Here is a 144179-nt window from a genome sequence, read left to right as displayed (position 1 = left end):
CTGACCAAGATTCCTCCCAGACATGTCCCAGGCTGTCCTAAGAGACGCTGCAGTGCCCTCAGACCCCAGGTAGCAGCACCACACTCCTCCAAGGATGATACCCAGACGTTTTTTTCTCCCTCATAACACAAGCTCTTCTCAGGGATCTGACCAATCTTCCTCCCAGACATGTCACACACTGACCTGACACTGATACAGGGCCCTGAGATCCCAAGTACAGCCCAAGAAGTCTCCAAGGAGGCCACAGGAAATGTTTTTTACCTTCTGGAGACACCTCCTCTCCAGCTTCCTCCCAGATCTTCTGACAGGCATGTCCTGCTCTCTTCTCTCTTTGGTTTAGGGCCATCACATCGCAGGCAGCAGCCCCTGACACCTCCAAAGGAGACAACCGAGATCTGTTTTCTCCTGTAAAGAAAGATTTTGGCTTCAGCATCATCCCACGCTTCCTCAAAGGCACATTCTGGTGTCTTTTCCGGGGATTTCGCAAGACTAATCCTGGGTAGCAACCCCAGACTCCTCCAAGGAAGGGACCCAGATGATTTTTCTCCCTAATAATTCACTCTCCTCTCTGGGATGTGACCAGGATTACTCCCAGACATGCCCCAGACTCTCCTGCACCCTGCTGCAGGGATATCAGATCCAAGGAAGCACCCTCACACTCCTCCAAGGATGCCACCTGAGATATTTCTGACCTTCTGACAAACTCTCCCACCCACACAATCCAACCAAGATCCCTCCCAGGAACGGCCTGGAGTCTTTTCAACTCTGCTTTAGGGAGGCCTAATCCTGGGTAGCAGCCCCAGACTCCTACAAGGAAGGTACCCAGATGATTTTTCTCCCTGATAATTCACTCTTTTCTCTGGGATGTGACCAGGATTCCTCCCAGACATGCCCCAGACTCTCCTGCACCCTGCTGCAGGGATATCAGATCCAAGGAAGCACCCTCACACTCCTCCAAGGATGCCACCTGAGATATGTCTGATCTTCTGACAAACTCTCCCACCCACACAATCCAACCAAGATCCCTCCCAGGAACGGCCTGGAGTCTTTTCAACTCTGCTTTAGGGAGGCCTAATCCTGGGTAGCAGCCCCAGACTCCTCCAAGGAAGATACCCAGACGGATTTTCTCCCTAAAGAATGGTCTATTCTCTGGGATCTGACCAAGATTCCTCCCAGACATGTCCCAGACTGTCCTAAGAGCTGCTGCAGTGCCCTCAGACCCCAAGTAGCAGCCCCACACTCCTCCAAGGATGATACCCAGACGTTTTTTTCTCCCTCATAACACAAGCTCTTCTCAGGGATCTGACCAATCTTCCTCCCAGACATGTCACACACTGACCTGACACTGATACAGGGCCCTGAGATCCCAGGTACAGCCCAAGAAGTCTCCAAGGAGGCCACAGGAAATGTTTTTTACCTTCTGGAGACACCTCCTCTCCAGCTTCCACCCAGATCTTCTGACAGGCATCTCCTGCTCTCTTCTCTCTTTGGTTTAGGGCCATCACATCGCAGGCAGCAGCCCCTGACACCTCCAAAGGAGACAACCGAGATCTGTTTTCTCCTGTAAAGAAAGATTTTGGCTTCAGCATCATCCCACGCTTCCTCACAGGCATATTCTGGTGTCTTTTCCGGGGATTTCGCAAGACTAATCCTGGATAGCAAACCCAGACTCCTCCAAGGAAGGGACCCAGATGATTTTTCTCCATGATAATTCATTCTCCTCTCTGGGATGTGACCAGGATTCCTCCCAGACATGCCCCAGACTCTCCTGCACCCTGCTGCAGGGATATCAGATCCAAGGAAGCACCCTCACACTCCTCCAAGGATCCCACCGGAAATATTTCTTACCTTCTGACAAACTCTCCCACCTCCATAATCCAACCAAGATCCCTCCCAGGAACAGTCTGGAATCTTTTCAACTCTGCTTTAGGGAGGCCTAATCCTGGGTAGCAGCCCCAGACTCCTCCGAGGATGATACCCAGACAGATTTTCTCCCTGAAGAATGGTCTATTCTCTGGGATCTGACCAAGATTCCTCCCAGACATGTCCTAGACTGTCCTAAGTGATGCTGCAGTGCCCTCAGACCCCAGGTAGCAGCCCCACACTCCTCCAAGGAAGATACCCAGACCGATTTTCTCCCTGAAGAATGGTCTATTCTCTGGGATCTGACCAAGATTCCTCCCAGACATGTCCCAGACTGTCCTAAGAGCTGCTGCAGTGCCCTCAGACCCCAGGTAGCAGCCCCACACTCCTCCAAAGATGATACCCAGACGTTTTTTTCTCCCTCATATCACAAGCTCTTCTCAGGGATCTGACCAATCTTCCTCCCAGACATGTCACACACTGACCTGACACTGATACAGGGCCCTGAGATCCCAAGTACAGCCCAAGAAGTCTCCAAGGAGGCCACAGGAAATGTTTTTTACCTTCTGGAGACACCTCCTCTCCACCTTCCACCCAGATCTTCTGACAGGCATCTCCTGCTCTCTTCTCTCTTTGGTTTAGGGCCATCACATCGCAGGCAGCAGCCCCTGACACCTCCAAAGGAGACAACCGAGATCTGTTTTCTCCTGTAAAGAAAGATTTTGGCTTCAGCATCATCCCAGGCTTCCTCACAGGCACATTCTGGTGTCTTTTCCGGGGATTTCGCAAGCCTAATCCTGGGTATCAACCCCAGACTCCTCCAAGGAAGGGACCCAGATGATTTTTCTCCCTGATAATTCACTCTCCTCTCTGGGATGTGACCAGGATTCCTCCCAGACATGCCCCAGACTCTCCTGCACCCTGCTGCAGGGATATCAGATCCAAGGAAGCACCCTCACACTCCTCCAAGGATGCCACCTGAGATATTTCTGACCTTCTGACAAACTCTCCCACACACACAATCCAACCAAGATCCCTCCCAGGAACGGCCTGGAGTCTTTTCAACTCTGCTTTAGGGAGGCCTAATCCTGGGTAGCAGCCCCAGACTCCTCCAAGGAAGATACCCACACCGATTTTCTCCCTGAAGAATGGTCTATTCTCTGGGATCTGACCAGGATTCCTCCCAGACATGTCCCAGACTGTCCTAAGAGCCGCTGCAGTGGCCTGAGACGCCAGGTAGCAGCCCCAGACTCCTCCAAGGAAGATACCCAGACAGTTTTTCTCCCTGAAGAATGGTCTATTCTCTGGGATCTGACCAAGATTCCTCCCAGACATGTCCCAGGCTGTCCTAAGAGACGCTGCAGTGCCCTCAGACCCCAGGTAGCAGCACCACACTCCTCCAAGGATGATACCCAGACGTTTTTTTCTCCCTCATAACACAAGCTCTTCTCAGGGATCTGACCAATCTTCCTCCCAGACATGTCACACACTGACCTGACACTGATACAGGGCCCTGAGATCCCAAGTACAGCCCAAGAAGTCTCCAAGGAGGCCACAGGAAATGTTTTTTACCTTCTGGAGACACCTCCTCTCCAGCTTCCTCCCAGATCTTCTGACAGGCATGTCCTGCTCTCTTCTCTCTTTGGTTTAGGGCCATCACATCGCAGGCAGCAGCCCCTGACACCTCCAAAGGAGACAACCGAGATCTGTTTTCTCCTGTAAAGAAAGATTTTGGCTTCAGCATCATCCCAGGCTTCCTCAAAGGCACATTCTGGTGTTTTTTCTGGGGATTTCGCAAGCCTAATCCTGGGTAGCAGCCCCAGACTCCTCCAAGGAAGGGACCCAGATGATTTTTCTCCATGATAATTCACTCTCCTCTCTGGGATGTGACCAGGATTCCTCCCAGACATGCCCCAGACTCTCCTGCACCCTGCTGCAGGGATATCAGATCCAAGGAAGCACCCTCACACTCCTCCAAGGATGCCACCGGAAATATTTCTTACCTTCTGACAAACTCTCCCCCCCACACAATCCAACCAAGATCCCTCCCAGGAACGGCCTGGAGTCTTTTCAACTCTGCTTTAGGGAGGCCTAATCCTGGGTAGCAGCCCCAGACTCCTCCAAGGAAGATACCCAGACAGATTTTCTCCCTGAAGAATGGTCTATTCTCTGGGATCTGACCAAGATTCCTCCCAGACATGTCCCAGACTGTCCTAAGTGATGCTGCAGTGCCCTCAGACCTCAGGTAGCAGCCCCACACTCCTCCAAGGAAGATACCCAGACCGATTTTCTCCCTGAAGAATGGTCTATTCTCTGGGATCTGACCAAGATTCCTCACAGACATGTCCCAGGCTGTCCTAAGAGCCGCTGCAGTGGCCTGAGACGCCAGGTAGCAGCCCCAGACTCCTCCAAGGATGATACCCAGACGTTTTTTTCTTCCTCATAACACACGCTCTTCTCAGGGATCTGACCAATCTTCCTCCCAGACATGTCACACACTGACCTGACACTGATACAGGGCCCTGAGATCACAAGTACAGCCCAAGAAGTCTCCAAGGAGGCCACAGGAAATGTTTTTTACCTTCTGGAGACACCTCCTCTCCAGCTTCCTCCCAGATCTTCTGACAGGCATGTCCTGCTCTCTTCTCTCTTTGGTTTAGAGCCATCACATCGCAGGCAGCAGCCCCTGACACCTCCAAAGGAGACAACCGAGATCTGTTTTCTCCTGTAAAGAAAGATTTTGGCTTCAGCATCATCCCACGCTTCCTCAAAGGCACATTCTGGTGTCTTTTCCGGGGATTTCGCAAGACTAATCCTGGGTAGCAACCCCAGACTCCTCCAAGGAAGGGACCCAGATGATTTTTCTCCCTAATAATTCACTCTCCTCTCTGGGATGTGACCAGGATTACTCCCAGACATGCCCCAGACTCTCCTGCACCCTGCTGCAGGGATATCAGATCCAAGGAAGCACCCTCACACTCCTCCAAGGATGCCACCTGAGATATTTCTGACCTTCTGACAAACTCTCCCACCCACACAATCCAACCAAGATCCCTCCCAGGAACGGCCTGGAGTCTTTTCAACTCTGCTTTAGGGAGGCCTAATCCTGGGTAGCAGCCCCAGACTCCTCCAAGGAAGGTACCCAGACGGATTTTCTCCCTAAAGAATGGTCTATTCTCTGGGATCTGACCAAGATTCCTCCCAGACATGTCCCAGACTGTCCTAAGAGCTGCTGCAGTGCCCTCAGACCCCAGGTAGCAGCCCCACACTCCTCCAAGGATGATACCCAGACGTTTTTTTCTCCCTCATAACACAAGCTCTTCTCAGGGATCTGACCAATCTTCCTCCCAGACATGTCACACACTGACCTGACACTGATACAGGGCCCTGAGATCCCAGGTACAGCCCAAGAAGTCTCCAAGGAGGCCACAGGAAATGTTTTTTACCTTCTGGAGACACCTCCTCTCCAGCTTCCACCCAGATCTTCTGACAGGCATCTCCTGCTCTCTTCTCTCTTTGGTTTAGGGCCATCACATCGCAGGCAGCAGCCCCTGACACCTCCAAAGGAGACAACCGAGATCTGTTTTCTCCTGTAAAGAAAGATTTTGGCTTCAGCATCATCCCACGCTTCCTCACAGGCATATTCTGGTGTCTTTTCCGGGGATTTCGCAAGACTAATCCTGGATAGCAAACCCAGACTCCTCCAAGGAAGGGACCCAGATGATTTTTCTCCATGATAATTCATTCTCCTCTCTGGGATGTGACCAGGATTCCTCCCAGACATGCCCCAGACTCTCCTGCACCCTGCTGCAGGGATATCAGATCCAAGGAAGCACCCTCACACTCCTCCAAGGATCCCACCGGAAATATTTCTTACCTTCTGACAAACTCTCCCACCTCCATAATCCAACCAAGATCCCTCCCAGGAACAGTCTGGAATCTTTTCAACTCTGCTTTAGGGAGGCCTAATCCTGGGTAGCAGCCCCAGACTCCTCCGAGGATGATACCCAGACAGATTTTCTCCCTGAAGAATGGTCTATTCTCTGGGATCTGACCAAGATTCCTCCCAGACATGTCCTAGACTGTCCTAAGTGATGCTGCAGTGCCCTCAGACCCCAGGTAGCAGCCCCACACTCCTCCAAGGAAGATACCCAGACCGATTTTCTCCCTGAAGAATGGTCTATTCTCTGGGATCTGACCAAGATTCCTCCCAGACATGTCCCAGACTGTCCTAAGAGCTGCTGCAGTGCCCTCAGACCCCAGGTAGCAGCCCCACACTCCTCCAAAGATGATACCCAGACGTTTTTTTCTCCCTCATATCACAAGCTCTTCTCAGGGATCTGACCAATCTTCCTCCCAGACATGTCACACACTGACCTGACACTGATACAGGGCCCTGAGATCCCAAGTACAGCCCAAGAATTCTCCAAGGAGGCCACAGGAAATGTTTTTTACCTTCTGGTGATACCTCCTCTCCACCTTCCACCAAGATCTTCTGACAGGCATCTCCTGCTCTCTTCTCTCTTTGGTTTAGGGCCATCACATCGCAGGCAGCAGCCCCTGACACCTCCAAAGGAGACAACCGAGATCTGTTTTCTCCTGTAAAGAAAGATTTTGGCTTCAGCATCATCCAACGCTTCCTCACAGGCACATTCTGGTGTCTTTTCCGGGGATTTCGCAAGACTAATCCTGGGTAGCAAACCCAGACTCCTCCAAGGAAGGGACCCAGATGATTTTTCTCCATGATAATTCATTCTCCTCTCTGGGATGTGACCAGGATTCCTCCCAGACATGCCCCAGACTCTCCTGCACCCTGCTGCAGGGATATCAGATCCAAGGAAGCACCCTCACACTCCTCCAAGGATCCCACCGGAAATATTTCTTACCTTCTGACAAACTCTCCCACCTCCATAATCCAACCAAGATCCCTCCCAGGAACAGTCTGGAATCTTTTCAACTCTGCTTTAGGGAGGCCTAATCCTGGGTAGCAGCCCCAGACTCCTCCGAGGATGATACCCAGACCGATTTTCTCCCTGAAGAATGGTCTATTCTCTGGGATCTGACCAAGATTCCTCCCAGACATGTCCCAGGCTGTCCTAAGAGCCGCTGCAGTGCCCTCAGACCCCAGGTAGCAGCCCCACACTCCTCCAAGGATGATACCCAGACGTTTTTTTCTCCCTCATAAAACACGCTCTTCTCAGGGATCTGACCAATCTTCCTCCCAGACATGTCACACACTGACCTGACACTGATACAGGGCCCTGAGATCCCAAGTACAGCCCAAGAAGTCTCCAAGGAGGACACAGGAAATGTTTTTTACCTTCCGGAGACACCTCCTCTCCACCTTCCACCCAGATCTTCTGACAGGCATCTCCTGCTCTCTTCTCTCTTTGGTTTAGTGCCATCACATCGCAGGCAGCAGCCCCTGACACCTCCAAAGGAGACAACCGAGATCTGTTTTCTCCTGTAAAGAAAGATTTTGGCTTCAGCATCATCCCAGGCTTCCTCACAGGCACATTCTGGTGTCTTTTCCGGGGATTTCGCAAGCCTAATCCTGGGTAGCAAACCCAGACTCCTCCAAGGAAGGAACCCAGATGATTTTTCTCCCTGATAATTCACTCTCCTCTCTGGGATGTGACCAGGATTCCTCCCAGACATGCCCCAGACTCTCCTGCACCCTGCTGCAGGGATATCAGATCCAAGGAAGCACCCTCACACTCCTCCAAGGATGCACCTGAGATATTTCTGACCTTCTGACAAACTCTCCCACCCACACAATCCAACCAAGATCCCTCCCAGGAATGTCCTGGAGTGTTATCAACTCTGCTTTAGGGAGGCCTAATCCTGGGTAGCAGCCCCAGACTCCTCCAAGGAAGTTACCCAGACTGATTTTCTCCCTGAAGAATGGTCTATTCTCTGGGATCTGACCAAGATTCCTCACAGACATGTCCCAGACTGTCCTAAGAGCTGCTGCAGTGCCCTCAGACCCCAGGTAGCAGCCTCAGACTCCTCCAAGGAAGATACACAGACCGATTTTCTCCCTGAAGAATGGTCTATTCTCTGGGATCTGACCAAGATTCCTCCCAGACATGTCCCAGGCTGTCCTAAGAGCCGCTGCAGTGGCCTGAGACGCCAGGTAGCAGCCCCAGACTCCTCCAAGGATGATACCCAGACGTTTTTTTCTCCCTCATAACACACGTTCTTCTCAGGGATCTGACCAACCTTCCTCCCAGACATGTCACACACTGACCTGACAAGGACACAGGGCCCAGAGTTCCCCGGTACAGCCGAAGAAGTCTCCAAGGAGGCCACAGGAAAAGTTTTTTACCTTCTGGAGACACCTCCTCTCCACCTTCCACCCACATCTTCTGACAGGTATCTACTGTTCTCTTCTCTCTTTAGTGTAGGGCCATCACATCGCAGGCAGCAGCCCCTGACACCTCCAAAGGAGACAACCGAGATCTGTTTTCTCCTGTAAAGAAAGATTTTGGCTTCAGCATCATCCCAGGCTTCCTCACAGGCACATTCTGGTGTCTTTTCCGGGGATTTCGCAAGCCTAATCCTGGGTAGCAAACCCAGACTCCTCCAAGGAAGGAACCCAGATGATTTTTCTCCCTGATAATTCACTCTCCTCTCTGGGATGTGACCAGGATTCCTCCCAGACATGCCCCAGACTCTCCTGCACCCTGCTGCAGGGATATCAGATCCAAGGAAGCACCCTCACACTCCTCCAAGGACGCCACCTGAGATATTTCTGACCTTCTGACAAACTCTCCCACCCACACAATCCAACCAAGATCCCTCCCAGGAACGGCCTGGAGTCTTTTCAACTCTGCTTTAGGGAGGCCTAATCCTGGGTAGCAGCCCCAGACTCCTCCAAGGAAGATACCCAGACCATTTTTCTCCCTGAAGAATGGTCTATTCTCTGGGATCTGACCAAGATTCCTCCCAGACATGTCCCAGGCTGTCCTAAGTGATGCTGCAGTGGCCTGAGACCCCAGGTAGCAGCCCCAGACTCCTCCAAGGAAGATACCCAGACCGATTTTCTCCCTGAAGAATGGTCTATTCTCTGGGATCTGACCAAGATTCCTCCCAGACATGTCCCAGGCTGTCCTAAGAGCCGCTGCAGTGCCCTCAGACCCCAGGTAGCAGCCCCAGACTCCTCCAAGGATGATACCCAGACGTTTTTTTCTCCCTCATAAAACACGCTCTTCTCTGGCATCTGACCAATCTTCCTCCCAGACATGTCACACACTGACCTGACACTGATACAGGGCCCTGAGATCCCAAGTACAGCCCAAGAAGTCTCCAAGGAGGACACAGGAAATGTTTTTTACCTTCCGGAGACACCTCCTCTCCACCTTCCACCCAGATCTTCTGACAGGCATCTCCTGCTCTCTTCTCTCTTTGGTTTAGTGCCATCACATCGCAGGCAGCAGCCCCTGACACCTCCAAAGGAGACAACCGAGATCTGTTTTCTCCTGTAAAGAAAGATTTTGGCTTCAGCATCATCCCACGCTTCCTCACAGGCACATTCTGGTGTCTTTCCCAGGGATTTCGCAAGCCTAATCCTGGGTAGCAACCCCAGACTCCTCCAAGGAAGGTACCCAGATGATTTTTTTCCATGATAATTCACTCTCCTCTCTGGGATGTGACCAGGATTCCTCCCAGACATGCCCCAGACTCTCCTGCACCCTGCTGCAGGGATATCAGATCCAAGGAAGCACCCTCACACTCCTCCAAGGATCCCACCGGAAATATTTCTTACCTTCTGACAAACTCTCCCACCCACACAATCCAACCAAGATCCCTCCCAGGAACAGTCCGGAATCTTTTCAAGTCTGCTTTAGGGAGGCCTAATCCTGGGTAGCAGCCCCAGACTCCTCCGAGGATGATACCCAGACCAATTTTCTCCCTGAAGAATGGTCTATTCTCTGGGATCTGACCAAGATTCCTCACAGACATGTCCCAGACTGTCCTAAGTGATGCTGCAGTGCCCTCAGACCCCAGGTAGCAGCCCCAGACTCCTCCAAGGAAGATACACAGACCGATTTTCTCCCTGAAGAATGGTCTATTCTCTGGGATCTGACCAAGATTCCTCCCAGACATGTCCCAGGCTGTCCTAAGAGCCGCTGCAGTGCCCTCAGACCCCAGGTAGCAGCACCAGACTCCTCCAAGGATGATACCCAGACGTTTTTTTCTCCCTCATAACACACGTTCTTCTCAGGGATCTGACCAACCTTCCTCCCAGACATGTCACACACTGACCTGACAAGGACACAGGGCCCAGAGTTCCCAGGTACAGCCCAAGAAGTCTCCAAGGAGGCCACAGGAAATGTTTTTTACCTTCTGGAGACACCTCCTCTCCACCTTCCACCCACATCTTCTGACAGGTATCTACTGTTCTCTTCTCTCTTTAGAGTAGGGCCATCATATCGCAGGCAGCAGCCCCTGACACCTCCAAAGGAGACAACCGAGATCTGTTTTCTCCTGTAAAGAAAGATTTTGACTTCAGCATCATCCCACGCTTCCTCACAGCACATTCTGGTGTCTTTTAGTGGGGATTTTGCAAGCCTAATCCTGGGTAGCAACCCCAGACTCCTCCAAGGAATGTACCCAGATGATTTTTCACTCACTTGAAAGCTTGTCACGTAATTCCTCAGTAGAGGGTGACAGAAATAATTTGTTTTCTGGGACAAATACTTCTCATACTCATCACTACCTCCGTACTGGTACAACGATTCAACAGTTTAAGAGTGAATTCAGGGTTGCTGGTAGATTTCTACAAGAACACATTGCCTGGTAGTTTTCTTGACAGGTTTTTTCACACAGTTTCAGCTTCAAGACTTCCCTTCCCACACTGACAAATGGAGCAACCCCAAGCAGAAATTCTCTCCCCATCCTTGTCACTGATTTGCCACCAATCAGAACTAATAATGTTTGATTCCAGTATGAATACAGAAATATTTTCGTAGGGTTCCATGTTTACATTTATCTTGCATTTTGCACATCTAACCAGCAACCAATGCTACTACAAACGCCTCTGTATAGCCCTGTACCAAGGCCGAAGAATTGGTCAGTAATCATTTACTAGGTACACCTAGATACTGCTTAGGGAATTAGATTTAGAATTGAAAATAATTCTGTTTGAAGTCGTTAGAGATGTCTAGACACAGAAGTAATTTATTACCTAGAATACATTGGATAATGTCTCAGATGTACCACAACTCGAGATTAATGAGAACTGGGGAGAATGAACTGTCACAGTTTACAGATCTCTGCCAAGGAACAGTGAAACTAGGTAATGGGTAATTCCGGCAGGGGGAGATCGCGACCACCGACTCATGGGCCACCGACCGAAATCACACCCCAGACTCATTTCTAGAGATTTCTAAGCTTTAGTGCGCAGAATCGGAAGTAGGAGGGAAGTATGATAATGATTTCCAGGAATTCTTGTATTTATGTATGAATACTTAATGAATATGTATGGGTGAATAATACATAAACTGTATGATTCTTGTGACTGGTGTGCGTTGTTGGTGAGAGCACTCACCCGCGCACCCGGCCGTCAATAAAGAAGTGTCTGCTTATCTGCATCAAATTGGTGTCGATAAGTTTCTATCCCGGCCCTTCGGTGACATCCTCACGCTCCCAACCTCTCTCTCTGAACTACGTCCTCCTGCAGAAGCTGCACTCTCAGGGCACTGAACCCAAAGGCACATTGGCTCCTGTTCTACTCACTGAGGAGGGCTGGCTGGGGGGTTTTCACCTCCAGACTGAACTGTGTCCTCCCATGTCCCTGCCCTCTGCTGCTCGGGCACAAGCAGGAGGGGAGGCCTCACCCTGACAGCCCGGCAGGCGCTGACCCCAGGGCCACACAGGGAGGTGTCCCACACCTCCCCTTGCCCCAAACCCCCCAGCTTCACCCTACGCCACCCCCTCTGCCACGCACAGCCCCAGCTTCCCACGCCCCACGGCACCTCCCCGCAGACCTGTCACACTGTACACATAACTGCCACAGCTTCCCCCGCCACGCACAGGGACCCTCGGAGCTGCCCCTGCACATCCCCGCTGTCACACGCAGACAGCCTCCCCAGCTCCGCCCAGCCAGCACCCCCACACCGCCCCGGGGGGGTCTCCACAGCTCCCCCCACGCCCCCCCCACTGTCAGAGGAGCTACCTCAGCGCTGCCCCCGACCAGACCCCACCGTTACACGCCGGCAGCCCCACAGCTCACACCCCCCTCACACGGAAAAGGCCCCACACCTCCCCCATCCCGACCCTGTCACACACAGGCGCCCCCACACCCCCCAGTCCTGCCCCCCCCGCCCCAGGTGCCCCCATATCCCCCCACTCCTGACCACCACCCACAGGTGCCCACACCTCCCCCATCCCGACCCTGTCACACACAGGTGCCCCCACATCCCCCAGCCCTGCCCCCCACACGCCGTCAGCCCCACGTCCTCCCTCAGACCCCCCGGCCCTGCGCAGGAGCCGGTCGGGGCAGGGGGGCAGCCACAGTACCTGCGGCAGAGCTGGGGCTCCGCAGAGGTGAGGAGAAACCCCCCGCCCTCAGGCGGCGCAGGGGCTCCCCTTTGTCCAGCCGGGAGCGGGCGGGGGTCCCGGCAGCCGCGGCCCCCCACACCCGGGAGCCAACGGCCGCGCCGCGCGGGGGGGGCGGCGCCTGTTGCCGTGGCGGCACGGCGGGGGCGGGGCACGGCGGGGGCGGGGCACGGCGGGGGCGGGGCCGGCCTGGGTAGACCTGGCCTCCCCGCGCTGCGCCGGGGCAGCCCCGGAGGAGCGGCCGCCGCCGGGACCGGCCTCTGCCGCCGGGACCGGCCTCTGCCGCCGGGACCGGAGCCCGCGGGGACTCTGCTGGGTCCTACAGGCTCCCGCCTGCCTCCCCCGGGCGGCAAAGCTGCTGCGGGCGGAAAGCGGGGAGAGGGGGGGGGGTGTCGGTGTCATCCAGAACCACGAGGCAGGAGCGGAGGCGGGGGGGGATAAACAAAATAAAACACACACACCCCCACCAAGAGAAAATCTGAACCCACCCGCAAAACCAACAGCTGAAGCCGTGCAGCGCCCGGCAGCGCCTGGGGGGGACAGGGAGGGTCGGGGTAGCCCCCAAACCCCCACTGCAACCCCACATCCCACCACTCCCCCTCCCACGGCCCCCATACCCAGTTCCCCCATATTTTAAGTGCCCCCCCTCACGCTGTCATTGTTCCCCCCACCCCCATTTTGGGTGTCTTCCTCCTGCATTTTGGGGTCCCCCCCACCGTACCAAGCACAGGTTGCCACGCTGCAGCCACGCTCTGTCCAGGTGCTGACACTTGTCTTGGGGGGGCCAGGTGATACAGAGAAATTATTAGTTGTTTTGAGATTTATTTACTTACAGAAAACTGCTTAGCAACTTATTTACTTGCTTATAGCTAGTTATAGTATTTTATAGTTATTATTATTTATATATTTATAATTATTATTATTATATAGCTAGTTATAGTATTTTTTTCAATATTGCTAAGAATCCTGCTTGCCCAGACTGTTCTGTGGAATTTTACCAAGGACTACTGTGTTCATCGAAACAAAGCAGTTCACTGAAAATCTACCAAGGACTACAATGTCCAGCAAAATATTATACTTTTGGCCTTGAGGAACTGGCTCTAACTAGTTGGAATTTTGGTAATGAGTAAAGATAGCCATATATGGATGGTAGAAGTTCTATTGGTTCTCTTAGATAAGACAGAAAGTAAATAGTCTGAAAACCACTCTTGTTATTCAAGAAATTGGCCAAGAAAATCTGTGCATGCTCCGGGGAAAAAACAAAGTGAGAAAGACTACGAGCCTTCCTCCCAAAGCCCCCGGAGACGCCCACCAAGAGGCAATGCGCAGGTGCAAAGATGACATACACTGTTGACATCAGCCTTTCTAACTAACCCAGCCTCACTCATGCATATGGATGTGTGTGTTATGTAACCCAATGAATATGGATATCCACACTCTATCAGTTTTTGGTAAAATGTGCGGTGGGTGTGCAAGCTTTGTGGAGAAATCCCCCTGCACCCCAGCGCCGGAGTAAACAGACCTCCTGTGTAACTCTGTTTGAGTTGTAGAGTCTTATTTCCACGAATCACTGCCTTGGGCAGGTGGGGGGGCTCTCTGGGGGCTGCCCCGACCCCCCTGCTGCCCCCCAGGGATGCTGGGCAACATTCCACAAATCAGTCCGGGCAAGCAGGATTCTTAGCAATATTAAAAAAAATACTATAAGTAATACTATAACTTGCTATAAATAAGTAAATAAATCTCAAAACAATAATAATTTCTCTGTATCACTTTGTGGAGAAATCCCCTTCCACCCCGGCCAGAGTAAACACACCTGCTTTATAACTCTATTTGAGTTGTAGAGTCTTTTTTCTGCTAATCAACACACCATGGAGGCCACAGTCCAGCGGAAAGGTAGAAAGAATGATTCCGACTCTAAAAAGGCAAATTAGCAAAATAAGTCAAGAAACTACTTTAAAATGGTCTCAGGCACTTCCATTGGCACTGTTGCAAATCAGGGTAAAACCAAAAAGTGGCAGATTATGTCCTGATCTTTGGGGTGCCAACCCTTTCTGGGGGTTACATGGCCAGGGCCCTGGTCCTGAGCCCTTCTCACAGCCCCGTTTCTGCTTCAGTCCTGCCCTGAGCAGTAAGGCTGGCAGTCATAAACTGGGGCACAGCCCAGCCCCGCAGCAACGGCGGTGTTTGTCTGGGCTGGTGTTGGACACCCGCATCTGTCACCCCCTGGGCGAGGCGCTGGCCAACAGGCTGTGAGCTGGGTGGCCCCGAGCCCCAGGCTGAAAGCCAGGGTGCAGCCGGGGAGCAGCAGAGCTCACAGCCTGGCCTCCCTGATGTCTCTAGGAAATTGTCTTCTCTGCTCATTCTGACCTTGTAAATAGAAGAATGACAGGGGCAGTTTCTGATTTAAGACTCTTGCCATGAAAAGAAGGAACCAGGAGATAAGGGAGTGAGTTTCCCCAACTCTGCATGAACAGTGGGTGCCTGGCTAACAGCTCTACCTTTGAAGAACAGCTAAAGGAGTGTTAAGAGGGGAACATCCTGTCCCAGAAGATGCCAGATGCTTGGATGATTGTCTGAGAAGCATGAATTCAGCAAGAATCAGCAATAACTGGGGGGAAAGGCAAAGGTGGCGGGGGGGGGCGGGGGGGAGACTGTGACCACTGACTCAATTCAAGACCAGAAAGAATTGCCCCCCCCACGGCTGTAAGGAGCATGTGTGCTAATTTACACAGCAAGCGATGGTAATTTAACTATAACTAACCAACAGCAGATGGAATAGTAATTACGGACCCATGAGTGTAATCTTAGACAGGTTTTTACTGATCATGTAACAAGATAAATACGCAGCAGTTCCTTTGTGTAGCATGCCAGCTTTGTGGAATTGAACCTAGCCCCCATCTTTGCACAAATACGGATTAAACTGATTCAGCTCCGTGTGTAAGATTCCCTTTTTTGCACACAGGGTAATGAACACTGAAGGACAACAAAAGCCCTGTAAGAGTTAACAGAAAAACACACTACTCCTATCAGTGTAGTAACTCAAGGTGCTGGGGGTCTCCCGGGGGCTCTGGGGGCGGGGCTGCCCGGTGCCTGTGCCCAGGGGGTCTGTCTCCTCCCCCTCCCCTCCCCAGCTCTCACATTACTCCTGGGCCTGCGCTGGCCGGGCCTGGCTCCAGCTGACCGGGAGCGCACACACACACCCCCCAGGCATCCAGCGGGCAGGAGAAACCCCGACCCCTGCCCAGGGGCCTCACTCCTCACGGGTGACCCCAGTACTGACCTCAGCCGGGCCGCAGCTGGAGCAGAGGCTGCACCTCCCGGGAGCCAACATGGCCGCCCGGCAGCCCAGGCCTGCAGCTCCCAGCATGCCCCGGGAGCCAACATGGCCGCCCGGCAGCCCAGGCCTGCAGCTCCCAGCATGCCCCGGGGCGCCGGTTCCCGTGGTCTGACCCTGCGGGGACACCGTCCCCGGCCCGGCCCCGCCCCCCAGCCCCATGGCCGCCTCCCCGGGCTGCTCCGGCCGGTGGAGCAGAGGAGAGGCGGGGGAAGAGTTGAAGGACAAGAGAAAGGAGAAAAAGAAGAAGGAGGGACAGAGCGGCGGAGAGAGGTGGGACGGGCGTTGGGCTGGCTGGAGAGGGACGGGCGGCGGGCAGAGGGATGGGAACGGGCAGTGGGACGAGGAGAGTGGGGGGAGCTGGGCAGGGAGTGGGGGAAGGAGAAATGCTGGTGAGGAGCCGGGCAGAGGGGCAGAGCGGGAGGAGGGTGGAGGGGAAGGGGACAGTGAGTGCAGGAAGAAAGAGTGATGAGCCTCAGGACGGAGGGACAGCGAGAGCAGAAGGGCAGGAAGGAGGACAGAGGGACGGACAGACACAGGCTGGGCGAGTGAGCGGGCCGGGGGGCGAGAGACAGCAAAGGCACCAGGAGAGTGGAGTGACAGAGACGTGGGACGGGGAGCAGAAGAGAGGGATGGAGGGGAAAGGGTGAGAGGGAAGAGCAAGGGAGAGGCAGGGACACAGAGCACTGCACGGAGCAAGAGAAGATGGAAACTGTCCCTAGAGACTGAGAAACAGGGTGTGGGTCAGGACAAGGGGCAGAGAAGGACAGAACAGCGATGGCCTCCGGGATGGAGATGGAGGAAGAGCAGAAGGGGATGGGGAGCAGGACAGAGGCCCAGAGAGAAGGCCCAGGCAGCTGAGCAGGGGAGACAGGCAAGAGAGTGGGGCCAGGCTGCAGGAGAGCAGGACATGGAGACAGAAAAAAAGAGGAGAGGGAGAAGGAGGTGTGGAGAAATAAAAAAGTAGCAACAGGCTATAGGACAGAGAGGGAGGAATGAGAAACTGCAGACAGGGAGTCAGACAGAGAAAGAAAGAGAAAGACAAAATAGCGATGGGCTAAAGACAGAGACGGAGGAACTAAAAAATGGGGGCAGGGATCTGGACAGACAGCGATGGGGAGAGACCAGAAAGAGCAATTATGAGTGAGTGCCCCCATTTCTCGAGCACTTCCACCTGAACTGCATTACTGGGAGCCTCAGGAAGGTGCTGCCTGCCAAAGCCCTGCCCTGGGCCCAGTCCTGTGCACTAATATTGGGGCCAATCATCATGCTGCAAAGTGGCCAGGGCCAGGGAAAAAAAGCCCAGCTGGGGGAAGAAAAATTGCCTATTTTTTTTTCCTTTGTCTGCTTGTTTGTTTTGCTTTTTAAAAAGTATGATGTAAGCTCTAAATACAGTCTGAAAAGGAAAAAGGAACCAGGCGTACCAGGCTGGTCACATTTAAAGGCCGAACCCACTGAACAGCTGCACAAACCATCACTCGCTCTCGCACACATTCCACCCCCTGCCTGCGTCTTGAGTGTTCCCCGGCAACAGCACCACCAGGCAGCTCAAAAAACCATACTGCCTGCAAAAACTTGAGCACAGCTTAATTCTGTGAAATTTGCCCTCTTTCTAGGCCGCTGGTTAGAGACTCCTCTGTCAAGAGACGGCTCAGGTCCACGCCAGGGCTGGCGGTGCTGCTTTCCGGGTCCCGTGATGGTGATGGGCGGAGGGGCAGGTTGCCGTGTCCCAGGACCGGGTACATGGGTGGGACTCCAGGGTCACCCCTGCCTTTTTCTTGCAGCAGAGCCCCAGCTGGTGCCAGCCCTATGCTGCAGCCCTGGAAAAGAGCTCTGGAGGAAGGAAAGAGCACTTTCCCCGGAGGCAAGAGCTCTGGTCGGATGCCATCCTCAGGTGAGCCCCGCTGCAGTAGCAAGCCTCTGGCGCCAGCGTGGCCGTCAGTGGGATGCTCCAGCTGAGCTGAAAGGGAGCTCGAGAGCTGGGGAAGAGGTACCCCCACTGCTGGGGCAGCTGCGGGGCAGCGCTGGCCGACTTACTCAGCTTTAATTGTTGTTAAAGTGACACCGAGCCGATCCTGCTGCCACCACTTGCTCCTTTTGTGCCTGGATTTCTTCTGATGTAAATGGTGCTGGAGGGGCTGCAGGGGAGACAGCAAAGCCAGGTTCAGTGATACAGAGCTCTTCCTTTGTCCATTCCCTGTGCACGGGCAAAGGAGTAGAGCCCAGGAGATGCAGGTGATCCCATTGCCCTCGACTGGTCTACTCATGAAAGTCTTGGACCTCAGTGGATCTGGAAGTGTCTTTGTTGTTCCAGCTGGGTCAAGGCAGTGACTCTGCTTTCTAGCATGGACCGTCAGAGGAGTTTCTCCCACTTGGCCTTGGTTCTCTTTTCTAGCCGGTGACATTAACTGCCTCGACCATCAAGGCTTTGCTTCAGTGCCAGGCAATTTCTCCTCCTTGGCATTGTGTATGGGCGGGAGGGTCGGCCTTTCTGGGATGGGAAGCCATCAAGACACAGGCCTCTTCCTCCCTGGAGGAGTTGGGGCGGAAACCTCCAGTGCCGGGGTGAGAGCACAGAGGGGCAGGCTGTGTTCCCTGTGCTCACGCCGGTGCCCTGTGCCCGGCTGTGGCTGTTCTGGCCCACGCGGCAGCCGAGAGGGGTGCTGGGGCAGGGCTCTGTGGGGCCGGTCCCGAGGAGCTGGGTGCAGCACAGGCCTGGGGAGCAAACACCCCCATGGTGCACGGAGCCCACGACTCCCTCCTGGGGGTCAGGGCCCTGAACTGCACATCTGTCGGGTGAGAGGCGATCATTCTTCATTTACCTGTGGGCAGAAGGAGTACCACTTTCATACAGAAAGTAATCTGGGATGGATTTATTTTTTTTCTTCCCACCTGGCCAGAGTATCCCACATCACTGTCCTCAGACTCCAAGGCATGGAGAAGATCTCAGGAAAGCCCTGGCCGAGGAGCAAGTGCGGGAGCAGCTGGAGCCAAAAGCACCTGAGCCTGAGGAGGTCAGAGCACACGCTGCTGTGCAGACAGGTGGAATGCTGTAAAGGTCTTGATTTCATGGCCAACTCAAAGCCCATCGATCCAGATACACCTGGAACAGGCAGTTCGTGGTGCAGTTGGGAGCATCCCCTTGGGTGGCGGTTCTCTAGCCATTGCCCTTATAACATCTTGGAATTTACTGCTTTGAATGTCAACAAACAGGGTGAATTAGGGTGTCCTTTCCAGAGGTTAACTGACCTTTCTTCAGGTTTCAGTGCACAACCTGGCACACAGGCCAGGGCTTCTTTCTTTGTTTTTTCCAGATGCTCATCAGATGTGGCCTGAGGTCTGTGACCGGTGCCACTGCTGGGCCCTGCTGAGCCTGCTGCCCAGCGGCACTGAGGCTCCTCTCCGTTGGCACAGAACCAGGTGGTCTGCGGTGGGAGTTTTGTTCTCTTACCACCTGACTAATGTAGATTGTGTTGTGTTCTCTGTAGCCCTTCTTTTCTGAGCAGGGTCTTTTAGCTGTCTTGTAGGGGACAGGTACCATTCAGACCAAGTGCCCACATTTCAGATGTGGTGTCACCTCCAGGGCAGTTCTGACGGTGAGACCTGGTGCTCTGGGCTGCAGTGTCTGACATCTGCTGAGTGACACCTGCTGCCAGGAGTCCTTCCGAGGAGGGCAGCAGGGCTGGCAGAGCACACGGTGTCAGGGTCAGCAATCATGACCATGTCCCTCGTCAGTTGGGCTGTAGGTTTTTGCCATCTTACTTCACAGGAGTCACTCTGCAGCACGGTGTTGGGATGTAGTTTGTCCTACTGAATCAAAAGGCAGAGTCATGACTTCTGAAGCTCAACAGACCCCAACACGTGTCTTTCCTTATGCTTTTGCTTTCCAGAGTTGTGTTCTGATGAGCCTGGGGACCACGGAATAAAGGGGGAGATGGTGTGTCAGGCAGACGTGCACCTTGAGCAACCACCCGCTTTGCTCTGCAGCCTGGCAGAAGGAGGAGCCATGGCCTGGCAAGCTGAAGGAGGAGAGGCAAAGCCAGGCTCATAAACCCTGTAGCAAAACAACCCATATCTGCAGTTTCTGGGGCAAACCAAGGCAGTAGACTGTTTCTTTGAAGCAGCTGTGCTCTGGGACTTTGCCTTGTTAGATGGCTCATCAAGAGGACAAGCCTGAGAGCAAGCTTTTTCCATACCTCATACAGTTGTAAGTCAAGCAGTTAGCTTAGCCGCGTTCATGATGGTAACACCCTAAACAAATACTTGCAAGGCTCTGAAATTCAAAAATTCATCCTCCTACCTTATAACCTAAGTGGCAGCGCAATGCAGCCGTGATTTCCAAGTAGTCAATGGATGATAGGAGTAATTCCCCATCAGCAGTAAGCTGGAAAGGTATACGTGTATTATTCACTGTAACTCAACCTTACACATTTTTTTTTCACTCTTGCCTTATAAGGATATACAGAATATCCTGTTTGTTACAACAAACAGGGTAGAAAATAGGAATGCTGGAAAGTGCAGAAAATCCTGGAGCACTTTCCGCTTGCCCCATGCTAACTGTCATCTTTATTTGCAGTCCCAGTAACGCCATGTGTCTGGAGATCAGGGCATGCTGAGGCAGCAGGAAAGGCTTAGTCTGGCCACTCACAAGGCACTTGCCTTTCAGATCTACCACAAAGAAAGCCAGTACCTCGAGGAGGAAGTTCCCCTCCAGCCTGTGGGGGTTTTGCTGCTGCCCAGGCTGAACGCACGCCTGCTCTCCAGCACTTCCTCCTGGGAATGCTTTTTGCAGAAGTAGAGGCTGGAGGGACCAGATGCTGCACAGACTCGTGTCCTCGGTCGTTCTGTTGTTTGAGTTGTTCTTCCAGGTCAGAGAAGTGGCGGCTGAAGTCTGAATGTTTGACAGGTGACATTCTCTTGGCAGGAACCGTGCGAAGGCCGGCAGACACCGCCGCTGCAGGCCCAGGAGGAGCCCTCCGCGCCGTCGGCACCGTGGGCATTTGATGAGCAGGTCTCGGCCGAGCTGTTTGACTCGGCCTTGCACATCGCTAGTGAGAGCGACTCTTCTAATTGACCCCACGGAGAGAGGTTTGTGTTATTTTTTCTTTCTCATATGTGCATATAGCAATGTAACAGGCAGAACAGACATAAACCAGACTTGACAGTCCCATTCTATGGTATTATGTGCTCAAAGGAACCTTTTTGTATTCCTTTACAATTTTAGCTAGGTGTAGGAGGGAGGCAAGTCGACATCGGCCTGTCAGCTCTGCGCAGCCCCTGAGAAGCAGCAAGGCTTTGATGAGAAACAGGCCTTGGGAGAAATATCCGAAACTGCTGAGTTGTGCCCGGGTGGCAGGGAAAAACAACAGACAGCGGCAACACTGAGCTGTGGGAAAATCCTGAACTGTGGGAAGTTCCCGCCGCGTGAACAGCACCTGAGCGAGCAGGGGATTGGTCTGCACAGCCCCTGTGAGAGTGGTCCTGTGCTGATAGGAGAAAATGCTGAGAGCTGTCAAATTGCTGATTTGCTTTAACCATAGCATAAATATGTCCTATTGTAATAATAAAGGGTCTTTGCTTTTGCACTTCATGGAGAGTCTGTGTTTCAGTTGCCACAGCTAGGAGAAGGGAGAAATGCATGTCCAGTCCCTGTTCCAATAAATAAACCACAATGAAGAAAATAAACCCGAAACCAGCATCTGGACGAGCAGCTAGATCGACTTTGCCCAAAACTTTGGATTGTAGAGCTTAGTTTTCTCAGGTGTTGGCTGCAGGGGTTGGGTAGGGGTCTCCTGATGGAGGTGGGAGCTGTGGGAAATTCAGGCCTGTTGGGATCCCACCATGTAGCAGCGGGTAGTGACGACAGGCAGGTGCCCTAAAGGGGGTGGATTTACGGAGGAGCTGGGGAGGGCCACAATAAGCTGAGAGGCTGGGAACCCCGTTTCTTCCTCCGGTTCTTACTGCTGGATGCGTGTCCCAGGTGGTGCGATGGGGAGATGATGTGCAGCCTCCTCCCCGTTCAAAGTTAAATGTGGTCCTGCAAATCCCAGGTGGATCCCTTCCCCAGTGAAGCAGACAGCAGAAGGGAGCTTTCCTTGGGCTGCTTCTGCGTGGACCCTGATGCCCTTGGTGTAGTGTGAAACACTCACCTCGGTCCCTGGAGAGGAGCCAGGCGCCGAGCTGTTCAGCACTTTTAAAGCCGGCCTGCTCCTAGGGCAAGGCCAGGAACAAGCGTTTCCCACAGCTGAGAAGCTTTGCTGGTTGAGACAGGGATTGCCCAAGTGAGCTGGCAGACAGGGGGAGTGCTGCTTCCAAAATGCTCCCTTTGGAGCCGTGGGCCTGGCATCCGTTCATAAATCCAGCCTCCAGCCACTGCAAGGTGTACATCGCTTCCCCAAGGCGCTTGAAATGTATTGCCATCCATTTCTCTTCAAGCAGAACACACAGTAGTGCCAGGTATAGGAAAAGTCTTCTGAGGTGACCCTACGTGCTTCCTTAGAAAAGATAAGTGTCTGTTCTGCGTAAGAGAAGTCTGTAGGTGGATTTACACATCAGTTTTCTAAAGCTCTTATGCAGGTTGAGTATCATGTTATACGACTATTTGTTGAATCTCCAGATTCAATGTTCCTGATGAGGTTGGTGTAGCAAAGTAGCATCTTTCCACCTCTTATTGAAAGAGCTTTTTTGTTTGAAGAGGAAGATATGTTGCCCAGACTGTTCTCTTCTACTCTGTGAACATCCGTTCCCCCAGACAAAGGTCATTTCAGGCTGAGGAGAGACAATTGATGGGAGCCAGTTTTAAGGTGGTGTTAGAACAGCTCAAACTGCGTATAGAAGCACAGAAAAATATTTAGGTTGAGCTGATTTCTGTATGAAGAATCTCCTAAAGGTCTATAAAGCAGGAAACAAAAATTCTTGTAATGCTCTTTGTCTGTTCCAACCTCTGCCTGTGGCTGCTCTATAAATCCATGCATTGAAAACAATTAAGAAACACCCAAGCTCAGAGAATCGTGATATACAGAATCTACATGACGGCTCTCAGCCACTCTCGGGAATTAGTTTGTAGTGTCTGTGTTTAGAGAAGAGCTTGAATCGTTGATTTCAGAGAAGAGCTTGAATCGTTGATTTCACAGCAAACACAAGTCACATTCTGTATTTATTTTGGGATCTGCATATATAATTTGCATTAATGCAGTTCCCATTACTACCAAAACAGTAGTACTTAGATGGGATCAGAAAACTGCTTCATGAGCTAAATTTTGACTATTTGATAACAAACCTTCTTCCAAAGTGAGAAGAGTAAGCAAGCTAGATGAGTGAAAATCAAGAGAAAGAATTAGTTTAGATCAGACAACCAGCAGTATGAACTGAGGGGCAAGAGTAAAATCAAGTTTAGATCTAAAGGCAGGGAAGCAGGATCCACACTGCAGTTCTTCGCCGAAGTTGTCTGTCTGGTTTTGAGCTGGAAGTCTCCTCGCCCAGCAGGTTTGAACCACTGACGGAGACTCACACTGGAAGTTTTGCTCCACGTCTGCCCTGACGGCATCTTTGCCAGCTGCCCGAGTTCCCCGCTCTTACCGTGCCGTGCAACCCGCTGAGCTGTGATTAACCGCTCTGTCTGATGAGGGAGCACAGGCAGGCGGTGGGGGGGCGTCTGCCCACGAGTGGGGAGCGACGGCTTCACCGGGCAGCGCGGAGGGACGGGGAGGGGCTGCCTGTTGGTACCCTCAGGGTTGGCGATGCCAGGCATTGCTGTGCTCCGTTTCTCACCGTCATTCTGGGAGCGCAGCTCCCGCCGCAGCGCTTGATGGCTGAAGATTATCGAAAATAAGAGGGGGCGGTTGGGTGCTGCAATCCGAGATCCACAGCAGAGAGCGTGCCAGGGAGGAGCACAGCCTGTCCCGTCCCCAGGAGATGCAGAGGAGTGCCTGTCTCCCAGGCTGGGCACCTGCTTGTTGTCCTGGGTGTGCCCACGTGCCGCCGTCGGCTTCACTCTGAACTGGAGCCAGACCTTCTCTGTCAGTGCAGGCAACCTGCACGTCTCATTCCTTTGAAATATGGCCTCTGCTAGTGCTACCCCCTGTTTTGTGTCACAGCTGAGCAGTTAGAGCTTGGGGGAAATATCCAAGTTCAGTGCCCTCCTTAGACCCAAGGAGTTCAAATCCACCCCTCTCCTAAGAGTTCCTGAACCACAGACCCGCGGAGCATCCTCAGCTTCCTCCACTGACTGCAGACCTCATGGTACTGGAGAGTCGGAGACATGGGCAGAGGGAGAGCGTGTGGGAGCAGCTCCTGCCACCCAAGGAGCAGAGCAGTCCGTGTGGAGGAGAGGGCTGGGTCCTGTTCCTTGCTCCCGGGATTATATTCGCCTTTACCCAGTTACTGTTTGATGCAAAATAGCGACATAGCGCTGAGGGATCTGGGGTAGTTGGGATCTGTCAGTGCTAGGTTAACAGTTGGACTGGATGCTCTTCAAGGGCTTTTCCAACCTAGCTGATTCTGTGAAAATATATAGTAAATCCACGTCAAGAGTCTCATGGATAGTCATAGTAAATGAGTAATAAGTCAAAGGCCAGGAACTAGAGCCCAAACCCAGCTGCGGGCATGACACTGTGGATCGAGTATGCTTCCCACTGGGAGACTTTGCCCTCAGAATGGGTCATTTTTAGGGGTATTAGCTGAAGAAAAGCCTGAAATGCTAAAGCAAGACTTCATCACTTCTTTGCAGCTGCTTTTTCTTACGTTTGTCAGTGCACGTGAGCAGCGTGGTTTTCTCTCCTAGTGTAGAAAACCCATCTTGCAGGAACAACCCCATATTAAATAGAAAAGAAGCGGCAGTAGTGATTCCTGGAAATATACGGCTTATGCTGGTAAAGACTGGAACTGGAGATGTAGCTGTGAGTTAAAGGTTTTAAGAGGAATTAAGATAAATCTCTTAAAAATACAGGTCCTTTCAATAGTGAGCATTACAAGTTACAATTACTTTGCCAGCTGCTTCTAATGGCTTTGCTGGAACATTTAGAGACCCCTGGGGTCTCTGAATAAAGCCATCTGCAGAGACAGCGTGCCACTTACTCCTCTGGTTGCTGCACTGGAGTGGAGAAGATAGATGTTCATATTTCAGTCTCTTTGCCATATGCCAGGATGCTTTTGAAGGCGAGGAAGCTCAACAAATTAAGCGCTTTATGTTTTTAGGACAAGCTGTCTGTGTCAGCACTGGTTCACTTACAGCTCTGTTTCAGTGCGTGACTCTCTGCAAAACCTAGCATCAAGACTGACATGTAGGTCTGTCTGTATAGAAAGATGTTTGTGCACGAACAAGATGAGTAAGTTAAATTCTGTGTTTTCTGTACCTTGGTGGTTAGGAAACAATGGTGAAGTTGCAAATAAGGAAGACTTACACAAAAAAGATCAAATTTTAATAAGCTCGCATGCATCTTGAGTTTTGGGAATCCAGTTGTGCTGCTGCCGGCGCTGGGGCTGTCGGCTCCGACTGACCAACAGCCCGACCCCAGCGGACAGTGGAGGGGCCCTGGGCTGGGGGTTCTCTCCAGCATGGCCCCTCCTCTCCTGCCCTGGGGAGCCCAGCGCAGGACGGAGCGGAGGGAAGGACCCCCCCTCTCTCCACCTGCTGGCCATGCCTCTTGCCTTGGGCTTCCCCGCTGGCTCCAGCTGGACTTGGTGCCGCCGCTCACCACCCCTGGGCTTGGCTCTTCAGGCACTTTCTACCCACCTCCCCCTCTCCTCAGCCAGCCCACGCTGCTTCAGCGTCTCCACGGGGCTGTTCTGGCAAACGCTGCGGAAAGCCTTCCTCACGGCGGGGTGGACAGTGGCCACCACACTCCTCTCGTCTCCCCAGCCGGTCATTTCACCATGGAAGGTTATTAGGTGGGGCGAGCAGGCTTTCTCCTGCTGGACCCCTGCTGACTCCTAGTGCCAATGACCATCGTTCCTCCGTGTTTCCAGGCCATGCTGTGGCATTCCCAGCACCTCCATGAACACAGGATCCCCTTTTCTTATCCGATATAATAATACGGTCAGGGTACCTGGTCCTATCTAAAACTGCTATGGAAATGCTTGTGTGCTCGGCCTTAACTCAGGCGTGGTTTTTTCCAAGCCTCTCCAAGAACGTGACTGTGAACACTATAGTAACTATTGAACAAGATGGGCGGGCTTTGTCCTCATCAGTCTGTACGAGAGGGGAGAAGCAGCTGTGGTAATTCCGCCCCTGCTTGCTGGGCCGCCTGGCGCTTGGTGTGATTCCAACCCCTCTCCTGGGCCACACACCAGTCGAGGGTGGTGTGGATTGTAAATGGCAGGGGACTAAAGCCTGCAGCTCATCGAGGATGAACTGGAGTTCACTGCCCATTGGCCAGGATCCTGCAGCCACTTGTCATGATGGTGTCGGGGACACACACACAGAATGTCAGAGGGGGGGGGCTTGGGAGGAACCAGGCACCTGGGGAGTCCCCAGCTGAAGTGCTAAGGCTTGGACAACCGGCCCAAGCCAGAGTCAACCTATAGATGAATCCTGTACATTTTATACCCGATAACCATTGCGCTAGTAGGTGTTGTACTCAGTTATAACAACGCACTTATGCTGATGTAAAAAGTGATAAAGCATGGAAGTACTGAAGCCTGAACAACAGGCCCCAAGCCGAAGCTGCTAACTTAGTGTGTAGTCATGAACACAGTATCTAAACTCGCTAGTGAGAGACGCAGCTTAGACAGAATATAGTCAGCAGTGAGAGGAGAATGTTTCCCATTTTCCTTTCTCAGCCTTCTGCAAGGCTGAGAACCCAGGTATCTGGCCTTGTAAAAACTCCCTTGGTTTCCCCCCCTGAGCCCTGGCCAGGCTTTGGGTGGAATCCAACAGGAGGATGAAACCAGAAATTTCCCGCTCAGAACAGAGGTGCCAGCTGTTCTGGCCTGTCGATCTCTGGTATCTAAGGCCGGGCCCGTTTGCAGCGACTCTGGCAGCCTCAGCTACGGGTGGAGGCACCGCGTAGGATTTCCCCCTTGCCGGGACAGGCTCTGCCAACCCTCGCTGTGACCGGGGCTGCCCAGCCACTGCGGGGCTGGGGGATGGTAACATGTGCGAGGGGTGATGTGTTTTTCTTAATCTCCATTCTCTCTCTCATGTAGTAATGATTTAATGCATTACCCTGTTTTTTCCTGTTTGCTGCTTTAAGTGCACTATTCTGCTTTTTCTTACTGCGTGTTTTCTGTATTACACTGTTATCACTAGTAAAATACGCCTGCTTTTTTCACCCTGGTGTCGGAGTATAATTGGTATCCGTAATCAGCAGAACACCAGCCCCACTCTGAGGGGACCCAGGTGTCTGGGGGGGTATCCTGGTGTGTGTGGGGGTCACTGGAGTGGAGGTTGGTCACAGTGGTGGGGTATTTGAGGCTGTTGGGGTTGTGTGCCATCACCCCCATCTCAATGGAGCCTGACCATTTGTCCACCAGCTTGTCAATGCAGTCCCGGGGCAGGTCATGGGGGGGTGTAAGGGGACCCTCCCAAAACCCCCCAGGAGCCCCTGCTGGCTCCCAAGATCCGCACCCCCTGTGTGCTCTACAGCAACCCCATTATCCTGTGGGGCACCCAGTTGCCCCCAGGACAGCCAATATGTCCCCAGGGCACTCTCAGTGTCTCCAAAGAGCCGGGATAGAAACTTATCGACACCAATGTGATGCAGATAAGCAGACACTTCTTTATTGACGGCCGGGTGCGCGGGTGAGTGCGCTCACCAACAACGCACACCAGTCACAAGAATCATACAGTTTATGTATTATTCACCCATACATATTCATTAAGTATTCATACATAAACACAAGAATTCCTGGAAATCATTATCATACTCCCCTCCTACTTCCGATTCTGCGCACTAAAGCTTAGAAACCTCTAGAAATGAGTCTGGGGTGTGGTTTGGGTCGGTGGCCCATGAGTCGGTGGTCGCGATCTCCCCCTGCCGGAATTACCCATTACCTAGTTTCACTGTTCCTTGGCAGAGATCTGTAAACTGTGACAGTTCATTCTCCCCAGTTCTCATTAATCTCGAGTTGTGGTACATCTGAGACATTATCCAATGTATTCTAGGTAATAAATTACTTCTGTGTCTAGACATCTCTAACGACTTCAAACAGAATTATTTTCAATTCTAAGTCTAATTCCCTAAGCAGTATCTAGGTGAACCTAGTAAATGATTACTGACCAATTCTTCGGCCTTGGTACAGGGCTATACAGAGGCGTTTGTAGTAGCATTGGTTGCTGGTTAGATGTGCAAAATGCAAGACAAATGTAAACATGTAACCCTACTAAAATATTTCTGTATTCATACTGGAATCAAACATTATTAGTTCTGATTGGTGGCAAATCAGTGACATCAGGTCCTCAGTGTTCTCCCCAAGCCCTGCCCCCAACCCTGGGTGCCTCCTAAGACCCCTATAATTCACGAAGACACCCCCAGAACCCCTGTGATACCCCTCAGGACATCTATGAAACACCAGGAGCACTCAGGACCCCCATCTGACCTCCCAGAACCACTCTAAGTTCCCCTCGGGAGCACATAACACCCCCAGGACCCTTCTAAGGCCCCCAGGACCCCCATAACACCCCCAGGATCCTTTCAAGGGCCCCCAGAACCCTTCTAAAGACCCTCCCAGCACCCCTTGACACTGTCTATGACCCGCCCAGGAACCCTGGGATGCTGCCGAAGACCCCCATAAGTGCCCACATGACCCCCCCCAAGCTTGGCTGTCTTGCGCCCATTGCTCAGCTTGGCAAGGGCCCCGCGCATCTCATGGAACAGCAGCGCCTCATTGGACAGCAGCACCCCTGGACCCGCCCACGCCACTCCTGAATAGGCCACGCCCCCTCCTGGGCCACGCCCCCCGAAGGTGCCACACCCTCAAGAGAACTCCCTTTCTCGTCACTATGGCAAGGGAGAGTGGGGAAAGCCCCGCCCCGAGGTGGGACACACCCTGGAGAGGCCACACCCCTACAGGGGAAAGCTGCGCCCTCCTCAGAGGCCCCCTCAGCCACAGCTCAATAATAATGGGCGGGGCTCTGGGGATGGCCCCACCCACCAACAGGCCACACCCTCTGAGCCGCTCCACCCACTGGGGAGAGATCCCACAGCTGCAGGTGGAGACAGGCCACGCCCCAGCACAGCAGACCCCGCCCCGGGAAGGCTCCACCCAGGAGGCTTTAACCCATGAGGGGTTAAGGGAGAAATGGGGCAGAAATGGGGGGAACGGGGGTCCCGGGTCACTGGGGCTGTGGTCGAGCAAAGGCCGAGGGCAGCCATGGAGCCAGGCCCGGCAGGACCAGGACCCCATCACCGCGGAGGAGCTCACGGCCGGCCCCGCTCCCCCGCGTCCATGGCGTTGTGAGGGGGTGACATCATACTGGGGTGGTTCCAGAACCACCGGGCAGGGTTTCCAGGGTGATGCTGGGGGGCCACAACAACGCTCCGCAGCACCACAGGGAGCAGCACCTGGTACTGCCTTGGGCTGCAGCAGGGGTGACAGCTCAGCGCCCGCCGGCTCTTCGTCCTCACGCCCGGAGAGGCAGGCGAGGGAGATGGCTTCCCCCAGCTTCAGCGATCGCTGCCTGGAGGGGAAGGGCTGTGACGTGGTCATCAGCGTGGACGGTGTCGAGTTTGAGGCTCACGAGACCATCCTATGTAGCTGCAGCGACTATTTCAGGTCGGTGCTGGACGCAGGAGGGCATGGGGACAGACGGCAGCTCCTGGCCTGGCTCACAGCGCCTGGGGGTATCTCCAGCGCTCCCACCAGCACTAAACTCTCACCCAGCAGTTCCCCTGGTCCTGGTCCCTCCCTGAGCACCAGAACTCACCCCCAGCCCAGCGCCTACCAGCAGCTCCGGGGCGGTGCCTGACGAGCCCCGAGGCGGTGCAGGGCTGGCAGTGTGGCTGGCCGGGCTCACCTGCCCTCGGTGCCAGGAGGTTTTCCTGCCCCACAGGACGTTACTCGCTGCTGCTCTTGCTGACGCGAGGGGACCCTCGCCCTGTCGCTCTCTGGCCGCAGCTCGAGGCTGTGGCTCCTTTTTACAGCCCCAGCTCCTCAAAACGGGCACTAACCCACTGCCCGGCCTCCCGGCATGGCTACTGCGGGTGCCCACGCTGGTGCCCAGGGAAGGCAGCCCAGGGGATCAAGGGGTCTGGGCTTAACCCAGCAAAGCTGGTTTTCACCCCCCCTGCTGCTTTGGTTTTGCAGGGCTTTGTTCAGCAGCGGGTGGAACAGCGCCGAGAAGCCAGTATATAAAATCTCCGGCACTTCACCTGACATGATGAGCCTCATCATCAACTATGCCTACACCGGGACAGCGCCGGTCACGGTCGACAACGTGCAGAGTTTGCTCATCGCAGCAGACCAGTTCAATGTCATGGGCATCGTTGGGCTGTGCTGCGAGTTCCTCAAATCCCAGCTCTGCTTGGAAAACTGCATCGGCATCTGGAGGCTCACAGGGTATTACTTCTGTCCCGACCTGCGAGACGCAGCCGACACGTTCATCCTCCGACACTTCGCAGAGGTGACCCGGGTGTCCATGGAGCTGCTCGACCTCTCCATCCCCGAGCTCAGTCTCCTCGTCGAGCAGGCCGAGCGCGGCGGGACACGAGACGACGCCGTCCGCGAGGCTGTCGACAGATGGGTCGCTCACAACCTGCCCAGACGCCAGCAGCACCACGCAGCCTGGCAGCAGCCACAGCGCGGCTACCCCGCGCGTGGGTGACGCAGCAGCAAGCCCAGACAACATCTTCCCTCCTGTTTCTTCTCTACTTTGATAAATTTCACCTCTTCGACCTACACTTAAACATGACATGATAAGTCCGTATGGTGGTTTCTGTTGTGTGGGTTTTTTTTCCCTTCTACAAATCAGCTAGAACACACCCCATGAGAGGAATAATTGCTTGGAGGTTTGGTAGGCTGTTCTTGTGTATGAAGCCAATTTGTGCCGTGACGAGCCGCCCCTTCCACTAACAGGTTACAGCCATTTCTCCAGGGGTGCCTCCGGTGGCAATCGCAGCAATCCTCACTGCACACAGCCTGCGCTTTCTCCTGAAAAGCCCGTGGAGTAACACAGGGAAAACACGATGATAGGGGCTTGAACGCTCCTCACTGGCTGAGAATCTGGTTGCAGTTTCAAGAGATCGCCTGTATTGCCTTTTTTCGGAGTATTTACAAACCCATGAATCTCCAGTGTCGCCGTCATTCCAACCCAGCGAGAGGCCCCACTGCCGGCCCTTGGAGAAAGCCAGAGCAGGGACCAAACCCAGCTCCAGTCAGCCCAGGAGATCACAACAGACCCAGATGCAGAATTACACGCAGACCTGGCAAACCCATCACTGCCCCTTCAGAGAACTGCAGGATGGTTTGTGTTGGAAGGGACCTTAAAGCCCATCCAGTCCCACACCCTGCCCCGGGCAGGGACACCTTCCACTAGCCCAGGCTGCCCAAAGCCCCATCCAACCTGGCCTTGAACCCTGCCAGGGAGGGGGCAGCCACAGCTGCTCTGGGCAGCCTGTGCCAGGGCCTCACCCCCCTCACAGGGGAGAATTTCTTCCTCAGATCTAATCTAAATCTCCCCCCTCTCAGTTTAAAACCATTACCCTTATCCTATCCCTACCCCCTGATCCAGAGTCCCTCCCCCCTTTCCTGCAGCCCCTTTCAGCCCTGGGAGGCCGCTCTACGGTCTCCCCGGAGCCTTCTCTTCTCCAGCTGAACCCCCCCTCTCTCAGCCTGTCCTCACAGGGGGGTGCTCCAGCCCCCCGAGCATCTTTGAGGCCTCCTCTGGACCTTCTTGAGCTGCGGGACCCCTTCTGGGGGCCCAGAGCTGGACACAGCACTGCAGGGGGGTCTCACCAGAGCTGAGCAGGGGAGAGAATCCCCTCCCTTGACCTACTGGCCACAATTCTCTTGATGCAGCTCAGGACACAGTTGGCTTTCTGGGCTGCAAGTGCACCGTGCTGGCTCATAGTCACTGTCTATGACAAGCTCAGTTTCTTACATGAAATGTGTCTTTAAGTCATTTCATCTTTCTATAGTCATTTCCCCATAAAAAACCTTACTGTCCTTTATAAAGTGCTTTGAATTCTATGGATGAGAAGGACTGTATGAAAAGAGTCAGATTTTAATCACGATTGTTACTATTAACCTAACATGATGATTTGTCAAATTATGAGTTTATTATTAAAAAATAATATTTTGATAAATATTATGACATATTTATCAAAAGTAAGTAGTGATGCTGGCAGAAAAGCCCTATATACTACTTTCTACAGTTGGTCATACTGACAAAAACAAGGCTTGTTTAATACAGAAATGTTCCTGATAAATTCTGGAACTTCCTGACAGAGCAAAAGCTGTGTATAATCCCTTCATGAGGAGCAGAAGAGCAACCCAGGACGGACTCTACCCAATTTAAAAGCTGATACGATTCAGGGGTCACCCATCACGAGCGTGGAAACACGTCCGACACGTTTTCCCTGCAGGAGCTCCATGAGCACAGACGGCACCAAGAACCTCTTCCACTGCTTTCAGCACGTGGAGAAAGAAACACCCAGATTCGGATAAACCCCATCAGCAGCCCGGCTGTTCAGGAAAAGCCCGGCGGCCAAACTCGATGTCAAGAGAAACAACAGGCTGAGGCAGCCAGAGGGTGAGTGTGGACGTTAAAAACTGCTGCTATGAACCGCTCCGGTGTGAAATCCAGTCGATGGACAGCCTGGGACTGGTTTCATCATGCTGTGCTTGTGCCACGTCGAAGAAAGTAGCTGAGACTTGGTAAAACCAAGGGAGGAGGTGTTGCTTTCACAGTTAAGTTGCTGAATTTGGTAAGATACATGGACCTTCGGTCCCCTTAATACGTGAGCAGAGCAAATTTTTACCCTTACTGAATCAAACTGTACACACCACACTGCTTTATCCCTCGAGCTCAGTTTCTGACTAAGTCATGTTCACCACGAAGTGCAGCCCACTTTTTCATTCACATTTGCAGTGGGATATAGCAAATATGAATTCTGGCCACACTTGGTTGCCCTTTTCATGTCTAAAACCTCACTGAAATGCACAGCATGACTGCAAGGTGTTCTACTTTTAACAATGTATATTTTGTTGTACGAAAATTGAATCACGGAGGTAGACAATATTTGGGAAAAAAAATGGAGTACACGATCAGCGCTGTAGAAAAACATTCAGAAGAGCTGTAAAAGTCAAAAGCGACAACATCTTCCTCTTTCTGGTAAGGATATTTAATTATTAATCCACATAACAAATAACAAAAATAGTGAATGTTAAAGAACCTTCTGCTTTGGCAAACTTTAGTTTATACTTGGTTAAAATCCCTATTTCTCACTCCTGTAATATTTTCTTTGAGAGGTTTTCAAGCTACCTCATAACATGCCTGTGAAATACATCACTTCTCTCCCTTACAGATGAGAAAATCAAGCAAAGCGTAATTAATTCATCCTTCTAAAGCTGCAGTCATCCCTAACACAGAGATCAAAGATTCTGGGAGTGAGGGAGCGAAACAGAGAAGCGATGTTAACCCCGGTCTCCAAATCTCCTGGTGAATCAGGGATAAACCTCCTTGCAGGGTGCTAAGGAACCGATTTCAGATTAATCTCTCAAACACGGCCACCCCTCGCCAGGCTGCAGGCAGACGGATGTGCCACCAAGACAGACGAGGCGCTGCCGTCCGACGGTGTCACTGGCCCTGCCACTTGCAATCCAAACAGTGACAAAATGGTACTGAACTGCTGACCTAAGTCTGCAGAGAGGGAACGGAGGTTGTATGAGGCAGAGCTGGGACTGAGAAAAAGATCGGATCACAGTGTGAAAAATCTGTTCCTTCCCAATTACTGAGCTTCTCCGATAAGCTGGAGGTTAAAAACAATCCTGCCAAATCACTGATGATTTCATCAAATATACAGAGAACTCGAGGCTGAAGTGTCTATTTTGCTTGACAAGCAAAGCAGACACACTGAGAGGGAGGGAGTAAAATACATTAACTACAGACTGAGTGAGAGGGTATCAGAAAACATTCTGATTTTTCAGAAAACCTTCTTTATGATCCCCAAAGTGTATGCAAGGCAGTTAGGGGGAATCTTTGGAATTATGGGGAATCTTTGGCCGGCTTCTCTTGCCAAAAACAACTGGAGGTTGACAAAAAGTCAGCCCTATGGTGGGCCTGCCCCATCAGCACACACACAAACGTTTATTACCCCAAGGAAACAAGTCCCCCGCCCTCAGAAACCTGAAGGATGTGGGTTTAGCAGCCACTACATCCAAAGGCTGTGGTTAGGAACTGTAAGCAAGGCATAGCCAAGACACCAACCAAATGCAATAAAATCACAGAGCAGTAAAAATTCAGCTTTGGTCTAGAAAAAAGCCCACCACTATTCTGCATGGTATCACTAAGGTTCAAAATAATGTTTGAAGGCTTCACCAGATGCCAGATTTCTTTATCATCACGCACGATGCACAACACTTCCCATCTTAAAAGCCCACACCGACGTGAAGGGATGTTGCCTGCAGGAAATGCGACCAGGGACCCAGAACATTGCCTGCAGCGCCAAAAAAAAGCAGTAACACGGGATGGGAACAGCTGGCCCAGGAGCAGCCCTGCAGGAACATCAGAAGCTAGATGCACACCATGTCTCATTAAATGACAGCTAAGGTCCCCGGGGCGTCCGAGCCGGAGCAGAGCCTCCGAGGCACGAGCAGCCGCCCCTCCGCTCTGCCCAGCACCGAGGAGGCTGCTGGGCACTCGGCTCCACGGGGGCCAGCTCACGGGCTGATCCACCAGCAACCGAGAAAGTGCGATGGGCACTTAGGAGAAGTTTGGAGCCAACGGAGCCGTCCAGTCTTGGGAGGAGCTGGGGTCTGCATTTCTGCAGCAGAGGACCAAAGTGGCGGAACACAGCACAAAGCCAGGAAGCTGAGGAGCAGCAGCTCTGCTGAACGTCGGCCCTGAGCAAGGTGGGAAACAGCAGATTCCAACAGCAGCAGGGATGCTCCAGGTTAGAGCTCAGGGAAAACTGTCCAGTGTAAAGGCTGATAAAGCGCTGGCAGAGGGTGCTTACAGGAGAGGTGGGGACTTTTTAAGAAGATTGAACAAACACCTTGTAAGAAGAACACGAGCAGATCTGACCCTGCCTGAGGCCAGGAGGCCAGACGAGGCGAGAGCCCACGGCCCCGGCCGAGCCCACGGAGCTGCGTGTGGCAGCCCTGAGCCTCCCCACGGGGCCCTGCAGAGACACTGCACAAGGACAGAGCTCACCCTGCTGCCCTGGGACAGTACAGCAGACACACGCCCAGGAGACCTCCGTGTACAAGGACAAAATTCTACAGCCACTGAACAAATCTTAAAATTGAATGAATTGTTTGTCTCCCTCTCCCTTCAGAATTCCTACACACACACACACACACACAGAGTTTTAATATAACTCCAGGAATTTGAAATATGGGTAAAAATATATTCTCACAGCTATTATCTCCATACTACAGGTTTGACAGTGAACTCTGTACAGTGCCTTAAAAGCCCAGAATAACTTGTCATCAGTTCCTTCCCCACCCTGCTCCTACTTCCTTATTTTCTTTCTTCTGCTTTTTTTTTTTTTTTTTTCCTACACTATGGAATTATCGCAAAAAGCAAGATGAACAAAGATGATTAGATGAAGGTCACAAGCTGAAGTATGCAAGATTTGGTATCAGCAGAGTTAAATACATCAGGGAGGAATGAGATATATTGACAGCTGAAAGGTTTGTTCATTTGCAAATTTTCTGCTAGATCCACTTTTGAGAAAGTCAGAATGTAATAAACAGTCATTCTCTGCAGGGTTATGGATGAGAAAAAAGAAGAGTTCTAAGTAGTATTGATTTGGGGTGAAGTGGCAGAACGTGACAATCAATAGAGTTTAGTCAGATATAAAATAGGAATCACACCAGTCACGACAGGATTGTTACAGGAGTCAAAATCTGGTATTAGCTGGACCTGTACTGCAGTTTTGTGTTCTTAAATAATTAACCATCAAAACAGGAAGGCAACTTTAGCCGATCTGTATATCCCTAGTAATACAAATAGGTACCAAATACCGGGTACCAGTACTTCAGCTTCTTAGAAAGAACAGTGAGAGTCTAGACAGTCTGAAGTGCAAGTTTACCTAAGTGAAAACAGTCATCTGACAAAGAAATAACAAAACAGTCAGCAGCACAGTCCTTGGAATAGCTTCCTTTGTGGAAGCCCCAGCACTGTGTTCAGATATCTACCATACTTAGCCATGAAAGTACCAAAATACTCCATGTGTTACGTAGGCTATATTGAGTAAAAATAGTAGTAGAAATGTCACCTGAAAGCAGTTTCTAAGATTTTGTGTGATTTAGGAGCCCTGTGACAGAAAGAAAAAAAAAAAGAAAAGAAAAAAAAACCAAAAGAAAAAGGTGTTAATTGCCAGAATTTGCTTTAAGATAATCTTGAAAATGCTGCAATATTTTAGGAAATGTTTATTACAGTTGAAAACTTGCTGAGGTTCCACATGCTCACTGAACTGTATCGGCATGCCACTCATCATGTCACGAATCAGACACGCAGCCACTGATACAGTTAACAAACAATCCATACTTCAAAGTGCCCCATGAGCAGGGGCAATTCAAAGGCGGCTGTGGAATTTATGTGCAAGTAGAAAGGCTCACGCTTCCCCCACCGCTAGAACACCACCAGCCCCGCGAACACAGCCGCTCCTGAGGGTGGGGAAGGCCAAGGAAACCCTTTAGATTACCACACAGCAATTTCTTCATCCATTTACCTCGAAGAACATACTACGAGGCGAGTTAGGCATTTTTGAAGGCCCCTCCGCTGTTACAGCACACATTCCTCATTCCCAAACATTCACCTCTCTCCCCGTTGTTTCTGCAATGTTTGCAGCTGAAGGATCAGAAAGCCAATCGGCCTGGTTCATTGTCAGTGCTGGAACAGTGCCATTCCTTCTTATCCCCACATGTAGGTATTCGTTTGATCTTCGATGCTAGCAGCACCTGTCCTCTCATTTCAGGGCAGCATTACAACACGAGGAGAGGCTGCCATCCAACCAGAAACAGAGGGTGCAGTGACAAGACAGCACTAAGCAGACATATCTAAATCAACCCCCCAAACAAGGCCATGCTTATAAGCACAACGCAGGGGCGTCCAGAATCTCTAGGCAATTGCCTGAAATCTCTGCAGCAATTCCTGCAGTAATATGCCCAAAGTTTGCATGCAGAGCCACATAAATTCAGGGGGTTTGGCTTGCAAATGCTTCAGTGGGTACCAGGATGCTGCTGCACTGTTAGTTCAAGATGCTCTGTAGCTCATCAGTCTGCAGGGAGAGGCGCTCGGAAGACCTCGCGATGTGCGGGAAGAATAGGGAACCAATCAAACATGCCAAAGAAGAATGCTACCAAAACACAGCCATGCTTAAGGTGGATGCCTTTAAGGAGCATATATAAAGCAATTGCGCAGCTAATAAGTTGAACAAGTAGTCAACCCACATATTGGCGTCTGTGCTTTTGTTCCCGTGAAGGTTTTAACCTCCTGCAGGGGTTAGCGGTGATCTGAGCGCCACATGTCTGTGGATTGGCAGGTAGAAAAAGACAGCTGATGCCTTACCACAACAAATGGTGACCCCGACGTGATGGCAGTGGTGATTTCGGTGTGCGGACCGGTGGCGGTCGGTGGCACACGGCAGGAGGTGACGGAGCTCCACGCAGGACGGGAGACTCCACGGCGCGCCGTGGAGGCCACAATCAAGGTACTTAAAACATGGGGAATGCAATATAAGACTTCCATGAAGTCGAGCGCTTTAAGAGCTATGCTACAAAGATTATTAAAGCTCGGCATTTTGGCCGAGACGATGGATTGCATGAAGTCAGAGCTCTGGCCTCTGATAAAAGCTGATTTAACAGAGCAGGCAAAATTGGGAAATCCAGAGCACTTGGTGACTTGGGATAAGGCAAATGCATTGATGAAAGCCACCCAAGCCGAACAACATGCATCTAAGGATGCACACAGGGGACTGCAACGCTTCTCAGAGGAGACTACTCAGTCGGAGGAGTCCGTGGGGTCCAGCAGCGGTCGGGGTGCGCAGTATGGAGATGGCAACGGCGGCCCGGGGCCCCCCCGAGCCCCCTGCGCCGCGGAGCGGCCGCCTGCGGCTGAGCCCGGCACCGCGCGCTGGGCCCGCCCCCCCCCTCCTCGCGACAAAAGCAACGAGTTTTTCACAGAGAAGGTGCTGATGCTGTCATGCAGCACAGGCTTTATATGTTCTTAATGGAGTCTTCGTATTTGTAATGTTTGTCATTCTCTGTTGTGTCAGTAAGGAGTGTGAGGGACTTCCTGGTGTGGTTGTGTGTGAGACGCAGCCCAGCTGCAGCTGCGGAGTCATCGGTGCTGCTGTCTGTTCGGGCTCAGTGTTCTCAGTGTTACAGGTGAAATACCTCCTCTAGCAGGAGGCAGTCATTCTGTGTTGATTGTTGTCTTGAATTTAGGTGTGTGCTCTGCGGGGAGAGTGCACCTCTGAACCATCTGCCTAATGGAAATATTCTTGAAAGATCATCTACCACCTGACAGGGGTTGTTTTTTTTACCAGGGGTCGTAGATGCTGGTTATAAAGAGAAAAATCAAAACTATGGTCTGTACCCCTGTGCTCTGTAACAAAACGGTCAAAAATTGTTCAGCTTGTTAATTTTACTGTGGCTCCCCCTACTACTATGCTGAGAAGCCGCGATGACTCGGGATTTGGAACAGCAGGTACCCCTTAAATATTTCTGGACTCAGACAGTGACACAAGGTTGACTTCTGGTAAAATGTACTCTCGTTAAAGCTAAAAAATCTGTCGAGCTGACAGACATTTTAGATACTGGCGCAGATGTGACCGTAATATCTGTGAGCAGACTGGCTGTTGGCTCCGGTAACTCAAATGCTTTTCAGGGTTGGTGTCATGCTGTAACAATTCAAAGCAAGGATCTCATTCATGTAAGAGGCCCAGAAAGCTGGGTAGCAAATATTCATCCATTTATATTGGAAACCCCTATTACGTTTTGGGGTTGTGACTGTATGACTCAATGGGGAACTCCAACTGGATCAAATTTGTCTTAATCACCACTGCAGCACAACCCACCCTGAAACCCACCCTGACACTCACCTGGAAAATGGAATCACCGGTGTGGGTGGGTCAGTGGCCCTTGCCAAGGAAAAAGTCATGCCACCTTAATGACTTAATTCAGGGATGATTAAGTTTCTTATTTTAAAGAAAAGTGGTAAATAGTGACTTTTACATGATCTCCAGCATATTAATGATACCACACAGGATAAAAATACTTTACAACCATGAATGCCCTCCTCAACGATGATTACCTGAAACTGGCATCTTGTAGTAATTGATCTAAAGGATTGATTTCTTTTATCATTCCCTTGCATCCGAACGATGCACCTACAATTACCTTTTCTATTCCCACTATTGATGTTAGTGAACCTGCAAAACAATACCACTGCATTATTTTACCATAAGACATAAAAGTCCCACCAGGTCCCCCAAGCTGTTACATATCATTATATGGATGACATCCTTACAGCAGCAGTAACACAGGAGATCATGGAAAAGGCTCTGGCTTTAACCAAGCACTCACTATCTCAAATGGTGTTGCAAATAGCGCTTGAAAAGGTACAGATATCATCACCAGGCAGTACCTGGGCTGAAGGATTTGTGAACAGACTATTGTCCTGCAACAGCTTAAACTTAAAACTGATGTTAAGACTTTAAAAAAGACTTACAGAAACTGTTAGGAACCATAAATTGGATACAGCCGTGTGGGCCTAACTCATGATGATCTGCATAGCTTGTTTGATATTTTATGAAAAGATCCTTCACTGACATCACCCAGAGTACTTACAGAGAAAGCAAAACAAGATCTCCACCGTATAGCTAACGCCATCTCAAACAGACAAGCATCGCAGGTACACTGCATTCCCCCACGGGACAAGCCACCGTAGAAAGAGCACGCCAAACTTTGAAAGCACTTTTGCAAAAACAAAAAGGGAGAGAGATCTTGGCTCCAGGTCAGCCATATGCTCCGCTGTTTCAGTGGGATGAAAAACACATGCCTTTTTTCCACCAGAATGCCAGAGCAAAATCAAAACCAGTTTTCTTTGTCAAGGCATCAGGCTAAAGACATCACTGCAACTTGCCCTGAATACCAGACAGACTCCATCTCCTCAACAGGGAAGTGGTGTCGACCCTTGGGGACTCACCTCCTCAGAATTATGCCAATCTGATGTCACTCACTCCGCTGCATTTGAAATGTTAAAATATGTACATGTGTCTGCTGATGCCTGTTCTGGAGCACTGTTTGCATCCTGCCATACAGTGGGGGGTCAAGCACCTGACCAGCATTCCCCACTCACCGACCGGTCAGGCCATGGTGGAGCATACATCTAGCAAGCTAAAGAGTCTGTTACAACAACAACAAAAGGGGGAAGATGCAAGATACCAGATCAACAAGAGGTCCAGAGCAAGTCTCAAGTGTTAACAAAAAACTTAGAAAGTAGTAACTGAGGAGGACCATATCTTTTAATAACCTGGGGAAGAGGTTATGCTTGTGTCTCCACAGGTCACGGTCTCCGGTGGTTACTGGCAGGGTGTGTGCAACCACAGCTGAGGGTGAGAGGCAGCCAGCACGCAGGATCCAGCTGTGGGTGCTGTGGGTGCCCCTGTGCAGACAGTTTGAGGTCTCTTCGACTGATCATTTAAGCAGAATGTCTGAGTAATGTTTGCTACTGCAACAGAACAAACTACACTACAGTTGCCAATTCTTTTAAGAGAAAATGCTAACAGTAATTGCAGCTCCTTAATGAAGTATCTAGGCTTACTAGTCACTACTGAAAGATGTAGTTTAGATGAAATGCAGTTATTAATAAGGATGAAATGCTGTAAGAATGTGTGTATTCAACTTTCTTTGTTCAGCAATATTAAGAATTAAGAGCTCAAGTGTTTAACCTTATTAGAAACTCCCTTGGTTTTCCTCCTGGAGTGCTGGCCAGGCTCTGGGTGGAACCCAACAGGAGGATGAAATCACATGTTTCTGCTCAAAGAAAACTGCCAGTTATTTGGCCTGTTGATTTAGAGGCCGGATCTGCTTGCAGCGACGTTGGATGCCTCACCTACAGATGGATGCATCATGTAGGGTTTCCAGTTTGTGAGGAAGGGCACTCTGAATTCTCGCTGCATCCAGGGTTCCCCAGCGATTGCAGATCTGAATGTTAGTACTTCTATTAAGTGTGCTATTCCGTACCTTCCTTACTGTTTATTTTGTAGTATTTAGTCATATCTCTTATTTACCAGTACTGAAATTAGCCTACTCTTTTAACTAGTAATTGTAACTGCTGTACTGTTTCAGCCTTCTGTGGAACTATTGTAAGTATGCTGTGTTTTTGAAGTTTGTCTAACCTTTAATTGATACAGCTCTCAAACAAGTCTTGCAGGTGCCGTTGCAAAAACGTAGAAAGGGGAGATCTGGGAGGCATCGGCCTTACACAGCCTCTGACAAACAGCTAAGCTTTGATGAAGAACAGGCCTCAGAAGATAGATAAGAAACTGCTGAGCTGTGCCAAGGTGGCAGGGAAAAATCAATCAGGACAGTAGGCATTTTGCCTGGGCTTAGCAACTGCTGCCGACCCATCTCAGACCTGTTTGATTGGAGTTAGAGCTGAGAGGCTCTCTTCCCCCAGTAGCTGGGAATAGCATGCGAGGTCAGGCCTGGGGATGTATATAGTTTGGTGGACAAAAAGCCTATCTGACACATGGTTGGTATCATCAGACAGTCTGGCTGGGATGGCAAACCCGTGCCTTTAGCCTGGGCTTGTCAAAATACCAACAAGGCCGCCTTTGTTACCACAGTCGCTGTTGTAGCGGACCTCATAGGACGCCTACGCAACATGACCCTTCAACACTTTGGAAAGGAACCTGACACAATACTCATCCCCTGGAAGCAGCAAGTGTGGGACGACATGGTTACACGTTCGGAAGACTTACAACGTGCCATCTTTGACTTTCCAGGGTCCATGACAACTGGAAAGGGTCTACAATGGGTTTCACACTTGAAAACACTTCAGCTACAACTTACACTACCTCTAGTCATGTGCCCTCTTAACGGCACAACATACCTTACAGATGCCTCATCGCAATCACAAACAGCTGCAGTCGTATGGAAAGCTGAAGGACATTGGGAAAAGAGGTTGTGGACTCAGACTGACAGATCAGTACAATGGTTGGAAGCCAAAGCGGTCCAGACGGCACTCCAGCAGGAAACAGAGAATCCAATTAATATTGTTCCAGACTCTCTCTATGTGTATAAACTTGTAAACAAAATGGTAACCGTAGGATTTGTGCAGACGGAAGTATCGACTTTGCTTTATGACGCTCTACAACAACACGTAGGACAGGCCTTTCTTACACATGTGAACAGTCACCAATCCCTACTTGGTCCAATTACAGAAGGCAATCATAAGGCTGACCAGGCGGCACGGGGTGTATGGTCACTAGATGCTGCAAAGCATTTACATGCCTTTCTACACCTCGGAGCAAAAGCCTTAGCAAAAACATGTCATATTTCTCTGTCACAGGCAAAAAACATAGTGGCACTTTGTCCCTACTGTCAAAAGGGCCCACTGTGGGAAGCAGGTGTCAATCCAAGGGGTATCTCCCCCAATCAGATATGGCAAACTGACATAACAGAATTTGACCTATTAAAACCAAATAAATATGTCATAGTAACCATTCACACCTTTAGTTCTACAATATTAGCCACGATGGCTTGCAAACAAACAGCCAGACACATTATTGCTCATTGGGAAGGCATCATCGCCTTATTAGGGAAGCCACAAGAGATTAAAACAGATAACGGCCCTTGTTTCATCGCGAGACGTACAAAAGAATGGTGTGCATTATGGGACGTCAAGTTAGTACACGGCCTTCCTTACAGCAGTCAAGAGCAAGCAATAGTGGAACGTGCGCATCGCACCCTAAAATCCAAACTACAACAGCTTGGGGAGGGGGAAGGTCATAAGGGGACAATACCCATAGACCGGCAACAGACTTTATTGTCCCACGCCCTTTATGCTTTAAATCATTTTGTAGAGGCGACGAGTCCACACCTCCCCTGTGGAAACACTTTATGCCAACCCAGGAGACAAAAAATTATCCTTTGGTTCAGGTCAAGGAACCGGGAGCGATAGAGTGGGAATCAGGCTGGTCACTGAGAGTGTTTGGGCGTGGGTATGCAGCAGTGGAAAAAGATGGTTTAATTAAATGGATACCTGCCCGATGTATAAAACCTGAAATAACCATTTCTTCTTAAAGTTTTTGCAGATTTTCTGTGGCTTTTGGCTACTTGGATCTTCTGCTAGACGAACCATCTCGCCCAGACCCAACATATGGGCAAGCACTACAGAGAAGCATACAGCAGCTGTGGTTAATACAGAGAAAGAATGGAAGAAAAACCCAACACCAAAAAAACCAACACCAAAAAACCCACCCTTGCACATGAAGAAATAGAACAACAAGTCTTCAATTATTACAAATATAGCTATATAGCATGGGGAGGGGGAAGTGTAGGGAGAGGCGCTCGGAAGATCTCACGATGTACAGAAAGAATAGGGAAGTAAAGATCTCGCGATGTACGGGAAGGCATATATAAAGCAATTGTGCAGTTAATAAATCGAACAAGAAGCAACCACCATATTGGCATCTGTGCTTTTGTTCCCGCGAAGGTCATAATCTCCTGCATGGATTAGCTGTGATCTGAGCGCCACACCTCTGCGGATTGGCAGATAGAAAAAGACAGCTAATACCCCTACCTCAACACAGGACTACTGCAGCTGGAATATTTTTGGATTGCAGAGAGACAAAGCTCCTGCTTAAGGAAAAAGATTAAAAAAAAAAAAAAAAAGAAAAAAAAAGGCAGGGTGTCATGGAATGCTGTTTTGACTGAATATCACCTAAGGTCCAAGCCCTCTACTCATGTTGTTGGATAAATGAGATTGTCTTTGTTATTTGATTTCTCTATCTCGATACTGAATTTCACACCTCCTATCTTATTTTATTGAATCTGACGGAGAACCAAAACTTGCTGGTTTTAACTTTGCTGGTATAGCTGCTGCTACGATTTGGGAATAATTTTTTGAGGGGTGATATTAATGCATATTAAAAGACAAACCTGTGCTGGATATTAGATGACTGAACTCCAGTAAGATTTAATTCCCATTTCTACCATTCTGTTACTTCTTATTAAACTTGAAATAGTTCTCAGATTTTATTTGCTATTGAGTCTACCAACAGGAGAGTACAATCAGTACTATAAAAGTGTGTTCTGGAATGTAAGCATTCAGTTTCTGCCCGAACTACCACGACAGGTGATTTACCATTCCACTGCGAACATTCTTGTCTCACTACAGACAGGGCAGTTTGCAGAAACCTAGGCAGGAACAAGGGAGGCACAATCTTTCGTGGCAATATCCTGGGCTTAATTTAAATTACTTCAGCAGATAATGGTCAGTGCTGGCAGTTTTTTCTCAACTAAGTAATCCGACATCACCTCCGTGAATGGGAGGAGTGGGGCGTAGCCAATGCACAGCAGCCCTTTCATTTACCGAGGTATGACTTTGTTTGCAGAGAATATGCCCTGGGGTGGTGGCAGGAGGGAGGAAGAGGAGCCACTTCTAGGAGCTTGGGTCTTCTGCTTTGATTAGGTCACAGCTACAAATAGATTTAGGACTCAGCCATGCTCAGCATTTTGCTCCTACTCGTACACAATGCTTTTAGAAATAAAAAATTAAAAAATGGAATGTGGAATTAAGGCGGTTGATTTAAATGACAGCAGAAACCAAAAAATTACAGATCTCATAGTCCAGCAGCTCCTTAAAGGAGTCTTAAACATCAAAAAGCAAGAAAAACCCTTGCGGGACAACATCCCACCCAAGAGGAGGAAGATGGTGGAGCAATGGGTGGGAAAACACTCCAAAACCCCGCGGGAGGCGAAGCCGGACAGGCACAGCGTGGCGGCAGGCAGCAGCAGGCAGCAGCAAGCGGAGAGCATCCGATGCCGACCACGTGCCCGGCAAGCGAGCCAGAACCTGAGGGACACCACGGACAGAGTGCCGCCGCCCCCCGACCCCTTCCGACAGGCGGGCAGAGAAGACGTGGAGCCGGATCCCCGCCGCACGCAGCCTGCGCCCGCCCGCTCCAGCCCCAGCCCTCTCCCATCTCTCTGTTTCTCACTTCATTAAAGGTTCGATGTGCGTTTCACAGCGCCTCTGCCTGGGCTCATCCCTGCAGCGGGAGGCGGGGGGCCAATGCAGCCCCTGACCCGTGTGTAGATCTGACCCTCCACCGCTTCACCCACTGCATGAGGAACCCCCCATGACTCTGGGTGGAGATGCTGAATCAGAACATTAGTTCCCAGACTCACAGTTAACGAACTAGAAAGAGCTCTCAAAAATCCATCTGCTCCCATGGAAGCAGGAAAATTCTTCTTTAGCTTTGAGAGCAGGACAAAACCTTCTGGGACTCGATACGCTCACGCTGCACAAACCCCCTGTTACACCAGTGTTACAAATCTCGACAAATCGAACACCATGTCCCGGGCCATTTCCAACCATTTAAAAACGCTACATCAAATCGCCATAGCTCCTGGGGGATTTTCACTTTCTGGCCTGTTTAGGTGGACACCATCCTTAAATTTTGCCCTGGTTTGAGCCCAGAGGGCAACTGCGCACCACGCAGCCGCTCACTCACCCCTTCCCCGCAGAGCTGGGAAGGAGAAATGAAGCAAAGAGCTCAGGAAGGGAGATAATGACAGAGAGGGGTGGCTCGAGCACCCATGAGTCAGGGCAAAAGACAGACTTGTTAGGGGAAGAAAACAGGAATAGCACCTGAATTCAAACACTAACAATGCTTAACAGACACAGTGGGACAGTGAAAAGCGTTATGTTACCACAGTTAAAAACCCCTCGCCCCACCCCCCCCTCCCTGGATAACGTCCTTGGCTCCATGCCATGCAGCTGCCGCCACAGCCCGATCAGTTTTTAACTGTTTCAGGAATTCCTGTACCAGTCGCCATGCAGTTGAAGATGACACAGCGATGGTGTTCTTCCTTACGGCCGCCTCGAATAAGGCGCTCCCTGCCCCTTTCCATGTTTCCAGATCAAGAGCAGACCGTGCATCAGCAGGGACCCCATTCCTTTTGCACCAGATAAGCAAAGTGCTCAGGGCTTTCCCCTCGTCAGAGGGAGGTGGCAGCAGAGGGCTCCACAATGGGAGGTGGAGGGGGCACTGCCTGAGGGGCTTTCTGCTCATTCCGTCTTTGTGGAGGAAACAACTCATCTTGTGCTTCCTCATCGGAGTCCTCACACAATCCCCTCGCCCTCAACCGCGTCTACGTTTGGGACGGGCTCCCCCCGCTAGGTCCATATCTTGACCTCTCGCCACCAGGACCCGGCCCGAGGACACCCCTGGATTATAAGGTGTTTCCCCTGAGCTTGCTTTCTCCGCCTTAAAGTCTTTTAAAGGCTCTTTTAAAAACCTCCAGGTTGTAAGGAGGTTGGTTGCATTCTTATTACCGCGAGAGGCACACTCCAGCAGTTTCTGTCCCAGTTCTTCCCATTTGCTCACACTAAATGCAGTGGCAGTGCCAGCTTCATACCCTTGCGCTTTGATTCACGACAACATTTTTTGGAGCGCTACATCATCCAATTTGACTCCCCTGCGCTGAAGCACCAACTTCCACATTGTCAGAATCATACCCTCCTCCTTAGAGAGGATGGCACCCATCGCTTTGTTCCCAGCCGCTCACCTGGACGGTGTCAAATTCCAAAAGGTTGTCGGGACTGTGCAGCTCTCCCCGCCGCTGCGCTTGGCTGGGCTCCATCTCCGCAGCTCTTCCTGCCGCCGTTATTTATTTCCTCGGTGTTGGGATCACATCGGGGCCACCATTTGTCGTTGTTGAGATGGACACGACAAACACCGAATTGTGCAAAATGGCTACTTTATTGTTCCAACAAGCCTTTTAATGACTTTATGCAGCGTTTGTGTCCATGTACGACTGGTTTTGGTGGAGACTAACAGTTCACGGCTGGATGCCCTCTTCTCTGTTGCAGCCTCGATGACCTTCCTCTCCTTGCGGTCAGGCAGTTCTGGTCGGGCAGTTCCTTGATCTTCTCAGCTCTTCTCGGGACTTTCACGTCTCTTAAGGGTACGTGGTTATCTGCTCAAAGTCAGTATCAAACTTACATTCTGATCCCTCAGACCAGCCCAGGTCTCCCATAGTACCAGTACTGGTTCCCAGCTCCAAGCACGGGAAGAGACACTGGGCGGCTCAGGCAGCATGCTCTGCCCGAGCCAGAAGGTCGCTGGGGCACAAGGGGCAGCCCTGGCTCTGAGTTCAGGGAGGAGCAGTGTGGGAGGCTCCCATGCCCCAGCCTTACCGTGGGGGTCCTGGCTGATGGTGGGATACAGGCAGGTACCCCTGCAGTGCACCTGGTACTGTCGGTTCGTCCCCAGCACCTCAAAATGCAGCGTCTGATCAAACTGCCCCGGCACCGTGGAGCTGAACTGGACCTTCAGTTCTACCTCGCCGTGGGCAGGCACTATCCACCGGCAGCTGCTCAGCCTGGCAATGAAAGAGGAGGCTTCAGACATTGCTAACGAGCAAACGAGAGAAGGAGGCGGCTCATGGACTCGCCATCCCGTGGAGGCCCCGGCAGAGGGTCCCTGAGGGGCTGGGGACGATGGACCCCGCTGGCAAGATGGACGTGAAGCAGAGGGATCGCCTCCTCCCTCACGGCTCACCTGACAGATCTCCCCGGGGATGGGGCCGTGTCCATGTCGCTTTGGTGTGCCCCGGGGCGCTGCGTGGGTGCTCCCGTGCCCGGTGCCTGGAGACCTCTCCTGCCTGGAGACCTCGCCCGGCTGGAGCTCCGCTTCCTCCTCACAGCCTCCGGCCTGCCCGCGGCTTTCTCCTTCCCCGACTGGCCCCTGCTTGGCGTGACCTGCTCCTCTGACACCTTCACACCAAGGCAGAGAGGAAAGGGAGAGAGGTGAGACCTGCCCTGAGACACCCCCATCCCAGAGAGAAAGCTGCAGGTTTGTTAACAGACGGGAGAGAGAATAAACCACCAACCACCTCTGCCCATGGATTTGGTCTTCCTTATGGGACTTTGTTTTGCCTACAACACCCCTCCTTGCCCAGGACCCTCTCCTCAAGGGAAGTTGAAGGGTTTAGCTGATTTTTTTTTCCTCTCATCTTACAGAACTGCCCCATGTTTCAAGCAGAGCTGTCTCTTTCAGACAGACAGGAGGGATGCCTGCAGACATGGGGCCCTGTCATGTCTTCACTGCCCTTCCACAGTGATCCTTTTCCATTCCACCCGCCCCCCATGCCCCCACCCAGCCTGGACCCTGCCCTGGCACCTCCACTGCAGGCACATCCAAGAGACTTCTGGTGTTCTTCTTTTCTTCTTCTGCAGTGGCACCTTCAGGCACGACAAAGGCGAAGTGCTCGAGGGCTTCTCCTGCTGCAGGGACCATCCGCTTCTCCGGGTAGCGGATCACGGAGTAGAAAGCCGTAGGTGGAATGGGAGGCCCCGAGGGACCCAGTCCCAAGTCATCCAGGATCTAAAGCATAAGAGAAAACACTGTTTATGCTCCCGTCGCCTTCATCCTCACACTCCCTGAAAGACACTGAGCTTTTGGCAATGGTTTTTTTTTATGTAGATGGAGTACAGTGATTTTTTATGCCCAGCAGGGTGGGCAGGCTCCAGAGCAGTGCCAGGACCTACAAGTGGGACCTAGAGAGAAATCTGAGTGACTCGGCTGAAGGAAACAATGACCAGGAGCTGCCCTGCCCTGGGACCATTTTAAGTGATTTCCAGACTGGGAAACTCTCTGAACAGAGAGGATGAGAGCCCCCCGCTCTTCTGCCCGACCTGAGGGATGGCAAGAACTTCCCCAGCCACGTGGCTGCTGTGAAGCCATCGTGGAACATCATCAGTGGCCTGGACAAGGCTCTGTGCTGTTGTCACCTGGCGGGACACAATGCACCAGGGCCTAGACCACGGCAGGCTCAGCATCTGAGCCTCACAGGGCTTTACCTGCTCTGCCGCTGGCAGCTTGCCACTCTCCAGGATCGCCCTCGTCACATCTGCAGAGCTCAGCACCTGGATGTCCAGGCAGGGCACCCCAACGTCCTGGCCTCTGGATGACCCTTCTGCACCTTCCCCTTCCAGCCCAGATAACTTGGAGTCCTCAAGAGCCTTCAGTTTTTCCAGACGCTCCTTCTCCAGCCTCTCCTGGTGCTCCTTCTCTCTGTCCTTTCGGCTCCTGCAACGGCGCTGGCCTTGGACTTGCTGCTGTACCACCTCCTGGTTCAGAGGGGACAGCAGGATACCCTGAGCCCTGTCCCAGGATGACAAAATATGTGTGACATCCTTCTGCGATGCCTCGTAGATCTTGAACCTCAGGGCCAAGTTCTCGCTGTCACTCTGCGCCTCGGTTTTAGTTTCTCCCTGTTCCGGGTCCGCAGGTTGTACAACCTCTGCTGAGCAGACATCTGCCAGGGGAGCCTCGCTCTGCTTTTTCTTATCTTCCTTGTCACTTGCAAGAGAGTCCGGGTGCTCCTTTGCAGATCCCTTCCTCTCTCCCCCCTCGGTGACTTCGGACAGGTTGCCAAGGGATGCTCTGGTGTTTCTGGTGGATGCGTTCGTATTCTGGGCAGGAGGAGCAGGAAAAAGCGGTGAGCATTTCCAAGCACCAACTCAAATGCTGTAGGACAGCGGCGATCTTTGCAATAGCACCCCATGTCTCATCTGAGGCTTGTGCTAGGTGCTCTACAAATCCCAATTCAGAGCGCAGCTGGTACCCAGTTGAGCTCAACTGAAACTAAACTCCCCAGCGTCAGACTGATGACGAGTCCTGCAAACCAGCTGAGAAACAGAACAGCTTCCCCAACCCAAACTTAAGACACCTCCTTACTCCTGTGCAGTCCTCCGGGCACGTTTCTGGTGTGCTGAGCATCCATCCCTATGTCTGGCTGACACTTTGGGAAGTCTGGCTGCTAATGAATACCTAGAGGGCCTGGTGGTATCTCCTGCCAGACAGGTAGCAAAAGACACCACATCCCTGGCGGGTCAGGGCTCAGAGGTGTAAGTCACATGCAGAACGGGGAGAAATGCTGGACTAAAACTATCTAGGGCTCGGAGTTATGTGAAGCCATGACTCAAAGGCAGCATGACCCTAGAAGAGCAGCTCTACCCAACAAACCCAGCCAAAAATAGCCCTGGCGAAGCAGCAGCAGGATCAAACACTGGCTGCTGTTTCCCAGCACAGCCCCGTGTGTTACCGACGGCCAGGTGCTCATCCCCAGCACTGCGGGTGGCTGCTGGCTGCGCCAGGAATGGTTCGGCTCAGCAGGAGGGGCCCCAGGGCTTTTACTCATCTCTATAAACACAACCACCCACCTGCCCGACTCCAGGCTGGCTTTTCTTCCTTGCAGCATTATCTTTCCCAGGCTTTCTCTTGGCCCACTTAGATGACTTCTTCAGATCTTCTTCCTCCCTCAAGTGTTCTAGCTCCCACCGGTGCTTTTCCTCAAGCTCTTGAGCCAGCCGCTCCATCTCCCTTCAGCAAGACAAACAAAACATCCCCAAGAGTCACTGCCAGAAATCTGGGCTCGTTGCAATCCCAGCTGGTCCCACACTTCATTCACTGACCCTGAGGCCAGGCACAACCGTTAGACCAGCTCTGTGGACTTCCCTCAACCTGGGGAGGCTGGGACATCCAAAGTGAGGGAAGGCGGGAGGGGACCTCCAGGGCCAGCCAAATCTAGGCTTTGCTGTCACAAGGTCTAAATTGCATTACTTCTCCAGTAAGGTCCACCTGGACACCTCCAGCAATGCTGCCAAAGACTGGCTGATCCAGGGAAACAAACTTCAGCTGGGGCTGAAAGAAGTGCTGACACACAGGCTCGCTTTAAGCAAGTCCCTCCCCAAGTTTCAGGCAGGAGTTAAGAGAGCCATAAGCTTATCCTGTGTATCCTCCTGAACAGGGCTGCTTTGCGGGATCAGAGCTTCCCCCAGGCTCACCTGCTGCTGCAGCTGAAGCTGAGCCTAGGAGAAACCAGCTTTATGGCTGGTGTCACTCAGTAAAGGAAAACCCTGGGAGCTCAGCAGTGCAAGGGCCTCACCTACACCAGGACTGGGATCTAAACCAAGCCAGCACAGCTGTGCCTCACACCAACCCACACCACAACCCCTCTGGTTTGGAGAAGAAGGGCGATGAAGAAGATGAGAATGAACATCATTAACTAGAGACACCTGTAAGCACAGTGGCAAGGCAAGCACAGAGCCCAGCTCCCTGCAGCCTGTGTCCAAGCCGAAGGGCTCACCACTAAAGCGGAGAGAGGATGTTCTCATCTCACCGGAGGAAGGTGCCTCCTCTGCTGGGAACCAGGGAGGTGGAACTGGCAGTCCTTGTGCTGCTGGTAATTAATGCTTTTGGCCTTGGTAACCCCTCTGAGCTCAACCAAGGTCTCCGGAGCAGGGAAACCCTTCGGGGACGCTATCCTGGGGAGGCACCCATAGAAGGCTTACAGACCTCTTCTTCCTCTCACGCTTGACTTGCAGTATACTGTTATCAAACTGAATTTTCTCCTCCTCGGTGAGGGCATCATACTCGTCCTCGTCCATCTCCCAGAGGCGTGCTTTCTCCCTCCTGGCAGCTTCTTCCCGCTCCCGTCCTTCAGCACAGACCAGAGGAGAAACCGTCAGTGCCTGCAAGCAGAGCTTGCTGCTCTGGGTGAGCTGCCAGGATTCACAACTCTGTCCCGATCCAGCCTATCATCCTGCCAGGAGATACTGGCGAGCTCACATCCCCGCTTCAAAATTCAGACAAGCCCCCAAACTATCGCTGCTCAGTGAGTTCCTGTGCCTTGCCTGGCTCACACGCCCCAGCGCCGTGGACGGCTGGCCGGTGGTTAGTTATTGAGCCACAGCAGCTTACACTTGTGCCCAAGCTTTAATGTTAGAGACTGAGGTCAGCCTCAGCATTGCTGTATTTTAAGCAACTGTGAGCTGAGTGCTGGCTACACCGAGGCAGAAGGTGGAAGGATTAATAAAAACCCCTCTTACAAGTTCTGCTGGTAACCCAGATACACACGGGTAAGGTTGAAGGCTTGAGAGAGAACATGTCAGAGTTACGGAGACGAAGAGTCTCACCTTCCTGCTCTTTTGCGGCCATCTCCCTGGCTTTCCAAGAAGCATAATCCTGGAACAGGTTCACAAAATAGATGTAAGGCCGATTTCTGACAGCTTTGAGCAGGCAGAGGAGAGCAGACGCCGTGTTGCGTGCAAAGAGGGTCTCCAGGCCATCAAACACCACTCCCTGGTAGCAGTCGCTCAGCTGCAGATAAAGCCAAAAAGGAAGAGAAAGTCAGCTGTCGCACGCATTGGGCTCTCAGCCAGTCACTAAAGCCTGTCGTCAGAGATCACCAGCCATCCCAGTTCCAAGTGCAGCAGCTCAGACAAGCTCTGATCTTCCCCCGCGCTCTGCCAGCTCATGGCATCTGCAGCTTCACCCACGGATCCCTGCACGCAGCCCAGGACTCCTCCAAGAGCAGGCACAGCCCTCCTCCTCCTCTCTGAATTGTACCTCGCTGCCTGTCTCTCCCTAGCAAGAACACCCCCACCCCACGTACCTGCAGCCTGTCAGAGAGGATGGCCACCAGCAGGTCCTCAGGCAGCACGCAGCTCCTAAAGCCCAGCTCTTCTGATGTGCTGCTACCGATGCTCAGCGATCGCTGCGCAGGAAAGCAGGGACGGGGAGAGAGGTGAGAACTTGATGAGCCTTGCAATGTTGAACGCCACCAGAAAAATCAACCGCTTTGGAAACCCCCAAACAATTCCAGCTGCTGAGCTTGGAGCTGGGGTTTCTCACTAGCAGGAGACTAGAACAAAACTGCAGGCCAGCAGCTCCGGGGGAGCACGCTGGAGGGTGCGTGCGTGGCCAGCAGAGACCCAAGCTCGCAAGCCCCCAGCGCAGCATCCAGCAGCTTTGCCCACGGCTGCAGCCACATTAGCCAGGACTGCACTTTGCCAACAAATGGCTGAGATGCCGTAGAGTGTTTCTGCCAGGGTTTCATTCCCAGCCCGAGCCATGCCCAGCCTGCCCAGCTGGCTCTCTGCACTACAGACCCCCGCACCAGGCTCTGGGTGACGCAGAGCCTCCACTGGAAGCGGCCCCTTCACTTCTCAGAGGCAACAGAAAGGTCCCAGGCATCAACCAGTGCAGGCCGTGCTTCACCTGGGAGCCTGTCAGATCCACCAGATGCTGCTTCTGGGATCGGGCTGTGGGGCCATCCCTCTTCTCACCTGCCGCAGCGCTCACCTGGCCTTGGGAGCTGACGGACTGCCGGCTGACTTTGTCCACAGAGCTGGACCGGCTCGTCTCTAGGCTGCGCTTGGCCTTGGCGTGGAACTGCTCGCCGAGGGGCTCATCTGCGTTGTGACCTGCGGAGGGGACAGACGCTCAGTGGGGAGCAAGCAGGCACCTTCCACCCCAATGGACACAGCCCTGCGCCCTGGCAGGGACACGGCCCTCGTCCCCCAGCCTGCCGGGCACTAGCAGCACCCATCTCCAGAAGCAGCTCCTGCCCTGCTTCTCTTTTTAGCATGGTAAAGCACACCACCTGATACTGGATTTTAAAGCCAAAGAGTTTTTAAGGCACAGCTCCGCATCCCTCCTCACAAATGTGCACGCAGGTGACGCTGCACAGTAGCTCTCCTACGGATCAAGCCAAGGCTCCATCCTCCAGGAGCATCATTTCTGTACCTTGCGCCCATCCTGCACTCTCACGTGGAGACGGTAACATGCAGCCCTGCCCCAGCTGCATCCCCATCTCCACTGGAGCCAAATCCTCCGCATGGGCTAACCCCACCTGGGGCCCAGACCCTTCTTCCTTCCGCCAGCTCCCAACCCAACCAGGTTCAAAGCTGAGCAATGCAAAACTTCCCCCACCAGAACCAGGGTCTGGCCTCACCCTGCAGAGCTCGGGGCACCAACTGCCCAACCAGGTTTTCTAAAAGTCTCTGGTCTCAGGTGCAGAACAGCACCACATGCACGAGCTGTGTGACCTGACAGCGTGTATAGGGAAACCTCTGGAGAAAAGAGTCTCATCTGAAACTCTGGGAGGTTATTCTTCCCTTCCTCTCATGTTTCTGAAGCCACACTCAAAGTCAGTTGTCTAGTGCTTCACGAGCAGCTTCAGAGGGCTTCTTCCTTGTTCAAGTGGGCATCAGTTCTGCCTGATGGCCACGAGGAGTCAGCTGGATTCAGCTTTGAGGAAATGTAAAAAAACCCTGAGAAAAATTCAGGTGTGCCTCACCACTCCTAGGAAAAGGAGTATGTGCTGAGAAGCCCAGAGGCAGTAAAAGTGCCCCTGTCTGAGCCCTTAAAACAGATTATTTTCTTTAATAACATGAATGTTTTATGAAATGGCTTTGCATTTCTGCACGCTGCACCCATGTTCCCTAAGAGACCCAAGGGCTGTCAGACTCCCTCTCTGGAGCAAGCAGAAGCGGACGGTCAGGGTGGGTTTCTGAAGCGCTGCTCTGGGTCCAGCGTGTCTCCTTACCGGCACCCTCTGCCTCCTTGCAGCTCTGCTCGATGGCAGCCCCGATGCACAGCTCCCGGGCGCGCAGCCCTGCCGAGCTGCTCCTGTCCGAGATGGCTTCTGTCACCACGGCGTCGATGGACAAGCAGGCAGCGCCGTAGTATTTGGACAGGGCAACCGCTGCCGCTGTCTTTCCTTGAGAGAGAGGAAGACTGCTTGGTGACACTTGCACGTGAAGCATTTTCAGGGACAGGCTCTAGAAAGTCCCCAGACAGGATTTCAAAGTTTCAAGGACAGTGGGAAATCAAGTGCCCCTTTAGGGGAGACCACGAGGGAGGGAGCTGAGCACGGCTGGAAGCGTTGTCCTCTAGAGCCAGGCGGATCACCTCCACCTCACACCCAGCTGAGCGCTTTGTCCCTCGTGGGGACCTCAACCCTGGGCCAGGACGTTGTTTCGAGCCCGGTCCCGCCACCCCTGCGCTGGCCGGCGCTGCCTCAGGCAACGTCTGGGCACGGGCTGGGGTTCAGTGTGGGCGAGGGACCGCGCCCATGAGGCAACCTGGGCACTAGGCACCGTGCTCCCACCAAGCAACGTGGACACGGCCACCCTGTGTGGGGGGAGGATAGCCTGGCTCTGTGGACACGGGGTGAGCCACAGCACTTGCCCCAGCTGGTGAAGGCCTGGGACCATTTCATGTACCAGCAGGGCTGTGGCTTACCTCGCTTCGCTTCAAGTGGTCAATCAAGCAGCACGGCCCACCAGGACGTGTCTCTCCTGCTCCCCCCGCCCTCCTTGCAGCCACGGGCTCGGCTCACCTACCTGTCAGGGGTGCCCCATGGACGATGACGACGATCCCTCTGCGGTCTCGGGCCGCGCGCCCCTCTGCAGAGATATCGATGCCAAGGTGGCGGGCGATGGCCCTATGCACAGGGCTGTCGGTCACTTCTCCCGAGGCCGCCCTGCTGCTGGTGACGCTCTGCCCATGCTCTGCTGTGCGGAACCAGATAGAAAAGTCAGCCTCCTGCCTACCTATGACCCTGATCATCCTCCCCATCCCCTCAGATCCTGGGAGAGAAGACTCTGCTGAAACCAACACCACACCGAGGTCTCACCATGCCCCTCCTTTAGGCTTGTGCAGATCAGGGTCTGCCCTAGATGGTGGTCAAGGTGCCTCTTCAGAGTATAGGAAATGGGCTGGCAGAAAGAGGAAAGAACAAGCCTTTGGCAATACCTAACAGGACTGGGCCAAATGTCCCGTCACCTGTCAACGTGGTCCCAGGTCCTGCTGAGTAAGGGGCGGACAGGCAGAACCAGGCATTTTACACTGTCCCAAGGGAGAGGCTCCATTTGCACATTGAGCGATTATCCAAAAGCTGGATGCTTTAGGAATATTACTCCAGGAGATGTAGCTGGGCTCTGAATTCATCATAACACATTTGCAAAGAGCTCCCACCTTTGCCCTTAGGAGGTCACCAAAAGCCATCTCGGCTTGCAGTGTCACGCAGGACAGAGAGCGCGCTGCCCTGCCTAGGAAAGGGAACAGCATCACCCTGATCCCAGCAGCTCCTGGGGCAAAAAGGTGCTCATTTGGCAAAACTGGGGAGAACCTCTCTGGCCTCTCACTTGTCCCTGTCCCGTCTGCAACAATACCCATCCCCTGTCTTTTCTCAACACCTTCCCTCTCCTCTGTGTTCAGATTTAGAGTCCACCTCGTTGGACTGGCTTTCATCAAACACGGAGGAGAAAACGGATGAGCTCTGGGATGAGACAGCGTGAATGATCCCAGCAGAGGACTTTCTTCCTTGATCTGACAGAGACTGGACATCTTCAAAGTTTGCGTGTTACAAGGCACAGACTTTCACGCTGGAATTCCTCCACCAAGCTGGGGAATGGGTGGCTGCTGAAAGCCTGGGCTTCCCGTGGAGAGCTCAGGGTGTGCGGGCTGGACTCCCCGCTGTGTCCACACTCAGGACAGCCAATGCCAAACCCTCACCGTTGTCCTGGCCTGCTGGTTCCCCAGTCTTGGACTCCTCATCCTGCAGCCTCTTCTGCTCCTGATAGTACTCCAGCACCTCTGGGGGCAGCTTCTCACCCGGGGCACGTGGAGGCAGCAATAAGGTGTTACGGCAGTCATAATCTTTAAGCATCTGCAGGGCCTGTGCATGTAGGGAAGAGAAGACATATGCAGGACGTGTTTCTAACAACACGGACTATCCAGGCCCCTCCACAGTCTGCCAGCAGAGCTGGCTAACCCTGAAATGCCACCAGGCTTTGCCCTGGGAACTGTCTCCATCTCCCTGGCACGAACCCGGGAACGCTGGAGCACTGTGAAGCTACGGGAGCGTGCACATGGGGACCAGAGCTTCCCTCTCACCTGCTCCTCAGCAAGGTACTGCTGGTCGAACTCCAGCGAGTAAAACTCGATGGGGAACTCGCATGGGTTCTTCACCACCACCGTCCCCTCTGCTCCACGGCTGTGCGGCAGCAACGGTCCCAGCTCGAGCACTGGGGGGCTGAACTCCAGCCGTGGCTCCAGCCCACGCCCCGAGACCTGCAGCTGGAGGTTCTGGCTGCTCTGGCAAACAGTAATCTTCATCTCACTTCTGTAGGACTTCTGAAAAGAGAGAGGCACAGAAAGCTCCTCCATGAAGTCCCAAGTGACAGGGCCTCAAATTCAACTCTTTCCCCAGGGCAGGGGTGTCACCAGTACCTCTAAGGGGAATGGAAAACAGATGTTTACTTCCAGCAGGGGCTACAGCATCTGCATGCTGGCTCTGAGGAACTGGGATGAATCCTAATGTGAAGTCTAACTGGCTATTTTGGTGTCAGATGAATCTAAAACGCACTATCAGATGTTTTCACCTAGTCACAAGGGAATGTGATGCTCATGAGAAAGGTCCTGAGGGTTATGTTGCCCAGACACAGTCCTGGCACTGCTGCATCAGGCAAACATCAGCTCGATGAATGAGGCAGGTGAGCTCTCACTGGCTAGAAATAAGGGTCGACTTCTCTGCTCAGTGTTTGGCTCTGGTCAATGCCAGACACAAGATGGTTACACCTCTACAGCAATTAAAACATCCCTGGGACTGTTCCCAGGCACGGAAGCACCTGTGTCCATCCTGTTACCCACTGCCAGTTTCCAAGCCACAGTGGCCACAGGCAAACTGCCTTTGGGAACGCCCCGTCATTGCAGCTGACTCCCAGAGTGCCTGGGAACGCGCAGGCAGGCTGAGCCAGAGCCACAGGGACTGCTGGCAGCAACCACTCCAGGCGACTGTCCTGCCGTGCCCAGGAAGGTGCCCGGTGGCTGTTTTGCCTGCTGGTACCAGCAGCAGGACTTGCCTAGACTGGCCCTTGCAGGGTTATCCCCTGTGAGCGCGCCAGCTGCTCTGCACCAGGGCGCTGCAGCCTCAAACAGGCGCCTGCAAGGGGGAGACGAGGGCAAACAGGCAGATTTCCCCCCATGCACCAAGAGGCAGCCAGCCCAGCGTGCCCTGATGCTCTCTGAGCAAGCTCCCCAGGGGGATTTCAAAGCCCCTCTCAGAAGAGTGTGCTGCAGGGGAAACTGAGGCACAGTGGGTACAGGGCTTGCAGAAAGCTCTCTGTGGAGGCAGACGCCGTCTCCTCCTCCCCGTGCTGGGCTCTCGTTACCACACTGTCCTGCCAGACCTCCTGGGGGTGACACTCGCCCATCTCACCTCTTCGGTGGGCGAAAACCTCACTCGGACGTGGCATCGCTGTCCCGGAGCGAGGGTTCCAGCTGAGGGCAGCGCCTCGAAGACACACGGCTGGGCTTTCAACTTCTGGGGCACCTTCTGACGCAGCCCCGCTGGCCAATGCTTGTCCACCTGAGCACAGAAAACAATCGTGTGAGGTCTCCTCGGTCTGCGAGGACAGACCCTCGGTCCCCGCAGTGCTCTGAGACACCGTCACGGTGCTGAGGGCACCCACAGCCAAACCAGCCGAGGCCACCCCTGGCCTGAACTGGAGGGAAAACACGTCGGCAGGGCAGGCAGATGGGGAGGCACCGTCCTCAGAAGAGGAGGAACAGGGGAAGGTGGCAGAGAAGTGAAGCACCAGCTAATGCCCAGGTCCAGGTGAGCCAGCCTTGCTCTGTACCTCCAAAGCTTCCTCAGACGAGCTGCAGCCCAAGTGCTCACGCAGCCACAGGGCAGAAAGGGCAAGAGAGGCAAAGAAAACCCAACCGAGAAGGTACGTGTTACACATGGTCTGTGCTTTACCTTCTTAACAGGCTCATTTATAGTGATGAGCCAGTTACAGGGGACCTGGACCTGATTGTGGAGCTGGATGGTTTCCTCCTGGCACTGCCCACACTGCAGAGTGGAGAACTCCAGCCTGTCCCTGGAGACGCAGACGGCTGGCATGGCCACGCTGGCACGGAGGCGGACGTGGAACGTGGGGCCTCCTGCTACCTAGGGAAGGACAGAGCATCCAGCTGAGAGCCACGGTGACATCTGCTGCTGTCCCCGACCTGCCCCGAGAGGTGCACGGGCACAGCGGGGCAAGGAAGCACGCCGCAGGTACCTTGATGGGCAGGAGCACGTCCACCTCTCCCAGCGGCAGGTTGGCACTCTGTGGGTCAAAGCACACTTCAAATGTCTTGCTCTCGCAGCAGGGCAGGTGCTTCACGCGGTCCAGCTCCACACTGAAACCTTGAACAGACGAAAATAAAGCAGCTGAGATACACAATCGACATGAACGTGTCACAAGCACGTTAAGGCCGTATGTCCTGGCTGGCAGCTCTGTGAAGTTCCCCTTTGTACCTGTGGAGAAGACTGCCACTCCTTCTCCCTTGTCACCGCACAAGGAGAAAGGGTTTTCACAGCCAGAATCCAAGACCCACATGGTAAAAAGGAAACATCTCAGTTGAGGAGCTCCAGCCATTCCTTCACTAGGGATCCCAGGGAAGGATGCCCAGACCTCTCCAAAGGAGAATTTCCAACTAAGATTCCCCCATGCCATGGTGCTCTCTGAAAAACGATTTAGAGGAGGCACCTGATCACCCTTCAGACACGGCCAGGCACCGTCACGGCCTGTTTCGGAAGCCTGTTTTGATACAACAGAGGACCTCACAGGCTGTCTCCTCACTAAAGGCTGAACAGAAGTGCTATGACATGATGAACTTTAAACAAAGCACTTCCAAACCACAAAGGGTCCATCTGTTTGCAACACAAGCTCACGGAGTGCCCATCAGACGATGCTCATGGTAGCCAAGAGCAGAAGATGCTGAGAGGTGACCAAGGTGATCAGCCCACCCAGCCCCTGCAGGGAAGCGTTAGGGCAGGCCCAGGCGGGCCGGGTCTCTGAGTGCTGCTGGCCTGGAGAACTCAGGCTCTAAAGCACCAGGCAGCAGGTCCCAAGGAGGAAAAAGTTATACATACAAGCACTCATAAAACCTCCCCATATCCAGTGGCTTAAGCTAAACTGTCAGAGACAGCTCCTTCGAGCCCACGTGAAGGCTCTCCAGCACTGGTTACCTGTGTCACGCAGGACCTGTCTGTCAGCGCAGAAGGACACAGGGAACTGCCCGGTGTTGGTGATCCTCACGACGTGCGTGGGGGTGTTACCGAGAATCACGTACCCAAAGTCCAGGAGGTACTCGGGCAGCTCAGCTCTGAAAGGAGGAGTAAGGACAATCCTTAAACCACAGCCTGGCTGCATTTCCAAGAGCATGAAAGATGCAAATAAAATATTTCTGGATTCACTGTTGTAAAAACTCAACTCAAGACCATGAAATCCAAGGCCTGACCACCTGGTAATAAGACTTTGGTAAGTCACGAGGAGCATAGGACCTAGGTTTTATCAGCTACCAGTGGGGCCTTAAAATAAAATTAGTTTAAAATGAATATCATTTATCACAGCTCCTCTGCTGCGGGAAGCCACTGTAGGTAAGTCCAGTGGACCTCCACCGGTCTCAGTGAAACTGCTATGCCCCATGTGCAGCCCCAGCCTGAAAGTGCTTCAGGACCTTGTCATGGGATTCGCCTGCACAGGAAATCTTCACTGCTCTGCAACCACATCTGTCCCCAAAGCAGCACGGACAAATGCGGCAATCAACACCTGCAAGATTCACGGGAGGGGCCTTTCCCAGAGCGATCTCACTCGGGAAAGCACCTACGTGATCTGTTTTGCAGAGCATCTTCCCGAACTGGAGCCTACCGTGCCCGTGCCTCCTCATGGAGGAGCAGAGGGAAGATACCGAGGTAAGCCCTGCAGTCCCACCAGCATGCGAGCCACCGGATTTGTCAAGGGTGTGTCAGCCTCTGCGGTTCCCTACTCTTTTTGCTCAGTGTGGTCTGTTAGCCGGAACAAAGATTTGAGTTGCCTCTTTCAGATCTGGTCAGCAGGGACGGTGCTGGTGCTCTCTGGAAGGGCCTGATGCTCTGCACTGGCCCCCTCAGCCCTAAGAGCAGGACCCAGCGCCTGTGGGGAGCTGAGCACCTCCAAAGCTCAGGGTGGCTCTGTGGCAGTGAGGACACTCAGCTGCTCACAGGGAGCACGGCAAAGCCACCAGGATCAGACCCTTTCTGGAGTCCCCACTACCCCCAGCTCTCAGGAGCAGGGGTGCACTGCTGGGTGCTACCCTCGGGGCACCTGGAGACAGGGTACGGGAGCCCCTACTAACTTGAGAAGCCTCTGACGAGCGCGCTGGTCAAAGGCAGTGGCCTCTGGGGGACCAGAGGTGAGAGCTTTCTGCTGCTCCAGGGCGTGTTCTTCCATCAGCAGCTGCTCCATCTGCATCTGCAGCCCAGGGTCCAGCTGAGGGAAGGAAAGGCAGCGGCTGGTTAGCAACGGTCCTTCCCAAGGCTCCCCCCTGCTCGTGTTGGAGGGGTGATGGGGTCCTTCTGTCTCGCTGCTCAGTGTCTGTGACACCTCCTGCTCTCTCAGGCAGGGCCTCATCTCAAGGGCAACGAACTCCAGCAACTTCGCCTGCCCAGTCACTGTTACAAAAGCTGATCTGGCCAGACAGACAAGCCAGGAACCTTCCAGAGCTTCAAGTCTTTGCCTGCCCCCAGCCAGTGTCAAAGCAGCTCGGACAAGAGCTCTCTTGTAAAGGGAGTCATGATAAGGCTGCTGTCTCTGAGAGATCAGCACTGGCAGCACAGTCCCAGAGCACAGTCAGGCTGCTGCTATTAAGCTCTGTAAACCTGGCAGGGCTTGGGTTGTGAGCAGCAAATCCCCCAGTGATGACCTACATCCCATCACGAAGTGCCATAAATTTCATCACTTGAGCAGGGTCTTCAGGATCTCTCCCTGGGGCAGCCCCGGGGGCACTGCTGAGCTGTGCAGGATCATGGGCAGGTGTGGGCAGGGAGGTCCCAAGTGCCAGCAGGGCCCCGGGAAGCCTGCTGCGGGCTGCAGGGGACCCAGTGACACCGGGGGAGGGTGGCACGCGTCAAACGGGGCAGCAGCCATTCTCACCACGGCGTCCAAGGGATCTGGGGGTGGCTCCGCAGCCACAGCCGCCCCCAGAACTGCTGCTTCCTCTCTCTGGCCATCTTCCTCCATCTTTTCTATCACCTCCTTGAGGACCTTCTCATATTTTTCATTTCCTGAAGGAAGAAAACATCCACAAATAGAAGTGGGGCACAGAGCCATTCCCCTCAAAGCTGGGAAGCCCCACTCCCCTGACTCTGGCCTCTCCCAGAAACACCCTCCCCAAGCAATGTATGGAAAGTAGATGCTTCTCCTCTATCAACCCTGATGTTCATTCCCACCCATCTTCCTCCCCACATGGGAGCATCTCATCCCCTGCAATGTGCTGCAAATCCAACCCTGACAAAATCCCTGCCAGCCTGTGCTCAGCTTTCCAGAGCATTTCTGTCTAGCCATCACCTTCCCAGGACTCCGACCTGCTGGCAAGCTCTGCAGGATGGTTCCTGGGGAAAAGCCCACACGGGCTCATCTGCCAGAGCTTCAGGAAGCAACCGGGGTGTTGAGTGTTGGTCTGACAGCCCTGAAACCTCCAGGCTTGGTGGAGGCAGTTTGAGCTGCCCTACGGGCATCTGACATGGGGGAGAAACAGGGGCCCCTCCTGGGGAGCAGACAGGCCGTGCTCACCTTTGATGTTCCTGGGCAGGTCCAAGTAGATCCTGGGAAAGCTCCCCTCTCCCTTCAGGGAGATTTCTTCGGGCTCCAGGTGACCCACTTGGATCTGGAAAGTCCTGCGGAAGGCTCCAGGCACTCCTGGCAGGTAGTAGACTTTCAGGACTTGCTCCTTGCCAGGTCCAACGTAACCCTGCAGGGTGTGGGAGAAGAGGGAGGGAATGCACCAGAGAGGGTTTGGCGGAGGGACGGCTCAGACGACAGACATGCCGAGAAGAGAAGGCAGGTTCTCGTACATAACAAAGTATCAGACAGCATCGCCTTCTCGCTTTCATAGAATCACAGAAGCTGAGGTCTCCTACACCAGGTCCTTCGGAGGGCCCGTAGGGATGCATTCCCCCAGGACAGACCCACAGACCACCCCCTTCTCAGCATGAGCACAGCTCTGCCCCTAATGGTGTTTACCCTCTGCTAGCAAGAGCCAGACTGAAGAAATAAAAGCTCTTTTAGCAGCCACTATACAAAATAAGGGAAGTGCCCACACTCTCATCATGGCCAGCAGCTCCTGCCACAGCACACCAGCTGTTCCCAGGCTGGTGTTGAAGGGCCTGACCCCTTATAATGATCCCAACCAAACACCTCCTGCCTGTGCGGTTACACCGGGGTGCGTGAGCCTATCCAGACTCACGGTGACCTGCAAACATGCATCTCCGGAAAGGCAGGAGCAGAGACTAGGATGACATCTAGGCAAGGTGTTGCCAGGCAGGGCACCTCCTCTCCGGGCTTCCAGAAAGGCTGCCCCAGCCCCAGGCTAGGCTCACGCCAGCCAGGCTGAGAGCAAATGCAAGCGGACAGCAACACAGCCCTGGGTGACGGGACACAGCCGCAGCTTCCCTCGGCTCGCCCTCTGCACGCTGGGCTGGACCCTCGGCTCCCCGCTCCCCTTCACGCTGCAGGGAGAAGGTGCTGAGCGGGACAGATCCTGCCACTTGGTGCCCTGAGCCCCTGGTGCAGCGCAGAACACAGCTGCAGCGAAAGCCAGCCCTGCCAAGCTGCCAGCGCCGGCGGGGCTGTTAAAGCGACCGACTGCGCAGGGCCAAGCAGAGCTGGGTCTTGGGAAGCTGGCAGGAAGAGGGCGTCAGTGTGCCACCCCTTGTAGGAGACAGGCATGAGGAAATGTGAACGCCGTTTGGCTTCCTCTTCCCACTGCAAAAAGGGACTAGACAGGAATGCTGCTCCAGCCCAAAGACAGCCACGCAGGACTGAGAAGTTCGGATGGTGGGATGCTGCAAACTCCTCTCCTCGCTGTTCCAGCCCTGCTCCTGCCTGGCCCCCTCACTGCCCCACAGAGCTCCTGAAGAGCAGCAAAGCTGCGAGAGTGGGGGACCGGCACAGGGGCTGCTACAGTTCTGCCAAAGCAGCTTCATGCCCAAGTGAGAGAGGATTTAAGTCCCGCTCAGTGCTGGCAGGGGCCTGGCAGGGTGTGCTACAGGCAGGGACAAGGGCTAAGCCCTGTCCGATCACACAGCCTGGGCACGGTGACCCCCAGGAGAGCCGGCACAGCGCGGCCCCGGTGCCCGCACAGCCGGAGCGCTCAGCAGTTGGGGTCCCCAGAGCCACCGAAGCGCTGGTGCCTCCGGCCAGTGGCTGCTGTGTGACGGCAGGGTCACCCGCCGGCAAAGGCCGTGAAGGGGGGCCGTTAGGACCGTGCTTGCTGGACCACCCCTGCCCCCCAGCAGCAGCTGCTTACAGCCCTGTCTCTCCTGTCTGCTTTTGTGGGTTGCTTTCTTTTTTTTAATTTTGTGTTTTTCCCCCACAACCCCCTCCTGGGCAGCCTGACCCACAGCCAGGGTCCAGGCGCCACCTCCGTACTCACCGTGCTGGGCAGGACCAGGGGCACGCCGGGCAGGGGGCTCTCTGCGGTCCCCACGCCGGGACTTAGCACCACGTAGTTGAAGCCCATCTTCCCTCTGTTCTGCAGGGTGACCTCTGCTTCGGTGACTTTGTTAAACAGCTGGAGAGAGGACAGAGGAGTGGCAAGATGAAGGCACAGGCCTGATACTGGGAACCTCCTTCTGCATTCACTGGGGTGTGAGCAAATGAACTCAACGCAGGAGAAAAGCAGAGGCAGAGGAGATACGGGCACTTGAGTCTCCCTGGTTAACCTGGGTAAGCCACCGCCACAGGGCACCCCTTAGCCCTACACAGGAACAGACACTGATGGTGGCACGCAGAGGGGCAATGCCAACCACAGAGATCAGTCATAAGGAAAGCAAAGAGGAGACAAGCTCTCTGCACCTCATGGTGTGTCATCTCACACCCAGCTGGGACAAAGGAGGTGCCATCAAGACACTGCAGAAGAAAAAGCACCTGCAGTGACAGCAAAATGGGAGACAGGGCCAACAGCTGGAAATATCTGTGGGGTTTTTGACCGAAAAGAAGTGGGGATTATTCTAGGACATTCTCTCCAGCTACAGTGACTGGGAAGCCCAAGTTAACTTCCTCCCTGGTTTATTTTGCTGATTAATCAAGAACATTAAAAGAGAGCACCTCCTGGGACCTCAGGCTTTAGGAGCGGATCAGCAGATGGACGTCTTGGGGCACGTCCCTCTGGAGATCACCACTGGGACCCTGCCTGCCCCAGGAGGCGGCGTTAGTTACCTTGAGGAGGAGGAATTACCAGATGGAGGGGGGCGGACATGGTTATTAAAAACCAGCTTGGATGCAGAACATATCACTCCAAGGTTGTACTTCCAAGCCATAGAGCCAACAAAGTAGTTGGGAAGGGGAGAGAGCCCCAGCCCTAGGTGGCAGCAACACGCCGGTGATGGTTTCACGGCAAGGACCTCTGCCAAGAGAAGCGTGCGGTACCTGCAGCCCGCAGTCGATCTCCGTGATGTCTAGGAGGTAGTTGATGAGCGAAGCCTCCCCGCTCAGCGCGATCTCATAGGTCGGGCCTCCTTCCACCCTGCACAGCGCCGTGACGTGGGCGACGATATTTGTGTGGCCAAAGAAGGTGAACATGACCCGCTGGCTCTTGCCTGGCTGCAGCACACCGCAAAGCGGCAGGACATCGAAAACCTGGAGGTAGGCGAGGAGAGATCAAGATGTCAAGCATGGAAATTGATGCAGAAGAGCAGCCACGGCTTGGAGCAAAGTACAGACGTGGCTGGAGGGGGCTCTTCCTCAAACACAGGCAAAATCATCCTAATCTCATCCTGTACCCATTCCACTTAGCAGTGGAGGGGCCACGGGGAAAACCTTCTCCCATGCTCCCTCATTAATTAATACACTACATATTAAAAGTAATTTGGGATGTCGCCTGGCAGCAAGAAATTCTCTCCACTGCAGAACTTGCCTTTAAAAGCACCTTTTACTGCCCTAAGCAAAACACCGTATTCAGAGGTGAAAGCTCTCAGAGCTGGGGGGAGGACTCCAGCCCAGCTCATCTGATGTTTTTCACTCTCTCCGATTCGCATGCTGCGCGCTCTCAAGATGCTACAGCAAAAGCTACCGCAGAAATTTCCTGTTGACCACTTGATTAGCAACAAGATGAAGAATGCCCTCCATAGCTGCTGCACAGGTCAGCCCTACGACACGTCCTGCGTGGCCTCTCCAGTGACCGGTTGCTTCAGCAGCGCTGTGCGATGGGCTTGGAGGGACGCGAGGCCACTCTGCGAGCAGCATCGAGGGCCACCAGTGGGGAGGGGGGGCTACAGAACTGCTTGCCACACCGGAAACGTGGCACAAGATGGATTCCCACTTACCTCCTCCATTCCCAAGCTGACGGGCTCTGCCTCCACAGACTGCATCAGTCTGTTGATCCCCACCAGGCCCTGTGTCTCCACAGCCCCTTCCAGCTCCTCAGCAGGGGATGGCAGCACCTGCAAAACAAGCACCATGGGCTGCAGCGAGCGCCTGGCTGGTCTGGGCGAGAGCACTCTGCTGCAGGCTCCGCCACCTCACCCAGCCAGGAGCAGCTGAGATGGGACCTGGGTGCAAATCAAGTACGGGTATGTCCGTGCCATCCGTTGAGTGGGTCCAAGCCCACCCACAGGTGAGACACGGGCTCCGCCTGCGCTTCCTATGCGCAAGCGTGCATGGGGAAGCTGAGTGCACCCAGCCCTCAGTCCTGGCAGAGACCTCAAGGGCCTTTTGCACCCTTGTGCCAGACCAGCTGCGCTCACTCCTGCCCAGGGAACGTGCGCAGAACCCCATGCCTCGACAGGTTAGGTTCTTCAGGACAAAAGCAGGAGCACAGCTGCAAGCGAGAAGTATCAAACCAGGAAAATAAGGGCTTGGCACAAGTATCCCATTTCAGAGAGTGCTTAGGTTTCATCTTGTGCACCCATCAGTGCTGGAGAGCTGAGGATCTCCACCAAGTCACTCTCTTGAATGACACCTTCCTGAAGAAGGCAGCAGAGATGTTCTTCTGTCTTGCAGCAGCTGAGAGCTGGAGTTTGACCTCAGAGGTGCCATCTTTCAAAAGGAACCTCATCCCTGGGCTTCTGACCCCTATTTAATAAGCGAGGGCTTTGTGAGTGCTTTTGAAGTGTGGCAATACCTGCTTCTTCAGTAACGTGAAGAAGTGCTTTGTGCTGGGGCCTTGGCATCAGCAGAATCTGCAAGAATTTTTATGGGACATCTTTACACCTAATCAGAGGCTACATCTCCCCGGTAGATGAAGCTCAGAATCGGAAGATTCAATGCTCTTTCTCTCATCTCCACATTTTCAAGCCTAGCAAAGCTTTGCCAAGTGCCTATTCTCAAAGATTCTAACCCGCACCTTTCCTAGGCCTATGGTCTCCCTCCTCCCCAGGGAGGTTATGTGGGTATTGCCTTGACACAGTCACACAAGCAGAAGGGGAAGCTGCAATCCAGAGGTATCCTTTGAAGCCTTTTGGATCCTACTTAGCCACATCTACTTGTTTTTCTCTGGTTTGTTTCTGCATACATGGTAACAAAGCAGGAAATAAAGAAGATTCCACACTTCTATCCAAAAACATTCAGCCACGCTATTCTTTACATCTACGGGGTATCATTTCTCCTGATCCAGAAAAAATGTGCCGTTATAATGTTAAAATGACCGAAGTTTGGATGTGAGCAGGTGCAACCCCTCTCCTTGAACTTAATGCCAATGCCAGTGCTTTCAGAACTTCCCATGCTTTCTTGCATCCTCTTTTATTGCCCCAGGAGCAGCCTCTGTCCCACACGATGCAGAACAAGGCGCCAGTTCCCACTAGCACAGACATCAAGCTCCAAAGCACCGAGGTTCACCAGGAAGGTCAGCAGACCAAAGGCCATTTTTCATGTCAGGATGAAGAGACAATGACCTTGAAAAGTCTCATTTTATCAAAGATGGCTCTGTGGCCACCCCTGCGATACTGCAGGTCTCGGGTGAAGGCAGAGACATAAAAACAAGCGGCTCCAGCTGGGGGTGAGAAGGTGGTACCTGGAGATCACAGTACTTGGCACAGCTTGATACAGGAAGGAAACTGGAAGCCTTCACATCATGATGCAGATAAAAGGCTCATTTTACAGTGTAAAAACAAGCTAAAAACCCCAAACTCAGCATAGGTCTGTAGGATCTCAGTGGGCTTCTCCAAGCAAAACTACCCGATTTCTCCCTCCCCAGAAGTCCCATGTCCAGCCGCTGGCTCTGCTGCCCAGCCCACCCTCAGGGCACATGACAGCAGGGCAGCAAAAAGGGGGACTGGCACAAGTACGGCTTTTCAGTGGCAAGATGGGGGAGGCAGTACAAGCAGTAGGCGTACAAGAAAATCTACCTTTGCTTCCAGGGAGTCATCTGCATCTGCTGGCTCTTGGGCAGGATCCCCTGTGGCTCCCAGGGCTTCAGCTGGCTCCTCCACACCTCCATCCCTGCAGCTGCTCCCTGCAGACACCGAGCGCTCCGACCAGGCTCCCTCCTCCTTTGGTGGTTGGGGTTTGGTGAAAAATTTCGGTACTGGAGGGCTGAACCTGGAAAATAACGTGACTTTGATCGTGGACCTGCAGTGGGAGGGAGGGAAGCCTGCACGAGCAACTCCTTGGCAGGATGCGGCCCCCGGCTGGGCACTGCTGCTGTGAATTCAGTAACGGGTCTGAGCCAGCAGCTCCCAAACCAGGATGGAGCAGGTCAGCATACGGGGCTGCCTAGGGATGATGCTGGTGTAGCGGCAGCACAGGCAGCTGGCAACTGGTTGCAAGGAGAAATGGAAGAAGACACGGGTGAAAGCCTTGTAGGGAGGTAAAAATCACAGCAGGAAAGGAAGACACACACAGACTGTGCAAAAAGGTGAGCCTGAGACACAAAGGGGCAGATCCGGAGAGCAACAAGCCAGTGCAGAGCCACCAGTGCCCTCCCGAAAGCACCCACAGTGCAGACTGGGCCTCCCCCACCCAGAGGGCCAAGGCGAGAACTTCTGCAGCTCCACCAGGTGCTAACCCGGAATACTTCCCCTGACACCACCCGCAGCTGCAGGTCAGCATAAGCAAGCCGCAATGCCCGAGGCTTTCTCCAAGCGCGTAAGGCAGGAGCAGGGATAGAGCCCGGAGCCTGCTGTGCCCTAACCCCGACAGAGCCCAGCGCCGTGCGGGGCACCCACGGAGCCCGGCACGGGACACCCTACACACGCGGAGCAGCGTGGAAAGACCCGCTGAGAAACTCCGGGCAGAGACTCACGGCTGAACAGCCCGTTGATCCCTGAGGAGCGCCGAAGCAGCAGCGATCGGTGCTCCGGGGAAGGGAGCTTTGGGCATTTGTAATCAATACACGGCACACGCCGGTGACAAGGCTCAGCTCCCTGCTGTGCCACCGGCATGCCCTGGTTGCGACACGACGGCTCCAGCCGCACCTCGCGCTCAAAGGGCAGCAGCTCTGCTGAAACAAGGCTGTAACTGACGTGGCATGATCACCTCCCCAGCAGCTTCTACACACAAACCATTTGAGGACCAATTTGGCAAATGGTTCAGCAAAGCAGTTCCACAGCTCATCTTACTGACAGAACTGAGTTGATAGTCTGACCAACACGTGTCAGTAGAAAGTGTATGGTTTAACATTTTCAAACAGTCCCAGTGACTCAGACTACATTCCCTGTTTCAAATCGCAGCAGGTGCTCACGGTAACTCTGTTCATCCTTCCAGTGCCCCATGGAGGGACACGCTGGAACCGTGCCTGCCTGTCACCACGCCTATCTGCAAGTGTTCCCGGGGGCAAACGAGCCCCGTCTTTCACAGCACTGTGGGTGCTTCATTCCCAGCTGGGAACTCAGGGCCTTTAACGACGTGCTCCCAAATGAGTATTTGTCTCTGGCTTTGCAGCTTATCATTAAAGGCTGGTTTCCATTTCTGGATTAGAGGCTCCGCTCCTCACAACCCCCGAGAGATCCCACCTGACTTGTCCTTCCTGCAGCCACATGCAAGAACAAGGCTCTGCTCAGGCGAGCTGCCCCAAGCAGGGACCGATGAGCAGCAGCGCCGTCACCCCCCCCCCCAGCCCCCCTCTGCCTGCTACTGGGACCCCATGGGGGACCCCAAAGGCCACCTCGGCACCGTCCACGTGGAAGAGCAAGGCAGGGCTGGAGGGGACGAAGGTGCGCGCTTGCCCCTGCAGAGCATCGCCCATCTCCTGTCCCACCAGTGCAACCTTCGCTCCTCTCAGCCGAGGCGCCTTAACAAGTATTGGGGTGCCCTGAGGGGTGACCCACCTGCTCAACACCTCCAGCAGCCACTAACTTGGGCATCTGCCTCAGGATGAAATCAATCCAGCTCATCTGCAACAACGGTGCCTCCGGGCAGCCTGCAGCCGAACGCTGCCTGTCCCTGGTGACAGGGAGATGCCCCCGGCGCAGGGGCAGACACATCCAGGGCCAAGAGCACCTCGAAGCCCTCCAGCTACACACCAGTCCGTGCACCAGTTCAGCGCATGGCTCTGGCCATTGTCATGGTGATTGTCCCAAAACTGCTAGCTGTGACCCCTCCTAGCCAGGCAATGAAAGCGCGGCTCTCAGAGCTGCTTGTGATAAATACTGCAGGTTAAGAACAGCTCCTGAGGAGAGGTAAACCCCCGAGATGCAAAATCCGTAATCGCTTATAAAATTACCCTCGGTTGTATAGAATGGCTTGAGGCAACTTCATGGGATCGTGGTGCCTAGACAACAATATTTTTCACTCTCAAGCAGAAGCCTCTGGGACCTGGTGCTGGGAGATGATGTGATTAGTGAGTCCTGCTGTGGAGAAGCACAAAGCATGGTGAGGGACTTTTTCGAGTGAATGAACAATAAGAAATGTAAAATGAAAAGAAAGGGAGGGAGGAACCCAAGGTGTCAATAGAAAGCTGACCCCTGGGACAAGAAATCTTCCTGGTGCTGAAGGGGGATGTCTTCAAAACGGGGAAGAAAGGGGAAGATAAGATGCTCAGCATCAGCCCAAGCTTTAGGCAGCTCTTCCCCTCCAGCACCTCCTGGCCAAGGCTGTGAATGCAGGGAGGAAGGCCAGGAGCAGAGAGCAGATCCTCCACCTGCAGAGAGGACCCATCCCAAACCAGAGGGGCCGAAGGGCTGTGGACGTGCCTCCATCAGCACCGTGGAGCTGAGAGACGGAGCCTCCTGACATAAGCAGGTCAGCCTGGAGCTGGAGGGGCTGAAAGAAAGGGGTTAAGCCCTCCAGGTCTATCTCACCCAAACTGGCCACCCCTCAGTTGAGACAAAATGCATCCAGGAATTAACAGGGGGGATTTAATGGCAGCACGGGCAGATTGACACCAGGGGGAGAGGAGTCCTTCCTGCTAAGGCCAGGACAGCCTTGTGTCACCCACTGTCCCCAGCCTCGGAGATGTTGAAAGAAAATACCTCAGTCTGTCTCTTGGTTTCTGAGCCTGCTAGGGCCACAGCTTCCCACACCCGCCCCCCAGAATAGAGGAGCTAGAAATCACACCGCTTCTGCAAACTACACGTGAAGATTCACACAGGATGACGTGACCCGGCCGCCTGAGGCTGTGTGAGAGCCAGCAACATGAGGACCATCCCCCCAACCCTGCAGCGCTGAAAGAGGAGTGCCCCAGCTCCCCACAGCCCGGCCAGCACCGGGGACAGGAGCCAGAAGCCACTGCCCCTTTACATGAAATGCAAGAGTTTTAACAGTGCTGAGACTGCTTCCCTAGTGCATGGCACCCACGTGTGGAGCATCCTTGCCCAGGCCCCCAAGGACCACCCGCTGGTGCCCCCACTAGCCACGGCACTGGGTTAAAACGAGCCTCCCAACAAAGCACGAGCTCTTCTCAGGTCACCACAGGGAAAAGCACCCGAGACCGCATGCCCATGAGGCACCCGAACAGCCTACAGGCCCCTACAGTGCACATTTATTTCTCCTTCTGGCCATCAGATGCATATTAAAAAGGCACTTTGGAGCCAGCTACAGACAGCTCAAGGGTGTTTGCAGCTGAAAAAAAAATAATATAATACAGGCGCAAACCAAAAGCCTTCCCAGTGCACCATGTGGGAACACTGGGCTTGAGCTGGGCCAGCTGGCCAGCAGCTGAGGAAGGCAGTGGCAAGGGTTTGCCCTCATCAAGAGTGACTACTGAACAGCATTTCATCCAAATGGCCCTGAAGCCGGGATAAATTCCCCTGCTGAGCTAAGGTTTGTGTATTTACTGAACCACCCACTGAAATTCAGACCAGGCAGCGGAGAGACAGAGAAGAGAAGCAACATTGCTGCGGTGAGACCCGACACCTCCAACTCCTGCCTTGCACTCGCTGCAAGGGATTAAGCTGGATTTGGCATTCATCTAAATCCAGCGAGCAGTCCCACTGTGACCAAGTATTAATTAACTCAAAGTTCATACGCAATTTCAACAGCCACTTGCTTATCCAAGTCAAAAGCATGTCCGTTTTGAGAGATGAGGGAGAATTTTGATTTCTTGTTTGAAAGCAGAAATTGTGTGGGAATGGATGCAGCAGAATTGAAGTGTCTCACGTTCCCGGGGCAGTAACCAAAGCTCGCCAGCACCTTGAAGCAGGAACCACAGGATTTGATTTTTGGATGCACAGAATTCCTTGGCTCCTGCTGAAGCCCACAGACCTTGGCCATCCCATCACTTTAGATGAGAAGAGTCAGAGGAGGGTCTGAGGCCCCTCAAGCTCCATGTGACAGGGCTCATGCCTCTCCCAGAGTATTTCCATGAGATGTGGCTGGTCCAGTTTTGCAGGGGAGAGGCACTAAAGCTCCTCAGGCACTTTGGTTCAACCGAAGCTGGACCAGGGCCAGCCACCACTGGCACTGCAGGCACAGCAGCTCTTTGTGGAGATCACCCTGAGGCAGCAGTACTTCCCTCTCTTGACAGGTCACAGCCCTGGAAGAGTCTCCACTGACTTTACTGGAATTATTTTGACTTGCACTGCTTTTACAGATGGTAAAACATGACCCAGTAAGTCCTCTCCTTCCTCATACTTTGCACGTCAGCCAGGCAATTTATAAGCATTCTCTCTATCAGAAAAATGCTTCTCAATCAGACTCTGGCCAGAGGTCCCTCTGAACAAATGAGCAGCTCTAACAATAATTGTAGTCTTTGTTCAAAATTAAACAAGCCCTGACAGCTGTATTTTGCAGATGCTATTTAAAGTAATCGGCACCCATTACAATTGTACCAGCTACTTCAAAAATCAGCTCTGCCAACAGACAACTGTATTGACTGCCGTGACTGATAGCAAAGGAGGAGGGATGTGCTCCAGCCGTCTTTGTGGCAGGGATCTGGACACTCACCGTTTCAGGACGCCTTCATGGGGACAAGCGTTAGAGCTCGGAAACACAGAGGGTGTGACTGCAAGGGTTAAGAATACTAGGAAGCAGGGGGGAGCAGAAGTGGTTGAGCATAACCAGCTCCTGGGTGATTAGAAAGGCAAGCAGGAGGTTCCCAGCCCTGGGAAGAGAGAGATTCTCAATGTCCTCTCCTTAGGGAAAGGCTGCAGGAGGCCGAAGCTGGATCTCAACAAGTTTGTGAAAAGGGTGAACAGGACAGTCTGAGGTGGTAGGGGCCAGGCTGGGCGGGCTTGGCAGGCCAGTTTCACCCTAAAGGAAGCCAAAAAGCAGCTCAAGCCTGACCTGGGGCATCCTGGAGGTTGAGGACCAGCAGGTACCTGGGCTCTGCCCAGGCACCCATGTGCTCTGGGTGCCTCGTTGCACCCAACGGCAGTACAAAAAGACCTTGCAACCCCCGGCCAAGCACCCTCCAGAGCACAGGGGCTCGCAGCTGCACCACAGGAAAAGCCAACCACGGCCCCTCTGCCCACCAGCTTGCATCACTGTCTCTCCACGGTGCCAAGAGCAGAGCGAGGAAAAGGAGGGAGATGCAGTGACGGCCCATGTCCTGAAGTCCTCACCTAGAAGGAAATGTCCCTGCTCATCTTGACAGCATCTGCTGAACCCCAGGAGGTGCCTCCACTGGCCCGCACTGGTGCAGGCTGCCCAGCATGCTCGGGGTGGGCAGCGATGCCACAGCACACCCTCCCAACGGGGCTCTGCAGCGGGTCACCGCAGGGAAAGACAGGAGAAGGTAAAGCAGCAACGATAACTAAGGCAGAAGGAGAAACAAACCAAAACAAGCTCCAGTTTCATGTACTTCCTAGGGTCACATCCCCAGATCACTCAGATGCTGAAGCTCCACCCCGCTGAGTACGCCAGCACCGCCACCCATCCCCTGTCCAGAAGGAGCAGGGCTTGTGGCACCAGCAGAAATCACAGATCTAAGGCTGTGCATGGCTTTCGCCTTGTGTAAAAGGTGAGTTAACGCCACTGCTGAGTTATTAAAGGTCACTCCCACAGCACAACATCATTACCCCCTGCTTTACCAAGAGCAAGGCAGAAATACTCCCAGGAAGCGTGCTCACAGGCCAATGGCCCCACTGAGCTCCTGGGGCCAGGGCAAGGGACGAGCAGACAGGATTGGCCTGGTCCAGGTGACACCAGGACAGCCGGGGACGGCTGTGGGGTGATGGAGGCAAGCGGGTGAGGGAGAGGTGACAGGTCCCACCGAAGAGGAAGCAAGCAAAGCAAACTCACAGTTGGAAGGGTTTCACACAGACAGAAAGATGACTCTCCTGGGGGCAGAGCAGCTGAAAAGGCGGCATTAATTGAGTCAGGCACTCTCAAAAATGCATGACATGTCACAGCTGGCCCAGAAGGACCCTTGGGGTGCCCAACCCCCCGGGACTCCTGCCTCCTGCTACAAGAAGCGGATGGTGGGAAATAAACCAATCCTTCTGGCACCAGCCTACACCATTAACTCTGGGGTGGGCATCTCTTTGCGCTGCCCCACTCTTTGCAGAGCCCCATTAAATCTCCCTGGGACCTGAAGTCCTCCCCAGGCTGCTGTGCTGTAGAGAGCTGAAGGTTTGCCCTCTCTTTGCCGCTGGCTGCCTCCCTGTCCAAGTCAAGAGACACAGACTGATGGTGATACATCCCCGACATCCCAAAGTCCTCACCTGGGCTGTGTGAACACGGGGTCCATTCTGCCTTAACCCAGTTGCTACTTGTTCTCTGAGCTGGCAAAGACAACCCACCTGCTTCTGCGAGCAGCGTGGCAACCTGTCAGAGTTCAAGGATCACCTGGACAATGCTCTTAGTCATATGATTTCGTTTTATGTGGTCCTGCAAGGATCAGGGAGTTGGACTTGGTGATTCTTATGGGTCCCTTCCAACTTGAGATATTCTATGAATCAACGTTCCTGTGCTGCTACAAGGGCAGTAGCAACAGCGAGTCTTCACACTGTGGCTGTTTTCAGGGATGAGGAGATGGATCAGGCGGATAAGAGATGATTTTTTTATAACACACTCATTTAACAGAGCCTGTCACAGCGTGGAGTGGCTCCGAGAGCACATGGAGCTGGTGGCTGTGGCCAAAGAAAACCTTGGCAAAGAAACCACTGTGGACCAAAACATTGGCTTTAAGCAGGAAAAGTAGCACCCATGGGGCTTCCAAAGCCCAAAACGTACTGCCCCGAGGAGCTGATGGCACCGGGGGGATGAGGAGGGGGTATGCTCTACTGCCACCCATCTGAGACTCCCCAGACCAGGGGCACGGTGGATGGGTGCATTCCGGATGGACAGGCTGCTGCTGCTGCTGCTCCCTCTCCCCTCCGCTGGCTGACAGGGGACTGCTGTCAGATTTGTACCTTGCACTGTTGTTCACTGCCTGCATTTTCCATTTCTTCCTTGTTACAAAAACAACAAAGCAGAAACCCCATCAAATATAACAGAGAGTTGGGGGTTTCTGGTCAGTAACAAGGCTGAGATGGAAGGAGAGAGAGCGAGGAATGAGAAGTTACTAATGCTGTAGGAAAACCCACTTGGGAGGAGAAAGGCTCCTGGTTGGTTCAAAACACATTGGCCGAGAAAATCCTGGATGGAAAGAGTGATTTTCTACATGTTTAGCTCAACAAACCCTTTTCCCAAAGAATCTACAGGCAATTCATTACACTGGATTTGTAGCTAAGAAGTTCCCACTCCCCAGACACGCCAGATCAATACACAGAGGGGGTTGGACAGGTGCCACAGAGGGGCAGAGCTCCCTGCTGATCCGTCCTGGCACTCGGACTGCTCGGTGTGTGTCAGCTCTGTCCCAGGGAGGAAACGTGTCTTGCATGAAGGGGACAAAGAGGTGATGCAGGAACAGCAATGCTCAAAGTAAATGACAAGGCACGGGTCCTTAATTGAGGATGAAAACTCTATAGAGAACAGCGAAGTTTGGCGATGAGGCTTTGGCAGCCTTTGTCACAGGTCTCAAAGAAAATCCTTCTATATCCTTTGAGATTTAATGTCTTCCCTTTGATGGGAAACCCAAACAAAGCTGAGGAGCTGGATACTGCCCTTAGAAAGGGGGACAAATCAGTCTTTCAGAAATAAACCTTTAAGGTAAGAAGTATGATGAAATGTCTGAATTTGACTCCAGACCTACAGTCTCCTACTGGGTGACTCGTGACCCATTCCAACGCGGCAGAAAACATCGTGGTGCAAAAGATTAACTCAGCTTTGAGCTATCAAAGACCCAAGGGGTGAAGAGAACGTACTCTCAGTCTGTCTCTAACCACGTAGAGGTCTAGAAGAAGAGTCACCATGAGAGATTGATGGCTCAGCAGTGCCAGAGAAGGGCCATGGGTTGGTGTGAGTTGGGCACGTCCCACCACACAGCAATGGTTGGACTGTGTTGCTTATATGATTGCTCTGCTCAAAGTAGCAGCAGTGATCAAAGGGTAAGTAGGAAAAATAGGTTGAACAATTCGAAGCAAAAAAGATCTAAGCATGCAGTCTTGTCCAGGCAGAGGAACATTGTTCTCTCCTGGCCAAAATAAACGTGTGTGTCTGATTGATGGTGGGAGTCTCTGATGATCGGCTCCAGCAAGGTCAGATGGATGGATGGTTAAACTCTATTGATCTCACCTTCATGAGACCTGGTGTTTGATTCCCTTGCTGTCAAATCTGGGTGAGTTTGATCTGATAGTTTAGAATACTAACAATGCTTCACGTGGACCAGAAATAATATCTGACATGCTGCCCTTCTGCCAGGTTCTTAATGAGCAACTTGAGGTGTTAATAGCTTGGAGACCATCTTCATTTCCAGCTCTGCCACGGAGAATCACATGGTGTCTGCTGAGGGACCCACAGAAAGTACATTCTGCTTAATTAACATACAGAGCAGAAAAGGGAGCTGCCATAATGTCCCCAGTGCTAACGAGCCAGTGAAGGGGCTATGCCAAGCCGTTCGGAGCAGAGGCTGCTCTCCTGCCAGATGCTCAGGACCCTCAACTGCTACCGACTCAGCAGAGTTGGGTGACTCGAAATCCCCTGGAAGAACAAGCACCTGCAGGCTCGGGTCCAAAGCCAGTTTAGGTGGAGACGGGGTAATTAAAAGCTGAAAGCTGATTCAGCATTCACATTTCCAAAACCTTAAATTGGTTCTAAAGAAAGAAAGGAGTAAAGATAGACAGGCAACTGGCCAGCAAGTGGCCCCAGAAGAATTAATTCCACACAGGCTTTGCTGTAACGTGCTTGCTTCTCTTATTATAAAATATATGCATTGGTCTATAATCAAAATTAGATTTTCATTCTAGCTTGCAATTAAACCCTAATCTAATTTAGCAGGAGATGACAGGGGCCTCCAGGCTGGGCTTACAGCTCTGCTCCTCCTTCCCTGCCCACTTCCCTCCACCTGCTTTTGTGGGCTTTCCTCTGCATTTTAGGGTCTGTTCTGGCAGGTGCCGTGCATCAAGAAGGGCCACACTAAAGACTGGTTGTTACTCGGTAAGATCCGACTGTGAACAGGCTACCCCCATGCCCAGGTCTTCTCCCCCAAGCTCTCCTCATCGCCACAGCTAATCTCCAGTTCCCAGTAGGTTGTCTCCTCTGAGCCAGATCCCAATTCTCTAAACAAACCTGATTATTGATGATCTCTCTTATTTGTAATGGCAGCACTTCAACACACAATGGTTAACTTTGCTGGGTTTCCTAGGGCGTTATGGATAAAACATTTGCTACTGTAATTAAAACTGCCCAGACTAGACTTTTGACTAAGCAGAGAGGCCACAGCGGGAGGAACTGCTAGAGATGTGTTTATAAATGTGCTCCAGCACGACTGCGAGATTGCTCTTGGGCTTGTAAACCACAGCCCAGCCCTGGCTGGCCCTGCTTCCCAGGACGTTCCGACAAGTGCTCCCACCAACGCCTACAGCTGCACCCACAGCTGCAGCAGAACCTGCCCTTTCCCTGTAAGACACTAAATGGCTGTTTGGGGAATGTGATGGTGCAGTTTAACAGATGAAAACTCACTGCACCAGTGTGGTGTTCGCCTCAGGCCACAAAGGTCTGAGAAAGCAGCTTTCCAACCCCAGCCTTCCTTCCCAGGGGAACCAGTATGGGGGCTACAGTAAAGCAGCAGCAAGAGACTGTGTAGGTTCTTAGTGTAAAATGACAACACATAGGGTTGCCAGGGAAGAAAAATCATATATCTGCTTGTCCCAGTGCCTAGGTATGGGTTTGTAGCTCCAGAAATAAAGCAGGACTCTAGGTTATGGACAATGCAGGAAGTGTTGGTAGCATCTCACAGCCCCAGCTTGGCTGGAGAACGTTGTCTCCTTCCCAGCGTCAAACTGGTGATCACTTATTCCCTGAGCACCTAAACCCGACCACGGCTGGGAGGTGTTACTCCCCCAGGGAAAGTTGAAAGCAATTTGTCAGATCACAGGCAAACAGCCTTGGTCTTTGCAAAGCACAAACAGGACACGAGGAAGGAGAAGAGCTTCAATGAGAGAGCAAAGGGGCACATACCTCATCTGTCTCACGCAGCTGTCCATCAGGAAGGACCAGTGGTACTGGACAAGAAGCGGGCTGCAGTTGGTCATTTCAATGTAACACACACCTTCAGTGTCGTTCAAGATGCAGCCGAAGTCCAGGGCCGTGGGCTGGATATGGAGATTTGGGAAGTAGACTTCTCCCCGAATGGTGACCTGCTCCTCATGAGGATGCTCCAGAAACTGTATCTTTAGAACCCTCTCCACTACCTGGCTACACAAATTGTCTTCATAAGCAGGGTTAAATCTGATGGAGAGAAGTTGTTCCTCCCCTATCTCCAGCTTCATGGGCTGCAAGGAAATGAAGAGTATTAATCACCAGCCTGATGAAGTCCCAAGGTCTGGCAGCACGAAATGTGGAAATGTTCACGTGTGACCCCAGCATAGGCTTCTCAGTTCATCCTGTGTTTTCTTCACAGTGTGTGCCTGACTGCAAGCCCCACCACGCTCTGTCTGAGAGTATCTCAGGTTCATCTCACTGTGCTCTGCATCAATACATGAGGAAAATAAATATTCTACTGCTCAATTTGGGACCCACAGGAGCGATGTGCTAAATACAGAATTAAATCAGCACTTGGCACACCAGGGCCTTTTGCTCCAGCTCTAGAAGAACTGCTTTGCCCTCCCAGCACAAGCAGCATGGCACTGCAGCCTCGCCCTTGCAGGGGCTAGTCACTGGCACAGCACAGAAGCAGTGGCCGTGCCTACAACGTTTAGCAGAGCTCACGTCCAACACCTTCCTCCAACAACAGGGCAGAGGCCAGGCAGCGGCTGGAGGAGCCTCCTCAGCCTTCCTGAAGGCAGGGCTGCCCCTGAGGAAAGCCAGCTGCTCTGGAGGGTGTCTGAGAATGGCTGCTGGAGAGCTCAGTGACTTCCAAGAGACACCGTTATACACGGCTTGCCCAGGCCTAGCTGCCCGCTCCCCTCTCCTCACGTCTTAGAGCCAGGATGTATTTCCCCAGTTCAGATGATATTTCACTTCCTTCAGCGGCTTGTTTCAAATCTGACTTAGTTCAGGCCAGTCTACCACTGAGTCTAAAGAATAAACTTCTCTGCTAGAGGACCTCCCAACAGAAACGTACCACCACACCCCCCCTCTTCAAACCCCACAGCGGGAGGGCCCACGGCTGCTCACCTGAGCGTCTGCAGAGAGGGGCTGCCGCTCCGCGTCACAGATTAAGAAGGGCTGCTCTAAGGCCAGGACGACGCTGAGTGGCAGGGCCGAGGCGTTTCTTAAAGACAGAGACTGGTGCTGCAGAGTTAGGACATCACCAGGTTGCTACAGAAACAGGACACAAGGGGAAAAAACAACATGAAGTGGCCATGGAACTCCTTCCCTTTCTGATGCATTTCAAGTTTTGCAACCCCAGAAGTGCATACACCTCTATTTACTATTTTTATTAGTTTCTATCCTTCTAGGGGTTTTTTCTCTAAGTATATCAGATCCTTTCTTGTTTAGAAACCACAGCATCCCCCGGGGACAGGGAAACACTCTGGCACACAGAGGAGGGAACAGGACCCTGAGAGGAGGCAGCTGCATGAACAAGACCAATAGCAGAAAGTGAACCCAGAGCACTTGTCTTCGTTTTCTATCCTCTCGAGAAGAACAGCACAAGATGATTTTCACTCACATAGTCATTTCTTACAACCTTGTCAGCTCTAGTAGCCTCATAAGAGCAGTGATGCTGGTCAGAGGAGAAAAGCGAGCAGGATTTGGCCCACAGTGGAGAGCCTGCAGCAGCCTAAGGTTGGCTTTGAGCATCTACAGGCACATACAGCCAGCGAGAAACCTCAACAGTCGGGCTGCAACGGGTGTCCTGCTGCCCCTGCTCCAGTGACAAGCTGTCTGTAGTCTCAAAGCTCGGCTCTGCCTAAGCTATTTCTTCCTGTTTTTCTCTGGGCTTCCTGCATTTCTCTGGGCTTCCTGCATGGTTTATATAAACTAGACAGTGTTTGGGCAACTTGTTCTGGATGTATTGATATCAAACAGCTGCAGTGTCATAACACTCAATAAATCCGAGCACATGGCATCAAGCAGACCACAGGCAGACATCAGGGATAGCTGAAAAGCTTCTAATTAAACCTGTACTGCCTGCTCACAGGATTTTATGCTTCTCTGGAAGCCTGGGAACCAGAGGAGAGACCTGAAAACACAGAAACTAAATAATGAAATATCTTCTCTTTTTCAGACACCTCACAGGAGAGGGAAAGGTGATGCAGGAGTCAGGATCCAGAGGTTAAGGGGCACCTGCTTTGCACTGGCGTTATCATCACTGCAGCTGAAGGATGTCTGCGGGTCCTTTGAAGAAGTTGAAGCTTGGGGAATTGCAAAGAGCTACCATACATGCCAAGAGCAGAGAAGGCAAACAGACAAAACGACAGGTTTTTCTCATCAGCCTGAAGAGCTGACAGGAATCTCAGTTCTTCTCAGCTTCCCTACAGGATCGGTGTTCAGACATCACCGTGCCTTGGAGGATCCCCAGAAGCCTCCCTTCACCCCGAGTACAGGAACTGGTGTCTCTCTAGAAGTAGCCATGATCCCCCTCGGCAGAGCAGCTGTTCTCTCTGTTTTACTTGGGTGAAGTTAAAAACCAGTCCCATCTCTAAAAACACCCTCACTTACTTTACGAAGCCCCTCAGGAAGGGTGAGGAGGGGGTTTAGCATCGCTCAGCTGCAATACTCTGCTCGCCCACCTCAGCCCCAGCACACGAGGTGGCTGTGCAAAGCCCACGCTGTTCTCGTGGGTCCCACACATCTCGCCCTGTGCCCTTGGCTCAGCGGCTCAACTCTGTCTCCACATCAAAAAGGCAGAATACAGCTGGTGGGACTGCTCCCGATCCCAGAGGGGCGAAATATTGATCTCAGTGTTAATGGCAAAATCTCGGTCCTGCCCAGTCCAGGGACTTGGAGAAGCCATTTAACTCCCTCCTTTGAACACAAGCACACCCCCCACCAGGCTTTCAGTCACCAGCCATGCTCTTCAGTGCCAGGATGAAATCCAGAGACTTACCTTCTCCACCCGGAAAGTGATTTCTCTGGAGGACATTTGCAGGACAGGAGCGATGAACTCGCAGGTGACATCCACTTCCATTATCGGAGCCTTCTCTGCCTTGCTCCCCACGACGGCGTGGCACAGCAGCCGCTCCTTCACCACCTGCACGGAGGAGTCACCCGTCACCCAGCGGGGCCCAGCAGGGTGTCCCCAAAACGCACTGCATTTGCTGCCCACCCAACCACAGACCCTATTACCGCCATCAAGTTACTGCCACATGGCTCCTCAACAGCCCCCTTTTGTTATGCTGCATTCCATTTATTCTGCTCTCAAACGTCTGTAATGCCACACCCCACTATCCACAAAAAGCCCTCGTGAGTCATGTGCTGCTACAACTGTAATAGTCCCTGCCCCAAATTATTACTGTTTTGATTTGTCCCACTGCCAAGCATAATACTTACAGAAAGCTGTAGGAACTGATTTAAAAAAAAAAAAAAAATAAAAAAATGCAACTATATTAAGGGAAACAGGTGACAGAAGGGCCAATGCTAGCAAACTCTCCCTTGGAAGCTTAGAGGACAGGATCCATGGGAAAAACCCAGATAGGACAACTGCCTTCAGGTAAAGAGGGGGCCACTCATTCCTAGCAGGTACTGTTACTAGGTAACCTCCTAGAGCTGGTTTTAAAAGAAACCTCCCCAGGAAAGAGATGTCTTGCAGTTTACATGAAAACCCTCTGCTTAAGCTGGATGCTCTTACACTTAAGACTTTTTCCTGATTTCTCATGGTTTCAGTTCCCCAAAATCCTCCCTTCATTTCTCACTCTTCCCTCTGCTACAACACCACAACTCCTCCTCAGAGCCTACAGACTCAAAACCATCTGTGCTGCATGTGCGATGCAGGGAGTTGGGCTTCTGACCGACATCAAGAGTATTAAGTTCTCAAGACCCGAGGAAGGTGGAAAGCCCACTCCCAGGGTCTTGGCTTTGACTGCAGGAGCCAGGTAGCCACAGCTCAGCTCACAGATCCCCTTTCGGCTTTCCCAGCAGGACAGCCTCTCCAGCACCCTGATCACTTTATTTCCTTTCTTTTCCCTGCTTCAACAAAACCTTTGGGCTCCGAACTGCACAGGGACAGTCCCATCGCAGTCAGCTAGGTGAGTAATCAAGTATTCCTCAAGCTACCTACCAAGGCAGCCCTTTAAAACACCTTTCAAAACACAAGTATCAGCAGGAGCTTGATGCAGATTTATTCCACATTCACCTAAACATCTGTGCCCAGCAGTCTTGGAGAGAGGGAATGCACACCAGGGTTACCTGGAAGTTTCTCTGCAGAGTAGAATTTCCCCTGGAAATAAGAGTCCAGGGAGGAGAACACCCCGTGACCCTGCTGAAATCTCCCCCTCTGAGCTGCCATCCAAGGGTGCTGCGAGACCTGGCTGCCCTTGGGACCCTGGGACTGGTTGAGAGACTGGGGCGAGCCGCTATGGAAATATTGACAATGTCAAGCTGTCAATTATAATGATCCCTGCAAACAGTTTCCCACGTGGATGAACATCACCCAATCACTACAGCTGACACACCGTGTTCATTTTTCTGCTTCAGGACTCAGTGCTAGACAAGCCCTCTGCCCATGTTTGTTTGTCTACAGAAGAAAAATGATGCTACTCCCAGACACTCCCTCCCTTCACAGGTGTTTTGTTTTACTCACTGCTTCCCCCAAATACATTACTTTGCACTTTGTTATTTACTTTCTGCCTGTGCTCCTAGTCTAAGCGTAACTCATTTTCTCTGCCCTTCCTTTCTGCCTCAGCACATGACACCTTGTAACCGGCCATTTGCCCCTGAAGTAGCAATATCTCCTTCAGTCTGTGTTTTGGTATCAGCAGGTTGGGTTTACAGTGGCCATGGAAACATGAAAAAGCCTTAGGAACTGACAGTGGCCAGCAAGGAAAGCTGGTGCTGCCATGGTAGCTTGTGCTGTTAGAACAGTTTCTTGAAAGCACTTGCTCCTGATGGGGAAGGCTCAGCCCTCGGGGGGGACCTCACCTGCGGGGTGCTGGAGAAGCATTCCAGCACCATCTCCGTAGTCTTGCCCGGCATCAGCTCCACCCTCAGTGGTTGAACCTTAAACACAGGGCAGACAGGTCTGGGGCTCTGAGAGGAACCTTGGCCCTCGGTGGTGCTGACAGCAGGGACACGATGACGCTGGTGAAACGAGCCAGAACCTGCTGTTGACCAGTAGAGCCAACGGGTGCGCCGTCCTTTGTTTGTTACCTTGAAGCGGTAACAGCAGGGATCCAGGCCGGAAGGGAAAAGAGATGGAAAAAGTCATGGGAGCTGCTATCTCCCAGTGGTCACCCGGCTTCAGCACCCTGATGGCGTTACCTGACTGCACACTCAGCAATAAAAGCACCTCCAAAAAGGCTGACCTAGCTCAAAGCTTCAGCAAAAGCCAGACCTTGGTTTCCCCTAAGTTTATCAGCATCCAGCAGCTGCTCTGTTTGCGTACAGCAAGGAAGAGCTGCATGAAGATCATCATCTCAGCTGCTGCAGACAGAGCATCACCAGCCTAGAGACCCTCCAGTGACCTGGGCACCCCCTGCCTCGCTGGCGGGGCCCCTGCCCTGGCACCCCCAGTCCCTTAGGGAGCATCCAACCTCATCACCCCCAACACATCATCCTTTGCCTGAACAGTGCAGTTGGTGTTGTGGTTTAGGAAGATAATGCACTGTGAGAACACAGGATCAACAGAAGTTTCCCCAAATCAAACATGGCAGCAAGACCAGGTCTGGCTGCTGAGGGGATGGAGCAACAATGAGAGATTAATAACTAGAGCTAGATATAAACCAAAATGAATACTCAGTGGAAATTGATTTCTTCATGTAAGGAAACACTAACTGCAGGCTCATCTGGAGTAATTATTTTACCCTCTATAAATCTGAGCATGACCAGGACGTGAATTGTTCCTGGAACAGTTACTGGTTTTTTGAAAAGGACAGAATACACGGCTTACAAAATGAATGCCTGCCCCAGGCAGCTAAATGCACAGACCTGAGCCAAGAATAGAACAAACCAGCCGCTGAAACAGACTGTTAAAACATGATGCGTACAAGCTTAGTGTGAAATGGTTTCTGTGGTGGACAGCACAGATGAGAGCCTGGAGAAGCTCTGGGTGGATGCAGAATTTGTGGCTCTGGGAAAGCCCAACTCATCTGAGATGTTACCTGGGTCCTGTCTCAGCTCACCTGGGGCAGCTCTGCAGCCGACAGCAAAGGCAACAACTCCAGAGTCTGCAGAGCAAGACGTGAAGGGGGGCAGAGGACCATGACACAAATCACACTGACATCGCCCACTCCGTTGGGTAGCCAGTTTGTGGCTGCACAGAGCACAGGACACGCTGGACAAGCACCAACCCCCTGCAATGTCCCTGCGTATGTGGGTGGCTTGTGCATGCATATTTAACCCCCCAAAATCTATCCTAAAGAGTAGGATCAACCTGCTCTTTCTACCCCCAAATTTAGAGATTGGACCGCTGTGGACACTCTGCAGCCAGGGAAAGGAACAGGCACCTCAAAAAGACTATTCTTCTCATCCTAAGAGGTGTCCAACACAAAGCAGGCAGCACTTTGAAAAGGCTTATTTTTCTCCCATTTACAGGAACAGGCCTGGTCAGATAGATGCGTTAGGACCAGTGAACCCCCTCCTTTGAGCCAAGCTCTTTAATAAACACCTTCCGTTTATCCTGCCCAAACTCAGTGGACTTCTCCTCCTCTCCCTTCCAGAGCTGTTCCAGTGCCACCCTCTCCTGCCCACACCTCAGGCTCCGCTGCGGCGGTGACGCCGAGGAAAGCCGGTGGGAGAGACAAGGGAAGAGCGACTACGTCTGATGAAGAGCAGCCCGGCAGGGGAGACAGGGAAGGCGAGCAAATGAGGGACGACATGGGGCAAAGAAATTCTGCTGCTCCTCCAGGACCGCTGGGCAGAGGGCAAACAAAACAGCACCATTAGTTTAGTCAAGGACCTGCTAACAAGCTACCACCAAGGTTTTCCGCTGTTGCGAGATGATACTCCACAGGGAAGGGAAAAACAACCAACATTATTGCAAAGGGAAATATGTTTATACTTGTAATGTAGCATCTTCCACCCAGAGGCTTCCAGGACCTGCTGTTTTCCTCCAAATCTCTTTTTGTTCAAGTGAGGAAATAGATGTATTATAACTAAAGACAAGTCAGGGACAATTTAACAACTGGTTTCCATTTTGGTGGCTTTTGAGGGTATCTAACAACTTTCAGATGGCCATAGAAGGTTTCTGAAGGAAGCCCTGTGGCTTCAGGAAAACAGAGCCAGGACCTTGAGCGCTGAAGAACAACCAGCCTGAAGGACTACAGTAAAACTGCTCCTTGCTGAGCCCACGGCAGAAGCTGAGAGATACCCTACCTGAAGTGGGGTCCCAAGTTGAGCTCCGGAGCAAAGGGTTTGTTGGTGACAATCGTGGTGCCAGTGCCAACAGACCGGACGGGGATCACGTAGGTGTGGCTGTTCTCTATGAACAGGTTCACCTCGTCCTTGAATTTCTCCGTGACATCCAAGCTTGCTATGACAGCTACTGACACCTCTGTCTCAGGAGGAATCACTCCTTCACTTGGTTCAATCCTCCAGCATGAGAATTTGCGAGCCTGTAAGACAAGCCGAACACTAACTTAGCATGGAAACCACAGACCCTGGGCTCTTGTGGGGTGCAGGAAAAGGAAGGACTGAAGATATGAGGATAAAAACCAGAGAGGCTCCATTTCCCTAAATCCAAGCTGGAAACAACTATGCAGGAGCTTCTACAACCTGTATTTTACCTTCCTTTAACAGACTCACTTCATTAACCCAGTGTTGCCCAACCCAAGGGATGCTCATCTTCAGGAGGACGTTATTCCCCCTCCAGTCTCTCTTTTGGAGCGCACGCCAAGGGAAGCTACTTCACCTCTCCTGGCTTCCTGACAATGGTGGCTGGGCTGGCATAAAGGCTCAGGGCCAGAGGAAGCCAGGACTGCTCAAATCCCACCGCAGCAGCCACACGGCTGGGGGATACTGCTGAGAGCCTGAAGAGTAACTCTGCAAAACTGGCTGATCAAAACCCTGACACCAACGTCTTCTTTCCCAAGAGGTACTCAGTGCTTCTCAACAGCCCCCGAAGAACTGAAGCACTCGGTTCCCACTGATCACCAGCTGCAGTGAGGTGCCCCAGTGCCTTCTGCTTTGGAAAATTCAGCTATAAATATTCACAGCAGGGCAGTAAAGCAATAAGCAGAAAGCAAACTGGAAGGCACGTGCCCTGTAGGCATGGCCCGAGCTTCCAAGCACTCTCTTCCCTCTGGTTTCTCATACCTCCCTCCACAGTTGGGGCAGTGAAGGTGCTGGACCCCAGCCCCTCTAAAACCACGTTCCCAGGGAGCAAGCCTGCAGAGAGGAAACACACACCGTGCTCCCTGGCCAGCGGGAAATGCACAGGGAGGCAGATGTACAGCTTCCAAGTGCCCATCACGGCGGTGGTGGTGCCTGGACCCCACAGTTCAGTGCTGTGTTTGGGGTGACAGGCACTACTCACCCAAAACTCTGCAGTATTGTAAGAGAAGAGGTTTCCCCCCGCCTTTTTTATTTTTTAATGGAAAGCAACAGTGTGCTTGGAGGCCTGACACGATCCAAGCAAATGCTCGATCCAGGTGAGGTTAGCTCGAGTTTCCATCTGTCAGGCTGGCAGCACTCAGCTCTAACAGGACACCTGCCAGCCCAAGGGAGAAGAGCGTCAGAAAACCAAGCAGCACTTTGAAGTCTTGGGAAGCATTTTAAATAACCCCCCAAAGCGACCTCTGCTAGCAAGGGTAAGACTTTCTGGGGCCAGGGAAGCAAAAACTTGCTGACAGGCAGCGTCCCAGCAGCATGTGTAGGATGCCCCAGCTCGGATAGCTCCTTAGGCTGGCTGTGCCCTGCATGGAGAGCAGGTCAGGTCTGCACGCCTGCGTCCCAGGTGGAGCATGCCAAAGGCATCAACATTATTCCAAGTGCTGGCAAAATCAATCGACTCTGCTCCATTTAATTTGTCCTTTAGAGCTGCAAAAGAAAGTCTTTAAAAAAGCAAGATGAGAATGGGATGAAGGAAGGTTGTTGGCACAGGGTACACTCTGGGGCCTCACACAGGATCCCACCACCCCTCCTCTGCTGCCCCTGCATCCCGTGCGCAGCCCATCACTAGCCTCAGAGGATCCACTGCGCTGCCACCAGCCGAGGGCTACCCAGCCAAGGCGTTCACACCAAGCCGGTGGCTGTTAGCTTTTCTTTGCCCTCTGATTCATGGTAGCTCACTGGAAAAGGAGACCTGATAGCTCCACCCCAGAGGTGAATCTGCATGTCTGCTATCTGGCAAAGCTCATTTATCAAAGCTTGGCAACAAGCCAGGCAGTAAATTGTACCCAAGAAACTACGACTGAAGAATAATGACAGGCTGTCTCGATGGAGCCAGACTTTGAATTTCCCAGGGTGAGCCAGGGCCAACAGCCCACTCCAGAGGAGCAGGAATGGCATCGTGTCCTCATTCTTTCCGTTAGCATTTGGTGTGGGTCCAAGGGGCAGCACGGGGCAGCACAGTGCACCACAGAATAGGAGACCTGCCGGGACCAAAAGGCTCTGCCGGGCCAGACTCACTCAGGCTTCCAGGTCAGCTTCTGCCTACGTGGATCCAGGCTGTGTCCCAGAGACAAGGAATCTCTTGGAGCCACGCTAAAAATTCCCCCCACTTTGAAGACCACGGTCTAACTTCTGATAACGTCCCTGCTACTCGCTTATCCTTGAATGCTCCAGAACACAACCCAGCAGCCCTGTGCACTGGATAGACAAAAACAGTGGCTATTTCTGTCCCTGCAGGAGCTTGCACAGAGTCCCTGAGTGCTGGGCAAGGGTGGGGATCAATCACTTATTCAAGAAGCTCAATGCTGAGATCATTAGCTTCTCCCAGGACAGATTTCCACTGCGAATAAGAGCTGCCAGAATTTGGATATAAGACACCACTGTGCATCTAAGAGATGGATGGATGGATGGATGGATGGATGGATGGATGGATGGAACGGCATTGATGGCTGGGATGGGATGGCATTGATGGTTGGGATGGGATGGATGCCCTAAGGGACGACTGAGGAGCCACCACACTCAGTTCTCTTGAAGCTACTTAAAGCTAGTTAATTAAGTGATCTGGTCATTCTGGCCTTGCACAAGTGAAAGAGGAAGCAGAACTCAGTATTAAAATGCAGCTGTACTTTACCAAGCCACAGCCCTAGCAAGGGAGCATTCACACCTTTGTCAGCCGACCCATCGCTCCTCACAGAGGCTGCACATGAAGGGGAAATAAAACCCCGTCCCACATCAGTTGTGCACAGAGCCTCCTCCCGGGTGTTTCAGCAGTCCTGAGGTGGGGGACCCTGCGTTCTTCATTTCAAAGCTACCCTTTATCTGCACAAACTGCCAGTGGCAGAAGAGAGCCCCAGACGGCCCAGAGCCCCAGTAGGAGGTGGAGGTCAGGGCACGAGGCTGGCTGGATGCTCCCACCAACCACCAGCCGCCTCCTGGCACCTCAGCACCAGCATCTCCTCGGCGAAAGCACGGATGGGGACCACTTTGGTTTAGCCTCTGCCCCAGAGCACCATCAAGGGGATGTTTTATGAAATCAAAAGGCAGAGCCTCTAAAAAAAAAAAAAAAAAGTAGTGTGGCACTCACTGCAACTGACAACAGAGCCTAACTTGTCAAGCTTGGTTCAGCCAATAGCAGACTGCTAAGCGAGCTAACTAAACTTGTCTCCATTTGTGTCCCTGGTCCATAGCTCACCCCTCCAGATCCCATCTGCGCTTCCTCGCTGGGCTGGGGAGATCAGGGCCACCTGGTTTGATAACCAAACCCCTCCTGAGTCACTCTTGCTTCTAGGAGCATAACTGCCTTGAAGATTCTACCCTTCTTTAATTCAGTTAGCCAACAGGCGCAGCATGATATGACAAGTTTAGTTTCCCTAGACAAGCAGGATAACAATTTCTTCCATTACTGAAAAACAGCAATTCTGAAAGGGCATGAACTCATATAAGATACCTTACGTGATAAAAACCAAACTCCCCCCTGTGGCCAGGTTTCAGGCACCTTTTCCAAGGTCTCCTCCACACCTCTGCTCCCCTTTCTAAGAGCCACATGCTCTGGACTTAAGCCTGCTGGACCTAAGCCTGTGCGACACTGGGAGGGACGCAGCCTTCCACCTTCCTCAGGTTTTGGTACAACCTGTCACCAGGGCAAGACTGACGCTCCTGGCCATGACCCCGGCTCATGACTGATGCCGTGTGTTTCCAGGCACAGGTGGCTACAATGAATGGTTCCCTCCAGCTCTGGCAAGACCAAACTGGGTGGAAATCAGCAAATTGGTACTGCTGTTAGCAAAACATGGCCTTTAAAACCTAAACTAATGGTTTAAGCCTAAAGGTGAGCCTTTGGAGCTTGGTAACACACCCTTTCTAAGCATTCCATCAGCTTCTCAGGGCTCTGCATTTGTTTGGGAGTGAAATTCCAAAGCATTGGGGGTGCCCACCGACTCAGGCCTTTGCCCATCTTTTCCCACGCCCCTTGCCACTCACTATTATCTGGCCTCAGGGCAGGTTTCCGGGCACTGCTATTGTCAGAGAAGCGCCGCATGGCCCAAAACAAGATCTGGCAGACATTCAGAAAGCATTGTGCTGCAATCACACTGGCCTGCAGGCTCCAAGGATAATTGAAACTCCCAAAACTCGAGAGGATCTCTTCCCCTGGCTCACCCATAGAGGGGGTGAGACCCCTAACAAAAGCCCAGGCAGGAAACAGGTACCGGCCTGCCCCACACACAGCGATACAAACACATTATAAACAGTCAGTAGCCTGTATAACAAAACAATCCCCTTTAGACATTTTCCACTGACAACAAACATCAGCACTGGGAACACACAGTGGATATAAGGAATAATCCAGCTCCACCACGCAAGCAAGTGGGCCAGCATTGCAAACATTTTCTTATCAAACAGTAAAATACAAACAGAAAAATTACAGCCAACAGATTGCTCTAGCACACTCTGGTCAGGATCTGTCCCTTTTTGATTCTTATTTCAACCCTCTTGTGCCCCACGTTGGTGCGCCAAAAAGGCTGTGTTGGTTTGGGCCCTGCCGGGACTGGAGACCACGTTACCGTTGTCCCTCCCCCACCCTCGGATACAAGTAGGGCACAAACCCCAGGTTGAGATAAGAAGAAACTTAATACAACAGTGTAATAAACAATCTGAACAACAACAGTAGCAATGATAACAACAATAAACAGTAATAACAGTAAACAAGACAAAAGATATACAGAGAAATACCGCAATGGTTACAGACAGCCCCGTGCTCCCTGCGACCAAAGCCACAAAGGAAAAATAATTCCCACGCCCGGACCTGAGGTCAGCATGGTATGAATAACCCGGCTGGAGATCCCTTCCCCCTCTCTGCTGAGGAAAACTTAACCCTATCCTAGCTGAACCAGGACAGCATCTTATCTTCAAAAGTTCTGCTCACCTTGGAAGAGACCCCATATTCAGGGCCAGTGTTGCCCATATCCTGGAAGGTTAATTTAACACTCATTTCTAAATAGCATTGAAGATATCATTTGAAGGGCACAGCACTGTTACCCACAAAAAAAAGCATCTTGGCTTGCTCAGATAATGCTCTTTTCTCCCATAGAGCAAGAAGAAATCTTGACTTGACAAGAACAGCAATTTGCATGTGATGGTTAATACCACCACCAAGGTGGCACCATGGCCATCTGCATTACAGCATTTTCCTTTCCTGTTTCGAACAAGATACTAAACTTACACTTACCCTGTTGCTGTCCCTTTATTTAATCTTGTTCGGTTTGTTGAGCTGCCAGTCAGCGTGCTGTAACATTGCTGATGCAATGCTGCTGTGAAAATTTCAATCATAGCTCCTTCCTTTGAGCAGGGACCGTGATCTCTAAGCCTAACTGCAAACAGCCACGGTTTCGAGATCAGCCATCAAACAGGAGACAGGGAAATCACAGCTCACCATCCTGCAGCAATCTCCAGGCAGGAAATCAAAGCAGCAGCTTTTCTGTCTTAGAGAACACAAGACTTGGGCTCAGGGGCACAACTGGATGCAGGATGCCCAAGTCACCCACCAGCAAGGCTAAGGGACTGCCTCTGCTCTCAGAGGTACGTGTGCAGTTCACCCTGGCACCTGACTGCATCTCAGATCTTATCTCCAAAATTACTCAGTCATCTCTTCTTCCCCTCAATAAACGGCCAGGCAGCCTAAGGCAGCAGCAAAGGGCGAAACTTCAACTGAGGCAGCAAAGCAGCACCAAAGGAGGCAGCTGCTGGGGGCAGGGAGCAGCTGGAGCACACCTCGCCTGCCGCAGTGCTGCTCCCCTGGAGCTCAGCATCGGGGGGATGAAGAGTCTGAAGAGCCCTTGCTGAAACGACTGATCGAGCAGGTTCTCAGGACCTGCTTCCTTCAACACGTCTGTGATAGCAGCAGCTGTCCTGAGAAGCCGAGCTGCTCACGGTGGGGTAAGTCAAGCCTGTGGGGTCAGCAGGGGGGACTACGGAGCAGCAGAGCCCACCCTTACTGCAGGGCAAGAAACCATCCCTGACCCACCTGCTATTATTGTTCTATTTATTGATTAGCCACAATATTTGCAGAGATGGCAGTGAAGCAGGATAGGACTCATTGCCCAGCCCCACGCCTTAGGGCCCTGAGGCAATGCAGAGGCAGAGACACCCTGCGAGCCCCCCAGGACACACAGGCTGCCCGGGGAGGGAGGGCAGGCGTGAGGCCGGACAGCAGTGCCGGAGCAGCTCTGCGCGTCAGGGCCTGCTATGAGCACGCAAACCCTGTCCTTCACACACCAGCACCACCCACCCCAGGTGGCTTGCTCTCTGCAGAGATGGAAAGCAGGTTTTCATTGTGGAATCAAAGCAAGCTGCCCTGGGAATCCCCCACTTTGAGGTTACGTTTATCCCCCAAACAGCTGGAAAAGCCGCGTGAGGGAAATTCAGCCCCGTCCTTGGCCCAGGAGGCTGAGCCTGTACTCTCACACACTGCCTGATGCTCCATCCACAACACCCAGTCCACAGTGCCAGGCCTGGGCTAACCAGCCCCAGGAGTCTGACCCACCTGGCACGGAGAAGAACAAACCCCCTCCGAACCCTGCTTTCAAGCCCCTCACAGATCCCCCCTCCAGTGGGGAGCACACCCCACCCGGCCTCAGCGCACGAGCCCGTGCTGGCTGCATCAGCCCTGCTCCCCCTGCCAGGAGCAACCCACCCTCCCTGGGCCGTGCAGCTTCTCACCCTACGCAGCCTCCAGGATTAAAGAGCCTTTCTCTGCAGCCAGTCTCCAGAGGTGCTCTGCAACGCGACGGACTCCACCGTAGGTACACCACCCTTACACATATATTCTTGTGCAACAACCCAGCTGGCTTGACCCCCAGCAGGTGTGAAACTCACCTCACTGCGAGCAGTTTGAGGCCAGACCTCACACCCTAGTCTCTGTCATTGACAGCAGTTTGACACAAAGCAAATGCAGATCTAACAGGGAAACCATGCAGAAACCCATGCCCTTTCAGGAGCAAAGGGCCACGGCGTTCTCTTGGTCTCAGAGCTCCAAACACATGACTTAGAGCTAAATACCTTCCACAAAATAAAGTGAGAACTTGCAACACTGATCCAGACTCATTTCTGCTCAAACATCTAGGCAAATTTTCTGTTTTACTCAGGGGTCCCCCAGCTAAAACTGCCCCCAGACCAGGCTCCTCTTGCTGCATTGTGATGGAATACATTGCTGCTTTCTCAATCATCTAGTGATATGCAAATGTTGCATATAAAAGTCAAGTCACAGGTTGCTTGTCAGTCATTTTTGTGGAAAATAGCCCCACAGATACTTACCATCGTTGCCCTGAGGATGCAGGGATGACACTCTGATTGGAGAGGTGGAGAGTTCAGGAAGCATCTTGGAGAACTTGGATACTGCCAAAATTTATTTTGCTTGGGTGCACATAGACAACTGGTCCTTCTCCAGTGCTCACTAGATGGATTTTCTGCTCCAGAAAGCAGGTAGGAAAGATAAAAAAAAAAAAAAGAGAGAAAGTTTAAAATTATTAAACAGCTCTAAGGGTACTCCTAGACTGGAGGATAATGATGGCTGTTTGAAGTTTTCAGTGTTGTAAAACTGAAACAGAAGGCCTGGAGCCAGTGTGGGACCTGGACTGATCCCATCTGAAAGACACAAGCTCCCGTTATCAGGGGATAAAGAAACCCTGTTTACCATGCTTGCTTTTTCACACCTCCTCCACACTGGTAACTCTCCTTCCTCTACCTTGTGCCTGCTCCCACTCCTTCTACTGCTCAGTCTTGCCCCAGAGCACCCTCCCTGACTCCTGCTGCTGCACAGCACACTGGGACAGTGGCTTTAGTCCCAAAGCTGCACCTGTGAAAGCCAGCACCAGCCAGAGGCAAAGCAGGCCCTTTAGAGATCACACAAGTTAGTTGCTTCTGATTTGCACTCACATGTATTCCTGGTATTATACGGAAAATGGGCATTAATTATTAATTACATCACTCAAGCAGTAATTTTTTCTTTTGACAGTCTGAGACCCAAAAGTTCTGTTCTTGAAGAACTGGCACAGACTATTGGGGGAGGAATGTGGATCCCTTTGCTAAACCACCTTCTCACATCAGTAAAAACATTCAGGAGATTTAGCAGCATCATTTCCACTTGTTTCATTAAAAGTTTAAATCCCTGTAACTACTTTCAAAATGTCAGCCTTTCTTTCTGTTACAGAAAGCTTAAGGCTCACAGGAACCCTCTGACATCCTCTTTCATGCTCAGAGAGATGAGAAGATGTTTTAAAACAGCTGCTTCAAAAGTTGATATCCTTTTAAATTAAAGCTTAATTAACTGTATTTGTTCTCAATTTCAGCTAGATGAAGCCAGGACACTACAGACAACATTCTCTTGCCTATATTTTGTGGTCATTGCTGCTGTTGTGTATGCCTGACTGTGAACATCAGCTTTCAGGAGGCTTTAGTCCAGGAATGCTTTGCCTCATCCATTTCCAAGCTTGGTGGAAAAAAAGAAAGTCTCTATGCTCCAGGTGCAAGCGATGTGGAGACTCACGAGTCTTTGGCTGGGGCTCTCAGCAAAGAGCTATGACGGGTGTTTCTCAGATGTGATGGGCCTGACTTTCAGCACGGCCTCTTACACAGCGCTTGCGTTAGCAGGATTCAGGGATGTCCCTGTGTGCTCCTGAACAAAAGGCCTAACAAGCACCAGAGCTGTTCATCTAATAGCACAGCAGAGTACGAGACCCAGGGGTTGTTCTGGGCTTCAGACTGGCCTTCTTATCCCGTCTGACCTAGCCGTAATTAAATGCTGTGTCAGACACTTAGATTACCACCTGGGATGATACCATCCTTCCTCTTCTCTAGGTGAAGGGGAGTGGTTGCAAGTATATTTGAGATTACAAGACCTCCTGACCTTGTTAATGGATAGAAACCAGTAAAGTAGGATGTTTAGTTTTAACGGTTAATCATCCCTTGTGTTTCACTAGCTTTTATTTTGTATTATACTGCAATGTATACTATTTAATTTATACTCTTTTCTTAACTACCCTCTGACCCACTTGTAAAACATCTTGAAACCTGTAACTCCTTGCCTAGTGGAGATAAAACAGGCCTTGGACAGCCTGGTAAACTCCCTGAGTACATCCCTGATAACAGGGACCTAAAAATGCAAGACAAGCACCTGAGAAGACGCCAGTGTCAAGAAAAGCGACTGGGAGCCGGTTTAAACCAACCCCCTCGGAACAAACAGGAGCCGAAGGACGGTGAGGTCACTCCATGACCATGCATGGACACGGGAAACCTCAAGTTCAGCCAGCGGGCAGTGTGAGGAAGATGATGTGGACCACCAGGGGGGAGAAGACCCTCAGTCTAATTTTACGATGCACGCTCATTTACTACGTAAATGAATTCTGTATATTAGTCAGAGAGCTTTGCTAGTAGCTGCGGCACTTGTGGTGGAGTGATCCCCAGCGCTGCCCAGCGCTGCGAATAAAGAATCCCTGCTGAACAGTCATAATTCTGACTGTGAAGCTCTTTGTTTCACAGGCATTAGCTGTTGCATATGCCACAAACCCCTTCTTTCCTTGTCCGCACCAGCATATATTACAAGTTCTTTTTTACCGGGAAGGATCCCCGGAGTTAGCAACCCTGCCTGAGGCTTCACACCCCACCAAGAGGAGTCGCACCAAGGCCCACGTCCCCCAGAACTCACCAGAGGGGATCCTTCACTCCCAAGCACTGCAACATGAGCAACAGTGTCCTGCTCTCCCGTCACCTGGGCCTCCAGCGTCAACGGGACCTCCACGGAGCTGCGAGGCTGGACAATCCCCCACGGCACGGGGCTGGAGTACCACACAGAAGCGTCCTCCTTGTGTTCCTGTAAGGGACAGAGTCAAACGCAACACACAGGAGTGACCTTGGAGGAAACTTTGAACTCCTCAACATCTACCACAATGGCAATTCACACACATTTTCAAAAATCCCTAGGAGAATGCAGAAAAGTACAAAGCAAGATACAAGACTTGTATGGGTTTAGCATCCCCAGAGGGTCCAAAAGCTGCTGCACCCACAAACACCCACTCCTGTGCTGGCAGCCTCCTTGCAGAAACTTTTCACAACCCTCTAAGTGCTCCTCTAGTCCTAAGACTAGAATATAAACTGCTTCCTAAAAAAGTTTAAACTGCTTCCTGACGTTTATATTCAGGTAGGTTCCTGTTTAAGTGCTTCCTGAAGTTTATATTCAGGTAGCTTCCTTTTCTCAGCAACCTTTAGGTTTCAATATAAACCAGCAAGGTCTTATCCAAAACCCTTTTTTTCCCTAATAAACCCTTGGTAACGTCTGAGGGCAGGAGGCGGATGCAATGCTAAACCTGAGGAAGAACCCTGTAGCAGCCTGGGAGATCGCTGTCATTCACAAGGGTCAGCATCTGCTGGTAAGGGAATTTTAGGAAGCACCGTCCGAACATCACGACGGGGTTGAGCACTCGCAGCGCAGGAACCACGCATCTAGGCAAAGAGAGGACCGAAAGGGAATTAGAGATACCGAGAGAACGTGGAGTTCGTTTACTCCCCAAGTAGAGTGAAACAGAGCATAACACATTAGTCAAATAGACACTTAATACCCCTACAGCGATAAATGGCCTTTAACTGCTTCTGGCTCCACCACCCCCTGTAAAGCTGGGGCAAACCCCGGGACTCGGCCTCGCAGAGGCTGCCAGGTGCCCGGGCAGCGCACGGTGCCCTGTGCCAGAGCTGCCTGATCAGCTCTGCCCGCTCTTTGCCCCAGGAGGCTTGCAAGGACCCTCCCAACAGTCCCGGCAAGGCGTGAGCTCTGGGGCAGCCTTCCCCCCGAGTGCTCACCAAGGCTCAAAGGGCACAAGACCCCAGTGTCTCAGTGAGAACGACTGCCTCCTCTCCCACACCGCTGTTGCCCTGCCTGAGAACTCAGCCCTTTGCCCCGCGATGGAGGGCACAAGCCACCCCCTGCCTCAGGCAGTGGGGGATCACCCTCTCCCAGCTCCTGCACCCCATGGCTCTGTGCACTCTCTGTCCCCATTTGCACTTGTTTTACAAAACTGCAGCCCAGGCACTGACTGGATGACTCTGCCTGGAAGAGGGAACAGCACAGTGAACTCATCCCTCTTGGAATTAAACCGACACCCACCGCAGCACAACAGGGGTGAATCTGGCTGCAGCAAGAACAACTTTTGGCTTAAGTCTGAGAACATTAATGCTCAAAAGAACCAGAGGGAAGCAGAGAAACCTGAGCTCACCTTCCACATCAAGGACTATTTTCCCCTTAGTAAGATCTTGCTTTGAGCTTCCCCTCACCAGTCCTGCCATAAGCCCCTTTCCCCTTCCCATGCGCCTTCGTTAAGTGACCCAGACACCAGCTCTCAGCAGGCTGCTCACTGTGGCCCAAGTGGATGTTGTATTTTGGCTGCAACCCAGCACAAGTCCACCACTTGCAGGAAGGAAGAAAGATGGCCCTTTGGAAATTTATTACACCTCAAGCACCAAAACCCAGGCCAATAATGAATAGAATGACTGTTCCCTTTAGAAAAAGGCTCAGGGCCACGCCTGTCCATGGAGCACAGGTGCTGCTTTCAGAACACTGCCCATCTCACATCTAGCTGGGCAGAACTACCTCATTAAGCAAAACTTGTCACTGGGAGATGGAGCCAGCAAACCACGTGCAAGGCAGCGTGGTGGTGGATGCACGAGGAGAGACGACGAGCTGCAAGGAAAGCGCCGATACCTGGCTGTGAGGAGCAGCGCCGACACTGCCCTGCCAACACCGCACACGTCCACCACCAGAGCCAGCTCGTAGCTCTGCAGAGTGTTGGAGCACAGGGTGACCTGGTGGAAGAGAAGAGCATCAAACACTTCATCACTCCCAAAAGCCACCGTCCACCTGTGCTGTCCTCCGGTTCTCGTTCCACGGGCAGGAAAGGGAGGATTTTGCCCTAACTCTTCTGCTGGTCCATGTGCAGAGCACAGTTGCTGGGAGTAACAAAAGTCTTCTGACATACCTGCTTTGTTAAATACACCTTGCACTTACCAGGGCACATGAAACCACGATTAGATTAATGCTCTACTCCCCACTGTATTAAAATTAAAGGACTAATTTTTAATCTCAGCTACAACAGCCTAAATCCAGAGGCAATCTGTTGAATTCAACAGATTCAGCTTTACACTGGGAAGCTGAGGGCAAAATGCAGCCCAGCAGGTGCTGTCAGTTCATGGCTGCCAGAGATTTTTCAGTCCCCACTGGAGATCACTGCAGTGAATACAACTCATTCTGCTCTTCAGGAGGGGACAAATAAGACCGGGAAGAAAAGCAAAGTGCTTTATACAATGACATCTCTCTTTTTAATAGCCACCTTCTGTCCTCACGCTTCCTTTGCCCACTTTAAATCAAAGAAACTGCTCCAAGCAGCTCTCAGAAACAGATGAATGGCTTCTGCACTTGACCATATGGGACATGATCTTCAGCTGACCATTCTGGGAACAAAGCAGTGGTCCTCCAGAAAAGCCCCAGAGTAACCCAGCTAACAAAAGCCCAACACCAGTGCAGATATCCTCCCTGCGTTACGCTCAGAGCTAGCGGTGCTAAAGCCCTCCCATCCCTCAGTGAAGCTCCAGCTCCACCCGCCGAACACATACAGCCAGACTCTTCCCATACCTGGATATCCAGGAATCCCAGGGGGCGGATGGTCCCTCTGTGGGACTTTATGCTGAATTCTCTTGGCCTGAGGTGACGCTGGGCTCCCTTTCTCTGGAGTAGGTGAGTGTTGTCTGTCATCCGAGCAAAACTGCTGACACTGGGCTCTCCCAGGCCGTCCCCAGGAACGCGAAGGTTGAAGGTGAGGGGCACCAAGGAGGTGTTAGTGAGGCGACATGACAAGGTGTGAGGAAAGCCTAGGAAAATGACACAAATATGAATTTATGCACAAACTGTCCCATGATTCCTGGTGTGAATAGCCTGTTATGATAAAACTGGGCTTGGAGTTTAGCTCTTTTCAATCTGAAGTACAGCTAACTGAGAAGTTACGCCAGGAATTAATTGTCACTTAAACTCCCTTTTACGCTGATCACAGAGATTGCTTCCTTGGAAATGGCCACTCTTGGCGATGCTGAACCCCAGAAGTTTCTCTCTCTCTAGCTGTGAGGAGCTCTCTCGCCTGCCCCCAAACCTGCACCAATTAGTTCTCACTTACAAGTGTCCATCCAGACAGACCATTTATTCTGAAAATTCAATGCCCTGTTGACTCTGGGAACACTCCCACAGTTTTCAGTATATAAAAGCAGGGTATTGTCATCGAGGAGAAGCTGCAGTAAAAGGAGGGAAGGATGAAACTGGGAACGGCAGCATGACGCAAAGCACTCTGACACAGTTTCTTGAGGCAGGACCCTTAAGGCATCTCCTGTCTGGGGCTACCAGACTGAGCACGTAACAACTCACAGCCCCGCACTGGAGGCAAACCTGATGCTTGCTCAGAAATCAGCAGGAGCCATGTTCCACCCCCCCTAACAAACAGGACACGGCTTCCACATGCACACTGCCCCGCACAGGTCAGCATCACTTGAGCTGTGATACTCGCCTTCCCTTATGGAAAACCAGTGACACAGCCACACCTGGGGGGGTGTTCTGCAGAGACAGAACATCAGCCCACAGCCTGCTCTGGCCTGGACATCTGGCTCGGCTGGCCAGCTCTGCGAGAAGGAGACATCTCCCGTGGCCTGCTCACCAAGCGTCGTTTGAATACAGACGGGGAGGAAAACCAACTGCAGCCACAGCAGGGGGGTTCTCCATGTCCAACAACAGTGACCACTGCCCACCTCCAGCAGTTACTCCAGCAGGGAGGCAGGAGGGGCACAAAAAGGACAAACACAGACTTCACAATCTCAAACGAGACCAAAGCCACCAGATGCAGGTCAACAGTCAGCAGCACAGTTAAACGAAGCAAAAATACAATAGCTACCTTCATCTGAAAAGCCCTTATTAATGAAATTACGTTAGGGAGGATGAATCTCCTATTTCATATCCACATTTCTGTCTAGTGTGTTTCTTGTTGTTTTATTCAAAAGGAGATAAAGAAGTGGCAGAGTGGTGATGGAGGGAGGGTAGAAGCGGCTCAGGAAAGGTAATTAGTCTTCTTAAAAAGTCCATGAACAGCATGAAAACACAGAGGCATCCTGGGCACAGAATGATAATGGCCCCTCAATCAATCCACAATGGATTTCACATTTAAACTGTCGATCATCTCAGTCAAAAGCCTTTTGTGAGCCTGAGGTGGAGAACCAGAAGCTGCATTTCAACGGGGACGCTCTGGATGCTCAGCCCCAGGCTCTGTCAGCAGAGCTGGGCCTGTGGTGGGGAAGGAGGAGCCCGTGGTCCGAGGACATCAGTGCCTGATTCAGAGCTACTGCTTGGGCATGTTACCTGGTGGGTGACAACGAGAGGCCCTCACAGCATTAGTTAACATCTGGCACTAAAGGTCAGGGGGGTAAATGGTATCCCTGCCTTGCAACAGGAACATTGACCCAGAGCAGCTACAGGCCAGTACATGCCTTAAACTCCCTTCTGCTGCAGTCCTGACCCCTGGGCCCTCTGGGACAAGGACTTTTACAGTCATTCTGCTGTCAAAGATTGGGAGGTTGGGGCTGAACAGACTACAGGGACACCAAAAAATACTGACTTTCTATCCCTTTGGTCCTACTGATCTCACGATGGCACAGGACTGCCTCAGCAACCAGCAGCCCCGGCTTTAACCTGAAGGCTGCTATGGAGGAGCACAAGTGACAGATGGTCTTATGTTAAAATGCTCCATTTTGGTAATTCCCAGAGCTCTCAACCCGTGGACCAAGCCCAGGACACACTCACCGAAGGAGACATCACCGAAGTGGAGGGCAGGGACGTCGAAATGAAAAGTCGGTCCAATGACGCAGCCTCTGCAAGGACAAAGACAGGCAGAGGAGATGTTGGCTCGGTTAGAGAGAATGGCAAAGCGCTCAGCTTTCCGTACTGCTCGGGTGGCTAAGAGCTGCTCTCAGAACCACGGTGCGTTTCAAATCAACCTGTCACCCCCGTGCTCAGCACAGCACCCATGGGGACAGCAGGCAGCCAAAGCAAAGCAAAGCAAAGCAAAGCAAACTGACAGCTGCTGCTGAGGCTCAGCGCACCATGGCAGGGTGTGCCCCCACACTGCTGCTGGCCCCAGGAAGGTCCCGGAACAAGTGATGGCTCTGTGCCTCGGTTTCCCCACCCGTGATGTGATGGACAGAGGTGTCCACACAAAAGGGGACTCACTGTAACGAGCCTTCCCAGCCACGGGTTCCCTGCTTTGGTATTTCTTAGCTGGAACTGATGTTTCCACGGAGTATATGAACACCTTTCTCAGAAGACCTGATCCACACAATCATTACACATGCAGGACTTTGAGACATGAATCCAGGGGAGCCCCAAACATCCATTGAGAAGAGCAGCAACAGTTCTACGCAGAGGACAGTTCGATCTTGGAGGGAAGTATCAGCTTGTCACCAGTGCACCAGCTGACACATCCAAGGGCACCACCTCGCCCGTCCCTCAACTCAGCAGACAGGCTCCAAACTCCAAAACTCACTCACATCCACTGAAATCAGTACTTGAAGCTGCACAACAAACATTAATTGACTTCATGGTTGATGACAATCAATGCCAGCTCTGCCTCAGTTAAAAATCAAGGGCCACAGTGAACAGTGCCTTCTCATTTTACTCACAGGACTGCCACTGTCATTATCCACAGGTTCTGCACATGAACAGACCCCAGCAGCCCGCGGGAGGGACCTGCGTCCATCCCTGCTGTCCCATTTCCAGCATCCCTTTCCAAACACCAAGGAAACAAGCATCCAGCGCCTCGTAAGGTTGGTTTCCAAGTAACAAGTAATCACCTATGGTCTTGACACCTTCTGACCGCATAGTCAAAGAGCACTCAAAATCTGACTTTCAGGAGTTTCAATCCAACACTACTTCTCGATTCTTGCAGTTGAATCAGCTCGAAGAATAAGCCTGCTACCAAATCCCTGCTGATGGTGAAGTTCCCTCTCTGGGGACCTCGCATAACCAGACTTGACCTCCCAAGCCCTAACAGCTTACTCTAGATGGAGCAAAGGGAGCAGACATGCTTTCCATCACAGCATTTGCCAGGAGATGATGGAAAACAACCTCCAAACCAGCCACGACTGGGGATGACACTGGGAAACTGCCAAGGATGAGCCTTGCCAGGCAAGTGGGGAAATTACTGCCACTTCTCCTGAGTGCACCGAATCTGTGCTCTGGGAAGTTAAACTGGAATGACTGCCCAGAAGGCTCAGGCAAGGAGCCAACCCAGTAACAGTACAACTTGCAAGAGAAGGGGGGAAAAGGCAGTGGTTTTGACAACAACTGTGTTTTACAGTAGCATTAAGTAATGCATGTGTGAAGGGAGATCAGGGTCCTGGCAGAGCAGGAAGAATAACACAAGGTGGGAATGGAACTGCTTGAACTCTCATCCCCGTTCCTTCCTTTGCAGCCCAGTGTCCCACCAGCCAGCTTTCCTCTGTTCAAAAGAGCCAGAAGCTTTTCTCCACGGAGGACGAAATCCAGTGCACAAAACCTTCCGAAGAGGGAGGCTCAGCTGGACCTGGTGGGTGGACATCTCAAGGGCATTTGAAAACAAACAGCTTGAGCTGTGGGGCTGGAGAATGACAGAAGGGCTGGAGAGGGATCCTTGAAAAGCAAGACAGAGCTCAAGGAGGCAGATGCCATCTCAGGGAGGAGAGGACTGCAATGGGAATTGCTGCTGAGGGACAGCTGCATGGGAGCAGGCGGGTGTGCTGGGCTGCCATCAGATGGGCTGCATAGGAGCCACCATCCAGGGAGGAGGAGTACAAGGATGGGGAAGAAATAAATAAAAAAGGACCAGCAATCCTCTTTCACTGAGACAGAAGGTCTACACTGAGCCCAGGGGAGTGCTGGCCAAACAGGGCAGAGAGTGGCCACAGAGAAGGGGAGGGCATGATGGGCACTGAGAGCCAGGGCATCACTGGGGAAAAAAGGACCACTTCATTTGGCTGTGGGGAAGCCAAAACACAACCGTCCCTCTGACAGCTCCTTCCTTCCTTCCCCAGGAGCAAGGCCACTGTGAGGCAGAGGCAGCGGGCGCTGTCCAAGCAGTATCCAAGGGATAAATGCATCCTTACCAGCAAAACCTGCCCTTGCTCAAGGAGAAAGCTGCTCATGCAATAACACCCTGTGACCAGTTTGGGGGAGGGACAGAGGAGAATAAATTTTTTGATTGTGAAATGTTCCCTTTTGATTTCCAAAAAAAGCAGCACTTTCCCTCCAAACACAAAGCCAATGTAATTCTTTCTCTACTGAGCTCAACAGACCTATTCACCACTCTTCTCTTGCAAAGTAATAACCTTTCTGTTTTTTATCCATTTCCCTCATTTTATTGGTAAAGTCAACCGAAGATTCCTCCCATTGCTTTACTGCCTTTGTCTAGAGCCTCCCAGCAGCAGCAGCCCAGGAGGCTGGTTGCCTAGGAGGCACAGCCAGCCCCACAGCTCCAGGGCTCCCAGCACCAGCTTTCCTGCCTACACCACGTCATCCCACCAGCCCGCGGTTAAAGACCAGCTGGGACAAGTTTGCATGCTGCTGCGGTCCTGAGAAGTGAGCTTTGCCTCTCCTATCATCAGCTTTTTTCCCCCTTCTCCCCTTTGCTTTGTGAGGATTATCTCTTGCCCTGGCACCAGCCGCAGAGCTCCCCGTCTGCCCCGTCAGCACTGCTCTGGCTGCAGAGAGGAGGCACCACCACAGCGCTGGCTGCACAAGAGGACAGCCTGTCCCAACCCATGACCATGAGAGGGATGCTGAGGCTGCTGCTGCCCATTTGGGATGGATTATTAACAGAGGATTTTAAAAACACTGCCTCTGGCTGCAGCCACCCAGGCTGGCCCATCCCCAAAGCCCTGCTGGCCTTGCTGTGTGTTCAGGGGGGTGGCCCAGACCAGCTACTGCCCAAAGCTGATGCCATCCCGCTGTCTGACGTGGCCCAAGGGGGAATGAGCTACCTGTAGGAAGGAGTCACTCCAGCTCCTGGGTACCCGGACTGGGCAGCAGGCATCTCCACACCTTTCGTGTACAGCCTCCAGGCAAATTGTGTTCCAGCACAGGTAGTCACTTAAAGCCCCAGGGCTCTCACACAGACACGTGTTGGAACCTGCTGCTGCCAAATTCTGTGCAAACAGCATCCTGCAAAGTCACAAAGCCACCCGCCCAAACCATGAAGGCAAAGCTGCTTCCCAGAGGAACCCAAGACTTTGAAAGTTAAATGGGCACAGGAGGCATGGTCACAGATGGCAGCAGCTCGAGGGAGCTGATCCTGCCCCTCTGCTCCACTCTGGTGAGACCCCCCTGCAGTGCTGTCCAGCTTTGGGCTCCTCAGCACACGGAAGACATGGACCTGTTGGAGCGGGGCCAGAGGAAGCCACCAGAGGGATCAGAGGGATGGCACGCCTTTCCTGTGAGGACAGGCCCAGAGAGTTGGGGTTGTTCAGCCTTGAGAAGAGAAGACTCCGGGGAGACCTTACTGTGGCCTTCCAGTACTTCAGGGGGGCTGGTAAGAAAGATTTTGACTGGGTTTTTAGTAGGGCCTGTCATGATAGGACAAGGGGTAATGGTTTCAAACTTAAAGAGGGAAGATTCAGACTAGATATAAAGGAAAAAAATTTTTACAGTGAGGGTGGTGAGACACTGGCACAGGGTGCCCAGAGCGGTGGTAGATGCCCCATCCCTGGAAACATCCAAGGTCAGCCTGGACGGGGCTCTGAACAACCTGATCGAGCTGATGATGTCCCTGCACATTGCAGAGGCGTTGGACTAAATGATCTTTAAAGGTCCCTTCCAACACAAACTATTCTACAATTCTACGATTTCCTCTCGCAGATAATTACGCTTCATTTGCTGCTGCAACTGCAAGGTTCAGACTGGAGTCAAGGTTAAAAAGCCTTGGCTCTTAGCGTGAGGATGCTAGGATCCAAGCCAAGACTAAGACCTTAGACAACACCTTTTTTTCTCTGTTTCATCCTAAAATGAGGTAGGTGGGAGATGATTACCCAACAGCTACAGATGTGCCCACCAAGCTCCTATAACCCTCCTCACCTGATCGTCAAGGTCACAGGCTCAGGGGATCCAGTCACACTGAACCTGAACTCTTCTGTGAACTTCCCCAGGACGGTGGAACTGAAGGAGATCTGGATGACCTGGAGCCCGTCTGGAGAAACGATGCCCTCCTGGGGGAGGAAGGTGAAGCAGGAGCCCAGAGCTGTAGCTGGAGGGACCAAGTTGAAGGCAGCGTCGATGGCTTCTTTGTTAAACAGGACCACCTGCAGCAGCAAGAAAGCAAAAGGGAAATACATAAGGAATCTTCCTTTCTTACAGAAGGCTGATTTGTTTTCTGATTAACCAATTAACATCTGTAAAATGCAGAAGATGCTGTGTGCTGCTGCTTAGCAGAAGCCAAAGAACATGCAACAGGACAAGTTCTGCTTTTGGGTTTTTCATGCAAAGCAGTGACAGCTTCATAGACACAGTCACTCGGGGTTTATTCCACTGACACAGAGCAGCCCACTTCGACTTGCAGCGCAGAGGAGCTGCTCAGCATCACCAAGTCGATTCAGACCTGTCCCTAAGAGCAACAAAGGGCACTTGCAGCTTTACTAGTGAATCATCACACAAGTGATTCTGCTCCCGACGAGTCTGATCTTGCCGAGGGCACAACATGTTGCAGCCAACAAGTTTACTGCATGGAGAAGACACCTCAGGGCAGCACTATCACCAACTTCAGAAGCACTCCCCAGCTCTCCTACGGTATGTCATTTAGGATTCTTATTTTTTCTTTAATGGGAGACTTTCTTAGTCTTTGCTCAAACAGACATGTCAGGAAAGGATGAGCGTGCAGTGCACAGCAGCTCCATCTACTGCAAAGAATTTCTCTTTCCTAAATATTCACAGCCACCACCTAAGACTTTACCATTATCAGAATAAACTGCAAATTTAGAACTAAGCCGTATTTTGTTGAACACTCGAGAGATCTACTGCCTCAAACAAGTGACACAATCCTGCAGCACTTGTTGAGACTAAGCTCTTCTCACATTGGGCGAGCAATGCTCACAGCTGCTGCCAGTCACCAACAAACCACCCAAAGCAAAGCAGTAAAATTTCTGATTGCTGCAGGGTCAAATCCTGCCATTTCCATGGAAGTAACTATCTGCTTTGGATTTCTTTTCCCTAAGTTTTGTCCTTGTAAAACCTGGTAGAAAAATTGAGACAGAAGCATTTTTTAATTTTGCAGCTGCTGTTAAAGATATTCACGTATTCAAGCTCTACAAGGCTAACCTGGAAACTACTCTCTCACGTCTTTTACACCTCAGTTACAAATTGCACTCAGGGATCCTGTGCTGAGCTGAGGTTTACCTTCAGTCAGCACAGCACTAGCAGTATCATCTACTTAGTCACATTTTCTCAAGTAATGAAAATAATTCAAGCTGGGGCGGGGAGGATCCAGCAAACAGCAAGGACTTTGTCCCTTGGGAGCCACCTGGGCCTCTATCACAGCTGCCTCTGCTGACACATCATTTGTAGATGCAAAAATAAACCAAATTTGAGATGTGCTCAGAAAATCAGAGCTGCATATTGGCTTGTTTCCCACAGGCTTGGACAACTGCTCAAAATGTTCTCATCCACATGGTAATTCCAAAATCACACCTCCTCTTTTCTGTTGTTATTTCCATCAGCGAGTTAACCCTATACAGACTGAAGTGACCTGCTGCAGCTTCTACAGATTGCAGCACCTGAAAATACTGGCAGCTAACGGTCCACTGTCATAAGGTCCCATCTCTGGGGGGGCCTCTCCAGCAGATTTACATGGCAGTGCCAGAAGGGTGTCTGTCCAGGCTAAAAGTTACAGGGCTGTCACCGGAAAGAAGGTTGTGGAAGCCAGCAGCAGTAGAGTTTTAGATTCTACATTTAATAAAAAGTAGAAAATACTTACTACCATTTGATGTAAAGACACCCATATGCCAGGGGGAAAGACAGGCATGAGCAAAAGTGAATGTGAAATTGATTGTTCCATCAATAATGGAATTCATGGAAATCAAAAGGTTGGTAATGCTGGACAAAACAGAAGGGGAGAGACTCATGCGATAGCCCACTTATAGTCAGTCCTAGAGCAACCTGTGTAATATTCCATTCAGGAAAGGTTTCCCCTCCAGACTTGAGGCCAGGCTACACTTTATGTCCGTATGTCACTATGTGGAGTGCCAGGACTTGGTGCTGTGGGCAGCCAGACTTCTGGACCTCACCTCAAAGCATTCAGGAGCTCAAGAGCAGGTTAAGCTACTTGTAGAGACACAGTTTGACTGTAAAGCAGCAGAAGCCCTGAGGCACACTCCAAAATCAGCTCTGACACACCACAGGCTGGTCTTAATGCTCAGCTGATCAGCTCCCTCTCTCTACAATATTCCCACCACTCTGACACAATCTCTTGGTCACATCATGCTGCTGTCAGCTACAGTGGTGTGAAACTGCAGCTGTGCCAACATTGGTGGCTCTCAGCCTTATATGGGATATAGGAGTAACTGAGAAGAGGAGATGATCCCCTTCCTTGAAAAAAAAAAAAAAAAATTAGTTTCACCTGTTTTAAAAGGAAGAAGAGGTTGAGATTATCCTAGGATTTACTCCAAGATGAAAAGGGATTTTACATTGCTCAGACAGTGGGCATTCTTCATCTCAGACCATGCAAATACTCAGAACCAGGGATCTGGCCGATTGCAGGATATGGGGTTTTGCTTGCATAAACAGAAAAGGCAACAAAATGTCTGTACCTATGTGCCATGAAACTCAAGAAGTCCGTTTAAACCTGCCAGCCTTGTGTCCAGGCTCACAGATGACACTGGAAGGGATACTGAGCCGTGGTATCTGTCCAGGTTATATGAAGAGATTGGTATGTCTGTGATCACGCTTGGGTTGAACTTGGCCTCCTTTCCACAGAGGACCATTTCATTCCTCAGGTCAATATGTGAACTGAGAGCGCTCTAATGTCCTTTGTTAATCCCCACACACTATGTGTAAGCTGTGCCCTCACTCATCGTTATCGATAGCTCTCAACAGTGTAAGGACACTTACCAAGCGCCCTTAATTTATAGCCCTTGCAGCAGAGCTCAGCTTTAGGCAGCCTCTCGCTCTGCCAGGAGCCCACAGAGATGCTTTTTCCAACAAGCTCTCGCAGCCTCCCTAGAAACCTGGTGTTATCTCTCGGCCTATCAAACCAGCTGACACAGGGACCTGCCAAGTGACCTCAGCCAGGGAGGAGAAGGAAGGGAGGTTCTCAGCTATCACTTACCATTGGCTCAAGGCTGAACACATCGTCGGAGAAAAGCATGGAGTCTCCTTGCACCTTTGCCCGCTGGTTCTGGAATGGGCGGGAGAGAAGGGGAAGGTGTTCTCGCAGAGCAGAGTCCACCTTGCATTCCCTCAGACAACGATCCATCTTGCCCTCTTTCTGCCCCTGCAGCCTGCAGCCACGGGGAGAGACAAACCAAGCAGATAATTTAATGAGCAACATATTTGCAGAGACTCATGTGAGCACAGGGGCAGCAAAGCGCTGGGGGAGAAACAGCAGCCGCTCAGCAAGGAGCTGACCCCAAGCCATGGGGTCCCACATGGGTCAGATTATCACTTGCTGGCCGCCACCACAGCATGTAGTTTTACTCCACGCCTACAAGCTCAGAAGAGGTTTCTGAAAGCCGGCAGCCCTTGAGAGCCTCCTGGCTCAAAGCCTCTGCCACAACTGATGGAGAATCCACCAACCACCCCAACTGGCTTTTCCTACCACAGAGCTGCCTGGGGGAGCCAGATCAAGATGAAGGAGCACCCACTGCAGGGCTTCACTGGCAAGGGGAGACGCAGCTGGGTTTCAGCTGCAGGCTACTGGCATCACTCCTTTTTCCTTCCCCTTTGGACCTGCAGGGGTAAGCAAGCTAAATGTGCTCTCTGTGCCCTATACCACTTCTCACCAGAGGATCCCAGAGCACTGTAAAAGCAAACCGATGAATTCAGGCATTGCATCACTTCGGTGAAACCAGTGGCTTTATGTGCATGGAAACAGAGGCCCTGAAAGGGGAAAGCACTTTGCCTGGCATCACCCACTAAAGAAGTCTGGACCAGCATCTCTGAGTCCAAGCTCTTACGTCTGGCCTTGAACCACCTTATCTTTTTCCTCTTTTTGGCCATCTCTGTAGGGCTATGACGCAGTTCATCTCTCCCTTACTTGACAGCTGTAGCAGAAATCATTCTAGAGTTTAAAGATCACAACCAAGAGATAACGGAGCGCTGCTACAGAGCAGTTGCTTCCTAGCTGGCATATCGCTGTCCCCTCTGCACGCTCCAGTCCCCGGCCATGAAGAACCAGCAGGTGACAACTCTGAGGGGATGAGTGGAAGGCTCCATGTGTAGCAGCAGATCAAGGCAATGTAGTAAAACCAGGATAGCAATCATCACCCAGCTAAATTCAAATACAGTTCGAATGGAAATACGGTCACGGATGTTACTAGCTGTACACAGACAGAGCCTGGGGCAAAGGCTGGCACCAGCACCAAAAGCACTTGCTTTGGCTCGCCCCCCCTGGAGTGCAGTGGGGAATGTTTCTCCACGGCTGACCTACAGCCCTGAGCGTGAGGAGGGCTTCCCGCCACCGATGAGCAACCCCCAGCTCAACCTCCATCAGCAGACAATAATTCCACCATTACATCCCAGAAAGTCCTGCAGGAGGGAGACACAGCAAACCCCTGGATACACCACCTAAGGATCCAGGTCTTCTGGGGTCACAGCCCAGAGCAGGGTCCTGCACTGCCTCCTCTCTGCTCTGAGATCTCTAAAGCTTCTCTGGCAGCAGGACAGTGGCCTTGGAGCTATGACCATCCCTGGGATTGCAAGGAGGAAGAACAGAAATTCCTGGTCAGACTCAGGACATAAACTGGCATGAGATCAAATGTAATTGGAAATGAATCAGGTTGAAGTGAACTGTGGGGAAGCCCGGTTGCTTCTGAGGGGAAAGAGGATCACTCAGGGTCCAATCTGAGACAGGCAGGTGAGGAGAGAGCGGTAAAGGAATGGTCCAGGCAAGGGCCCAGAGAAGGCAATGAGGTTTTCTTTTAACACATTCAGCTTGCATGGAAGTCACACACTGTGTAATTAAAAATAGAGAACAGTGGAAAACTAGTTTTGGCCTTCAAGGCATTTCTGACCTAATTATGTTGAACTTTATTGGCTCAGAAGCCCTTAAAAAGTGCTCCAGTTTAAGGCACTTTCCTGATCAGCTGTGAGCTAACTCCTACACACCTACATCCATGCAAGTCTGAAAAGTCCCACAAGGATTCCCTTAATCACCCAAACTTTTGTCATTTCCAGTTCATCCTCCCAGGCTATAAGTGTTTCTCTGCTGCCTGAAAGGGGAATTTCAAAGCTTCACCACAGACACCCTTGGAAGAACCTGCCCCATCTCTCAGCACCATGAAGACACAGGCTGCTGCAGCCCAAACGCGCTCTGTCCCATGCTGCCCTGCCTTCCCTGCAGAACCCTTCACCTCCAAATGCTCCCCAGTCTCTGAGGAAGGGTAGAAATACCTCGTCGTGCTGGAGACCGGGACAGTGCAAGGCAATTCAACATCCTACAGCAGGACGGCCTCAACTTGCTGGGCCAACACAGCACTTGACCCTGCACATTCCTGGAGAAGGAGCCTGCCACCTCATCAAAGCTGGAGTGGAAGAAGCTGCAGTGAATATCACAACAGTTATGCTACCTGCAGCTGTGTTAAGTGCTGCTACTCAGTGCAGTCCCAGGGAACGAGTGCTGACACTTTCCTCAGCCTCATGGACCCCCCATAACCCAGGGGTCTCTGGATCTCAGTGGTTTGGGGCTCCCTAAAATGCAAATTTGCTCTGTGAGGGAATCCAGTCACTGCAATCAACCTTTCCTCCACAAAACGCCATCCTCAGCTGGACTATGGATGGAGCTGGAACGCGAGGCACTGAGCGCCATTACCCTAAAGCCCAGGGACACGTAACCTGATGCCATAGATGGTTTACTTGCCCTAAACCATTCAATGCACCACACCTCTTGAGGCCACATGTTAGTTTTACCCTTGGGCAGTGTATCTTACTGAAATGAATCTTTCAAACGAACCTCAGCCTCTGATGATCCTCCTCTTCCTGGGTAGAAAAAGCCTTCCACTGGAAGTGGACTTTGATTTCACTCCAATTGTGGATGACTACAGATCTGTGGTTTGACAGTGTGAGGTAAGTCTTCTCAACTGTCAGGGAGCTCCTGGCCAGCCCGATGTTGACATCTACAGCTGCTCCATAGAGGCTTGTGTGAATATCTTCACCTGAAAAAAAGCACAGGGGAGTCTTTGCTCATCTCACTTGCTGATGGAAGTACGAGGAACAAAGCAAACCACCAGTAACAGAATAAACTCTTACAGCTTTTAGCTGTATTGGCAGTTCCACAGATCAGCACATTCATCACATCCTGACAGCTACCCGTGTACAGAATGAGGATGGCACCACCGTCAGCACCTTATTTCTGGGTGCATTTGTAGAGATTTATCCCCAAGGTGACAGTATTTACAGTGAGATTTTTCCGATGTGCCCAGGTGGCCTTTGGGTTGCCATCCCACTCGAGTCATAGAGAATTCTGCATCCAAGTCGTTCAGGTGACTCTGAGGAGTCCCACCTCAGTCAGGGCTTGCCCAGCGTTGTGTCTCTCCTGATCCCTTGTTGCTGACACCCAACGATGCCTGGGGGCACGCAGGCAGGAAAGGGAGGTTCAGAGGAACAAGTGACAGCCCAGGGCAGGATGGGACACAGACCTTCGCTGTGTTGCAGAAGCAGCGCCCTCACTTGCTGTGGGTTTGTGAACACGTGTCAAGAAGAGACTGGTGGGGCACGGCCCACCCCGACCTGCCCATTACAGCCCTGCAAGCCCATTTCCTCAGCCGGGACCCTGCTGCTTATGCCCGAGTCTGCAAGTCTACGCTGCGTCTTCCCAAGCCATTCAACGACCAGAGCGAGGGCATCTTTGCTTTCCACCTCAGAGCCCGCTGAAGAGGAGAGTGTCCCTGGCTGTGCACATCAACTGACCAACGACTGGGGCCTTGCTGGAGGACCTGCCAGCACGTCACCCTCCCAAACAGACTCCCACCAAAGGCTCCCTCCTTTCCAGAGTTTTCAAACCTTCCTTCTTCCCAGCCAAGTAACTCCTGGCAGTCAACTGAGATCAAACTTCTGTACCAAGCTCACTCTTCCTCTTGCAGGCAAGTGTTTCCCAGGTGAGACTCAAACAGCAAACATCAGACATGCTCTCTAGAAACGGCATTTCTGTGGAGTGGTGCTTAAAGCCTCAGAGCCAGCCCCAACGGACAAGTGCAGCAGCCTGGCCGTAGCCTGGAGAGCATCCCTCTGCAAAGGCAGAGCCTCCTCCTCCCTGCACAGGTCACAGCAAGGCAGCCAGCCAACGGACCTGCCTTTAAAGCGGTACCGTGCAACAACACAGGGAGAGTGCTGGATGTGTGCTGGGTGCACTCCTGAAATCCGAAGCCAGACACAACACAGCAGAATCACACTCATTTCAGGGGGAAAAAAAAAAAAAAAAAAAAAAGGAGCCCCCTCTTTTTTGGGGGGCACTGGGGATTGACTCACCCTTAAAACACTAGATCTCTAGAGTCATTCACTCATCTCCACACACAGAGAACCCAGCCTTCATGCCTGTATAGCCTCAATTTCTCCGCTCTTAAGGGAGTATGGAGTGGTAGGGATTTGTGGTCAGAGATGAGTTATGCTGCAAGGACAGCAGCAATGTTTACAGTGACTTGACAATCTGCTTTCTATAATGGACAACTTGGCATACAGAAATGACTGATGTTCAGGAGAGTTACAGAGGCAGGTATGCTTTATGAGCACTGCCTCTCCCTCCACTGAATCCTTGACATATATTGGCAAGCAAAGGAGCCAAGAAATGGGAGACATGCACAGTGCCTCGAGCCTGGGTTTATGGAAACATGAGCCAGCGCTCTACAACAATCAAGATGACAAACTACTGCAAAATAAACACCATAAAAACTATCATCATCTCCCTGCCTAAACCCATGGCCATGTGCGTCTCAAAATACTGGGTATAGTTCTGATCTCAAAAAAACAAGCTGAAGCATCTGAAGCTAAATAGAGAAGGACAGAAAGAACAATTTAAAGTATGAAGCAGCTTTTATAAGAAGATTGACTACGACTCCTCATCCTAGAAATCATATGGGAAATAGATGGGAGAGGTTTGTGAAAGCATGGATGGCCTGGGAAATGTGAATAAGGAAAAAACTGTCACTATTTGTCATAAAACAGGAACCTGAGGGCCTGAAATAATGTTATTAGACAGAAATTACAGAAAAGTGGTAGTGCTTTCCCAGGGAGTATTCCTTCCTTTGGAACACACTGCCACAGGACGCTGTAGAGGCTAACAGCCGTAAATCCAGGGAGAAACCGGACAAATTCTTAGAAGATAAAGGCATCAGAAGCTATTCAACAGAGATGAGAATAAAGCCTCCAGCACAGAAAAATGCTAACTCCAGAGCCCGCGAGGGAGAAAGCATACGCACTGCCTGTTTCTACACAATTTGCTAAACATCCCCTACTGCTGCTCTCGCGGGGAGGAGCTGGGACGCAGCCACGCTTGCGCTCCTGGCTGCAGGCACCGAGGACTCTTCTGAAGGCTGGAGGGTTTGCCGGAGCACCTTCTACCACAGAGAGCATTTGGCATCGTGCTGAATACAGACACCCACTAATCACCGGGTCCAGGAGAGTGCGCACAGCTGCCAGCGAGTCAGGAGGAAGCCACGGATCTGTCTGCCAGGCCCATGAGCTGACACGGAGAGCGGACCGGCCAGGGTCGGCCACGGGCGGCTGCAGGCTTCATGTCTTGGGTGTCAAATTAGATGTGACGTTTCTTTTAAGACTCTTGGCTGTTTTTCAATAAACGCCTCTGTACTGTAACAGCGACATAGCACTAGGCATTTCACTTGGCAGGGCAGTGTCCATGGCGTGTGGTTTGGGATGCTTGGCTGCCGTGAAAGCGCATTTACTGAATCTAGATGTGTCTGCCCTATCATTATTTACACAACGTGATCTTATTACAGGCTGTCAACTCTCTCATTCTTACATGCTTTTGATACGTTTCCTACAGGTGGCAGGACACAACTTTCACTCTGCAACCTGAACAAAGCAATGCCTGAACTTGAAATTAAACGCTAGACTTTTTACAGAGCAGCAGAGCAGATGCTTCGGGTTGTGCACTCCTGAGCAGTGCTCTTTGACACAGCAGAAACACCTCTGTGTTTTATCCCAGCATCCATCCACATGGCTACAGACACAGGTATCAGAACACCATGATAACTTTTCACTATCTTGGAAGTGAGAAATCTGTGGGACTCCTGTTGTGCAGGAAAACAAAGAGAGAATTTACAGAAGAGCTAAAACATCTTTCTGAGTTCTTCTAATACTACACAATCATCCTGGTGCAAGAGGGAGTAATTTTCAGAGCAGTACAAACTGATCTTAAACAGAAAGATTTTGTTTAGCCTGAAGGTATAGCTCAATGGATAGATGAGCAAGCCCTTGAATAAGATTTCGAAACAAATTTCAGGTTTGATGAAGAACCTGTTCCTAGTATCCAACAGCTGGTACTTTCCTTCATTGATTACTGCTCTAAACATTAGGAAGCTGGTAGTCAGATTGATTAGACTGAAGAGAAACAAAACAGCACCCTGATGCATTTTGTCTTCACCATGACATATTCTTCCTCTATCCCTGGGTCTCTCTCTGCTGAATTTGGATTGTAAATCTTTTAGGAGTGAATGACAGTCACATTTGCAATATTTAGGTAGCATGGAAAGCAAGTGTAATTTCATTTGCCCAGTCTGTCAGAAAACAGTGCCTTGCTCTCGTCTCTTCTATGAACGCAGCTGCAGAGAGACAGGTCCTGCTGCTTTTTCACTGAAAATACAAGCAAGCAATGAAAGGAGAGCTCTTCACTCAAAAGGATGTGACTGTACCCCCATATCGACCTATGAGAAGTAATTCTTTTGCTCCTGCTATCATACCCAGCTGCCTCCACTGCCGGCATATCCTTGTTTTTCAAGCAGCGTGCAGAGGTCTCTGTTACCACTTCACCGCCGGAGAAGCGAGTCACCTCACCAGGCCGAGCGATCTCTGGAAAGCTGGAGAAGTCACCTACAGCCTGATCCAGCCCCCCCACCATGTGCTTTTTGCTGCGTCTCCCACAGAGCTACCACCAGATCAGAGTCAGGAGCGCTCCTCTGAGCTGTTTCGCTCTTGGGAAGCTGATGGCTTCACCTACAGGATGCGCCGAGTCTCCACCGGCCTGAGAAAGGTGTCTGTCCGTCCCCACGCCTGTATCTCCAGCCCCAGAGCAAAGCATGGAGCAGCGACAGTCATTTGCAAGTGCTTCTCCGAGGCGGTGTTCAGGAGCTGCCTTCAGACATCATTAAACCATCACATTATTTACTCCAGACCTCCTTTATAAACCTCACCACTAAATAATGCTGCTGCTAATCAGGTGTTTCTAAAGAACCACTCCCAGGCTACAACAAAGCTCAGAGCATCTTCCTCATGACCGTGCCCACAGTTGTTGCTGTAACAGTCAAGAGTCCCCAGCGCGGCCCTGGCCTCAGCAAAGCACCCACTGAGCCCACGCAGCACAGTGAAAGCAGAGGGTCTCTACCCCAGAGGCCCTGCAAGGAGCCATAAGACAACAGATGGGGATGAAAAGGGAGGTGGAAAGCAGTGACCAGGCAGCAGTGCTCCACAGGACAGGCTGCAGGCTCTTCAGACAGCTCTCCTGCACGCTGAGCCATCTCCCTGCAGTCAGGCTCCCGCTGTGCATCCTTCTGTGACCGAGCACCCACCGCATTCCCCAGCACCCCTCTGCACCGTGCTTAGCAAGAACTGTTTGCCTGACTCCAGGATTAAATACTCCGGCACAGGAATATCCAGGAGCCAGGCTTTGTCCTGCCCAGCATGAAGGAGCTTGCAGAATGTTTTGAAAAGGACAATGAAACCGTCAGATGATGGAAGAGCACTGCCACATACCCAGGATGCTGCAGGCTATTTTAAATCGTTATTGCTACCACAGTAACGACACGCTGGGGTACCCGACTGGCTGAAACATTGCTTTTGGCCATGGGGAAAATGGTGCAGGAACTTTCATTCTGATTGCCTGGCAAAGGCATGCTCAATAGACCACCTAATAAATCAGTCACCCTTCAAGCTGTTCTTCTGCTTCTCAGCAGATGCTGATCGATCCACAAGGAAAGGAGGCTAATGAATGTTCAGTTCTGTCCTGAAACACCTCCACCGGTAATGACACCTAGAACATGTCAGTGATTTCCACTGATGATAAGAGTAGACAAGCTGTGGTCAAGGATGACCTGCAGAGAGATGAAAACCACATTCTTCCAGAAATCTTCCATGTGCTAAAAATGAGGTATGCAGCGTCACGCAGATGTCTGTTTCTGTGCATGCCTGAGGATGAACAAAACAGCCAGAAGGAGATTTCTAACTTCCAAGCCACCCTCCTAGTACATACATCCCAGTCTGTGCTCACGCAGTCAGCTCCATGGGTTGCTGGAGCAGGGGTTTTCTTCAGAGGGGTGTTATGTAGTTGTGGAGCTACAAAGCTGTGCAAAGAAACCTCAAGCAAATGAAACACAAACTTAATTCCTCTTCATCTACCCTCAAAGTGACAAATCAACTGTCCTGAAACACAAGGCCCTGGAGAGGGGCCATACTCTGCAAGGAGCAGAACAACCTTACCAATAACAGCATGAGAAAAATTCATTATTACGAGCAGCTCTAGGAAAGGGGAACAAAGACAGAAACAGTTGTTACCTATTACCTGTTTTGACAGAAACAAACACTTTGGAGACCAACTAGACTCACCCATCAATCTAAGTGATTTGAACTATAAGAGCATATAACCAATCGGCTGTATAAAGTATTAGTTACCAACCCTCGGTCTGTTGCAGTGCTGCTACTGTTAAGATGCAAAGTCAACATATAATTGCACAAACTCCTATTTACACCTTTTTTGCCTACAATATATGACTCCCTCCACTCACTTTGAAGCAGATGTACGAGAACATAAAAGTCTGACAGAAACCAGCCATACTGCTGGGAATTCTCACAAGAGAAGGAAAAAAAAGCACAACATGCACTCACCACCTATGACAGGTGGAAAGAAAAATCCCCTTGCAAAGTTTTTAAATGCCTGATAGCCCAAGGAAAATCTAGAGAAGCCTCTTGTACAGCATCAGTCTAGCTTACACCTTAGGATAACACGGGAAACAAAATCTTCTTTAAAAACTCACAGAATAATGTCAGTTTCTAACCATCTGCCAGCACTAAACACAAAATTAAAAAATAATTACAGCAGTTAGTGCACTACCGGGAAGCTTTGGATTCAAAAGGGGCTGTTGCTTAGGAAGAGGAAGATTTCCCCACCTCTTAGCACTTGTAAGCAGCTACCATAAATCTGCCTGGTGTGGAAGGAACGGAGAAGTGCATGAAGATGAACAGCTGCAGACTGGAGTGGCAGTGGCACACAGCGGTGGGCGTCAGAAGCTCACGGTCTGTTGCCATGAATTTAGCTCAACAGTAACTTAACGCTACTCACAGAAACATCAGAGCCCCTGTAAACACTGGCACAAGACTAAGATTAAAGCCAGAAAATGGTTTTAGTATTCCCACCCTGGTATCCTGCACAATACAGGGACGAGTCAAGTATGTACCGAGGTAGGGAGTTTGCTCAGGCAAGTACTGAGCCTCCTCCATTCCGGCTGAAGTCAGTTCAAATTGAGAACACTCAGCAACTTGTCTGAGTGATCTCAGGAACAGAAAATGCAGCACAACAAGGGCTAAACCTCAGTTAAATCCTGCTGTCTGTCCACATGCATCAGTGGATTTACAAAGGAGAAAAAAGAGGAAGGAAAAGACTTGGTCTACAGACTAAATCAATAGGATTTTCATTTCATTTTCAAAGGAGTTCCTAGAACCCAGTGATTGCAATGCCAGCCTTGCAAGACAGATGACAAGACCCTTGGTCGAAAGGGGGTTCTTAGAGGAAAGAGAACAGAGCTCTGCAAAGGTGGTTGCTTTCTCCAAAGCCTACACAAAACCACAGATGACTATCACAGCAAGGCAGTGTTTTCTCAGATGCTTTATCCTCGTGGTAGCTGAGATGTTCAGAGGTGCTGGCACGTCCACGCTACCATTACTTGTTCAGCCTCAAACAGCAATAAACAACCAGGGCTGAGATTTCATGAGTTTCCTGCATGTGTACAGGGACCACTAACACACCACCAAGCCCCTGCATGGGTGGCCTCGTTACTGAAGTAAGCCTGCTCAGCCAAGGAAAAGGATTCAGCATCCCAACACGTTTACGTTCCCAGATGGAGTATGAGCTGGGCTTTTTCACACCCAGACCCATGTACATGGGGGAAATGGAGGAGCTGGGACATGTAAAGCAGTGAAGATCAAATTTTCACTGTAAATCATTATGCTCTTAGCAGCAAACACATTTTCTTCACACTTACCTGTAAAGTTTGTAGCAACACAATTACCACCACGCAGACAGCCTGTCCAGGGGACAGCACCTGCACTCCTAACCAGGACAGTGTAAAGGAGGCACAATTCTAATCAACCAAATAGCAGGCAAAGGGAAGAGCTTCGTGTCTCCTTAAGCAATGCTAGGGACAGATTTGACTCAAGTTCAGCAAAAATTAAAGCCAGGCAATGCGCACCTGATCCTGCATCAGTCACACTAAAACCAGTGGGATTTACTGAGAACTACTGCCACTTGTGAGCAAGTCAATACAGACACACAGTAAAGCAAGGAAAATGCCTCCCAACACCCTACACTGATATTTTGCTCTTAGTGCCTCCGTTTCATAAGAAACAGTCTGTTGGCAGCTCTGAAAGAGCAGCCCAGCTGCTTTTTGTATGCGAGTCGCAGGGAGTCTGACAGCGCAGGACAAAGCAGCCAGGGCTCTCCCCGCCAGGCTGGGTAACACGGTCTGGTGCTCTGCACTACGCCTAAAACAAGCGGCTTTTAAGACTGATTGATTAAATGCTTTGGTTTCACTTCAGCAATTAATCTCAGCAGCCTTTTACTTCTTTGTATGCTTCAAAGTTTGAGAAATAATCCCTTAATTATTCCTTGCTCTCCTTCTCAGTCTGGTTTATTAAAAAATAACTGCAGCGCCGTATTGACAGGCAGGAACAAATCCTGCCTTCATCTCCCAGGCAGCTGCACCATGTTCCAGGGAGGTTGCCCATCCCAGAGCCAGCAGATGGTTTGGTCCCTGTGGCCTGTCCATGAAAATCACTTGGGCAAAGATTACCCATGGAGGGATCCAGTGTTTCAGTAAGAACAAGGCTCAGGTTTTCAAAGCAAGATGTGAAGATCCCGGCCCTGGATTCTTCACTTGGACTTTCCATTTCACATGGTATAAACCCCACCGCCCTGTTAGCCCTCATCCAACCCAGAAAAAGATCTATCCCTCTGAAGTTTATCCTATAGGTTCCCTAAATGCATACAAATGAGGCACCTTTTGTCGTTCTCTGAAATGTCAGTTGTTCTGTCAAGAAAGTGTTACCCAAACCAATGAGCTTCTCTGAGTGAGCATAAATTTTCTGTGAATGTGTCATTGACTTAAACAAAGCTGTGATAACTCATAAGGCTGCAAAGAGCATTTGGAAGATATAAGAGAATTTACAGAACTTCTACAAACTCAAGACAATAAAACGCTCATTGCTGGGCTAAAGAATTGCAGTCGCACCTAGGTGAGGACATCACACTTCCCAGGAATGAAGTTCAGGAATAGGGACAAAACAAACTTCTCTTTCAGGGAAGAGAAAATGCACACCAAATGCATTCAGGCAACTGAAGAAGTGTCTTGATCAGCATCATGAGATACCTCTGCTGAACCAAGGCAGACAGAAGCCTTTTAACATCACACCTTTTCTTGAGTTTTTCCCACCTACTCTTAAAGTGACTTACAAAGCTGACAGCATTTCTGTGGCCCCAGCTTGGCTTCTCATACCCTAGTATAAATTTTTTCCTATGTCGGGAGGCAGCGAGCACTCCCTGCCAGACCCCAAGAGCCCTCAAGCCCTGGCTGCTTCAGTCCTGATGCTGTGAAGTGTGGGATGTAGATGGGTAGAGGGCAACATAAAAAAAGGGTCTGTGGCAAGATAACGGAGAAGCAGTACAGGGGACAGAGGTGTGTAAGAGATGGGGCATTTAGAAAGAGTCTGACAGAGACATGCATTCCCCACATTACACTTCAAACAGAGCATTGTCTAGGAAGAAAACTTCACACCTGCACGTGCACACTGCAGTGGAGAATCAGGGTTCCTCCTTCCTCCACTCAGAAACTCCCAGGAAAGCAGCATGCCAAAAATCTCATTCCTGCTTGAGGGGACCCCCTTTAACAACCCCCTAAACACCAACTATTTGTCACTTTTTCCCCGAGGTAAAGGACAGGGGAGGTACACCTGGAGAGGGAATTAAGGTGGCTGCGACATTGGGCAATGATGGTAGATGACTGTCATGGGGCGTGCTGGGGGGAGAACACCGTGCTGACAGCAGGGATGGACCAGCACACAGCCACACAGGACACACAGAACAGGCTCAGCCTTTGCCCTTTAACTGCTCCCTTCTAAGCACTGAGACGTGCAGAGGTTTTGAAAGAAAAACTTTTAGAAGTAGTTTGCAAAGCAAGTTTAACGTTATTCTGCCTAGAAGGGGCTCTGTTCTGAAGGATGCAGAGAGCGTGCACCACGCAGTGCCCAGCACTTACCTGTGTCGTAGCAAACTACCAGGGAACCGGAATGATTCCCGGTCTTCAGCGGGTGAAACTCCACTGTCACTTGCACGGCATCACCAATCCCAAGAGTCCCGATGGAGGGATCCACAGAGAAGGAGAAAGAGACACATCAGGGCTATTGTGGGCGATCCGGGGACTATACTCCTTTTGCAGCCTACTCCACTTCAGCTCATTGGGCAAGCAGGAAGCAAACAAACCACAGCCAGCAGAAAAAACAGAACATAGAGGATCAGAAATGGCGCTACAGACTCTCACTTCTGAAGAGATCCGGCTCTCCGAACATCCTGTGGTGTCAAACGACCTCACCTCCCCCATACTCTGCATCCCCATCTCTGCAGGGAGGCTCAGGAGTCCGACCGCTGGCAATACAGCCAGAGGACGGGTTCTGAGGAGCACAGAGAGGGTGAGAGCGATCTGCCTGCACAACCTGACACTGACTTCCGCAGGAATCTCTCTTTTCCTGCCACCTATAAACTCCACCTCAGGAGATGCAAATGTCAGGGCACTACCTGTCCCAGTGAGACTGCAGCCTAGCAATCAGACTGGAGGGAGAATAAGTGTCTTTCTGAAGCCCAGAGAATAAATATGATTTAATTTGCAGAATTCATTTTTTTACCTTGAAAACATCCTAGTTTAGCCTAAGAAAGGGAGCATTTCATCAGCAGTGAAAGCTGCTCTAAGAAAAGGAACAATCAGAAAAAGCTGAATAAGTGCAAACGCAGATTAGAGCGATACAAGGACGTGGAAACAAGACACGGCAGGAGGATCCCTTGTACAGCCTGAACCGTTAAACCCCCAGCTACATGAAGTGCCATTACCAGGAGCACATCAAGGCGGGTTTAACAGGGGTTTTTCTGTGTATTCACAAGCACTGCAATCTGGGACTCGGGGTTGTCATCCAAGCTCGGTAACTGTTTGCTTAGCCCACCAGGCAAATTCTGTGCAATGCATTGGAAATTATGAAAATGTGTTGGGGTACTTTGGATTTAATATGAGCAATTATGATTTGTCACCAGGTAAACGGCTCTTGGCTGACAGACACAAAACTCAGTGCTTTAATGCAAAGGGACAAGCCAGGTGTAACATGCTTCTGCAGCTGGGCTTCATGGCTCTTCTACAGCCCCACTTAGAAAACAAAAGTTATTGCTTTTAGTGCTTTGCTGGTGGTCGATTTGTCACCTTAAAAACATTCTCTGGAGAGTTTTACCATGATTAGAGAATGCAACACACACAAAAATACTGAGAACAACTGGAGCCATGCACAAACTGAACCTTGTTCATGTAAGTAGTGACAGCTGATGAAATTGATGGAGTTTCTGCTCATTAAGGAGATGTCACTGCAATTAGGGGCCTGACCTGCTCCCATTACAACCACGGGAGCACTGCCACCGAAGCACGGGGCCTGCAATGTTTGTGTGCTGGGCCTGAGACTCTGGAGAGAGGAGGAAAGACAAGGCACCACCAGCCTCAGAACTGGGCTGTTCTACACGGTCCTGCACCCGCACTGATGGTCACTGACAGGACTGCTGCAGGTCTCTGCCAGGGCTTGGGTGGGATCATTGCCTGGTGTGGGAAAGGCAGAGTTTTTTTTTGTTTTGATTTGGTTTTTGTTGTGTTTTTTTTTTCCTTTCAGAAACGTTGCCAGAACAGAAAAGCTGCCAGTTAAGGGGGATCCTGGGCAACACTTCAGCACTACCTCCCATCCTATCACCTTCCTGCTCCTTCCCCATGTCTACATACTCCTGCCAGAGATGGATACACATCCAGAAATGGATGGGAATAACCCTCCCGAAGATACCTTCATCTTTTCAAATTATCAGAAGAAGAGGATCCAGCCAAGTTCAGGACTCAGTTCTCAGGACTGAGAAACAGAGCACAAATCAGATACAGCCTGTCCTACATCCCACCCCATGCCGTACCCATGAGACAACTCTCTTCCTGCTGTAGTGGGAGCTCATTACCCCTCACATAGACCTGGTTCTCCAAGACCCAAAGATGCAAGCTCCATGGTTAAACTTAACTCCCCTGAATTTCAGTCACTGTCACTAAGCTGTTGTCTGCAGCCTACAGACGAGATGCTAAGGAGACATCCCTGACACACTGTCACAGCCAAATGAAAACCACTGCTGAGAGATGGTGCTAGCGGGATAGACATTGGCTTTTTACCCATTAAATGTCAGCTGTTCTTTGGGATAATTTGCATCCTGTTAGATCTACCCTTTTAATGAATCACTACTGCTCCTGAAAGACAGAAAAGATAAGGTTTGGAGGCTTTTTAATAGCTCGTTTTCTTCTGACATGCTTTGTGACTATGTCCATTTGTAGGTTTGCTTTGTTGTACGACATCTAGACTTTCACATGTCCAGATCTCCCAATGGCACCTTGCAGTCCCCAGCTTGTATAAACTTATCTAGCCACACCAACTTAGGAGAGACCTGCCCATCAGTACTTGCCGAGATCTTGCCTGTTATTCCCTTTCAGAAAAAAAACAACACTAGATTCGTAAGCAATGTCATAATTATATATTTTGGCATTTACATCTTGCTTACTTTCACCAGGCAACAGCTCCCCATCTTGACAGCTGGGCATCCCGTGATGATACCAAAGGCCAAATACTCCTGACAGAATTGAGAAACACGACTGACAAGTGAATAAAGCTGGCAGTTCTGTGGCCCAGGCTCTCAAACTACCATGCTGCCTGTTCTCCTGAACCACACCTTTGGCACACGCAGTGTGCAAGGAGGCTGCAATATACTTCAAGTGCCGTGGCATGTTTATCTCCTGCAGCCAACCTTTCTTTGGTCTACTGGGGCCTTATAAAATCATTTGAGTTTGGGAAAATAGATTTCATTACAAGCTACCTCCAAACCCAAGAAAGTCAGTAAAATTACTGGCGATTGAATTGCCTCTTCTGTCCACTAAGACCTATTGCAGGAAAAAAAAAAAAAAAAAAAAAATTAGTTTCATCTTGGCATATATTATTTTATAGTAACGGTATAACAACCAAACTCAAGCAATATATCTTTTCCAGTAAACCCAGTCTGCTACAGTCAAAGCATCCAAGACTCCATCTCTGTGCTAAAAAATCCTGTGTGGAGTCAGCATCACGCAAGGTCTGTGTTTCCCTCTTTCACTGCACCTAGGCTCAATTTTCGTGTCCTTGGATGGTCTTTGCACGTCCTATGGGAACTCGCCAGTCTCACGCCTCCATGTAGCGTATGGGTACTACAGGGAGGGATACAAGGGGGCTCGAGGCACTGTGCCTTGCAGGATAATTTCCTGAGCCTTCAGAGCTTGGTGGGGACATTCCTAAATGGATCTTATCTCAGACTGATCCCCTCTAGCCCCATAGCATGGCACAGCACAACGTCAGCAATGTCAGGAGAAGGCAGTGCTGCACTGAGATCTGCTTCCAGACACCCTTTTCAACTCAGATGTACTGGAATGACATTTATCTCTGTGGATGTCATGAAGCAGAAACTGGTTATCCTGCCTTAACAATGAGACAACAGGAAGAGACTGTGAGAGACGAGAAACCAGGCCTGTGAGAAACTAAGACAAACAACCTGGGAAAGCAAAAGTTGAGGCTGATTGAAGAAATGCCTCAAACACTCGCAAGACAAAACTCTGAGTCACAGGGTGCATGCTGTGGAGGCCGAAGCTGATAACGCTGCCCGATGTAGCTGGGGGAGAGAGCCCTGTGGGGACAGGACGGCTCTGCCCTGGGGCACCTGGGCAAATTTCAAGGGCCATGTGTCTGGTGAAGGAACTTTGCTTCATTATCCACAAAATGCATATTAAAGTTGACACCCCTCAATATGCTAACGAGGGCTGTCATGATCATGCTAATGACATCATCCCACTAAACACCTTACCCCTCCCCGTACATGGGATACGTAGCTATGTGGGTCGACCTAGGGGACGGACCCAAGGAAAATGGGTATAAATCAAAGGGGGGAAGAAAGGGCTCTCTCTCTCTCTCTCTCTCTCTCTCTGCCCCCCCCCCCCCCCCCCCCCCCCCGACCGTCTGGAGAAAGCAGTGAAGCGAAGAAGACGAATGCCAGCGAAGAAGACGGCCGCCTCCTGGAACCCTCGCCGGCGGGATCAGCGCAGGAACCCAGACCGGTGATCTGTATTCCCCCATTCCCTCTATCTCCCTCTTTTCCTTTTTCTATTAAGAAATGCAAAGCATATTATATTGCTCACCACAACTTGCTCTGTACTTAGCCAATTATCATGTGTTCAATTAGTGCATTGTAGGTAGTTAATAAATGCTTGAACTTGGAGACTTGTTGTCCGCTCCAATTGGGGATTTGCGAATCTGAGTCACTTGTCCCCCTCATTGGAGCAGGACATGACAGAGACTTTCTCTATTTATACTATTATTACTTTTTATTACCATGCTATGCAGCTAAGAGCTGGGTATGGACATGCAGAGGGAGGAGAGGCACGAAGCCAGACTGCATAACAGGGAGTGCTTTGGTGGTTTTCTCCCTCCATGAAAGGTGGTCAAATATGCGGCCATGCTTCTGGTAGAAACCATGGCAAGGGAGAGCTCCAAACAGGAACAGCAGAAGGATGCTGAATTGGCCCCATGGCTTCACTTAAGAGCTCTTCCCTGGAGGGAAATGCACAACAGAAAACATCAAAGCCTTTAGATAAATGAGTAACAGGCAGGGAAAGTCATCATGAAGTGACCAGATGCAAGAGCTGAGGGGAAAGGTTAGGACTGGAGATGGGCTGAAAAATGCACTGAAGGTGAAGGCAGACAGGTTATGCTTGATGCCACAGAGAAGGAAATCCAGAGAAAAGCTGCGAGGAAACGTGATATGAGCAGCACGATGGTCTAGGAAATGGTGGCATCTGCAGCTGACTTGTGAATGGGCAAGAGCCTGAATATGCTCAGGCCAGAAAACACGAGTTTAAATTGTTTAGACAGAGAATAAAGGATACAGAGGTTATCTGATGGATCTATAAGCTTAGACAGGTCTCTCACTCCCTTCTACTCCACTAATCCTCCTCCTCCTCCTCCTCCTCCTCTCACATGCAAGCATGTATTTTTAAATACTCTTTTAAGAGTATTTAAAAAGAAATCTGAATGAAAGTCAGGGCAACTTAATTAGAATAAAATGCTACTTATATTCAAAGATTTAAATCATCTGTTTGAAATTTCAAAGTGGCTTTCAAAAGTTCATCATGAAATGGAAGAGATGGCAGATGCCCTCAGCTGACAAGGGAAATCAGTCCAGTTGTTCAGAATTTTTTTGTGTGTAGTTTGAAATAAAACGTTTGCAATGCTTCCCATTTCTTTATTGCAAATCAGGGCAGAAATATTTGCTCAAGCTCAGAAACTCTTAAAATCTGTATCAAGGAGGACTCAACATGCTGTATCACTCAATAGGAGAGTTGGAGAGTCCATTGCAAAAAGATGATTACTGAGATTTTACTGAGTATTTATTTTGGTGGCAACAACTAGACCTGGAGATCCCAGAGGAAAACTGTGCAGTGATTTACAAGATCCTGCCTACATGTTTACACAGGGAAAAGAAGCAGCCTCCTTAAATAGCATCCTAGAAGCCTGCTTAAATAGCCTTGCCAGGGTTTGGTGGAAGCTCCTCTTGAACCCTCATGTTTCACAAGAGAAAAGTAAAGACTGGCCTTTTGAGCCCTGTTTTCCTGGAGAAGAAGTTGAAGCAGCTCAGGTGCACCAAGTCAGACCGCTGGTCTTTGCTGCATTCTTGACCTCAGCTCCTACACCAAGACCTCCGGGACCAAGCAACTCACCACGAATTACCAGCCAACTGAACCAGTTTCCCTGCAGCTGCATCACCCTCTCCCATTCAGCCAACTGGGAAACCGGGGGCTGTCTTCTGAGACCAGAAGGAGCAGGACAGGCTGTCCACCACACAACTCATGTCAGGCATTCGTTTTGGGACCACCGGAACACCACGTGCTCGCAGCCTCCCAGAGCATGGCTGTCTTTGGCCGACACTGCTATGGAACCACTTCAGAAGGCACTCGGGATCAGGAGGTTGCAAGCTGGATACTTACAGATTCGAGCACTCTCCAGGAAATCTGGGAGAGATAAAGCTCTAGAAGAAAAGGCCCCCAACCCATGCACCAGACACTGGCTGCATATTTTGCCTGTGCCCTCATTAGCATGCTGCTTTGGGGCTCTGGTGCAGTTTTTAAGCCAGTGTCTGCTCATCTCCACCTAAAAGTTCATTCTACTTAATATTTGGTCCCACGGACCAGACCAAACCTACTGGAAAACAAAGTTCCTGGACCACACAGTGTTCTTGTCAGGGCCTCAATACCAATTGCTTTGATCTACGATTTCTAATGGCACTTGCATATAAAGACACAGCTGCTGGTAAATTCGTAAATGTCTCTCTCACCAACTCACAGCTTGCCCATCTCTTAACACTGTGTTCGGTCTACAGGAACCGAGCTCCTAGAGCTGTTGCCTGCCACGCAGCACCTTACACAGCCCAAGGGCAGCCAGGTTGCCTTCCTTCATGTGCTCTTTCAGTCTAATGGAATCGGTCTTGCGAGATGCTCTGTTGGAGACACCACTGCAGTACAAAACCTCGCTGCAGCACGCAGAGTTTTATCACAGGTTCCATCATACTTAAAACACTATAAGCAACAGCAAAACCCACATGTCCTGCCCGTTTGCAGCTACGGCTGCAACACAGCAGCTCAGATGCTCTGGTTCCTTGTTGTTACCAACCGTGTTATCATGCAACAGTGTTTTGCACAAAGATGAGCTCCTTTACCTCTCAGTGCTGATGCGGTAGCGAGCCTCCCGGTTACCCACGTTGTGAACCAGCAGAGTTTTCTGGGAGCTGTACTTGACTGGACAGATGGAGAAGTTCAGCTGGTCAGGGAAGTCCAGGATAGCTCGGGCACCTACAGCTCGGATTGGCACGATAAGCTTTTCCCTTTCTGTGATGCAGGTGAGCTGATGGAAATAATCCTGCAGGGAAAGAAACAATCTCAGCACAGTGCATTTTGTACCATCCCATGGCAGAAGAAAAACTGCTGTTTTCTACGACTCTAACAGTAGCATCCAGTAACGTCAAAGGGCTTTTTACCTTAGGGACCTTTCGTTCCTGTAGTGTGACTTGAACAAGGCTGCTAACTTGCAAAGAAGAAACAATCCCATTGATTCACCTTCTTTCACAGCAAGCAGGCAGAACCAGACAAAATTTTTGGATACTTTGATTCAGAGGCACCAAAATAGAACAATTTCATGGAAGGGATTACAGCAGTAACAAGAACCCGTTTCCATCACCACCGCAGATGATCAAAGGCTCCACTAAGCACCCAGTTGTGCCAGAGCACTAGCTCCAATCCCAGCAATGCAGCGACCTCACCGATGCTGGCCAGGGGATGCTCAGGTGCCTTTTCAAAAGGACTTTGCCACGTGCATGACCAACACTCAGTATTTGGTGAAATATTTAACAAGCTGGACATGGGAATTGTTTTAATGTCAGGTGAGTTTAGGGTAAGTGTGTAATTCCTACCCTTTCCCAGAGCATTATAGGGACAAGGCTGGGGTCACACACCCTTAAAAAGCTATCTGATCCATCTCCCTACCCCAGAACTGGCTCAGCTCTACACCCAAACTACTCCTGCAAGGTGTCTGACAAGTACTTAAAAGCACTAACAACTCCACCCCTGCCCTCAGCAGCCTATTCCAGCTCTACACTAGACTTAAAGCGTTCTTCCTGTGCCTAATCTCAGGTACACGAAGGCAAGGCTAGAGCAACAAGGATTTGGCCTCAGAGACAACCATGACCTTGAGAGAGCAAACTGCCTCTCGCCATTCATGCACAGGCACGTTGCGTGCCGAGCCCCCTCTCCAGGGACGCCCTGGGACGCTGCATCCCGTACAAGGCTGGACTCAGCTCTTCAGAGTGCCCTGACCTTCAGCCACGCTCCGTGACCCACCAGAATGGGACCTTGCACCAAGCTGAACAAAGCCTCAGGCCAAACCGGGGGAAAGCCAAGGCAAGAGGGGTGCCAGGCAGAAGCTGGCTGTGCAGGCTGCTGTGAACCCACAGTCCTGTGAGCATTTGCAAGCTGAATAACCCCTCCTTGGGAGGAGATAGAGGCTGCAGATCTCCACAGCAGCACTGCCCTGCCTTACCAGCTCTGCTAGGCATTTACTTACAGTCTACGGGTACAGCTGGAACCAACTCACAGCCTTGTTTTACGTTGCAACTGCAAACCCTTAGACAGTTTCAATCCAGGTTTCTAAATAAACATGCCTGGGTGAGAGAGGGGTTGCATCGCTTCCACACTTGAAAGATTCTTTTTAGACCCACCAGTTTCAGTCTACAGATTTTCATGAAAATACAACTTCATCCTTCATACAACTCCTCTCCCAGTTTCAAGGAAAACACCTGTCACTGTGCAATGGTTCCTCTTCTCCTATTCACCTTCGAGAAGCAATAAGTTACAAGCTCTGGCCTGCGAAGTATCACCACTGGCATTTGAATTTCACCCAATGAAATCAAAGAACTGCTTGTGTCTCAGAGGTGTCAGTTCAGGCTCTTTGCAAGCTCAGGTTAACGTTAATTACTGTCACAGTGATAGCAACCTTCACTGCCCAGCACACCAGCAAACGCAGGGGGCGGTTTTGCTGTGAAACCAACACTAAACACCTCACTGAACTCCCTGCATCAGACAACTGCAAAGAAGAGATCCTTGTAGCACGAGGTAACGTAGCAAGTCAAGCAGGGAAAGCTCCCTGCTGAAACCAGGATATCACAAAGGCTGGAAAAGAAGGGCCATTAAAAGAGAGGAGAGACTGGAGGATGAAGACAGCTTCCCATGAGAAAGGGTGGCCCTTCTCCTGCCTTCCTCAGCCACCAATTCACAGCAGGCTTTGAAATCGGTCACTTGGCTCCAGGTTCATTTTGCACAGGGCCATTTGCCTTGATTTTCTGCCCCTTTCCTCCCCTTAAAAGTCATCTTGAAAGGATACTTGGAATAGCTTCAGTGTGCTACCAAACATCTAACAGCGCCCGACTGAATTCTAATTTCAGTAATGCAATAACTCATCAACCTGTCATAATTCACATTAACGAGCATTAATTCAGTCTCCACTGAGCAACAGTAGTGAATTTGGCAAAGCTTACAGACTGAACGTGTATTGCTTGAATATATTGTATTGCTACAGCAAAAAGAGCGAGAGGACAAACAGAATAAGCTGTGCTATGTATTCATATGCTTCTTGCTTCTTCTTCCTTTAAGATAATCTATTAATAAGCCAAAGGACACACACAAAGGTAGGTATTCCTGTCTATTACCAGTCAGATCCACAATGGTTTCCAATTAGGCAGAGACTGTCAGACCATAACGCAAGGATACCCGAACAGAGGGTGGCACGAGAACACCCACACCGTGCAGCTGAAGCCCTAAACCAGAAATGTGTACATCAGAAGCAGCAAAAGTAACTACCTGGAAACGCTGCCCAACAGAAAAATTAGCATTTCTTATTTCTAAGGAGAGTGCCAATAAACAGAGACATGTCAGCTCTTTATTTACCTTCTGACAGTCCCATCCTGTGGCACATTCCCAAATGACTGCAAGACAATGGGAAATTGCTCATTTTTCAAGCAAGCGCTACATGGCATGTGGCATTTCAGCCACTAACAACTCACGTGGTCCTTTTATTTAGGGCTTAGCTGCAATTTTACTCCCTTGAATCAGGAGTGACTTTGCTGAAGTCAGACTTACCCCGGGGAAGAACAGATTCAAACCAGCTCCACAGCAGGAGGAGTGCCCAGCCCTGGCAGAGGGGTTTGTACCTGCGTCCCAGCTCACGGGGTTATCCGCCCTCCCTGCAGGTGATGGAGCAGCAGAGGGGCAGAGCCTCTTCAAAGGCAGCGCTCGTCAGCCTTCCACAACTAACACACAGGTGTTCTGCGTGCAAGCCACTGCCAGCCCAACGCAGGCGGCTCTGCAGAACCATTTCCCAAAGCCTCTTTGCTGAGGGGTTTTCAAGGTGCCGTGCACCTCCTGGCTGCGCTGTTGATGCGTTTCTAGCTGAGCTACAGCACTCTGGTGCTTCACTGGCCCACACTCCATCAAGTACAAGACAAAATGTTCCATTCGTACAAAATTCTGATTCTGCTGTATAAATCCCCACGTGCTTCTTGCTGAGCAGCATGCATCCCTCTCCCCATGCCCTGCACAACCCCCAGTGCACCAGAAACCACCGGAGTGTCGCTGAAGCTCTGCTGGCAGAGCTCCCTGCTCCATACACTCGCCAGTTCAAGGGCAAGACAAGGGACAAAGTATTGGACATGGGGGTCCTTGAGGGTTCTCTCACCCCACTTGTATTTGTGGTGATGTTCACATGTTGCTCTGCTGCCTCTCTAAACTTGATGAGCAGCACTTTGCCCTTCATGGGCACCAATATACCTCTGCCACCCCCGAAAAGAACACTAATTAAAATGATTAAATCACATTTTGAAGGCACTGGTGTACTTTGCACAGCCTACCTCAATGAGATTAAGCTCTTGTGTCACTTGGGTAGTTTGAAGAACTGCCCTAGGACAACAAAATTTTAACCCTAAATATTAATGATGTTAAATAATTTCTCATCCCTCCAAAGGAACAGATTATTTCACAAGCATGGGGAGCTAGGGACCACAGGGCATTTTCTCTTTAGTGTTCTATATCCATGCTGTTTGAGGATAGGACAAAGTGTTAAATTATATCTAAGTAGCAAGTGAAAGATGAAGAAGCAGGTATGCCCAAAGAGATCTTGCACCGCTGGCCCACTGCAGAAACATCTGCTGGCTCAAAGCTGTCCCCTAGCCTCGTCTCTCCAACAAAGCCATGCAAAGGACGGTGCTAAGAGGTAGCAGGATGGTGGTGAAAGGACTCAGCCTGCCTGTCCTAGTTCCCCTGCAGTGCTTCCTCCCGTCCATGCCAGGTATTAAATTCTTCTGCACTAACAAGCCTCCAGATAACAGTATTGACCCTTCACATCACAGCACTGAGAATCAGACCTGCCAGGGCCACAGCACTGATGTGCAAACCTCTAAGCAAAGGCACGGCGTGTTTGGCATGGAAGAGGTGCCAGCTGACAGAGCAACCACAGTAACACGTGTGACGGCCACAGCGCAGGCTCTGGGTAACGTGTCTGCCTGCAGCTTGTACCTGCCCGTTTATTCCCCTGTGTGCTCGTTCAGGCAGATGTCTCAAAGCCACCTGCAGCCCAACAGCCTCCTGCCGAGTTAGGGACATCTAGAGCTCAGTGTGCCTGTGCCAGGCTGCCTCCCTGCCACCTGCACAGCGGTCCCTCTGCCCCAGCCTCCCAGCTGCATCGCAGACAGACAAGTGTCCTCAGGGACAGCCCAGCTGCAAGGCTTGAAAACAGAGGGGATGGAAAAGCACCATCTTTGCTCCAGTCCAGGGTGAGGCAGGGAAGTGGCTGCCCGATGGGAAACAGAAAAGCTCTCTGGATCTATTTGGTCCTCTAGTATTTTCCACAATAATTAAACCCCTACCATTGGGATGAGATGGTCAAACATCAATACCCCACCCTGCCATTTTCCTATAGTTCCACATGCATCTTCCCTCACAAACACTCAAGGAAGCACAGGGAGGGAAAGCACAGCCCGTCAGTCCCTGCTGCAGCAGCTAACAGCATCCTAACAGACCAGCTGCAGACTGCCCGACCACAGCCTGGAGCAGACCCCACAGCAGGCTGTGGGCTATAACCAGTGCGTAAAAACCGCCATGACTTCAGACATAATAATCCGCTGTCTCGCTACTGTGGCCAACACGCAAGGCATTAAGGTGACTCCAGTTTCCAAGGGTGGCAGTCCTCACTCTGATCAGGCTCACTTTAGGTCCTCCAAGTAACAAGTCACTTTTAAACACACCTCTGTATCTACCGTTAGTGGAGCAAACCCATAATCACACAGCAGTGGACAGATACCAGAAACCAACACCTCGGGAGGCCGCCCCACTACAGACAGCAGACTCTCTTATCTCTCAAACCAGCAGACATGACATTAAATGTTCCATCACTGAAGGACAAAAATAATCTGAAACATGTAAGAGCCTCCAGCCTATGAGAGCATAATCTTCCCCATGGGGAAGGAGTTTCCCCTGGTTCTAGATCCAGGACAACCCCACTGGAACCAGGACAGTCCTCAAAACCCACAGCAGATGCCCTGTTCTGAATCCAGCCCAGCAGGTTCAGCTTACACTGAAGGCACCGACCTCTCTGGACCTCCAGCCTCACCTTGTTCTCCTCCGGGGTGAACAGGATGCGGAAAGTTGAACACATGCCAGGTGCTACTTTACAGCACACACCACTGGGGCTGGTCAACTTGAAGTAAGGCGACGGCTCCAAGACAACCTTCACCAGCCGAGGAACCTGCAGGGAAGACAGGAAACTATGATTTTGCCACTTGTATGGAAACATGAGGAGAAAATACCTGGCTGTGCCCTGGGGACATCCCTCCTTAACCACTTTTCCCAAACACTTCTAACTCTTGAGGTTGTCACAACCCAGACTGGAAGCCCAGAGAGTCGCAACAGTTCTGTGATCCCCTTGGGTTAAATTAAGGTGAAACGACACCAAGCAACTGGTTAAAATGTTTTACTTCTGGTAGAAAGCAATTTAAACTTGGAAAAGGATAATAAGCAATGTGGTGTCTTATAAATCTCTAAGAAGAAAAGGGAAAGGGAGAGGGAGAGGGAGAGGGAGAGGGAGAGGGAGAGGGAGAGGGAGAAAAAGAACCAAAGCAATCCGGATCAACGCCCCTGGATCCAGCGCTGTCTCAGGTCCGACCATCTTGGCTGGTGGGTGCACACACAGAAAAGTTTCTGTCCCCTTTTCAGTTCATCTTACCAGCTGGTTAGCACACTTCTGCTTCTGGGGCAGAAATGCTCACCTCTTGTCAGGCCTTGTCGCCTCTTCAATGGCGACGGCACGAAGCCATTAGCAAGGCCAGCATGGTGTCTGGCTGACACAATGGAGCCACACAGTACCGGGCTTACACAGTGCAGCCAGTGATGACTGGTCTTTGTGCTTGAGGTCCCTCTGAGGTCCACATAAGGCATTTGTCAATACAACTATGAGGGAGTGGAGGGGTGCAGCCTTCCATACACTCCCGCTCCCTCAGGTGACATTCCTTAGACTGATCCACAGGCCACAGCTGGTCCTGGAGGTTTTCTGTGTCGATGAATGTTTGAGGCATCAATGCCTTCAGTTCCTTACAGAGGAATACACCAGGATGGAATCCATTCTGCCAGGGCACAATAGCATATCAACCAGCCCAAAGAACCTGCGGGCTTCTGCCTGCACACACCCAAGCAGTCACGCCTCTGGAGGGGGATGAAATACCCGAAGGCAAAACAGCACCTGTTATACTGGGGGGAGGAAGAAATTAACTTCTAACATACTGGGTTTGAGTGGGGCAGTCAAGCTGCACTGCTACAGTCACGCAGGCAGACCAGCAAGAGGAGACCACAGACACTGTGGCCTTACTGGGAATAAAAGGAAACCTGGAGAGCAAAAGGAGGAACATAGGAAAACAACCAGACAAGAAACAAGGAGATGGCTAAGGGAATTTAAAGCGGGCTGTAAAGAAGCAAGGGAGAAGCCAAATACACTACAAGGAAAGGTGATGCAGAAGATGAGAGCGGTCAACTTGCCAAAATGATGGAAAGCCACACAAACCCCCAGGCTGGGCCTATCAATTATGGCCTTCAGAGGCATTTTCTGCCTTGACATACATGACCAGCACTGACTCACGGTGTGGTTTCATTGTTAAAAGCCACTCTCGGCTCTCCAGAGGCTCTTGCTGCCTGGTGCCTGTAGCCAGGCAGCTGCCAGTGCAGGCAAGGCAGATTTCTGGGCACTCCTCCCCACACCCAGGAGTCCAGGCAGGTACCCTGCTGCAGGTTTCTGCCCTCTGGGATACCACAAGCACAGACACAGCAAAGAGGTGTTTTCTAGCACGCTGATATCAACCCCTGAACACCAAATCTCATCTCAGAAAGTCTAAAACAGGCAATTTTGACTGACAGGCAGCTTCACTGATAAATAACAAACCCACGTGAGGCTTGGGAAAAATGAAGGTTCATTCTTCACCACCCGCTCGAGCCCGATAACCCACGGCCAAGGCAGTCCTGACGTCTTCAAACACCCTTTGCTCCCAGCAGTGCCCTGGGACAGCAAGTCCCAGGAGCACATTTTACACTGCAGACAAATATTTTGGTCACCAAGACCCTTGGGAGATGAGCTAAGACCTTCAGCAAAAGCCACCGAGAACATCACTGAGAGTGGTGAGGAGCAGCCTGAAGACAGAAAAGCAATTTTACAACACACAGGGAAGAGCAGTAACTATACAGCAGAGCACTTCTGTATTTGAATGACTACAGAGCCTCTATCTGGAATATACACTTTGCTGTTAGCTGGATTTTTATGGATCAGACAACCTCAGGCTACCATGCAGTACAGGTCAGCGTGATTTGGAGGAATCTGCTAAACTGGTGAGAAAACTTTGAGACAGAGAGTACAGTGTTGCTGGACATCACCAAAAGCCAACAAAATTAGAATATAAGCACCTCTCCTGGGATTATCATCTCTATGTTTATGTACTTAAATATGCCAAGGATTTCCCTTAAAGCTGATCTTGCTTTTCCACCAGAGCTGTCCAATGGCTGAGGACTTACTAGCTTCAAAACTAATTCCTTTTGGAAAAAATCAACAGCTCACACATTGCCTCCCCTTTACACGGCATACAAATCACAAGGTGCAGCTGCACAAGTTTATTATTTTTTACTGGGAATAGCAGAAATGCTGATGCAGATGTTGTTTTCCACTTGAGGAAGCATGAACAGAGCAAATTGACTGTTTGCCTGTTGGCTGGTACTTGGCAACGACAAATATTTTGAAGTGCTATCTGGATAACGGAGAGCTGAAGTCCAAAAACTTAATGGGAACAAAGCAGAGCCATAGGAACAAAGAGAAACTGAGGCACATTTTAACTAGGAAAGCTGCAGAGAGTGTTCTAGCAGCCTGAAAACAGCCCAGAACTGCCTCCCCCGTGCTGCGCCAGGACCTGCTGTGAAGACGCACAGCCACACTGGTGTGCTGGTCACCCACAGCGTGCAGAGGGACTGTACTCACCGCTCCCCTCGTCACTCTCAGGACCCTCCTCATCACTGTCCTCCGCTTCCAACACGCTGCTTTCCGATGGCCTGAGATCCTCCCTATTGTCCGCCCTGCTGCTTGCATCCCGCTCCTTGTCTTCCTCAAGGAGACTTTCCAGTGACTCAGTCTGTTTGAGCTCTTCAGGACTCTGACACCCTACTGCTGTTATGTCTTCATGAAGACTTCCAGTGTCTTCGCTCACTGTTAGATCTTCTGGGTTTGCCTTTCCTTCTTCATCTGCTTCAGCCTCAGAAAGGCTCGCTGCAATTTTTTGTAATATTTTAAAGTATCCTACTCATCTGCAGTGCATTACAACAACTTTGCAGGACTGCCTTGAAACAAACCTCAAACGTAGAAGCTAAAAATTCCCTAAAATATGTCAATAACTCCCATTAGTTTTAAAACAAGAACAAAGAAGCTGTGTTTGAACGGAAACTGCCATTCTGAATCAGTGGACTGACATGTATAGGGCCAGACCAGCAATTCAAGAGAACTCAATTTTCTTTAGAATTAGCAAAGGGGGAGGCGCGGAGCCCTCGCCCCCTGCCAGCTCGCTGCAGCGGTGCTGTGAGGAGGCTGCCTCGCCCTGGGAAGCCGCGAAGGCGCACGCTCACTCCACAGCCACAGGCAGCAGAGCAGCGCGTGGTGCCACGGGCGGTGGAGGTTCGGCCTCCAGCATCTGCTGCCACGGACCCGAGGCACAAACGACCTCCAGCCTGCCCCGGACTCGCGCCTCTGTTCTGACAGGGGGTACGTTTAGAGTCCTGGAAACCACCATCGCTCCCAGACACTGACAGGAGTACAAACAGTTCAGAGACAGAACCACTCCAATGTGCAGATTACACACTGCACCAGGGGAGCTGTCAGCCATTCTCCCCAATTCATTCACAGGCTTATGGTCCACAGGGATTTGAATGCCAAGGTCCCTCTTACACGCTCTTTATTTATATCCGATTCATAATATTGTATGCAAAAGTCACATCTGCGGCACCTCAGTTATCTGGATTTTATTGTGAACTCTGTATGCTGGCTGAACTGACCCAAGGGGCCCAAAGGCTTCAGACACTCTTGAACAAGTGTCGTGATATGCTGAACTAAGATGAGACAAAATCTCTCCTCAACACATACTCATAAAAATCCAGATCCCATTACTATTAGCATGTTATTTCTGCCAAAGCAGCACTCAGAGCTTACAAGTGGATTAGTGTACTGATTGCTAAATACAGAAACATAACATCCATGCCCAAAAGCTTGCTATCCAAAATCCTGGTCTACTAACACACATGCTTAAGTTAAAGCAAGTTCTTCTTTGAAAAAATTACAGGTCCAAGGCTCGGCAGATGATCTCAAAGCACAATAAATGTACACAGCATGTGGAATTTCAGCACACAAGCAGATAAAAGCCGAAGCTAGCAACATTTAAATGGGGTCATGTTGTCTTGGAGAATTTATAAATATAAAGAATGGAAAAGACCTGCTTGAGCATGTGCAAAAAGGCATAACTAAAACCAATGGTGTTAAACCAAAGACAAACTTTTTTAATAATGAATATCCAGAAACATCTTCCACTGTGGAGAGCTATTAGGCACTTTAACATTGATCTCCTAAAAAAATGGAACTAGTAGTTGCTACTGAAGTTGCTTGAAATATTTCCACATATACTATTTCAGAGTCCTTCATTCAAACAGAAAGCTCTTCTTGCCCTCAAAATTACCAATGAATTCTTATTTTTCATTAATTTATTATTACATCTCAGTTGGGAGAAACCCACATCTTTTTCATCCCTTCTCTCCACCTCTTCTGTTCAGTGCTGGGGAAGAAAAAAGTAGAAAGTTTTCATTACGAAGGGGAAAATATCAAAAATCAACAAAGAGGAAAGAGGAATGAACGATCATCACACACTGCTAGAGCTTGAGAGGCAGCTGATTAAAGTCACAGAAAAGTTCATAACGCCATACACTAACAAGCAGAAAAGACTGCTTCATTGTAATGATTATTCATGAATCACAAGCTATTTCTGATTATCACGAGAGAACAAACATTAAGATTCTTTTTGATCACTGCAATGATTTTATAAGCAAGGATGTTTCAAACCTAATTGGAATTTCTGGTGGACTTCGTACTTCCTATAAAAAGACTGGATCTTTCTTGCAGCTGCAACCGTTTTACAAAGAGCTGTACTACTATTGCTTACTTCACCTAGAAATACAAATGTGAGAGTAATGCTTCCATTTAACTTGAGAAACGGTTTGCACATAAGGACTGTCAAATGTAAGGAATCTAAAGTAATTGATTTTGAAAGAGCAGGAAATGGAGAAATTCTGGTACATTCTAACAAGCAAGAGGCACATAAAGTCAGCTCAGAATCTAACAAAGCCATAGAGGAGAAAAGTTAAGAGAGAACTAAAACACTGCCACAAGGAAGAGGCAGTTCAGTTCTGACTTATTCACGACATGGTGAATGGAATGCTGCTGTTCACCTAAGAAATGAGAAATCGCCTGCGAGTTTTCCATGGGATTATTGATGAAGATAATCCCATGCAGGCAGCAGGGAGAGCCAAGCTGACGATATCTCCTCCCTCAGCCAGCACGGGCCAGCGGTGCGCCAGAGGACGCTGCCGAGGTTCTGGCTGCTCAGGGCCATTAAAGACAGCACTGTTAAAATACCAAGAGGCACGTCGGGTGTGCTGGGGGCTTCTCAGGTGAAAGTGCCTATCCTCAGAAGGTGTGTGTGGCCTCAGACGTCGGTGACCGCTGACTAAAGTGCTGACCTGCCCAAGTATTTAGAGCTAATTTGCTGACTGGCTCCATCTCCATTTCCGCACCTAAACAGTTCAGCAAAGTCTGCTGTGAGCTGGCACACCCTTACACTGCCCGTGGGTTTTGCCGTATTTCAGTGACGGATGGTCGAATTAATAACAGATAAAATAGCTATCTTTTTCCAATTCAGTAGGACTTGCATGGTTTTTCCTGTGTTTTACCCTTAACGTATGTACCAGACACGCACAAAATGTAAAACATGCACAAAATGTAAAACATGCACCAGGTCAACTTCTCTAAGCCTCACTAAGAAAAAAACTAACCTTGTTCATTGTCCTGGAAGTCACTGTCAGAGTGTCTCTCAGCTTCATCCTTCTCACTGTCAGAGACTTCCAATGCCTTCTCTGATGAGGTTTCACTCTCCTTTTCACTGTCTAAGTCAGGTTTTTTATCACCTGAGGGTGACTCTGATGTTCCATTCATTTGCTGTCAATCTGCCTCTCTTCTGCTTCAGTATCTTCATCATACTCTAAAGTACAAGAATCATACTGTGAGATGGAATTCACAGCTAATGATGTTCTTTTTAAGCAGGCAGAGGTTAACTTTGTTCTTCTCCTTTTGCCTTTGCATTTGCTCAGTCTTTTTAATGCCATGAGAGAATCTAGGACAGGAAACATAAGGGCACATTATCATAAAAAAGCATCGTATTATTTATAAATAGTGTAGTAAAAATGCAGTAAAACTACTGAATTATGCATCAAGTAGGATCAATACATTAAAAACCAAAAAAAAAAAAACCACAAGCCACTGAAAGGGCTAGAAAAACTGGGAACTGGGCAAACCCAGAAATAAGATGCAAGACAATCTCTTATTACAGGAGAAAAACCTGTTACAACAACAACAACAAAAAATGCAAGCAATAGAGACAGCTGGAGAAAGTTAATCTACTGCAGCACAAAGTAAGATAAATGTGGATTGACATGGCTAATCAGCAAAGAAGTGGCTTACAAACTAAATGAACTAAATCAATCCAGCCAAAGGGTGATGCAGAGGAACATTCTGTCATGGCACTGCTCTGGTACCTCCTTCAGCTCCCAGGTGAAATCCTCAGACAAATGAAGTTTACAACAGAATTGCCATTTTCACCCCAACACGGTCTGGATTCCGTCCCAGGCCACGAGCCTGACAAGCTGAAGTAGCTGACAGACAGCTCTGCCCACAGACAGCTCTGCTCACGTCTGTAGTAAAGACTGGCCCCACATGTACACATTAAAGCATCCTCCCCTGCCCAGCCAAGCTGCAGCGGCTGGAACCCCAGGCACCAGTGTGCAGCGGTGTCAGTGATTTCCCTGGGAAATTCAGTAATTCCTCTGCCACCACCAGCTCACGGCGCGTGCAGCAGAGGGGCAACAAACCCAAACTGTGCCGGAGAGCTGCCACCGCTGACACACCAGCTGTCCCTCATGGCCATCACTTCTCACCTTTCAGATTTTATTGCCCACCACTTTTTCTTTCAATCGGTGCTTTAAAAATACTGAAGTGACCGGTGCCAGGGACAGAAATGAAGAGTATCTGATGCAGAACCAATTAGGCAGGTAAACGGTTACCCAGACAATGAGAATTAAGGGAATAATTTTTTTTCTGTGTTAAAGATCACTTGAGATTCCAAGTGCATTGCTGGAAGTGAGGTGACCTGAGGTAACTCTCAGAAAGGTGCCCCCCTCCTGAAGGAAAAAGGCTTGATTAATCACAAACACAGGTCCACGGGGACATGGAGTTTGGAGCAGGTGTCCCCTGAGCGGTGCCTGGGGCACTGTGGTGGAGAGGGGCTGGAAAGAGCCTCGGGGAACACAACACTGCACGCCCCCTGGCAGCAGAGGAGAGGAGACCAGAACACTTCAGCTAGTGCTGCATCTTGCTGACGTTTTGCTGCTACGTGCTCTTCCCACCTTCCCTCCCCTCCTGCGCCCAGCTCCGAGCCTCCCCCCTCCCCAGTCCGTCCCCCCCTGCACCCACCTGGGAGCAGGCAGCAGCAGCTCCCCCATGGCCTGCCCCTGCAGCCGCCATCTCCTCTCCACTCCCCCGCGCTGAGGCCCTGCCTCCCTCAGGAGCTCCCCTCAGACTCGCGTCTCCCTGCCCACACCCACCCCGTTCCCTCCTCCCGCTCTACCCGTCCTCCGCCTGCTGCCATTCTCCCCCCTCACGGCTGTCCCTGCCCTGTGCCCCACTTCCCTCCTGCTTTCCCATCTCCCCCAGGCTCCTGTTGCAGCCTCTCAGACCTTCCTTACTCACTGCCTTGGCTCTTGCAAAACCTTCTTGTCCTGGTGCTTGGCCCAAAGAAGCCCCACTGATTTTATCACCCAGACACAGGCATCGCCACACTCCTCACACCAGGTGTCCTCGGAGAGGATGCCCCAGGCGAAGACGGAGGCCCGCAGTCCCAGAGCATCTACAGAATCTCCTGTTTTTCATCCCCTGCTTCTCTTCTGCAATACCGTACCATTTTTACCAATGTCTTCCTGACTCTCTTCACACTCAGATAGTTTTTTCCCTTCTTCTCTGTTCTCCTGTCCAGTCTCCATTTTGTCCTCAATAGTTGGCACACTTGCTTCCGTTATAAATTTAGAAGCCAAAAGCCAAATATAGTTTTATAATTTTATTGAAATAAGAATAAGCAAAACCACACGGGGTACGCCAGGGAGTCTCCGCTCCGCCACCGACACACACCGTGTAAACAAACCCACCCCCTTTATAGTCTTTTTTAATACGTATTCATAAGATGGGTGTGTTTAGTCCACGTAAGCGTAGTGGAGTTTCTTGAATCTTCTCAGATTCTCTGGTGTTGTTGAGGGGGGGTTCTCTGGTGTTTTTCCACTCCTCCTCTTCCCACCAAAACGAGGGTCCTTCTGGTACTTCTCCAGCAAAACAAGGCTCTGTCTGGTACTTTTCCACTAGGTGCAGTAACAACATAGTCAAAACACCATCACAGCCATTACATAGTCCGAGATGACAAAGCCTCCAACCGATTTAAAGACAAAACCACAATAACTTTTCTCTTAATGTATATACATCATAAAATATTTACAACACATACATTTGTGTTAAAGGTCAATATATTTCATAAACACGAATCATCATCACATTTATTACACTTCCATAGCTGGTGAGATGACTATCACTGAATCTTTGCTTGTTTTCTGCTCAGTGCTACTAGTTGGCTCAACGCCTACTCCGTCTCCCCTGGATTTTCCTCACAGTCCTCCTCTATCTTTTCCTTGGGCGGCACTGGATTTTTGTCCGGGCGCGCTACAATAACGCACCTATAAAACAACAAGGAGAATGGGAAAGTATCATGTTTTTCTTTGCGTGAACAATGGAAGGGCAGCGGGCAGTGAGCTGTTCAGCTCATTATCAGCACTGAAACCGGGTACCCATCTGCCTCTGTGCTGCCACCAGACCCCACGGTTACTGATAACCACTCCCTTGGAGAAGCACCCTGAAGTTCTCAAGAGCTCCACTATCACAGATACAGTTCTTCCTTGAAGGAGAGTGACAAGGTGACGGTTGAAGTACAAACTGATTAAAATCAAAATGATCATAAGTGTCCATTAATTTCAAGCTACACCAGCAATGATCTGTGAAGATATAACCACTGAGAAGGGCAGGCAAGCACCAAGGCAGACGTGTGCTGGATCCTGATCCTGCTGCAACACCCAGTACAGTGATAACTCTCGTTTTGTTTTTTAATGTCTGCTGGGTCTAATAACAGCTGGGGAAGAGGCAGACTGAGACAATTATTTCCAGGTTTTGTTCTGGTTTTTCTACCTAACAGAAACCCAAACAGTTGGAAAATAAAGCATTTTGAGTGACTTGTGAGACTGCTCCTCTTGTATAAAGTGGAGTGGCAGCCTCTGTCTCATGGCTGGAAGGCTCATCTGAGAGACCAGGGCTCCTGCTCCTGATTTAACGTTACCTGCAGACACAAGGAGCCGCCCTACACCACCCATGAGTGTCCGGACACGGTGCTCTATGGAGTGTGTCAATTCAAATCTGCAAGCAGAGGGTGACACTGAAACCAGAACTTTCACCTTAGCTAACCACGAGTCTCTCTGGAAAACCGTATCTTCTTCACAGACAAGGGTGTAAAAATCTTTTCCTTCCCCCAAACTGTTGTGTTTTTTTTTTTTTTTAAATGTAAGTCTTGATTGCAATTCCCCTCACATTCCAGCTGTTTACAAACTACTGTGAAACATCCTACAGTATTCAGTCTAGAAATCTTTTAGTTTTGCAGGCATAAAATGTAAACATGAGAATTTCTGCAGAGAGTCCTACTTTTTAATTATTTGTTCTTGGTATTTTTTTCAGGGACCTTTGAGATATTGAAGCATTTCTGCTATACAGAAATGCTGGACCTAGATCAGCAGAGAACTCAGTGCAAGAATCACAGCATTGGTGTAGAAATCACAGTGGCATCACATCTTTGTGAACCACAGCCGACATCCAACAGGGACAATCAGCTGGGATCCTTACTGAGAACCAGGGTGGGGATTTAATGGGTGGATGTGGGAAACAAATACAACTGCATTTGACCTGAAGGAGATGTGGAAAGAGTTGTCATTTATGGGGAAAACCAAATAATGGAGATGGTT

At 51.1% G+C, this 144179-nt stretch overlaps 1 protein-coding gene across 1 annotated transcript; it reads right to left on the bottom strand.

Annotated features, from left to right (window-relative positions):
- Positions 1–44267: 44267 nt before the first annotated feature.
- On the bottom strand, positions 44268–134031 carry LOC141962702 (hydrocephalus-inducing protein homolog). Its single transcript, XM_074911071.1, is given in 45 exon segments — positions 44268–44293; positions 47301–47485; positions 47665–47879; positions 48286–48489; positions 48966–49580; positions 50331–50490; positions 51466–51607; positions 52086–52269; positions 52565–52713; positions 53160–53375; positions 54500–54673; positions 55299–55466; positions 56130–56152; positions 56154–56304; positions 56467–56635; positions 56854–57093; positions 58178–58327; positions 58721–58912; positions 59025–59152; positions 59978–60114; positions 61126–61259; positions 61923–62053; positions 62562–62739; positions 64423–64560; positions 65418–65627; positions 66314–66430; positions 68333–68525; positions 78864–79177; positions 80022–80165; positions 81898–82041; positions 83928–84184; positions 86320–86557; positions 93854–94015; positions 96253–96417; positions 96911–97046; positions 98299–98399; positions 99226–99461; positions 101428–101495; positions 105727–105950; positions 108968–109139; positions 111646–111653; positions 111805–112010; positions 121548–121672; positions 128354–128553; positions 133849–134031. Coding segments are annotated over 45 exon segments (7812 nt in total).
- Between the last annotated feature and the right edge of the window lie 10148 nt (positions 134032–144179).

The sequence above is a fragment of the Athene noctua genome, chromosome 7 (assembly GCF_965140245.1).
Source record: "Athene noctua chromosome 7, bAthNoc1.hap1.1, whole genome shotgun sequence".
Taxonomy (NCBI): domain Eukaryota; kingdom Metazoa; phylum Chordata; class Aves; order Strigiformes; family Strigidae; genus Athene; species Athene noctua.
Note: the sequence above shows the minus strand (reverse complement) of the source record. Positions and strands in the feature narration are given on the sequence as shown.